This window comes from Helianthus annuus, chromosome 2, assembly GCF_002127325.2.
Source record: "Helianthus annuus cultivar XRQ/B chromosome 2, HanXRQr2.0-SUNRISE, whole genome shotgun sequence".
Taxonomy (NCBI): Eukaryota; Viridiplantae; Streptophyta; class Magnoliopsida; order Asterales; family Asteraceae; genus Helianthus; species Helianthus annuus.
In genome coordinates this window covers 161,204,036-161,348,214 of record NC_035434.2, presented here as the reverse complement: position 1 = coordinate 161,348,214, position 144,179 = coordinate 161,204,036, and the positions used below count along the sequence as shown (strand labels likewise).

Genomic DNA, 144,179 nt, shown 5'->3' with positions numbered 1-144,179 from the left:
ACACACATGAACCCCCATTCTCGTTCTCGTTCGAAATCAGACCCATGAAATTGCAATTGGTTCCTCCATTCATCTGTCCTCTTGAACAACTCTACAAAAAAGCCCTAGACTTTCAAAACTGTTCCCCAAAATCAACCAAACCATCATTTTTAGCAACATATATTGATTTGGGGTTATTGCATGTTTCATCTAGATCTGCCATTTGACAGAGAGAGGGGGAGAGAGAGAGAGAGATAGAGAGAGAGAGAGAGAGTGATCGGAAGAGGGAGAGAGAGAGAGTCTCCGGGTTGTTTTGTCACCGCAGTGGGATGGTGGTGGTGGTGGTGTGGTGGTAGTTCAGAGAAGAGAGAGAGAGAGAACTGAAGTTGGAACCCGGGTGCTAGCAACGTCGGCGGCGGCGGTGGCATTCGATCTGTAACAGGAATTGAAGTTGTGGGTGTTTGTTGTTAGGTTTTAGGTTAAAAAGAAGCCATTTGATTTTGTATAATGATAAAGGGTTATTTGATTTGGGATGAAGTTAGGTGTTGTTATGTGGTGTTTGAGAAGATGATAATGAACTGTTGAAGATGAAGAATCGATGAAAATGATGATGAGTTGATTTTGTATGTTGATAAGGGGTTAAAGATGAAGAATCGATGAAGATGATGATTATTGATATGGGTTGTTTGATTTGGGATGATTTATTGCCTTCTGTACATACACCTCATAATGTGTGTATATTAATATATATATATATATATATATAGAGAGAGAGAGAGCGGTTAACCTACATTATTAGTAATCGTACATTACATACGTGACAATCCTGACCGTAGGATCAAGGGATTAAAAGCGTGATTAAATAAAAGTTTAAAAGCCGGTTTAAAGCGTAATTACGGTAACCAAAGGTTAAAATGGTCAATTTCCTATACTATATACCCGGCTAAATCTCAGTATCTAATCAAAAAACCATATTTGAACACCAAAAAATACGGTGAGTTTCAAGACGATTACGACCGACGGAGAAAGACGAACGACAACGGTGAACAACAAACGACCATCGATTTCAGTGAGAATGACGAATACGGCATTAAGAGGTATCGATTAAATCATCTTCTAATCGCGTTTATTTTGTTATTCAGTCACAACTTAGTTGAACTAATCGGCGGTTTCATTGTATGGTGAACAAGCTAAACGAGAAAGAACGTCTTGCAAGAAAAGAAACGATCCGGTGAAGACGGTGCACAGTAGTGGCATAAATCCAGGTTTGATGTTGATTGAAGTTTCTTCTAGAAAAAAATCCGGTTTGGGTAACTAGCGTTATTTGATATGAAGAAGCGTAATTTTTTGTTGATTCATTGATATGTAGTAGCGGGATTAGCAGGATTGACATTAGATGATGTTGATTCTTTTAAATGAACTAGCGGTATTATGTTACATTGTGAATTTGGGAATTTTACTAGTTAAAATATGGAATTTTTGATATTGGGGCTTCTGATCTAATTGTGAAATTGGAGCTTTTGAGCTAACAAGCGGCATTAGCATGATTGATATTACATGATTCTTTGATATGAACTAGCGGTATTAGGTTAAATTGTGAAATTGGGGATTTTATTAAATAAGGAATTTTGAATTAGGTTACATTGTGGAATTGGGAATTTTACTAGTTAAAATATGGAATTTTTGATATTGGGGCTTATGATCTAATTGTAAAATTGGAGATTTTGAGCTAACAAGCGGCATTAGCATGATTGATATTACATATGTTGATTCTTTGATATGAACTAGCGGTATTAGGTTATATTGTGAAATTGGGGATTTTATTAGTTTAAATAAGGATTTTTAAATTAGGTTATATTGTGAAATTGGGAATTTTACTAGTTAAAATATGGAATTTTTGATATTGGGGCTTCTGATCTAATTGTGAAATTGGAGATTTTGAGCTAACAAGCGGCATTAGCATGATTGATATTACATATGTTGATTCTTTGATATGAACTAGAGATTTTGAGCTAACAAATGGTAGTATGCATTCTGTGGGGAAATCAGTGAAAAGAAATGTAAAGTGCACATCCTGTGACTTGAGCTAACAAGCGGCATTAGCATGATATTTAATTTTTGTATTGAAATATGAATGTAGGGGTTGCTGATGATGATGATTTTGAGCCCCCGATTCAGATTCAGCCGATGATGACAAAGCAACCTCGCAATTTAAAGGTAAATAAAAAGCAAACAAAATTAAGTCTACAAGATGATGATGATGACTTTGAAGTACCGATTAAAGACTTGATAGTCAAAAGGGGTGAAAACACAAAAAAAGGCCAAATACTCCAACTGACAAAGATGATGATGACTTTGAGCCAGTAAAAAAGAAACCATCGAAAGACGAAAAGCAGATGGATCCTATAAAGGGGAAACAGAAGATTACCGATGCAGAACCAATTAGGACAGAACCAAGATCGTACTATGATTATCATCATGATGTAATAAGCCTACGGTGTAGTCCTTCAGGTTTCTTGGATACAGTTAACCACTTTACTGAAGCGCAGGTAGCGGATGTGAAGAGCATTGGACTTGGTGATGTCCTTGATATAAAGCTTTATCATATAAGCACACGTTTAGGGTATTGGCTCGTACGAAACTATGACGAGCAATACAGCACACTAAACATAGGAAATCACAAGATAGAAATCACCCGAGATTCAGTACATGACGTGTTTGGTATTCCAAAGGGGAATGTTATAGTACGAGAAAAAAATAAGCCTAGGAAAGGAGCGATAGTGGAAAAAAATACTGCTACTCAAGGCACAGAAACAACCATTGATGAGTTCAAAAACAAGTGGCCAGACACCAACAAAATTACTCATACATTACTTGCAAAAACTATGAAAAAACAAACCAATGGCGGAAGATTATTCAAGTTAAATTTCCTAGCCTACTGGAACACTTTGTTTGTAGAGATAACAAAGTCAACAACTGTTAAACAAAGTTTTCTACTTGCAATCGACAAAGAGGAAGACATTCCAAAGCTGGATTGGTGCTCCTTTGTTTTAGAATCGCTGAAACGAACAAGACAAGGTTGGAAAAAGTTTGACTCACAATACAATGGACCAGTTGCATTTCTAACGGTATGTTATGTAGACATCTTTAAAACTTATGCTAAATACGCTATTGATAGTAGTAATTTGGTTTTTTTCAAAAAACAATATGCAGCTTCTATACAGCCATTATTTCAACAAAAGACACAAAATTTTCGATGAGGCTGTCAAAATGCCTGTCGTACAGTAGGTTTTTTTTGGGGGTGGGGGGAGTGGTTAGGTTTTTTTAGGTATATTTGTAGAGTAACTTTGATAGTTATTGATAATTACAAAAATGCCACCTTGTCTTTTTTAGTTTTCCTTCAATTTGCATGTTTAGTATGTTAAGATTATTTGTACAAGAACTTTACCCAATAAAAGTATAGAACCACAAAAGGAATCAAATTTGGTGGTATCAATAAGGGTGTAAGGGGTGCTCACCTAAGAGGTGAGTCCCCTCTCTTACGCCCAACCAATCCTTGTGTGCCACGTCAACTCCCCTCTTAAACTCCCCTAACACCCTAAATTGATGGCGGCACTCCCCTCTTAGGTGAATTGGTTTTTTTTTTTTAAAAAAAAAAAAGGAAAGCTGTGATTGGACCGCCCCTCTCTCTCTCCTCCCTCTCTCTTCGGTGAGCCGCCACCGGTTTCCTGTCCCGATTTCCTGTCCCGCATCAACGGCGGTGCTTTGCCGAGCGGTGTATTTTGTCACCGAAGGGGTCCCCGAAGGGTGCCCCGTACACCCTAAGCGGTTATAATGAAAATATTATTATCTTTTTTAAGATACCTCAACCGCATCGGGCCCCGTTCTTTCAGTTCCACCGCTTACCCTCCTACCAACATAAACTTGACCAAAACCACCCTTTCCCAACTTTCGGTCCGTCTTATATATCGGAGAGTTACCGACTTGTACCTGCATCAAACCGACAACACATGTTAATTTAAAAAATTTTATGCAAAAATTACACAAGTTGATTATCTGATTATTGTGACTTGGTGTTGCAATAATCGGTTTTTAGTGTTTAGATCAACAGAGTATCTACAGGTATGACAAAATCTATGCAATTAATGCAGTAAAAATCGGATATATCAATCAAATATCGGTAATAATGTAATATATCGGTCAATATCACCAGTAATATGGGTACCTCTGACCGATATTTGACACCGATATTTTACATGAGGACCGATATTAATTGCATAGAACAAAATTACTTATTTACCCTTTCAGGCACAGCAGGCGTGTTTCCGTCTTCTTCAACTCCCATTATTTTATCAGCACTTCCACCATCCATGGCAATATCTTTATCCGCAACTGCGTCTATTCTATTTAAACCAGGCTCACGAACTCCAAGAACCGCAGGGTCCGGAACAATATCACACGGCGGTTCCTGGTCCAAATCAATCAATCTACCACCTCTTCCTCTACCGCCAGCTGTCAGTCTACCTGGAGTTGCTGTAACAAGCCCTTTTGTTACACCTGCAGCATAACCTCTTCCCCTTCCACCACCGGTCTTTCTTCTGCCTCTGGTTGGTGCGGTAACGTTTTCGGTTTGAACAATCGGTTGAGTGGCAGGCTGGAGATCACCAAGCCGTTTTGATCTCCGTGCTACTCGGAGTTGTGGCATCGTCACCCATGCAATTTATATCAACCCCATTACTCCCACGGCCCTGTTCACGCCTTCAAATTATCTAAACAAATCAAACAAACCGGTGTAAAACAAAAAACGATATAAAAGCAGCTAACAATAAAACAGTTCAGTAAAACAATGTTGCTAGTAAAAGCAGTATCATCAATCTAGTGATCTACAACCACCGCCGAACAAACACGCGAATTCCAAAAACGAGACTGAAAAAGTTGCTTAATCAGAAAGCATTTTAGATATTTATAAAGACAGTAACAATTTAGCAAAAAGCACTTGTAGATATTTATAAAGATTCTAAAATCTGCTTCATATTGGATTCTGTTGGGACCAAAAACCTAGCAATCGAACCGCATACAACATATACATCCGAAAGCAAACCTCTGCTTTTAGAATCAGATCAGTTAACTAGATGGATACACATGATCAATATAATAGATGAAACCTTTAAGGATACGTGTCATTGTCACTCTCTTGTCCCTCCTCACCCGTATTTTCCTTTCTCTCCTATTAAATAATAATGATTTCTACTTTTCTATATAGAGTGAACCGTCAAAATGGTCCCTAAGGTTTGGTAACTTTTGTCATTTTAGTCCAAAACATAATTGTCAATAGCGAATAGCGGACGATAGCGACAAGCTACCTATACGCTACGTAGCGATAGCGATCAAATAGCAGGCGCTATTTCATGTTTAGCGATACACTAGAAGAAATTTTCAGAAAAAATTTGTATGTATATTTTACCAAAAAAAAATATAAAAAAGCTAAAGATTTTACAAAAATCTCGCTATTTACCGCTATTTGTCGCTACCAGCTAGATAGCGACACATGAGCGCTACGCTATGCTGTTCGCTATAGCGGGCGCTATGCTCGCTATTAATAATTGTGGTCCAAAACTCAAATCTTTTGAATTTAGGTCACTGTGGTTTCAATTTTGTTGTCATTAGATTTTTCAGTTAACAATCTAACATCCAGTTTTTTGTCTTTTTCCTCCATTTTAATGAAGGGTCAAATGGTCAGACTTTTTTAATTTGTTATAATAAAACCTTAAAAGACCATTTTGCCCTTCATTAAAAGGAGAAAAAACAAAAAAAAGTTGGATGTTAACTAAAAAGTCTAACCAGATTTTGATTTTGGATGAAAATGGCAACAAAATTGAAATCATAGGGACCCAGTTTCAAAAAGTTTGAGTTTTGGACTAAAGTGGCAAAAGTGACCAAACCTCAGGAACCATTTTGGCAGTTTACTCTTTCTTTATATAAAACGTTTTTTTTTTAAGTTAAGTTTGTTGTTCATAAAGCATCTTTATAATTTGAACATTTCTTTAATGTGTACTACATCGTTTTTTACAAGAAACATTTATGGATTTATGAATCATATCGTTTTTATTACCCAGCACGTGTAATGCACATCGAATTCGTATAAGCGAAGCATAGGTGCTGTTTGTTTTTTGTTAAAAGAGCTTCAGAACCTCTTTTGTCTTCACCAAGCAGACCACGCGCAGACATAGGGGTCTGAAGCTTGTTTGTTTTTCAGAAGACAATTCATTAAAAAACCACTTCAGAAACTCTTCCTCGGGCAGATGTTGATTTACCTCTTCACATATCTCTTCATCCTCTTCTAAACACAAAACTTCAAAACCCTATCCTTTCTCCATTCCTCAGCCCAGCCGACCTCCCCTGCTCCTCCACCTCACGCCGCCGCCACGCCTCCCGCAGTCGTTCTCCACCGCCGAGCCGAGCACCACCGCAGTCGTTCCCCTTGTATCTCCACTCATCCTCCAATCTAAAGGTATCAAGATCTGAATTTATTTGCTGAATTTATTATAACAAATGTGTGATTTGTTCTTGCTAACAAGATCTGAATTTATTCAGCCAAGTTATTATAACAAGATCTGAAATATTTGCTGGTCTTATTATAACAAATGTGTGATTTGTTCTTGCTAACAAGATCTGAATTTATTCAGCCAAGTTATTATAACAAGATCTGAATTTATTTGCTGAACTTATTATAACAAATTCTTTTTGCAAAAGAAATGATAGTACCAACTTCTTTCAATCCTAATCTAAACATATCGGGACATAACAAAAGACTACGACGGGTTTTTAAAGGAGCGGTTGGTGCACTAGATGGAACTTTAATACATGCTGTTGTCCCTATTAGTAAACAAGATTTATATAGAGGAAGAGGAAAAGGAGATTGTTATCAAAACGTATTAGCAATTTGTGACTTCAACATGATTTTTACGTTCGTCGTGGCCGGCTGGGAAGGTGTAGCACATGATGCAAGAATATTATCAGAGGCATTATCAGATACAGATGCACCATTCCCGTTTCCACCACAAGGTATGTTTATGTTCTTTTAGATATTTATCACTTGATTTACTTTTCTAAAATAATTGTATATCTTTACAGACAAGTATTATCTTTGTGATGCTGCGTATGCACACATACGGGGATTTATGGCTCCATATCGTAATGTGAGGTATTGACTAGGAGATTTTCGCCGAAGACGTGCATTGACTAATAAAGAGAAATTTAACCATGCTCATGCAAAACTTCGGAACATAATTGAGCGTGCTTTTGGTGTCTTGAAAGCAAGATTCCCTTTTTTGAAGAGGATGGCACCATTTCCATTGGTTACACAAAGGAACATTACCATTGCATGTTTCGCGCTACATAATTTTATAAGGAAAGGGGGTTTGAGCGATGAATTGTTTACAGAATACGATCAACCCAATGTTTCGGTGCATAATAGGCAAGTGCACGTTAATGCTGGTGAAGACGAGGTTGAAGCACATGGTACTACATCGGATCGAGAATATATGAATCAGTTACGAGATGAGATTGTTGAGCAGTTAATGCAAAGCACGGATACAATGCTTTAAAAAAATGTTATTGTCTTTTTTATGAATATTATTTAAGTATTGTATAACTATTATTTAAGTTTGAATGTTGAAAAACTCTTTTAAGTTTAATAAATCAGTTTATTTATATTTCAGTTTATTTCAGCAGTTTGCAGAAGTAAAAAAACAAACAGTCTTCTTCTTGCAGACTGCAGACATTTGGTCCAGCACTTCTGCTACAGACAGATGTCTGCAGATGTGGTCCGCAGACTGCAGACGTTTTACCTCAGAAAAAACAAACAGCACCATACTGAATGAATGCTGATAAATAGAATAAATCCTTATCGGTGCTATCGAATTCGTAAAAACGACGAAACATATAACAAAATCCAACAGTTTATGATGCATAACTACTCAACCCGATCATCTAGTAACTCAATATCTATACGTTGAATTAACTAAACAAAAAGTATTTCAAAACGCAAATAAATAAATAAATAAAAATCAAACAAATCGATTATAAAATTAAAACTATACCTCTCGAACTGTAAAATTAAGATGATCGGAGCTAAATGCTTGACGAATTAGCGAGTTTAACAGATGAAAAGCCTAAAAACTTAAATTTGAAGACTTGATCGGCAGTAAAGTGGATGAATTGTAGGTTGTGGTTTGTGTGAGGGGTATTGGATTTTAATAATCCCAAATTTCACTGATTGGCCGGTAATAATCCCAACTTCAAAAATTGCCTACAATAGTCCCAACTTGTAAGATTTTGGCCACCAATGATCCTTGTCTAACTGGGTTATAACCCTATTAGTTTTTTGAAGTTTTGAGCGGCGGAGAAGGTCACTAGAGGTTGGAGATGACAAGTGGTGGTCTCCTTTGGTGGTTTCAGGGTTAAAGAAGGTCGTTGGAATAAGTTGCAGGTCACCGGAGTTGCGTAGATGGTGGAAATTTTAAACTTTTGAGAAGCGGAGAAGATTACAGGAGGTCGGAGATGATTGATGGTGGTTTCGTTTGGTGGTTTCAGGGGTAAAACGGGTCGCCGGAATAAGTTGCAAGTCACCAGCCCAACAAGGTTATAACCCAGTTAGACAAGGATCATTGGTGGCCAAAATCTTACAAGTTGGGACTGTTGTAGGCAATTTTTGAAGTTGGGATTATTACCGGCCAATTAGTGAAACTTGGGATTATTAAAATCCAATACCTCTTTGTGTGATGAGTAAATTGATGAGAAATTTGTGAGTTTGATCGAATTAGGGTTTGAGGAAACGAAATTTGGGGGAAATGAAAAGAGATTTGAAATGAAAAAACGTACAAATCGCCATGTGTTTGTGTGATTGTTGTTCGAGTTAACTTGTCGTTTTCGTGTCATGTGGTTTGTTTAGGGGGTGTTTGGCCAAGCTTATTTTATCTAAGCTTAGAGCATTCACATCCAACCAATCATATTTTCATCTCAAATTAAACTAAAATACACTACATTTTATCTCTCCTTTTCAATTAAATAATATTTTTCATACATTTATCATTACCTTTTCTATCTCCTCCACTCACAACCACCTTCAAAATATATTAAAAAATTATAGGGGGTGAACAGTGTCACCCAAATATACAGATGAAGAGTAACATTTTCTCTCTCCTCCACTCACAACCACTTTTTATACTCTTTATATTTTAAAAACAACACACACATATTTAGATTCCTTGAATGTGAATGCTCTTATAGCTTTTTTAGCTTATTTTTACAAAATAAGCATTAGTGGGTGTTTGGTTTAGAATATAAGCTAATCAAAACACTTAAAAATAGCTTATCAAATGAAAGAAAATAAGCATAAGCTACTTCAAAATATAAGCATAAGCGAAAAAAATAAAAGCTAGGCCAAACAGCCCCTTAGTTTAGCATGACCAATTTTAAAAAATGCATTAGTTTCCTCTCTGGCATACTGGAAACGTGGTACTTCGGTCCAAAAATTAAAATTCAGTTAAGTTAGACAGGTTAAATGAAGAGTATTATTATCAATTCATATAATAAGGTGAAAAAAATATATATGAATTGACAATAATACCCTTCATTTAACTTGTCTGACTTAACTGGATTTTAATTTTTGGATTGAAGTGGCATGTTTCCAGTATGTCAGTTCACTGGTGCATTTTTTTTTAAATTGACCTGAAATGGCAAAAGTGGTTAACTCTTGTTTTGCGGTGTGTTATATCTAACAGAATTTGTTGTTATTATTATTATAATTAGTTTTATGCCAGTACGCTAGAGCAAATATTTCTCAACCGGTTAAAATGAAACAATATCGTAGTTTTGTAAAAAAAAAAACCCTTAAACGATGGCCACTATCATAATTTTGCTAAAAAACTGAAACACTGGCAAAACTTTACTTTTGAGTTAGGGGCAAAATTGTAATCTATTAGAACCAGTAAGCGAGTGCTAGGCAGTTGTCTAGCACGAATAAAAATTACATCGAGTTAACAACTAAAACAAAACACTACCATAAGTGTGCAAAAAAAAAAACTAAAATGATGGCAACACTGTAATTTTGACCGGGGAAATTCGTAATTTTGATTAGAGGTAAAATCGTAATTTGTTAAAAGCTACAACAATGGCAAGACTGTAATTTTGAGTTGGGGGCAAAATCGAAATTTTCCCTACAGGTAAAATCGTAGTTTTTAGAAGCTACAACGATGACAAGACTGTAATTTTGAAGTGAGGCAAAATCGTAACTTTGCACTATGGGTAAAATCGTAATTCTGAACTGAAGTAAAATCGTAATCTGGTCGGGTCAATGGGGAAGTATCAGGCAGCTGCCTGACACTATTCCCTTCCCATGAAGTGTCAGGCACTGTTAACTTCCATGCTCTTTAAATATATATAATGTACTAGCTTAAGAACCCGCGATTTTCGCGGGTGGACTAACACACAAATACATAACTTAAAATTGTTAAAATAATCCTTTAACAGAAATAAACGTTCAAATACTACTGAAATTAGTATTTTATGCATGCGCTTTTTTATAACGTGCGATTTCAAATCGCGTACGTAATTTACGTTAAGGCCAATTGTACGATATACTTTCTCTCTCTCTTTCTCTCTCTCTATTACGATAGATAATTACGCACGTTCATTTGAAAATCACGCATGTTATTAAAAAACCCAAATCACGCATGTTGGAAAACATTAATCACGCATGATGAAAACATTAAGCACGCATGTTATACACATAATCACGCACGTTGTTGTACGTGATGTACGTTAAGCCGTATTGTATTTTACACTATTCCTATATATATATATATATATATATATATATATATTACTTTCAAACATGCCAAACAGTGCAACTGTTCAATGAAATATGTTCTTAAAATTCACTTCCTAAATGAACATACCCATAAAAGTTAAACTACTTAGCTAATGAATTGCTGGCCAAAAATAAAATAAAAAAATGGCTAGTGAATCAAATGCTTAATATTCATTTTTACCATGCCAAAAAAAAAAAAAAAAAATCTGTTGACTCATGAAATGCCAGCTGCAAGCTAACCGCAAGCTAACCAAGAATCCAAGCGGTAGTATAACTTGTTAACAATAATGCAACATGCAATATGACCTATTACTCGCCCTTTACAAAACAAAAAAAAAAATTGTTATAGGATGCCAATTGCAATCGACAAATAGCTTCATTAGAGTGATTCTATTAGGAGAATCTAATTGAGATAGAGCTCTATTAATGGGTAAAATAATGTTGTTGATTTAAGTACAAAAATATTGACTAAAAAAAGATTTAAGTACACAAGTAAATCCAAACCCGTGCACGTTGCGGCGCTTGTCAAAACAACCAAACAAATTAACCGAAATTAACCAAAAATGAACCTTTCCAAGTTTAACGACATATATTCCACACACCACGGATTTCACTTTATCTCCCATTTCTTCGGGCATCTTTTTTTCCTTTGTTCATCTTTACTCACCTGAAACAAAAAACAAAAGATTAATATGAGCGACTAATAAACAAAAAGCCATGTTCATTTATAACAAATTATAATAGTAATTTACATCATATCCTGCATAAAATAATTAATTTAAACTCACCATTTTTCATTGAGCCTGTACCAAGCTGCCATGTTTACTCCAACCAAACGACAAAGTGAGGCCATCTTCTATCACTATAATGATATGGACTCTCTCACTCTCAACAAAAACAATTTTATACCTGAAACTTTTATAAATAAATAGAATATTAGAGGTGGAAAAATGCATTGATTCGGCAATGGGTCAAAATGAATACTTCTATTAAAGATACAATCGCGATGACTATCGACATTACTTAGGGGGTCAAATGATTTGTTTTGGATACTAAAATTCAAAGGCTGTATGTTAAGTCAATTAAAAGGAATCATAAATAAATGAATGTTAGCAATAACAATAAAATCCTGGCTGAACAAAAGAGCATATCTCATATGGAAATATGACCTTTTGGTTGATTGTATAATGCCTTCAAGATATGTACCTTTATTCCAGTTTCATCTACGTCTGAAACTTTGATAAAAGGTTCAACATTAAAGGGTCCAACTATAAGACTTAATTTATTTGCCCTGAACTACAAAAAGATCACAACCCATGTAAACATCTCTTATGAGTTATGATTGTAGTCTAATTAACATCACGAATAGTTACTTGCTCAAGATATAGATTGATGGCATATTAAAACTGAATCTAATTAGAAACCCCTGTAATTAGACTATAAAATATGTCGTTTTGACATATCTAACACTTCTAACTATAGCAATTTAAGAGATGTTTACATGGGTTGTGATCTTTTTATACAGCTAACAAAAAAAAAAAAAAAAAACAACGAACGATCATCTGAATAAATTAGAACAAAAAAAACTGTATAATTAATCTGTAACGATACCTGATCGTGTTTAGGCTTTATATGATCGAATCACCGGTCACCGACATGAATTCAACTCATAGTCTAATCATGCTAGTCATATTTTGTGAATCATGAAAGCTTGAACTGGGTCCGGTGAAATATGTTATCATCTAAGAACCATCATACAACCATAAGTTAGATATATGCTCAAATCTAACTTGGTGTTCGAGTAAAGAAGAAAACTGTAACAATCTTACAAAATACATGAATAAAATTATTAAACTTTCCTTTCTTCGCATCCCATATCCTAATTCCATCACTACTCATTCTTTGTCCTTCTTTATAAAACTACAACAAACAACAAATCTTTCAAGAAAACAACTTACTACGGTTAAGGAAACCTGTCGGTCAAAGAAAATAAGGACTACTTATCAAGATTCAAGAACATAGAATAAAGTTTCACCATGGAAAGATTTGCTAAACAATTTCATTTGTTTCAGAGAATCATTAGAAGTTGCTGAGATCTGTAACACAATGAGCAGCTAAACTTGCTTCAAAATTAACCATAATAAAAGCCCTAGACATACTATCAAACAGTTGGTGTGCAGAATTTGATATTACTTCAACCATATTCTACCCTTTAAAAACATGACATCTGGAAATCAAATTAACCAATCAGATGAAAAACCAACAAAACCCCTAATTCAGATCATACAGATTTTAAGTTCATAACCACAATCAACAAAAAAAAGAAACTCAGACATGAAGAGGAATAGCTAACACAACAGGTGCAACACTACTCACTCAACAATAATCAAATTGCAAATACCAAGTAACTTTACCACTTTTACCAATAAAATCACCAAAGTGATAACTGGTAGTGTAATTAAGCTACTTAAAATGATGGAATCAAACACTCAAAAATGAACAACAAACTCAGCTGCAGTCAACAAAAAATTACCCTTGCTATATCAAGTTCTAAACAAAACTCAGTTTATCTCATGAAGGTAATAATCGATCAAACTTGAAAAGACGCGTCAAGAAGTTGAACACCAGATAAATAAAAAAGGATGCTAACATGATTTTGAAAAATACAGCAAACTCTCTCAGGTTTAGTTCTTCTTCTTGGCAGCGTCTCCAGCTTTGGTATGCAAAATCAAGAAAAACACATTTAACCCGTATGAAAATACCAAAATAAAGAGAAAATAAAGAACGTATGAAAACAATAGCTTACCATCTTGCAGCAACCGACTCAAGAGAGAAAGTAAAACCCTAATCGTTCAGGACATCAATGAGTAGGATTACGCATTACATATATCAAAATAAGGAAAAAAATCGATGAAGAAACAGAGGAATACATAATTATTAATAGATCTAGGGTTCTTGATACCAATCCTCCTTCATCGATTTTGATTGCTAGTATTCAATTGAAGATGGTGATGGATTGGAGGATGGAGCATTGGTTTTGAAACGGCTGTACAATAAAAGCCAATAAAAGCCAAAGGCGGTACAATCAAAGAGAAACATGGGAAGTGATCGATGTATATTGCCGCCCAAAGAAGAATTGTGTGGAATATTAAGTTGACAGGTGGCAAAAAGAGGTTTAAGCAAATGCCAAGTGGCCAAAATTGTTTTGTTTTAATATAAGTAATAGATTGTAATTATAATATAATTATTATTTATTAAAAGTTATTTGTTGTTGTAATTATTATTATTATTTTATTTTTTCGTTAGTGTTTTTTAAGGAAAATGGAAGAGAAAAGGTGAAAGACATGAAGTGATGAAGCATGCAAATGGTGGTCTTCAATACGACCAAATTACTATTCTTGTAATTTTGATGTTTTTAGTAGGGTATAATTGCATCTAATGAATAAAAAGTTGAGTTAGTGGATACCCAAGTGTTTTTATAGGGTAATAGGGTTAAAGATTGTTAAAATGTATTTTAAGGGGAGGAAATAATTATAATTAGCACGTCTTATAGATTGCGAATATGGTTAATAAATCTTGTGACGATGTTAGATCTCCTTGACCTAACTCTAACTTAAGGGCAAGTCGGATTTGTTTAAAAGAGGAAGGAATGAAGGATGGTTGTAAATGAGTGTATTTGATGTTTATTTGTCACATTGATTTAAGTTCATAGCTTCTTTAATTTGAAAAAAAAAAAGGGGGTATTGGATTTTAATAATCACAAGTTTCACTGATTGGCCGGTAATAATCCTAACTTTAAAAATTGCCTACAACAGTCCCAACTTGTAAGATTTTGGCCACCAATGATCCTTGTCTAACTGGGTTATAACCCAGTTAGTTTTTTGAAGTTTTGAGCGGCGGAGAAGGTCACTAGAGGTTGGAGATGACAAGTGGTGGTCTTCTTTGGTGGTTTCAGGGGTAAAGAAGGTCGTCGGAATAAGTTGCAGGTCACCGGAGTTGCGTAGATGGAGGAAATTTTAAACTTTTGAGAAGCAGAGAAGATTACAGGAGGTCGGAGATGATTGGTGGTGGTCTCGTTTGGTGGTTTCAGGGGTAAAACGGGTCGCCGGAGTAAGTTGCAGGTCACCAGCCCAACAAGGTTATAACCCAGTTAGACAAGGATCATTGGTGGCCAAAATCTTACAAGTTGGGACTGTTGTAGGCAATTTTTGAAGTTGAGATTATTACCGGCCAATTAGTGAAACTTGGGATTATTAAAATCCAATACCCCAAAAAAAAGTAAGAAAAAGGTTGTGCAAGTGATTATCTCTATTACGGTATGGTGTTTTGGAAAGTGAGAAACGATATGATATTCGCAAGGAAAATGGTATCTATAAAGAGGTTAAATGAAGACATTAAAGCGATGAGTTATATTTGGATCAAGAATAGGTCGTCGTTTAAAAGGATAGGATGGAAAGACCGGTGTAAATTTAAAATGTAATTGTGTTGTGTTGTTTGAGGGCTCTAGCAATTAGCTAGTAGTCGGTTTTTAATGAAAGTAGCCGTTCAAAAAACTGTCACGTCGATTTAGTGATTTTTACATAGGATGCATGTTTTTTTAATGATGTTAAGCTATGCTATATGGTCAAAATCTCTTTTTAGCTATTTGCTTTTGTGGAGTGTTGGGATTGAACCCTATCAGAGGAACAGATAATTAAAGCCAAAACTGGTTCACAACAGTGGATTCATCATAAGCAGTAGTTTACTCCAAGCTTTCCCCTTGAAAGTGTTTAAACATCTAATGTCCTCTATCCACTGTCTGTATACAACAGCTGTTGTCCTTCAAACTGCTGATGAAGCCCTAAAGACTGTTAAAGATTAAACACTGCTGGTTCAATCTACTGATACTATCTAAGTACTGGTGTTGATTAAAGAACTGCCCACTCAAGGACTGATCAACTTTGAGGGAAGCACTGATAGTCAAACATCAGTGCTTGGCATGCAATAATGGAAGGAAAAAAACAGTAGTTTAGTTTGTCACTTGTATTGTATAGAATCAGTGGTTAAGTTAACAGTGCTTGTATAAGAACAGTGGTTAAAGGTTGTTAGGTGGTTAGATGTCACTTTCATGGTGACGTCAGTTTAGATGCTTCAGTGGTTGGTTTTGCCTATAAATGGAACAGTACCCTGTACTGTTACATTTGATTGACTGAGTGAGTTTATCTCCTCCAACCCTTTCATCTTGTGCAATCAACCAGTGAGCATCATGTTGAGGGGGAGCTTAGTATGTAAACATGTATGAAATCTTTTGATTTGAATCGTTCGACTAATGAGAAACATATGTTTACGAAAAACTACTTTCCCTTGACTGTGTTTACAAAGTTTGTTTCGTTTCCGCTGCATTAGATCTCTGTTTTACGTCCATTCATTCTTAATTATTACAAACAAACACAATCATGAGGGCCTCCGATCCTAACATGCAGGACTTGGCATATACATGGTAGCCAGTGGCGGACCTACCCACAGTCGTGGGTGGGCGGCCGCATCTCTTGAAAAAAAATTAGTGTATATTTTAGAAAAAAAAAAAACCGACCGCACCCCTTGAAAATATGATTAAACGTCTCATCCGCACCCCAACAAATAATTCTTGGGTTTGAATGGGCTTTTAATTTAATTAATGGGCTTGAAAATATGATTAAACGTCTAATGATAACATGGAGCATATTATACATATCAATACAAAGTGATCATGAACAGTGATTCACAATTACTATATTACTGGGTTTGAATGGGCTTTTAATTTAATTAATGGGCTCTCTTTATACATATCAATATAAACATCAGATCTAATTTTTTTGACTATTAGGTTACGTATCTTTTACCTGAGTTTTTTTCCATAATGGTATTGGTAGAAAAAGTATTTACCAAAATGGTGTTATTAGAAAAGTATTTACCAAAATGGTGTTTTTAAAGGTTTTTTTCTTTCTCACTCATAATCTCATTGGATAAATCCAATTTATTATATAAGTATTGTTCTAATCCTTTTTTCGAAGAATAAAAAAACTATTTTTTTCCTTCTAAACCTACCTTGAAAAAAAAACTTATTTTAAAACTCTAAAACTGTATTTGATAGAAAAACTACATTAGTTAAAGGTATTTCAAACAAGAATAGAACTTATTGATATATTGTCATATTGATTTAAAACATAATACATTACATTAAAATGTAAAAACAGTTAAGTTTATCGTGTTCAAACACAAAAGAGTTTGTAGGTTCGAAACTACTAATTTTATTTTCTTGTTTTACAAAAGTGTAAATGTAAATGTAAATTTTATTTTTCTTGTTTTATTAAAGTGTAAATGTAAATGTAAAAAGAATTTCTTTACTAACGCTGGGAACAAAATCCCCTAACTCAGTCCTTGAAAACATGATTTAGATGAAATAAGGTATCAACAAAAAGATCTGAACTATAAAAAAATTTTATCTAGTTTTTTAATATATTATAATTTAAGTTAATATAATAAGATATTATATAATTATAAAGTCCATTTCAAAGTGTTAACAATATTTTAAACTAATGTAGTCAGGTCTTTTTCAAGAAAAAAAATACAATATTGTGTGATTTATATTAAAAAAATATGTCAAAAAAAAATATAACAGTGGTCGTATATAGATTTGAGATTTGAGTGAAGTTTTTAGTTTTTTTTTTTATTAAATACATATTTATGAGGGTATAATTTATAACACACGTATTTTTTTTCAAAGTAGGTATTGTAAAAAAAATAGGCTTATTAAAATTCTTAAATAAATTAAGTTTGGTAAGAGACACTATACCATGATTAAATCATTAGTTATTTGGTTAATTAGATTTATCCAATGAGACTAGGAGTGAGAGAGAAAAAAAAAACCTTTAAAAACACCATTTTGGTAAATACTTTTCTAATAACACCATTTTGGTAAATATTTTTTCCACCAACACCATTATGGAAAAACTCTCTTTTACCTTTTGTGTTTTTCTTTTCCTATGGCTGCCGCGTGTACTGTTTCTACACATTTCTTTCTTCATCAATTACAATTACACTGGCTTTCAAATCATCCACCTTCCAATGTGTCCCACCTAAAAGCTGCTTCAAATAATCGACCTTCCAATGTGTCCCAAGTAAGAGCTTGTGATTTCTCTTTTCACTGAAAAAACAGAGCCTTAAATTGAAGCAGCAAGTGTTCCACAGGTTTGTTGTTGTTTTTACAAATCATTTATATATTCAATTCGTGATTATGGTGGGGGTGGTTAGTGGTTTTGGAATGGCTAGTGATGGAAAAAATGCGAGTCGGTAAGGGTTTTGGGAGCGAATTAGGGGGGAAATTACGGATTTGGGAAGATAGGGGTGGAGTCAGTTGACTCGGAAGCGTCGTCTTCTGGTGGGGGGGGGGAGTGAGAAAAGTGGGAAGACGAAGAGTAGTCATTGTTGACGCTGCCATTGATGATGGAGTTGTTGGAGATCTAGTTATTGAGCTTCTTCCATAGCATAGCGCTATTTTTACTAAAAAAATAAATAAATAAATAAAAAAGTTTAACAGATATAGATATGAAATTTGATGGTAAGATTTAAGACTCTTTAAATCATTGGATGACAATTATTAGTGTTAGTAAGAAAACAACACTTAACTTTTTACGATATTTATTATGCATACTTTAATTGTATGTATAAATGTGTGTTTGAATAAGAAATAGAAACAATTGTATATTTCATGAGCAGTCTCCGGTGATTGCCTTCTTGTGTGTAGGTCTAAATGATGTTGTATGCTATTATACATGATTTACATTATATTGTGTCACTCTGATCACTTTCTTGGTATTGGTGACTTTTTATTCCTATATTCTTTGACTTGGTGTGTTAGTATGTTGTTCGTTTTCGAGGCGAGGGTCTCTCTGGAAGCAGTCTCTCTATCCTTAGGGATAGAGGCAAGGTCTGTCTACATCCCACCCTCCCCAGACCCTATAAGTAGCGTTGCTATTTGTGAGATTTACTTGGTATTGGTTGATTGGTTGTTGTATGAGCAGTCTCTGATTCTTAATATCTTAATTTTTTTAATACAAGTGATGAATAATGAATTAGCAACAATTGTATATTTCATGAGCAATCTCCGATTCTTAATATCGAAACTATGGTTTATGTTAATAAAATGGGGAATATATGGTAATTTTTAAACAGATTAAGCCTTTTTATGTTAATAAAATGGGGAATATATGGTAATTAACAAAGACATCATTACTAATGAACTTAAACAACACATACAGAAGGCGTAAACGACACCAAGAAACTCAGGTTCCCGGAATAGATTGCTAACAAATACCAGCCCAGTAAGAAGAACACAACCAATTGCATCAGAATGCACTACATTTTGTACACCTGAAATAACTGAAGTGAAGTAGTTATTGTAAATAAACTTATGATACGTTCTGCAAAATCATGGGCTGCTTTTTGTATGTATTAGTCACATTTTGTAACCAAACCTTGCAATCTATTCTATGAAAACCAGGTTGCACCTTTGATCCTCAACTGATTTACTGCCGCGAAGCGCAGGTCAAATCATCTAGTTGTAAATTATGACATGGTCTGGTGGAGTAGTGGTTCATGGGTTGTTTTCATGGTTGTACTGATCTCTTATCTTGGCAACTATGTTGTTATAAGGTTCAGATTAGCATATAGGATATTGTATGGTGTAGAATGTCTTGAACTGTTGATTTAGAATAAGGTAGATTAATAATACAAAAGTTAAGCAAAGCCATCATTTATCAACAATATTGTGAAATCTTAGACTCCACTCCACTCCAACAAGAGCAAAAGTTATATCAACAGCATAACAAAGTAACAATTCATGTGTTTATCAACAATGTTGTAAAGTCTTTTTTTTATGAAAATGCAAGAGAAAAAGAGTAATATGAGTCATATGACCAAGTATTATTCTTGTAGTTTAATGTTTTTGGTAGAGTGTAATTGTGTGTAATGAACAAAAAGTTTTATTAACTGATGATACGCTTTAAATTATAGAAATATCATTCGTAATTAGGGAGTCAGGTTAATCTTATTTGGAATGAGATACATCAATAATACAAAAATCAAGTTAAGCCATCAATGATCAACATTCAACAATACTGTCAAGCCCTAGACTCAACTCTAACAAGAGCAAAATCCATATCAACAAACATAAGAATTCTATGTTGACAATGATAACTCGTAACATCTCACGCGTGAGTGGTGTTACTCCTGATTAGACGTTTTTTTTCAAGACATGGACACACCTCTAAAACCACACGGAGTGGAGCGTGATTTCTGACATGGAGGCCTCAACCATGCCGGCACACCGGCCTGTGCTTGGCGTGGTATTTTTTGGGTGCTGGATTCTTCACCGATGTGGTGAAAAAGATGGTGATGATGTGTGTTGTTTTGATCGGATGGTGGGTTTTTATTTTTGATTTTTCTTTTTTTTTAATATAAAATAAATATAAAAAGTGTACGTCACGTGTTACATAACGCTACCTTTCACTCCCCGTCCTACTCTGCCCTTTTTTGCACCACACCACTTTTCTGATAGGTGCTGACGTGGCTACCACATAACACTTCACGTCCCTTTTTTATGCCCTCTCACTTCGTATAGTCTAATTAGTTTGTTTTATGGCCATACTTTCTATGTTTAAATTCTTGTAAGTTTTGGTTGTTAGAAAAATCTAGATGTAAGACATTTCATAGATTTATCACAAATTCACAAGGTACATCATCACGTATGACTTATTACTTATGTTTTTTTTTTTCTAAAAATAAACTTACCGGCATTTTTTGCTCGATGTGGGACCACCGCCGCCGCTTATTTCGTTCTTGTACGACCATCACGGCCGCTCGTGTGACCGAACAGATCTACCATAAACTTCCTTGTCTTCTGTTTAGTGAATCTCAACCATACACTCGGCGGAAAACGGTATTACAGCCGTTGCTCCGCCACAGCCTGGTCGCTCTCCGGCGTGCCCAGCGCTCTCTCCTTTCACGATATCTCTGGCAACTGTGTCGGAAGGGGCGATGGGTTTTAGCAGGTGTTTTGATGCGTGGCACAAGTTTTAACAGGAATACAACATGTGGGCTCAAAAAGTTGGCCCAATGAATATGTGTCAGGCTTTCTGGCACTATTCATTTCAACTCTATTATTAATAGATGTTAATAACTAGGATTACGACCCGCCGCAATGCGGCGGGGATTCTTTATTTATAACTAAGTCGATCTACGACCCACACGTTATGTTAAACCTATCAAACGGGGTAAAAATAGACGATGTAAAAACGTTCAACCACACACGCACGTTGCGTCGTGTTAACTCGCAAAATTTAGAACGAAACGTAAAAACGTTAAGCCAAAGACGCACGCTGTGATGTGTTAAGTCACAAATTTTAGAACCAAGCATAGAGCGCAAAATTTGCGGAAACTGAAAACTATAAAGGACCAAAGTTGAAAGTAAAAAAAGTTATGAGGATAGATTGTAAAAGATAAAAAGTTTTGGGTTAAAAGTAAAAAACAAATAGTTTTTGGTTAAAAGTAATTTATGAAATACTTTTGGGTGAAAAGTAAAAAAAAATCAATTTTTTTTTTGGAAAACCCCCAAAGCCAACATTACGACAACCATATGCATAACAATTTTTTCTTTGAAAAATCCCCAAAGCACACCCGTCATCGACAACCAACACTGACTCGACCTATAATATGCGTATTGCGACGAACATGTCAAACATGAAAAAATAGAGGTAAAAACGTTGAACCACACATGCACGTTGCGTCGTATTAACTCGAAAATTTTAGAACTATACGTAAAACGAAAATTTGTGAAAGATGAAAAGTATAAGTGATAAAAGTTGTGAAGTTAAATTACAAATAATGAAAAGTTTTGGGTTAAAGTTAAGAAAACAAATTATGTAGGGTTAAAATTGGAAAATGTACAAACCTTTGGGTTAAAACAAAAAAATCAAGTTTTTTATTTTGGAAAACACCCAAAGCACAACTTACAAGTCCTTATACACAAAAAGTTTGCTAATTTATATAGGTTTTAATAGGGTTATCTAGGTGTAAATATTTGATCTCTCACTTTTAACTCTAATGGTTTTGTCATTGCACCTAACCCTCATCCTATTATATGTGTATTTACTATACATTCATACTTGCATCTTGTTATTATTTTTTCAATAAATGTGTTTCTTTAATTAGTATATTTTATTAATCAGACTCAAGACCATCAAGAAAGTTTTATATGTTTGCTTGTCTTGAAGCACGATTCTAACCTAATGTATATAAAGTAAGGAACATCCATCAATGTCTTAAGTCAGACTTCATTTTTGTATTACCTTAGGTTGTAAGGAGTGGTTAAACACTTTGGAGTGGCAAACCAAAAAACCGACCAATCAGAGTGCGCCATGTCAATCAGTTAAAAGTGTTTAAAATTTGCTGAAAAGTGTTGGCAATGGTTTACACATTTGGTGAAGTGGTAAACTTTTTAAATAAAAAAAAAAGGAAAAACATGTGATTGGTTGAGATTGGAATGGACCCCACCCCACACCCCCTCTCTCTCCTTCCTCCCTTCCCCGCATCGGTGTTGCCTCACCGATTTCACTCCCATTTCGTCAAACATGCATGCGGCAAATGGGTTGGCATTGGTTTGCCGCCCATTGCCGGTTCGGTGAAATAGGTTTGCCGCCCCCCACTCCTTACGCCATTATACATATATAAGAAGCAGCGTTCTAACCTAATGTATATAAAGTAAGGAACACGCATCAATGTCATTTTCACTAGCGTCGTAGGTCTGCCCAAACCGCCCAACAACATTCTCTCGTCGATTCTCTCTTGCCTTCATTTTCCTCTGTTGACGATCTTCATATCTCTTACATTTGTCCCTGATTTGGCACAATATTTTTCAATTTTTCATTTGAAGCTTTGATTTTGGTATGTTCTCACTTCCATAGTTTTATGTTACCGTTGTTGATTACTTAGTTCTTTTTTGATCATTCGGTTCTTTGTTTGTACGGTATGAACAACATGCATTTTCATGCTTATGGAGTCTAAAAACAAAAACAAGGACTAAAATCACAAAAGTTAAACTTTAATCAAATGCACTCGAACCTTTAAGGAAAAACATCAATTACAAAAATTGAATACGGAATCGTCACATGATTTCTTAAAAACCGTGAAGACTTAAGAATGAAGATCCGAAGATAAATGAAAAATCAAGACTTGAGAAAGTTTTCACAATCAATCATCTATAAGAATCGTAAAGCCACGTTATTTTCACTCAGAAACTACCCTCGCCTATCCTCATTGAGGAGCACAACCCTTATACCCTCAACCACCTCATTTTTTATTATTATTTAAATTAAAAATAAACTAAAATATATATTTAAAACTTAAATAAATCTAATTTCATAAAATAAAAACAATAAAAAACTACAAAAACACTTAACAAATTAAACTACTCTTCATTTGGTTCCGCATACAGGATGTCTTGACTTGCAACATACCCAGAAGATCAAATCGAAGTCGAACATTTGTATCCACATCGTACAACACCGAAAGAACATTATCGTCAACTATTGTCATACCTCAACCGATGGCGGAAACATCGGAGTGAGACGAAAACGAGATTGCAAAAGACTTCATAACGACTATTTGTGACAACTATGTAATAATCAAATTTCATTTCATTTTTTAAATTGGAAATACAAAGTTTGGAAGCAAAGTACAACATCGTGTAACAAGGAAACAAAGTACAATACATAAACAAAATTTAAGGTACGTTTCTAGTCATCCTACTAGATTTCTTTCAACGTATCATCATCAAGTTCCTCCAATACATATTAAAGTACATTTCAACACATAAAGTATTGAGGAGCATACAAGTTTGAATTACTATCATAAGTATAAAAAACCGGTTTAAACGAATCCACATGGCATAATCGTAAACTAAGACATATCACTACATTATTAGCATGCATCTCATATTGTTAACCCAAAGTTTCCCACTAGCGTAATCTTGTCGTCGCAACAATAAAATTGTTTTTGTATGACTTAACATGGCCTCAAAAATACGGGCATTGTGTTACTTCTATAGGGCTATGCATGTTAAGGGAGACTTGTACGAAGTTAATAACAAAGTATAGAGCAAGTATGAATTCTAGCATGTATGAGTTTCTAGCATCACGTATTAAGCATGTATATTCGATTGTTTATTGCACCCAAAAGTGTCGAAAAGTAAAAAGGGGGTCATGTACACTCATGGTTTGCTAAGCTTCCGAAGTAAACGTGAGTTGACGAGTCGTTGAGGGTGGAGCACCAAAGTTACCCTACATTGGGGAAACGAAGGCGTATGAGTATATGGAGTTCGTGGAGAGTTTGGATTTGGAATTAATATAAAAAGTATATGTGCAACGAAAATATACAGTGTCTAGATACTTGTTTGGACACTATGTTTTCATGTGTTTTCATGGGTCCTAAGTTGCCCATTAGAATCACAAACGAGGAGTCTAGAAATGAAGATAATCTAACCTAAGTCCTTGACATCTAACCATAATCCGATTAGTATCAATAATTCGGTTAATAAGTATATATTTGTATATTATATAGTATAAGTTATAATTTTATCCATCATGTATTATCATGTAAGTCAAGCATGGAGGTAGGATGATTTCCATCCATTAAACCTCATTGTATGATTCACCAAAGCACAAACTCATCAACTTAGTTGATGAGTTCGATTGGTAATGAATGTAAGACTAATTTTAACTATCTAACTAAAACAACCAAGTAAGCAAACTAGATGCGTACATCTCGAGCATGGAAAGTGTTCGAGGACTTGATGTAGCCTTGTCACTTTATGGAAGTTGTTTTTGTACCAAAACATACAAGTGAGGTAGTGAAACAAATTTAGAGGGCCAAGGCTTCCATAGTTCCCACATTGCTTATACACAAGTCTCCCAACATTGAAGGTTGGAAGCTTGGATGGTTTCAACACTTTGAACATTTCGGGCAGAATTTTAAAGAGGTTTCGAGCCTTATTTCTTGGTGAAAATCAACCACAACACAAACCCACAACTATAAGCTTAGTTAAACTGAGTGGTGTAATTTTGTAATCATGTATATTTGTTTTGTTGTTTGGTTTTCCCATTTTATGGGTTGGTGGATTTTATAATGAAGTTTACATTTCAAAAAAAAAAAAAAAAACAAAAAACATCCAACCGCCTCTCCAAAGGTTGCAATGGTTGGATGGGAATGACATAGTACCCGTACCGGTATCGAATTTGAACAAAATTGGGTACCAAATACCGTACCGTATATGTTGGTATGGTACAGGTATTGGTACGGTACCTTGTTTTGGTACCACTTTGTTTTGTTTTAGTTTTTGAGCACTAGTACGGGTACTGTATAGGTAAAATCCTCACGAATACCAATATAATACAAGTACTAAATAGGTAAAATTGGTACGACCGCCAATACGATGCGAGTACCAAATATGTAAAATCAATACGACTACCATAAATACCATAATATGAAATAAAATATAATATAAAAAAATTTAAAGTTCTATGTAAAATTCGGTATCAATACCCTTTTTTACTCGTACCTGTACCAATACCAAAAGTATCGAATACCAAATCAATAAAACTAGGTACCAATACATATACCGAGTACCTAAAATTGATACCGATACAGGTATAGATACGGTACGGTATGGGTATTTGAGAAAAAACGTCCATCCCTACTCTAATGTAACTGATACCAAAGTGATTGCAATTAATAAAAAAAAAAAAACTTATACTGTTATTTTTAAATTGGTTGTGTACACTCCTTTGTTAAAACATTTTCTTAAAGTAATGAGTAGATTTCAAAGTATATACCAGTCTCATTTCTTTGTTCAAAATCTAGCGTCCGACACCAGGGACCCGGGGCGGTGAGTGATGGAACCCCTATCACTCGTGAAAAACTTTAGTACACCGCCACCACCATCATTTATCACTCGTGAAACTTACCACGCGTGATATTTATCACGCGTTGAATTTAAAAAAAAAATGGAACGTTGGGGGCCTGTTTCCGTCGACAAAATGACCGTTTGAGGGTTTTTTATAAATGGGGTATTGGATTTTAATAATCCCAAGTTTCACTAATTGGCCGGTAATAATCTCAACTTCAAAAATTGCCTACAACAGTCCCAACTTGTAAGATTTTGGCCACCAATGATCCTTGTCTAACTGGGTTATAACCTTGTTGGGCTGGTGACCTGCAACTTATTCCGGCGACCCGTTTTACCTCTGAAACCACCAAACGAGACCACCACCAATCATCTCCGACCTCCTGTAATCTTCTCCGCTTCTCAAAGTTTAAAATTTCCACCATCTACGCAACTCCGGTGACCTGCAACTTTTTCCGATGACCTTCTTTACCCCTGAAACCACCAAAGGAGACCACCACTTGTCATCTCCAACCTCTAGTGACCTTCTCCGCCGCTCAAAACTTCAAAAAACTAACTGGGTTATAACCCAGTTAGACAAGGATCATTTGTGGCCAAAATCTTACAAGTTGGGACTGTTGTAGGCAATTTTTGAAGTTGGGATTATTACCGGCCAATTAGTAAAACTTGGGATTATTAAAATCCAATACCCCTTTATAAACCATTTCCACTAAAAAAAGGTTGTGAGTGATGGAATAATGTTTGATGATATGGCGGAATTTGATTGAATGTTGTGAGTAACGAAAGAGTGATGAGTGATCACCACCCCTACCCCACTTATAAACCACAAACCGTAAGGTGCGTTTTGCCATCGAGCCACATAGATTCATCATTCATCCGAACCGAAACCGAAACCAAAACCAAATACCATAACAACTTGGCGTTACATCCATAGTTCAAGGTAGTAACATGTCAATACCCAATAGTACAAGGGTAAAAACAAAAATTCACAACTAACAATCCAACAAAAACATATGAAAACATTAGACTTCACTTTATCATATCATATCATCTTCAATCTCATGGCTGCAACTTCTCTTCTATCTTTATCCCTTCCTAAACCAACCATACTCATTCCAAAAGCAACGGCTTCCATTACAACTCCTCCGGTTACCGTAACCGAGACGCTTGATCAGAGATTCGGTCGAAAGGGTATCCGGTTCACTGAGAATGATCAGGTTGCTGAGCTTACGGTCCGAAATGGTAGTTCTTTGAAAGTTGGATTGAACAATGCTCATGTCACTTCGTATAAACCGAAAGTTTACTGGAAAGACGACGGGTTTGAAGAGATTTTGTACACAACTTCGGGTGGTAAAGGAGGGATTGGTTTGGTGATTGATAGTGTTTCGGATGATTCGAAAGCGAAAGGTGTTGATTTGTCACAATGGGTTGTTAAGGATGCTGATTCTGATTCCATTGATGCTGTTCAGGTGATGTTCTTGTTTAGTATTTTTGTAAGATTTTAGGTTGTTGTTTTTGAGTCATGATGTTTTTTTGATGATATGGATTGTGTGTTTTTTTCAGTATACAAATATGTTATTTTTTTAAATTGTTTTTTTTAATTAAAAAAATATGAAATACGGGTCGTTGTTTTCTGTTATCAATGTAGGATAACATTACTAAAATGTATGGTTCAAGTTATATATGGTGTAAGTTGAGTACGGGTGGGATAATGACACATGGGTTATCATAAATTCATAATTAACTAATTTAATAATCGGCTTGTGTTCGGTTTAACTAGTTTATCCGTTTAATTAAACATGTTAGCTCGTCAACCTTTTTTTTTATATATTGATCCGCGAAATCATTTATGATATGTTTAACTCATTTTTTTACGGCCCGCCAACTGGATTAACACGTTTACGACTTGATTATCACCGCTAATCCGTTTGACACATTTAAATAATTGGGTTTAATGAGTCATGCTCGAGTTACATGATATTAAGATTTTAAGTGTGTTGGCGGTTGGGGATGATGTTTTAACACGGACAAAAATACGGGCCACGTTGGATTTGAACAATTCAAACTGCCAACCCAAACCGTCATCCTGGCAACTCAACACGATTAACACCCTTGTCGTTTATATGTATGTCCGTCTCACTTAGGGGTGCAAACGAGCCTAGCCGAGCTCGAGCTCGTTTAACTTATGAAGGCTCGGGCTCGGCTGAATCGAGCTTTGTTTTTTATCTTGAGCTCGGCTTGTAAATAGTTTTTCGATCCAGAGCTCGGCTCGTTTAATATTTATTTTTTAATTTATATTAATTATTATTTAAAGAGTTAAATACCATTTTAGTCCCTGTGGTTTGGGCCATTTTGCAGTTTAGTCTAAATATTTCATTTTTCGCATGTGGGTCTAAAAAGGTTTCACAGTCGCTATTTTAGCACTGGGTTACCTTCATCCATTTTTTCTGTTAACGAGAAGGGCAATTCAGTCATTTTATATCTAATTCTGTTAACTAGAAGGGCAATTCGGGCCATATAAAATGACTGAATTGCCCTTCTCGTTAACAGAAAAAATGGAAGAAGTTAACCCAGTGGACTAAAATGGCAACGGTGAAACCTTTTTGGACCCACATGTGAAAAAGAAACATTTAGACTAAACTGACAAAATGGACCAAATCACAGGGACTAAAATGGCATTTAACTCTTATTTAAATGTATATTTAATATATTAATTAAAAATTATATAAATACTGGGCTCTTTTAGGCTCGCGAGCCGGCTCGAGCTCGGGCTCGTTTCCTAAACGAGCTTGTTTTTAGACTTGGGCTCGAGCCCATTTAAGCTCGGCTTGTTTCAAGCTTTTTTCCGAACCAAGCTCGAGTAGCTCGGCTCATTTGACTCACTTTTGATCTTAGACATTTGTCATACATGTGTTTTATGGTTATATTATACCACATTTAAAAAGGGAACTCACTTGTACAGGTAGAATTGAGTTGCACCACCAGTGGAACCCTTGACATAACCTATGTGATCTCACTCTATGCTCTAAGCATGGCAACCGCGGTTATAGTTAAAAACAAAGGTCGAAAACCTGTTAATCTAAAAACCGCGATACTTAGCCATCTCAAGTTCAAGAACAGAGGAGGAACCGCGGTTGATGGGCTCAAAGGTTGCTCATATTGCACCCACCCTCCTCTATCTTCTCCTTTTGAGATTCTATCCCCATCCGAAGCGTTAAAACCAGAAGATCCAGGCTTGTTTTCCTTCGGATGGGAACCTGAGAAGAAAGGAGGAGTTTGGAGTGTACAAGATGTACCCATCACCATTTTGAAGCACAAACTTAGCAGAGTTTATGGTACCCCTCTTGAGGAGAGATTAAAAGAGTTTTATAACACTATTCCATCAAAGTATGAGACCCTTGATCAGGTACATTGATGATTATTTATTTTCTTGATCAATAAAAGTTACAAATTATATATAGGGTTAAATTATTTACAAAATACCCTTAACATAAGAATTGGAGAAGTAAATTTTTATTTTTATTAAAATTATTCCCCATACTTATTAAGCACGGAATTTAGTCCCAAAATAAATAAAAAAATCGTGATTTTACACCAGTAGAGTAATTATGTAATTTTGTAGCGTAATTATAATTACCCTACAAAGAGTAATATAATCACCCTACAATAATTACTCTACTACTCTAAAATCACGAATTTTTTTTTTTAATTTTTTACATTTTGTAATTAAACGTATGTGGTAGGGAAAAAATTCAAAAAAAAATCTCCTTCACTCTGTACGTTAAGGGTATTTTGTATATTAAGACCCATTTGTATTTGATATTTACACATTATATATAACTAGCGGACTTGATCAATCTATGCATCGATATGCAGGGACGAGATTTGTTTTTTCGGGTAATAAGAATGGGGTTTGAAGATATATACTTGTCGAGTCCTGGATCGTTGTCGGAAAAATATGGACAGGGCTACTTTATATGTACAGGTCCGGCGTCGATATTGGCTCCGATCACGATTGAACCCGGTGAGGAGTGGAGAGGGGCACAAGTCATCGAACATGATAATTTGTAAATAATTATGACAATATTTATTTTTTAAATGTCACAAACTTGTCATAATTCATTCCGTTTATGACTTTATGTACATGCGCCAAGGGTAATTAGTAAATCCCATACAAAGTTGTGAAAAAAAGTATTGAAGGATGCATATTTGAAAACAAAGGTCTATGGTGTTGAGTGTCGTCACTAGCCGTCATAAAAACAAATACAATGGGTGACTTCATTCTAATGCGTTTTCTTACTAGAACGATCTGCAACCAACTTATTCTGATTAAAACTCGTTTTGACCTAAACAAAATTAGTAACACTTTTAAACGGCCAGTTTTGACTCAGATTCATTTTCATAAGAATCTATGTTAACTAGAGATGTGCTCGGTGTCAACCGGTATCAAAATTCCCTAAAAACGGGTACTGTTACTTAAAATACCCGGTACGTTACCAAAAACGTAAAAAGTCGATACCGAAAAATATTTTGGTTCGGTAAATTCGATACCGGTTCAGTACCAATACCCGGTACCATCTACTCACCGGTTATCCAACCTTGCCCACCATAATCTTGTCTCTTTAAAACGTGTGTTAAGTTTTATTGGATATTGGTTCCGGTCACATACAAATTTTGTGAAAAAGTAATTGCGGATACATTCTTTAAAACAAACAAACGTTACTTGACTGTCGACACTAGCCGTCATAAAAGCAAGTACAACAGGTGAATTCATTATGATTTTTTGTGTATTACCAAAATGATCTGAAACGAACCGATTTTGATTAAGCTCACTTTGACCCAAATAAAATTCGTCATAAAAGCAAGTACAACGGGTGAATTCATTCTGATATTTTTTTTCTTACTAGAATGGTTTAAACGAACCCATTTTGATCAGTTTTGACTCAAATATGTTTTAATAAGAATCCATGTTGACCGATTATCTAACCTCCCCCCCCCCTCCCCCCCCCCCCCCTAATCTACAGAGGCTGGTTAACGTACAAAATGCCTTAACGTACAATGCGTACGCGATACATTATCAATATGTGAAATCTGGTAACTAACATGCGGCTTTCATTTTTTTCCACATGCCATTTAAGTATTCTTCTATACATGCGATTTGAAGTTTTTATTGAACATGTGATTTCCCTTATTTTGTATTTTGTATGTACATGCAATTTTCAGGGTTTTTGACACATGCGATTTTTACTTTTGGTAACATAACGTACGATTTTACCACCGTATACACAACATACGGTTAGACATAGGATATAATTTTTCTAATCTACAAATTGTTTTCAACCTTTAGTTTTATCTCCTAAAAGGTGCGCTAAAGGGTTTTAATGGATAAAACTTTTATCGTGAAAGTTGCCATATATAGAATAAATATTAACCAATTGTTTCGCCAATTATCTCGCCCGCTACGAACCCCTAACATTTTCGTTTATGCCACAACAATCAAATCAATTCACAATCCAGAAAAAAAAAACAGATAGATTTTCGAACTGTACGGCAAAAACCAAAATAAAACCTAATAAAATTAGATGGTTACAAGGGAATGGCAAGTTCCCAACCATCTAAAAAACCGTCCAAAACCACCGCTGGAGGCGGTGGGACGTCGTCCTCCGGGCAATCTGTGAAGTTTGCCCGGAGAACGTCAAGCGGGCGTTACGTCAACTTATCAAAATATGACGTTGATACGCCCGGTGACTCATCCGGGGATTACATGAATTACACCGTGCACATCCCCAACGAGCTTCCAGAGGCATCCGTGGCTACGAAAGCCGAAGAACAATACGTCTCTCACTCGCTTTTTAGCGGAGGTTTTAATAGTGTGACTCGCGCCCATCTCATGGATAAGGTAATCGACTCCAAGGTGACGCACCCGCAAATGGCCGGGTCGAAGGGCTCGTCGTGCGCAATGCCGGCTTGTGACGGCAAGGTTGTGAAGGATGAGAGAGGCGCTGATATTATTCCGTGCGAATGCCGGTTTAAAATATGTCGCGATTGTTTTTTAGATGCGCAAAAAGACACGGGGTTGTGTCCCGGGTGCAAAGAACCGTATAAAACGGACGCGGATGATGACGTGCCTAGTGCAGCGTTATCGCTACCCGGACCGGACGGTAAGCGTACGTCGTTGGTGAAAAGAAACCAAAATGGGGAGCTTGATCATAACAAATCGTTGTTTAACGATTCGTCGGGTACGTATGGCGTTGGTAACGCGTATTGGCCGTCGGACGGTAGTGGTGGTGGGAAAGGGGGCGGCGGTGGTGGTTTTGAAGATCCCGCGGATAAACCTTGGCGGCCGCTCACGCGGCGGCTACCAATGCCCGCGGGTATTATTAATCCTTATAGGTTATTGATAGTGGTTCGGTTAATAGTTTTGTGTTTCTTTTTGACATGGCGGGTTACGCACCCGAATGATGATGCAATGTGGTTGTGGTTCATGTCGATTATATGCGAGATATGGTTCGCGTTCTCGTGGATACTCGATCAGATCCCGAAGCTTTGTCCGGTGAATCGATCTACGAATCTCCAACTTCTTCGTGATAAGTTTGAAACGAGCGACAAGAAAATAAATCCGTCAGGTCGTTCGGATCTCCCCGGTGTTGATTTCTTTGTATCGACTGCGGATCCGGAGAAAGAGCCACCCTTGGTCACCGCCAACACCATCCTCTCGATCCTGGCTGTCGAGTATCCAGTTGAGAAGCTCGCTTGTTACATATCGGATGATGGTGGTGCGCTTTTGAATTTCGAGGCATTGGCGGAGGCTTGTAGTTTTGCTAATCTATGGGTCCCGTTTTGTCGAAAACACGACATTGAGCCGCGAAATCCAGATTCTTATTTCTCGTTGAAAGGTGATCCGACCAAGAACAAGAAACGAGCGGATTTCATCAAAGACCGGAGGAGAATGAAACGAGAGTATGACGAGTTCAAGGTGAAGATCAATAATTTGCCGGATTCTATAAGGAGAAGATCGGATGCGTTTAACGCGAGGGAGGAGATAAAGACACTAAAGACCATTCGGGAACGTGGTATTGACCCGACCGAGCCAATAAAGATTAAACGGGCCACATGGATGGCCGATGAAACTCATTGGCCCGGTACATGGGCTAATCCGAGTCGTGATCATGCTAAAGGCGATCATGCTGGTATCGTACAAGTAATGTTAAAGCCTCCGTCGCCTGACCCATTATATGGGTCAGGGGAAGAAGGCCTTATTGACTACTCAGACGTCGATATAAGATTACCAATGCTTGTATATATGTCACGGGAGAAACGTTCTGGCTATGACCATAACAAGAAAGCCGGGGCAATGAATGCACTTGTGCGTTCATCCGCGGTTCTCTCTAACGGACCGTTTATCTTGAACTTAGACTGCGACCACTATATATACAACTGCATGGCGGTTCGAGAAGGAATTTCCTTCATGATGGACCGAGGCGGTGAGGACATTTGCTACATTCAATTCCCGCAACGGTTTGAAGGAATCGATCCTTCAGACCGTTACGCCAACCACAACACTGTCTTCTTCGACGGAAACATGCGTGCACTAGACGGTGTACAAGGGCCGTTTTACGTGGGGACCGGATGCATGTTCAGACGTTTCGCACTATACGGTTTCGATCCACCAAAACCCGACTTGTTAACATCCAAAAAGAAAGACGACGACGCCGCTCGATCCCCCGCCGAGACACAAGCATTAAAGGCGACCGATTTCGACCCCGAACTCGACGTCAACGAGTTACCAAGACGATTCGGAAACTCGATACTTTTATCAAACTCAATCCCCATAGCCGAGTTTCAAGGCCGCCCTATCGCCGACCACCCGGCCGTTAAATACGGGCGGCCACCAGGCGTCCTCCGGAACGCCCGCGAACCGCTCGACGCCACTACAGTCGCCGAAGCCGTTTCTGTAATTTCTTGTTGGTAATTATCTATATATTATTATCTATATATTAAATCACAAACCTTGTGAACAGTGATTTAATTAATAGAGTAAACTTCCGTTTTTCTCCCTGTGGTTTGGTCACTTTAACGGTTTTGCTCCAAACCTTTAAAAATAGCCATTTTACTCTCTGATGTTTCGGTTTTTTTGCCAGTTTGCTCCCCGCCTCTAACTCCATCCAAATTGTTTGTTTTTCCATTTTGCTCCCCGCAGGGAGCAAACTGGCAACAAAACCAAAACATCAGGGAGTAAAATGACTATTTTTAAAGGTTTGGGGCAAAACCGTTAAAGTGACCAAACCACAGGGAGCAAAACGGAAGTTTACTCTTATTTAAAATTACAAAATTACTTTTACTGTTCACGACTCATAACTACAGTTTGTTTAACCTTTAACCTCAGGTACGAGGACAAAACCGAGTGGGGTGACCGCGTGGGTTGGATATACGGATCCGTAACCGAAGACGTAGTCACCGGATATCGAATGCACAACCGCGGGTGGCGGTCGATATACTGCCTAACAAAACGAGACGCTTTTCGCGGGTCAGCTCCGATCAACCTCACCGATAGACTCCACCAAGTTCTGCGATGGGCGACCGGATCAGTGGAAATATTCTTCTCTAGGAACAATGCATTTTTAGCATCAAAACGGCTCAAATGGTTGCAACGTTTAGCGTACATTAACGTTGGTGTTTACCCGTTCACGTCACTTTTTTTGATAGTTTATTGTTTTCTACCGGCGCTATCGTTGTTATCGGGTCATTTTATAGTTAAGAATGTGAATGCGACATTTTTGATATACTTGTTGTTGATGACGTTGTGTTTGATTGGGCTTGCGGTGTTGGAAATACGATGGTCGGAAGTGTCGTTAGAAGATTGGTGGCGGAATGAGCAGTTTTGGTTGATTTCTGGGACTAGTGCACATTTTGCAGCTGTTATTCAAGGGCTTTTAAAGGTGATCTTATTGCTAACTGATTAAGTATAAAACTACACGTTATACGGTTGGTTTCTATGCTTTACACTTTGTAACACATTTAGTCCACAACTTTTTCCCGAAAGTGCATGACTGGTCCTTGTGGTTTGCACTTTGTAACGCATTGTACCTACTAAAACTTTTAGATTTGTTGCATGTGGACGAAATGTGTTAAAAATGCAAATGACAAGGACCATCCATGTAATTTTAGAAAGCTAGGGACTAATTCCAAAATTTTGGTAAACCACAGTGACTAGGGAGTGTCCGTGTACTTTATCCTAACTAATTAGTAGGGGTAAATTTGTTTATAAATCGTCGAAAACAATTGAACCATTGGAATCGAAGAAATTCGGTTGGTTTGGCCGGTTCGAAATATGTAAGGTTTGGTTCTTGGTTCGGTTTTCACGATTTGATAACATTTTTATATTAGTTTAATATTATAATTTTTTAAATATATGGTTATATATATTTAAGAAAAACCCTTATTATTATTATTTTAAATCCAATACAAAAATTTATGCTTTAACAAAAATAACTTTTTTTTTTGTCTAAAACCGACGTAAAACAGTGAAATCCGGTCGGTTCGGCCGACCCAACGAACCCAGGCGATCCAGTCTGTGTTTTCCCAAAACCGTAGTTACGGTTCCGCCCAAAGTTCTTGTTAAAATTGGCCGAACCGGACCATGAACGTACCTTGTTTGATTTTTTTAGGTTTTTGTTTATCATGCATTGATTTTCATCTTTCTAATAGGTGTTGGCCGGAATCGAGATTTCGTTTACATTGACCGCGAAAGCGGTTGAAGATAGCGATGATATTTACGCCGAGTTATATCTTGTGAAATGGACGTCACTCATGATTCCTCCGATTGTTATCGCGATGATTAATGTTCTTGCGATGGTGGTTGCATTCTCGAGGACAATCTACAGCATAACACCACAATGGGGGAAGTTCGTCGGGGGTGCATTTTTCAGTTTTTGGGTGTTGGCTCATTTGTACCCGTTTTTCAAAGGGCTGATGGGAAGGAAAAAAAAGACGCCAACGATTGTGTTTGTGTGGTCTGGGCTCATCGCTATCACACTCTCGTTGTTGTGGGTTGCTATAAATCCTAACTCCGGCCCGACCGATGCAAATACGGGTGGATCTAGTTTTAAATTTCCATAAAAGAATAAGATGTATGTTTGTGACATTAGTGTTAACCATATTAGAACAGGTTCGGCAGTTGCAATTTTTTCTATTTTTTTTTTTTTTTTTTGGCATTGAAGTGGTCAGTTTTGTTTTTTTATAGGATGTTAGTAAGACATTTTAACTAGAAAAAGCACACTTATTATAACTCTTGTAATCAATTAACACCTACATTTTAATTAGAGGAAAGCGTTAAAAACATTGTATTTTTTTTTAACGGCAAATTTGGATCACTGACGGACTGGAGTATGATCGTGCCACCAGCGGAACCACCCGATCATATCCATCTCCACTAGACATAATGCCTATTACACCAATTCAGGATGAAACCTAATAAATATGGGAAAACTCCCCTTGTAGGAATCGAACCCAGGACCTATTGGTACCAAAGTTTTATTCTTTTTCTTTAGATTTAGGTTAGCCTATAGTAGATTAGCTGAATTTTGTCATGATTTATCACAGGATGTTCGTAAGACATTTTAACGAGATGAGTTATCGTTATTTGTTTCAAGCTAAATATCCACATATTTCGGTTAAGTCTTGCAGACGACTCTTATCAAGGTACGCGACTCGTTTTATCCGTTCGAGTGGGTCAAATGGGTGCCAAAAAAAATAAAATAAAACTTTTGGGTGGAGGACGGAGCAAGACAGGCTTCCAACTCTTGAAGGTCAAACATTCATACGGGGGAGACGTCATGTAGACGTTGTTGTGAAGGGTGGAAAACTCGGACCATCTTTTTACAATACGTTATGTGGCGTCAGTTATATGGAATAAGGTGAGCTCGTGGCGCAGAATACTGCAGATTTTCGTGTTCCAAATCAGAGATCCAAGTGGTACAAGAGCAGGGCGAAGAGATATGATATCGACTCGGCGAAATGGCTTTCTTTCAATTTTGATTAGTTGTAATGTCTCTGCTTTACCAAACTGGGTGTTTAAGATGCAGTGTGGTTTGTTTCTGCTGGGCTGCGCTAGCATCTTGCTTGCAACCGCAGCATGTAAATCTTTTGGGTGTCCAATAAAAATTTCTGCCGTTGAAAAAAAAAACCAGGCTTTGCCTAGGACTAGTCTTTGAACTGCAAATCTACACTACGCCACTACAGGACTAACTAAGGGGCTGTTTGTTTACCTCTTAATGAGGCTCTTAATGGTTCAGACCTCTTACTGGTGCAGCACTTAATGGTTCAAACTGTTTGTTTCGTGAGCAGATGTCTGAATGGTTCAGACATTTGCCTCTGAATGGTTAAGACCTCTAATCTGAATTGGTCAGACATTTGTCTCTGAAGGGTTAAGCATTATCCTGACTCTTAATGGTTCAGACCTCAGACCTCTTACTGGTTCAACACTTAACCATTCAAAAGTTGCCAAACAGCCCCTAAGCCTAAAACCACGTCTGATTGGACTGGGCCTTGTCGGTCCACGCACATGACTAATTGTGCATCTTCAAACAATCCCGTAACTTTAAGATTATACTGGATACGTTTGGCTGATTTAAAAGAAAACCATACACGCTTTTTTTTACCTATTGCCAGGCTTTGCCCAGAACTGGCCTTTGAACTGCAATCTACATGACTAATCAAAACAGAAAACCGTAATACGTTTTTTTTTACCTATTGTCAGGCTTTGCCCAGAACTGGCCTTTGAACTGCAATCTACAGGACTAATCAAGCGTAAAACCATGCCTAACTCGATTGGGCCTGTGCATCTTTAGACTATCCCATATATATATATATATATATAGAGTAAGGTTAACATACAAAAAGCCTTATCATACATCACGTAGGAGACAATGGTAACCGTTGGATCAGGGGTATAATCACGCATGGGACCACATAATCTCGCATGGGACCACATAATCACGCATGGGACTATAATCACGCACGTTCTATGATAATAACGCACGTTATATTTTTTGTCATGTATGTTAATGTAGGTTAAGCCTTGAAGTACATTATACTTTCTCTCTCTCTCTCTCTCTCTCTCTCTATATATATATATATATATATATATATATATATATATATAGGGTAAGGATCCTGTAAAAAGTGCTCAAAGTGTAAGAAGTGTGAGAAGTGTATTATAACACTATATATAATACTATATAACACCATATAAACACCGTATAACAATATGTAACACCATATAATACCATATAACACTATGTAACACTATATATCATTATATAACAAATATAACACTATACATCTATCATAGACATGCTATCAGACAACCTATAGTGTTATATTTGTTATATAATGATATATAGTGTTACATAGTGTTATATGGTATTATATAGTGTTATATATTGTTATACGGTGTTTATATGGTGTTATATAGTATTATATATAGTGTTATAATACACTTCTCACACTTCTTACACTTTGAGCACTTTTTACAGGATCCTCTACCTATATATATATATATATATATATATATATATATATTTCTACTCTGTTTATAAAATACAAGTTGAAATAATATAATGTGCCAATTCATAATAACATATTATAAGCAATACCAACATGTAATAAAAATCAAAACATAATAAAGAACTATATGTATAGCAAACCTGAGAGCTTTGCACATACCTCATTAAATTGGAACGAGAACAAAAAATCACCCCCAATTCGCCCATCCTTGTTCTTGTGACCCCTGATGCATGGCCACATGAGTTGGGACCCACAAGATCCGTCTCCTTGTCATTCCCATGAGTAAACTAAATAATAATCTTATAACAATAATAATACTATCCAAATCTTCAATACAGCAACGCTCCCAGATGAAGGAAACAAAACATGTTCTAGCATAACAAAACATAAGTCAAAGTACTAAAGACATGTTATCAGTTTATTACAAACCAAAAAGGAAATGCAAAAATCATAATGTATATACATTAATCAAGATTAAAGATAACACGTTACTCGTCGTCTTTGTATGGATACTCCTCTGGAACTTGTTTAAGAAGCTTCACCTGTAACTCAAATGCATCATCTCCTCTAAGCATATCCCTGACCCATGTGACCTCAGTCTTCATCGACACCTACAAACGTGACAAAAAAAGTGTTGACATCACTTTATTCTAAGTTTAACGTGAGAAAAACGTGTCGGGTCAGATAAACCATACCATCTCTAGAGCTCCCCTGACAACTCCACTTAAAATGTTGCAGTAATATAAGCCTTGACAGGTGTCTGGAAGCTCGACAAAGTCTACAAGCGGGTTATCCTCCAGAATGAGACTGCAACAAGTTCCCTCTGTATCCCAGTTACTCACGGATGCAGTTACCCCTAAAAACATTTTGAAGCCAACCTATTTGGAGACATCAATCGAGACCATAAAAATGGGTATCAGTGAACACATAACTTGGATACAATACATATTGATCGATCAAAACGCAGAAACAATACATTTCACATTCCAGAAAAAATGTTTCCCGGTACATATTGTGCCATCCAAAAGGACATAACTCATGATTGTAACAATGTTGATAAACTATGTACCACCCATATAGCCCCAAAATAAGTACACACACACGCATATATATCTATGAGTGGGATTCGAACATTCGGTACAAATAGCTTTTGATGTGCGCAAGCACTAGTGTAATTATTACACTACAGTTTTAAAGTAGAGTTTTAATTACGCTCTATGCAGTTAATATCAGTGAAATATTGGTTACATCGGTCCCTTAGTAAAATATCTGTGTCAAGTATCGGTCAAAATATCGGTACCGGTATTATCGGCAATATGGACCGATATATCACTGATATTTGACCGATATATCACCGATATAACCAATATATCACTGACATACCACTGAATTATTGGTGTTAAATTGCTATATATATAAATTTTGCATTATATTAAAATTACCGATATCCCATCGATATCTCACCGAGACAACCTATATTTCAAATATCGGTCCTTGACCGATATCCGATAATTTACCGCATTAACTGCATAGATTACGCTACTTCAATTTGTTGTAGTTTAACAATTACAACATTACAACTAAAAGTAGTCTATTGGTAAAGTATTAAAGGAAACATCTTTCCATTGGATACGCTGCACGACTGCAAACTCAGTATAGACTCAGATTTTCATGTGGCTTAAATTGCCGGCAGGTTACGTTTTTGACTCGGTGGGGGAAATGTTACAAAGTGTTAATGGATGGGTATGTCGTTGAAAAGGAAAAAGGTTGCACATGCAGTTTTCTTATTGACTCTTTGGAGCTTGTGGCAATTGCGGAACGGTAAAATTTTCAATAACAGAAGCATCTCGATTTGTAAGCTGATTGAAGATATAAATGATACATCTTGCTATGGTGCCTTTATTTGTTTGGTTTTGTAATAAAAGTTCTGTTTTTCCGTTGCAAAAAAAGAAACTAAAAGTAGCATAACTATTTGCTCAGTGGTGTAATTAAACAGTTTACAAAATGTCACCGCGTGTATTTTTACTTTGCTCCGTATGTTTCGCACCGAAAAACCGACTTGTATTCGATCCTAACACAATATATATATACAAACATATAAAAAAGTCAGGAGAGAAGATAACAATACCTTGGCAATGACTTCAGCGGTTTCCCTAAAATCAACACATCTAGTCACATTAGATTTCGCAAGAAACTCATCAATTAGCCGGATTCCAATATTGTAACCCCTGATTAAACAACAAAATCGAACACAAAGACCATCAGAATAATGAATCCAGATAGCACGTACAAGTAAGCAAGTCATGCTCATATGTAGACATGAAGTTGAAACTCGGTCTTAAAAAGCCGACAAAAGCGACAAGGTCTAAAACCGAGGCGCAAAGAACCAAGCGCACTCCTTTTCGTACCCAAGGCGCAAATACTTATAGAATTCCTATAGGTTTCTAGCCTCATTTACCCGATATTTACACACAAAAGTTGAAACTGAGGATAATAATTTTGCAATCTAAAATGCATACATTTGATCGAGCTGCTTATTAACTTCCTCGACCTCTTCCAGATCTGTAAGCAACTGTCGCACTATCGCTCCATAGGTCAAAGTAAACAACTCAGCGTTCTACAAACAATCAAATCAAGAGACAAATTCAAAACCTAAACACAAATCAAGTACGCATATCTTATAAACAATGAATTTCAGATGCAGAAACATTACCACACGCTCAACGTTGGCGAAGATAGCGTCACCGGATCTAGGAACAGCGGGAGCCATTGAACGAACGTCTAATTCATAATTACAAGATGTTAATAATACTTTTGTAAGGAGAAAAAAGTGAAACCTAATTTTGTATGAAATGCAGAAATTAATTTGAATAGTAATGAACAGTTGAGGAGATCGTGAAATTAGGTTAAATAAATATACCTGGACGGTGGTGGATCTCAGATCGGATCGGAGGATTGGTTTTGCAGGAGTGCAAAGAAGAAGAAGCTGCAGTCGGTTGTTCTGGTTGTTTGCTTGCCCGTGGGTTTCGTCCAGATTTAGGTAGGCCTATGACTTGATATCATGAACTTACTTTGGGCCTAGTTCAAGATTTCACTAGTTCATGAACTCGTGAATTTAACCGGTTACTAAAAGAAAATATTTAATATTATGATTTTATAGGCTAAAGCTAGGTAGGAAACCCTTCATTTTAAGAAAACCCGGGAAACTTAAAGCTCCCGACATTTTTTTTTTTTTTTTTAAAAAAAATAACACATGTAATATACATGTTTTTAAGAGTTTTGGGCCAAAAAAAACAAAAAAGCGCCGAAGGGATCTTTTTAAAAAAATAAACAAGTTTCAGCAACTTTCAGCATTTTTTGTCTAACACATGTTAGTCACCGAAGTTTCTGGAACTTGTTTATTTTTTTTTTAAAAAGTACTCAGCGCTTTTTTGTTTTTTTTGGCCCAAAACTCTTAAAAACATGTATATTACATGTGTTATTTTTTTCAAAACAAAAAAAAATCGGGAGCTTTGAGTTTCCAGAGTTTCCTAAAATTTTTAGGGTTTTTTGTCTAGCCCAACCCTGATTTTATATATGTTAAAACACAAACGAATATATTAGATTACAATGACAAAAAAAAATTGAAATACATGAATATGCAACGATCACAATTCGTTGAAAATCTTTTTATGAACCACGTTAGTTGTTTTATTTGTAGGTTTACTGTTGTTGTCAAGTATTAATAGTTTGACTCCATCTCGTATTTTTACCCTTGATAAAGCAACATACAACTGACCATGAGAGAAGACGAGTTATTTCAAGTACAAACCAACTCTAGAAAGTGAATGCCCTTGACTTTTGTTGATTGTCATTGCGAAACATACGGCCAGTGGAAATTGTCTCATTTGAAAAGTAAAAAGAATCCTTTTATCAGAGGGGGTCAAATTAATTCTAGGTATATATGTGTGACTGCCAATATTTGCTTAGATATTATCTCCGCCTTCCATTACATGGTTGTCCAGTTTTTCTACCTGTAGCCTTGTACCGTTGCACAAACCATTCCGATGGTCAATGTTTTGTAGTAGCATTACTGGAACACCAACTTTAAGCGCTAACCTATGATTTGGTAAGCCTGATATTTTGAAACCGTTGAGCACATCCGAAGAGTATATCATTTGTTGTGTAGAATTAGCGTCCTCAATTGAGCAAAGACTGTCAAAACTAAGATACTCTCTTTCTTCATTTGGAAACATTGATAACAACCTGTCATTAATCTCATGCACAACTTCATTCTTAGGTGCAAGCACTTGTTACTATATCCAATTCAAGCACTTGTTACTATCATGCTTACTATCGTACTTGAATACAACTTGAAACCACATGGTCTGTCTTACTTTGATTTAGGGTACTCTTCACCTATAAATACAATTAAATAATTAACTCCAAAGTAGTTACATATCCGATTCAAGCATTTGTTACTATCATGCTTACTAACCTGAATATATAACTTGTGTAGTAGACGGGATAAACAATGTCAAATATATAATTTATAAGTTTGTAATGATATTTAAAATAAAGAAATGTTATAATGAATCTGTAAAAAAATTAAATAACATTTAATTCACAAACGAATAAGCAAATCATAAGTCTCTAAAGATTTCCTTGTATATCATATTTGTTGTCTTATTTGTAAGTTTTGTAACTTTCTCTAATATTAGATATTTGACTCCGTCTCTATTTTTTACACTTGCTAGTGTCACATACAATTGTCCATGAGGGAAAGTCGGTTTTTTCAAGTACAAACAAACCCTAGATAGTGATTTTTCTTGGTTTTTGTTAATTGTAATTGCAAAACATATAGACGGTATTAGGGGTGTGCAAAAAAGCCGAATTAACCGATCCATAACTGATAAAAGCGTACCCAAAAAAACCAACGGGTTTGTTAATCGTTTTTCTGGAAAAAAAGGTAGTACCGAGTAGGTTATGGTTGTCAATGTACCCATACACGATATAACCGAACCAAACCAACATGTAGTAAAATATGTCAGGTTGAACCAAACAAAATGTATGTCGAAACGTAGACCAACTCAAAACATACATAAAATAAACACATGTGTTGGCGTCGTACGCGCTATGATAAAGTATAAACTACAATCAACTCAACTCGTTTCCAAACTTAATTTACGTCGAAACGTATAGTAACTCAAATTTATGTTGTCGAATGAAAACGTATTATATTTGACCCGATTTGTTTTCAAACAAAATTTATGTCTAAACGTAGTTCAACTCAAAACGTACGTAAAAGTAAAACATTATATAATTGACCCGATTCGTTTCCAAGCAAAAATTACGTTAAAGTGACGAATTCGAATTTATACCGACACGCACATAAAAATAAAAACGTAAGAAATTATTTATAGGGTAAACTTGAAACTTTAGAAACTTGAGATGGTTAAAGTGACATTTACAACATTAGAGGGTTACAAACTAAATTTACTTTGAAACATATAGTAGCTTAAATTTATACCATCAAATGACAACGTATTAAAATTGACCTGATTAGTCTTGTCCAGTTAAGAAATATAGCCTGCTCGAAATGGAACAACATGAATCTCCAATTTAGAAAGTGGGATGTACAAACAAAAAAGAACATAGTCTCCTTAAAATGGAACAACATGACTCTTCAATTTAGAAACTGAGGTGTACAAACAAAAAAAGTTACACTTAAAGAAAATAACAATAAGGAAAAGTATAGTATATAAAAAGTTGGTTTTAGTGCCGATTGAAATCTAAAAATCAGTTATAAAAAAAAAAAACCTCATGACAAAACCATCACTTTCTTAATTAGCTTATTCACATTTATCAAGTCTTTTTTTTCTTTCTATTCAAAAACTCGTAACAAAACCTTTACTTTTTTTTAAGGGTGAAGCTTATCATACTTTCCAAATCGAAGAGCTTCGTATTACTCCACTTTGCCATACTATGTCGTTTTAACCGGGTCTATACGGGCTTTAAAGTTTGGCTTTTTTGAGCGTTCACTCAGGAAACCATACCGTCGGTTGTCACTTGACAGTAGCAGAACTCTCTCACGTAACACACGATAGGACAAAAACCTGGTTAGGCTCAGGAATCAAATTAACAACCCTACACAAAGCCTAATTCAAATCGTTCATTGCCTGCCTGTATGAACCCACACTAAGGCCATGTGTAGTCATAAAGCCCTTTTGGGGGCGTTATGCGACATGTGGCATGCCACGTCACCCCGGGGCTATATGGGGCGTTATGCAATTTGAGGCCGTAGTCATAAAGCCCCTGTGTAATCATTACTCATTTTTAAATTTTTATTTTTTTAATTAATTTGTAAGTTTTTTAAAAATAAAATTCATTTCATTAAATAAAAAAAAGTACAATAAAATAAAAAACATTAAACTAGAAAAAAAAAACATTAAACTAGAATAAAAAAAATTACACAATCAAAGGTTATATTTTTTTTCAATCCGCTCCTTTTGTGCCAACGTCATTTTCAAAGCTTTTCCCGTTAAGTGGTCATGCGGTTTCGAGTAGAACTCAAAGTCGTGAGCCCATTGTCTATCCCGCATAATCTCCGTAACTTCGTGGTTCTCCTCTAAACGTTTATTGATTGTAATCGAGAAGAATGAACCCGGGACTTTGTTGATTGTAATCGAGAAAACCGGAGCCGAAAGGGTTGGGTCTAGTGGGAACCGGCGACACGGGGCGAGTAGGATTATCACTTTGGTTTGGGTCCTGATCGGGGAGGAATGAAGCCACGGTTGAATGGATGCATTGTATAAAATATCAAGATTTGTAAAAAAAAATGGAAGAGATGAGAGTGTTTGAGCGTGTGTGGTAAAAAAAATAGGAGAGGAGGTAATGATTTAAAGGAAAGTTTGAAAAAAAAATTGATTTTTTTTTATTAAAATGACCGTTTACAACGGTCAAAAATTCAATTACACAGTTAAAACGCCGTTATGATTATAGCGCTTTCAAATTTTTTTTGGGCATAGCGCCCTTGGTTTTGGTGTGCACGGCGCCATGTGGGCGCTATGGGGGGTTATACCGCCCCACTACGTATGCTATAAGAACACTTGCGAATCATCTTATCAACTAGATGACCTAAGCAGTGACGAGTGTTACACCACTCCACAATTCGTCAATTCCTTCTGCTTTATATAAACAAAACACCCATATACACCAAAATTATTACTATCATTATTCACTAACCACAACTATGGCTGCCGAAACCACCACCCTCCACGACCGGCTAGCAATCGTAACCGGCGGATCCCGCGGTATCGGGAAAGCCATCTCCCTGCATCTCGCATCTCTCGGGGCAAAACTCATAATCAACTACAACTCTAACTCTACACAGGCAGATCTAACAGTCTCGGAAATCAATACCAAATTCCCATCACGGGCTGTTGCTGTCAAAGCTGATGTGTCTGACCCAGTTCAAGTGAAAAGTCTATTTGATGCAGCGGAATCTGCCTTTGGTTCCCCTCTGTACATCTTTGTTAATGCTGCTGGAATCTTGGATTCCTCCTACTCGTCAATACCGAATTCCTCGCTTGAGGAATTCGATCGGACGTTTGCGGTGAATACCAGAGGGGCTTACTTGTGCTGCAAGGAAGCTGCGAACCGGCTGAAACAAGGAGGTAGTGGTTGTTGATCGGGTTTATTATTTGGGTTTCGTGTTGTTCGGTTATTAGCCAAACGTTTTTATATTTCAGTAATATATAAACTTTTTTGTGTTATGAATTTAGATCGAGATAGTTGGTAAACGGGCAACAAGTTGCGCCGCTACCACTTTTTTAATAGCAAAACTAAGTCTTTTAAAAACTACGTACAGTCCATAGGTCTGGTTAACTGGGTTTTGGGTTAATTGGTTTTTGTTATTCCGGTTTTTGATGTTTAAAGGTTTAACTGATAGTCTTACCGTGTGTTGCGCTAGAGAGTTCTGCTCTTATAGTGGCATAACGGCTGTTAAGTGGCAGACGGTGGTATGGTTTCCGGGGGAACGCCAAAGCCAAACTCTAAAGCCTGGTTAAAGTGGAGCAACGAGTCTAAGACCACCCGTAGTGGGGCGTGATTTTTAAAAAAAATTGAAAAAAAAGGCCCCAAAACGCCCCCCCCCCCCCACACACACACACGCTACATTAGGCGTTATAAGGCGTTTTATTTTAAAAATTTGCATGGCAGCGTTTTAATTATAACGCTGAAATGGTTGGAAGGCAACTGCATGTGGCCAATGGAGTGTGAGGAGGACTTTGACTAGCCAATGAGGAAGATTTTGACTAGCCGCAACTACTTTTTTTTTTTAATGATTGGAAGGGGCATTATTAGGCATTATGCCCACTACACCACTTTTGCAATAATGCCCCATGCTGACTAGGATGACACGTGTCGAATAATGCCCCATGGTGGGGACATTATTTTGTTCCACCACTACACATGGTCTAATAACAATCAGTTTCGGATGTTTGGGTAACATTTGTTCAATTCAGCTTAATCGGGTACAAGTGAAGTTGGTTGGGTGGGTTTAACGGGTACATGTAATCGGTTCTGGTTATTTGGGTTAATCGGGTCTGGTTATTCGGGTTTTTGATGTTTTAAGGGCCGTTTGGTTCATGGATTTCAAAGAAATTAGGATTGCAATTGGAAAACATTCCATCAAGAATCATGTTTAGTTGGTTTTTGGAAAACATTCTATCAAATTCCATCAATAAGGAATTTAGCAAACTTTCCTATTTGAGAGGGAATTCGAAACTTTCCATTGGAATGTCTTTTATTACCAAAATAGCCTCATATTTCTAGTTTTCACTGATTCTAATAAAAGAATTGAGGGCAAATTTGTCTTTTTAGTTTTAATCAATTTCGGGTAACGGGTTTGTTCGGACCGGATTAATCGGATAGGAGTGAAGTCGGTTGGTTCGGTTTAATCGGGTACGGGTAAAATTGATTTTCTAGGTGGTGTTAAGTAGAATGTACAAGTTAGAAGTTTATAGTAACATTGTTACGTAATTATTTGATATGATTTGATTAGGTTTCTTTTAACGCAAACTAACTTTTATATAGGTGGAGGGAGGATTATATGTCTGACGTCATCAATGGCGGTGGCTTTGAGACCAGGATACGGGGCGTATGCAGCGTCTAAAGCGGCAGTTGAAGCTATGGTGAAGATTCTTGCAAAGGAGCTCAAGGGAACGAGAATCACGGCGAACTGTGTAGCTCCGGGGCCAATTGCGACAGAAATGTTTTTCGAAGGGAAAAGTGAGGAGATGGTGAATAGGGTAGTGGAGGAAAACCCGTTGAGTAGGTTGGGGGTGCCGGAGGATGTTGCTCCGTTGGTCGGGTTCTTGGTTAGTGACGCCGGAGAGTGGGTTAACGGTCAGATTGTTCGGGTCAATGGTGGTTATATATGAACTGTGAAGGAAAAAAAAAGTCGGGTCGGGTCTTTTTTTATTTTAGGTCGGGTCGGGTCAGGTCGGTGGTTTTTCTTTTTTCTTTTTTTTTTTGTAAGAATTAGTATATTGTTGAAGTTTGTCATTGGAAGTATTAGATGGTTGGTGAATCTTGAATGGTAACACTAACACATACATCATTGTCAAATTTTTTTTTGAACGGCTACTTTCATTAAAAAACCTAGCAAGACGCTAGGAACCAACACTACAAGAAGAAACAAAGCATTACAACGGGCATTTAGTCCACTCCGCCCAAACTAAATCCTTACACGGTGATCTATTCTTAATCCAAAGGAAGCTACACGATTTTATTTCTTCCACCGCTTTGGTAACGTTCAATATTCCGGAAGAAAAAACACACTCGTTCCTCGTCTTCCATATAATCCAGCAAGTCGTGAGAATTATACCATAAAAGATGTTGCTTTCGATTTTTGGCAGATTGACATTCTTGTAAACATTAAGAAGCTCAGGGACCGAAAACGCGTATATGGGGGAGACCTTGCACCAAGAAGAGACTGCTGACCAAATATGAGCAGCAAATGCACACTCATTCAGCAAATGATCACATGATTCTTCACCTTCAGAACAAAGAGAACAAATCGCCGACCCGACGTTGACGTTTCTTTTACTTAATTCCATCTTAGTAGGGATCCTATTTTGGTTTGCTTGCCATGCAAAAATCATGACTTTTTTAGGAACTCATTTGCTCCAGTTGAGAGAATGATTTGATACCTGGTTGGAGGCTTCAAACAGAAGGTCCTTCATATCTGAAACCGAGAAAGCCTCACTACTTTTGCCCAGCCATTTCCATTTATCTTCTTTGTCTTGAGTATAGCAATTGTTCAACATTCGAAGGCAATCTTGTAGTTCCATGTTCTCCTCGACATTAAAAGTGGTCCTCTTCCAGTTCCACTTCCATGTAACCATACCGTTTGACTCTTCGTAACAATCTTTTATGGACCGCGATTTATCCTTTTCAAGATCGAAAAGTTTAGTGAAAGTGTTGCGTAACGGGTCCGCGGATAACCACGGGTCAATCCAAAAACGGATTTTATCTCCCCTCCCAAGCTCCCCCTTTATAAGCTTCCCCAAGTTCACATTAGAATTAGCCAAGTGATTTTCCAATTTTGCAATCGTACTCCAAGTACCCGGTACGCTTTTGGAATACGGGAGGATAGGCCAAGACCGGTTAGAATTATGGATAGAAACCACCACTTTTTTCCATAAGGCATTATTCTCGATTTTAAACCTCCACCACCACTTCGTGAGGAGAGCGATGTTTGCGTCCCTAAGAGGCGTAAGACCCAAACCACCCGCCTCAATGGGGGTAGTAATTTTCTTCCAACCAACCCAACTAATTTTGTTCGTTCCATCTTTCCCACCCCAAAAAAAATTCCTTCTTTTTGCTTCCAACTTTGCTAAGATATAAGCGGGCGCTTTAAACAAAGAGAAATAATAAGTGGGCAATGTTTCCATAACCGCTTTCAAAAGGGTGATTCGTCCCCCGGTAGAAAGGACCGACGCCTTCCAAAGCGAAAGGCGTTTATCAAAAGCATCCAACACCGGTGCCCAATGATTAATTCTATTCATGTTTGCACCAATTACAAGACCAAGATATGAACAAGGAAGGGATCCCATGTCACATCCAATCGAGTTAGCAAATGATAAAACTTCTATCTCATTCGCCCCTATCCCAAAAAGTTTTGACTTGGAGTAGTTAATTTTGAGCCCCGAAACAAGATGGAAACAACGAAGAATCCGCGCCATGTTGATAGTATTTTCCTTCGACCATTCCCCTAATAAAAGTGCATCGTCCGCAAAGAGAAGATGCGAGATAATGGGTCCCCCATTAGGACATACGAACCCCTTGAAGATGCCATTTTCGACCGCTTTATTTAGCATACAAACCATGCCTTCCATACCGATAATAAAAAGGAAGGGCGACAGCGGATCCCCTTGCCTTATTCCTTTTTGAAAATCAAACTCGAAAGTAGGCGAACCATTGATAAGCACGGACGAACGAGCCGAAGACAAAATGCCTTTGACCCAAATCCTCCATTTTGAAGGAAAATTCATTTGTTCCAACAAGAAAATAATGTAATTCCAGTTTATATTGTCAAAAGCTTTTTCAAAATCAATTTTAAATAAGAGAGCCTTTGATTTCTTTTTCTAAAAGATAGCCTTATTTCAGATCTATGCAACCTTGATGAAGTTATGGAAAGTAGAGATTTGGAGGAGGATGACTTATGGATCTACTCTGAATGTAAGTCAAAACTTCTGGAGCTGGAAGAAGGTAAATTAAAAGACTTAAAGCAGATATCTCGGGTTAAATGGTCATCGTTTGGGGACGAAAACTCGGCTTATTTTCATGGGATGATTAAAAATAAAGAGGCTAGAAGCAAATTACACGGGTTAGTCATTAATGGCCAATGGTGTAATAATCCGAAGCTAGTGAAAAGAGAAGCTCAAAAATTCTTCGCCAACCGATTTAAAGAAAATTGGGCACACAGACCTTCGTTAAGTTGCCCAAACATAAAAAAGTTGTCTGATGAAGAAGCTTTTGGGTTAGTTGAACCTTTCTCAGCTACGGAAATCAAAGGAGCGGTTTGGGATTGTGGAGGGGATAAAGCGCCAGGGCCCGATGGGTTTAATTTCCGTTTCATAAAACGGTTTTGGGACATCCTGGGGGCAGATTTTGTGGCAGCGGCAAATCATTTTCATGAAGTTGGGTCCATATCAAGAGGTTGTTCTTCTTCCTTCATCTCTCTTATTCCCAAAACTAATGACCCGGTTAGTCTTAATGAATTTAGACCCATCAATCTAATTGGGTCCTTTAGTAAGGTCATTTCCAAGATCCTTGCAAATAGACTCAAAAAGGTGTTAAATTCGGTTATTTCGGACTCCCAATCGGCTTTTCTAAAAGGTAGAAACATTATTGACGGTCCCCTAATAATAAATACATCATTGTCAAATAGATGTATATTTGCTAGCATTAGGTAATTTAATTAGTTAGTTACTTGAAATGATTAGCTTCTTAATACCTCATACTAGAAATGATTAGCTTCTTAGTTCCATGTCAAAGTAACTGCTGGTCTAGAAGGGTAAAATATTACTAACTTTAATATATCAACTAATTGTGCTTTTAATACTTTCATGTGCTAACCCACTAGCGCAATGGAGCTCGCAATACAGTGGGTTGGGACGTGTAAACATAACCCCTAACTGGTTCTGACCCATAGAGGTTAGGTGTCTAACATGATGGCTCATGTACCCTTCCTTATATAAGAGGTCTCCACCTCTTTTTTTGTACATATTTTCATATTGAGTTAAAAAAATGTGAAGAATGGGGCTATTAGTAATTTTTTATAATTGTTTTTAAACTTGAAGTGAGTTTAAATAAAGTCTGAAACTAGTTTTTTATATAAATGAAAGTTGATGGTTTATATTTAGTTTTTTTAGCTGTAAGAATCAGTACTTTGAATGAATGAAGATTATTTAGTTTTATTTAGAGTTATTATTGTCTGACCCGACCCGACCCGAAAAATAATGATAGGAATTTTTTTTGATCCCATGACTTTTCGCCTCCGCTAAACTTTTAGTCAAGTTCCGCCGCCATTGTAGCTGTAATAGAAATCTCTTCTTAATAGTTATCTCTACTCCTCCATGTTTCTTTCCTTTTTTCTAATTATAGATTTAAATTTAAGAGAAAAAACAAAATGTGATTCTCAGTATCCTGGTTCAGATAATCCGGATGTTGTCTTGCTTCTTCAATAATGCATTTAGAGAATAGAAAAGATATACATAATACATTGGTCAACAAACAAAAAAAATAAATAGTATTACACCAATTTGACGAATATTTAAAAGAAAAAACACTATTGGAAAAGTATATTTTCCAAGGAACATTTTTTTGATATTTTCTTTTGGAGTTGACTAACGACACAATTTTTGCAGCCATCAATTATTGAAATTTCAGCTAAGAGATGCAAAGTTTGACCCATCCATCCTTTTTTTCAACTAATTCTAAGATTATTACTCGTCTACCTTCGATTCAAAAAGATTGGTGACACAATTTGTTACCCGTCTATCTTCTGTTTTGATGTGACTGTCAGTTAGCTTTTTTCCATTTAACGAAAATTTAATAGTAAAAAAAAGAGTTAAATGTCATTTTAGTCTATGTGGTTTGGGCCATTTTACCAGTTTAATCCAAAGTTTTAATTTTTCGTCTGTGGGTCCAAAAAGGTTTCGCCGTTGCCATTTTAGTCCACTTGGTTAACTTCATCCATTTTTTTTTGTCAACGAGAAGGGCAATTCGGTCATTTTATATGGCCGAATTGCCCTTCTAGTTAACAGAATTATATATAAAATGACCGAGTTGCTCGTTGACAGAAAAAATGAATGAAGTTAACCCAATGGACTAAAATGGCAACGGTGAAACCTTTTTGGACTCACATGTGAAAAATAAAACCTTTGGACTAAACTTGCAAAATGACCCAAACCACAGGGATTAAAATCGCATTCAACTAAAAAAATTAAAAACTGAAAACTGAAATATTTAAAGCTGAATAGTCTTGGCATAATGACCAACGAAATTTCTCATGGTGTTGAATTCAAGAGTCCACAATTGCTACTATAGTTCTATTTATATATCAACACCCCTACCCCAAAATTAAATCATACACTAAACTTACTATTAAACATTACATACCTATGGCTGCCCATATCACCCAATCTCAGCCCCTCCAACTCCAGGACCGGGTTGCAATCGTTACGGGCGGATCAGGCGGCATTGGCAAAGCCATCTCACTCCACCTTGCATCCCTCGGCGCAAAGCTTGTCATCAATGACGTTTCGAGTTCCAACCAATCGGATTTAGTAGTCTCGGAAATTAATACCAAATTCCCATCCCTATCGCAATCTCCACGGGCGGTTTTTGTCAAAGCTGATATTTCTGATCCAATTCAAGTGAAAAACCTCTTCGACGAAGCGGAATCCGCCTTCAATTCTCCTTTATATATTTTTGTCAATGTTGCAGGCATCCTAGACTCCTCTAAGTCGTCAATTGCGGATTCCTCCCTCGATAATTTCGATCGGACGTTTGCGGTGAACACGAGAGGCGCTTACTTGTGTTGTAAGGAAGCCGCGAACCGGCTGAAACAAGGAGGTAACATTAAGCAGAACATATATATAAAGATCATTCATATCTTGTTCCTTATACTCTTTTCATGCTTAAAATTTAAGATAACTAACTAAAAACACCACACCTATATAACATTCTTTATCCTTATATCTTATCCATATATTTTTATGGAATACTAAGCTAAATTCTTATATTCAAGTAAAACTAAACTAAATCCTTAATAGGTGTGTAAAGATTAAATACAAATGGGTCTTAACATACGAAATACCCTTAATGTAAGACCATGTGTAGTGGTTAAAGAAAATAATGCCCCCACCATGGGGCCTTATTCGACACGTGTCATTCCAATCAGCATGGGGCGTTATTGCAAAAGTGGCGTAGTGAGAATAATGCCCCTTCCAATCATTAAAAAGAATAATGAAAAAAAAAACAAACTATTTATCATTGGCCATGCCCCCACCTTGGACCCACTCCCATTTGCCACATGCACTCCCATTGGCCACATGCACTCCCAGTCAAACCTCAGTCAAACCCCATTCAGCGTTATGATAAAAACACCAACTTCAAGTTTTTGATTTTTTTTTTTAAAAAAAAACGCCCCATGTAATGGGGGGGGGGGGGAGGGGGCGTTTTAGGGCGTTTTTTTCAATTTTTTTTAAAAATCACGCCCACTACGGGTGGTCTAAGAAGTGAAGGAGAAATTTTTTTTTTTTTTTGGATTTTTTTTCCCTACTGCTTAAGAATGCCGTTTAATTGCAAAATGTAAAAAATCATAATGCTATAGTATTGTAGAGTATTTTTGTAGAGTAATTATAATTACCCTACAAAATTACATAATTACTCTATTAGTGTAAAATCATAATTTTGTTGGATTCTGAGACTAAAATACGTGCTTAATAAGTAGGGGAAAATTTTCAATTTTTTTTCTCTCTTTCACTTCTTACGATAAGGATATTTTTTGTATGTTAAGACTCATTTGTACAATAACTTAACATTATATTTTTTTTCCTTATATTTTTATGAATAAGGAATGTGATGTGGAAGGGTTATAAAAGTAAAAGATAAATTTACGGAATAACGATTTTTAGTTAAATGCTATGTGAAAGTTTATTGTAATATCATTACATAATATATGATTTGATTAGGTTTATTTTATTTTAATAAACACTAACTTATACATTCTATTTATTTTTTAGGTGGAGGAAGGATTATTTGTGTGACTTCATCATTGGTGGTGGCTTTGAGACCGGGTACCGGGCCGTATGCAGCATCTAAAGCGGCAGTTGAAACTATGGTCAAGATTCTAGCTAAGGAACTCAAGGGGACGAGGATCACAGCGAATTGTGTAGCTCCGGGGGCTATCGCCACAAATTTGCTTTTCGAAGGGATAAGTGAGGCGGAGCTAAATATAGCGGTTGATGAGAGTCCATTTGGTAGGCTTGGGGAGCCGGAGGATGTTGCTCCGGTGGTTGGGTTCTTGGCTAGCGATGCCGCAGAGTGGGTTAACGGTCAGATTGTTCGTGTTACCGGTGGTGATGTTTGAATTTTGAAAAAGAAAAAAACTCAACCCAACATTTAGTCTAAAAGTTGGGTTGAGGGTTTTTTTTTTCGAATTTTAGGTTGGGTTATCTTTTGATATATCTCGGTACCTCCATTGTAAGAACGCTATATTAGTACTAAACCGCATATTCTCGACACATTTGTTTCATCTATTAACACATGCATGACACTATATTTCTAAAATAAAATAAATAAATAAATAAATAAATAAATAAATAATAAAGGGTAAACTGATGTTACAATTTACACGACCGGTTTCAAGTCCTAAACTATAATTTAAACTTTATATGCATATTAAACCTATACTTGGTTCGGTCTAAATTTGTTGGTTTCAACTTTTTATGAAAACGCTTATTCAGTGTTCTGTTGGTTGAGATTTAATGAGACCACAGTGAATCAAATAAAATTACTTGGATTGAATTGAGAGTCGTATGAAAACTATCAGAACGAACTATTTGATCGGTATACTCAAAAGTTCGAACGGATTAAACTCAATTTGTAACAAGAACAGGATTGTGATTTCTGAGAATTTTGTAACAGTACCGAAGAAGAAGAAGAGGCCGTACGTGTGTGATATTTGTTTAAAAAAAAAAAACTGTTGTAATCCTTGATTTGCGGAACCGTTCTCCCGAAAATAACCAACATCCAATATATCATAATATTAGATATTATCTCAAAGTTATCAATATTAAAATTTGATTTTATAAATCATATGGAAATTACATTCTCATGTAATAGGCAAAGCCCACTGTTCCGAACCAATTCATCAATTAAATATTAATTTTAGTTTACAACTAGGCCAATGAATTAATTAAAATCATATTAGTTAGGCCCAAAACCTATCACACACTAACTCGTTAGAACTATCGAGTCCGCCAATCCTGCATCACCTAACTCGATTAAATTATAACGAGAACCTATTCAACAAGTTAATCCAATACCACTACAAATGTTGATAATCACTAAAATTACCAACATTCCTCCCCCATTTTAGTGATATCCATGATTAACCCAACTCAATTCTCAAAATCTCAAACTCATGCATAAATGAAAATGTCCTGAGGATTGAATTTTCATCTTAGTAAATTACACGATCCAAATATTCGAATATCGGGGTGTCTCTATGGATTGAACCCTTGCTATCCATTTGAATACTTGAAGGTAAAATACACATAAGTTTACAACCCATATGTTCTTACATGACACTATATTTTACTAGCCTATGTCCAATCCTTCAAAGAGTATATCAAAGCCAAGTCCAAGCTTCTTGAAGCGGCTAAACTTCATACTCTTATAGGTAGTTTCTTTATTCTTGCACCTGCAAATGCAATTTATCAAAGAATTATTAAGAAGTTATACTTCAACCTACTTTATCTGCAGTCTGAACACAAACCTTGGGATGATTCTAATGTTGTGTTCCAATATCTTTATGACAAGCTTTCCACATTGAATTCAGCATCTAACGTTGTATTAGATGGGAATTGGGTGTCTTGGCATAGGATATTACAGTGTGGACTTTAAACCCATCCCTTTGGCTGATTTGTTCACGAGATCTCTTCCTAACCCTTTAGTTAGATGATCAGCCATATTATACTCAGATCTTACAAAATCAACAGATATCACTCCATTCATGATTAATTCTCTAATCATGCTATGTCTAACACCTAGGTGTCTACACTTTCCATTGTACACTTGGTTATAAGCCTTAGCCAAAGTAGCTGCACTATCACATCTGATAGATATAGGTGATATCGGTTTTGGCCACAAAGGAATCTCATAGATCAAATTTCTTAGCCATTCAGCTTCTTTACCAGCTGCTGCTAAAGCTACAAATTCAGATTCCATTGTTGAATTTGTGATGCAAGTTTGTTTCTTTGAGGCCCAGGAGATAGCACCTCCACCAAGTAAGAACACCCATCCACTTGTGGAAGAATGATCTTCCTTATTGTTTATCCAACTTGCATCAGTAAACCCTTCAAGTACTGAGGGGAAACCTGAATAGCACAAACTATAATTTATAGTTCCTTTCAGGTACTTAAACAATCTGTTTATTGCCTGCCAATGATGTGTGCTCGGGTTACTTGTAAACCTACTAAGTTTTCCCACTGCATAAGCAATATCAGGCCTAGTACTGATCATAGCATACATCAAACATCCTATTGCTTTGGAATATTCAAGTTGAGATATGGGGCTACCTTGATTAGGCATAAGCCTAATGTTAGGATCAATAGGAGTTGCAACTGGAGAACAATTCAGACTGTTGAATCTCTTCAAGATCTTCTCAATATAATGCGATTGAGAGATTGATATACCATTGTTCCCTCGAGTGATCTTTATACCAAGAATCACCTCTGCCTCCCCCATATCTTTCATGGCAAACTTTGATGACAAGAACTCTTTGGTTTTAACAACTTGACCTAAGTCAGTACCAAATATCAACATGTCATCCACATATAGACAAATTATAACTCCTTTTCCTGAGGAGTCAAATTTGCTATATACACATTTGTCAGCTTGATTAAGTATAAAACCATCTGACAACACCACATCATCAAATTTTTGATGCCACTGTTTAGGAGCTTGTTTCAAGCCATATAATGACTTAACCAGCTTGCAAACCTTATGTTCATTTCCTGGCATAATGAAACCTTCTGGTTGTTTCATATATATTTCTTCATCCAATTCACCATTTAGGAATGCAGTCTTTACATCCATTTGATGAATTACAAGATTGTGGATAGCTGCTAAAGCCAACAACAACCTAATCGTGGATATTCTTGCTACTGGAGCATATGTATCAAAGAAGTCAATTCCTTCTTTTTGTCTAAAGCCTTGTATCACTAGTCTGGCTTTAAATTTATCAATGCTTCCAACCACTTTCATTTTCCTTTTGAAAATCCATTTACATCCTAATGGTTTACATCCAGGAGGTAAATCGGTCAACTTCCAGGTCTTATTCTGCATGATAGATTCAATTTCATCTTGAATAGCTTCCTCCCAAAATGAAGCATCCCTTGAAGCCATTGCTTCACTGTAAGTTTTCGGATCTTCCTCAATATTGAAACAATATTGATATTGATATTCAATTTTATCTCTCGATCCTTCAACCAAATAAAGTTGGAAATCATCACCAAAGTTCTTGGCTTTCCTTACCCTAGTACTTTTCCTTGGTTCTGTACTAGTGGAAACATCTTTCGGATTGGAAGAATTTCTTTCAAAATCTTTTGAACTCTGAGGCACATCTTTAAGTCTAGGTACTGAGGATAACCTATCCTCATTTCCAAAATCTCCATCTCTTGACTCAATTACTGTGTGAACTGACACGTAATCATTTGGTTCTGTCACATAGAACCTATGAGCTGGAGAATGTTCAGCATATCTAATGAATATGCAATCGATGCCTCTCTCACCTAAAGTTTGCATCTTAGGTTCAGTGAGTCTCACTACAGCTCTACAACCCCAAACTTTAAGGTGACTTAAGTTTGGTGCCTTTTTTATGCCAGAGCTCATATGGGGTTACCTTGGTCTTTTTATTTGGGACCCTATTCAATAAATAGCAGGCTGTCAGCATAGCCTCACCCCAAAATCCTTCACTCAAACCCGAATAGGACAACATGGAATTAACCATTTCTTTTAATGTCCTATTCTTCCTCTCAGATACACCATTTTGCTGTGGTGTATAAGGAGCAGTGGTCTGATGTATGATACTAGTAGATTGGAAATAAACTGGATCATAGTATTCACCACCTCTATCTGTACGAAGATTTCTAATCAAATCCTTTTGATGCAATTCTACTTCTTGTTTATATATTTTAAATTTATCTAACGTTTCATCCTTTCTATGTAACAAGTAAACATAACAAAACCTAGAAGCATCGTCAATAAAGGTCACAACATATTTCTTATTTCCAAGCGAGGGAGTATTGTGAAAATCACATAAGTCAGAATGAATGAGTTCTAAGACCTTAGATTCTCTTTTGACATCTTTAAAAGGTTTTCTTGTTATCTTAGTTAACTTGCAAGTGTATAATTGATTATTGTTCATATCAAAAGCGGGTATCAAGCTCGTTTTTGACATGTCTTTCATTCTAAAATAATTAACATGTCCTAATCTAGCATGCCATAACTTTGATTCATTATCTACTTTATTACTAGAAGAGGCAATACACACGGAATCTTTAGCAAACGAGACATAAACATTTAATTTAAACATACCATTAGATAAATATCCAAATCCTACAAAGGTTCCATGTCTAGACAAGCTAAAGTTGTCAGACTCAATGACCTGTTTAAACCCATAATTATTTAATACAATACCCGACAATAAATTCTTCCGTATACCCGGAACATACAACACATAATCTAGTAATAAGTGTTTGCCAGAAGTAAATACAAGCTTGACTTTCCCGACACCTTTGATAGGCTCGGTTGCTACATTTCCCATTCGTAATTCAGATCCATCATCAATAGGTTTGCACTCTTCAAACCACCTTAGATCTTTGCACACATGCACCGTAGCTCCCGAGTCTACCCACCATGCAAATTTATCATCCTGAATACAAAATAATTCAGAAATAAAGGAAACATAATTCGTAACCGAATTAAAATTTGAATCCGAAAAAGTATTCGAATTAAAATTCATGCCCGTTGGCAGACTTGCATTGATATCAATACCCGAAGGTTGACTCAAAGTTGGGTCGTACCCATCCTGCCCACTTAAGGGCTTAAATCCCAAAGGATTTAAATTCTTTGAGCCACTGTTACTACTAGATAAATTATCATGGACATGCTTTGATAAGCCCAAAGTATATTGAGATAATGGGTAGTCATTATTCCTCTGATGGTTATCAAAATCATTAAAGCTCAAATATGAATCATTTAATATACTAAATTTACTTGAGCTACACCCATCAGACTGTTTTGCTAGTGGGGCCGTAGACAATTTTACAACCTTTTCCATATTTTGTAAATTGTTTACACCACTCATAGGTATATTGGCATTTTTAATAAGATTAATATATTCAGTTGTATTAAAAGTAGAATTAGAAAACATACCAGTTTGTGCCGGTGGATCCATGGACCCACTTGGACCGGCTCCACCCGAACCGTTGTTTCCCGTAAGCTTCACCCGACAATCCTTTTTGAAGTGCCCCACTTTGTGACACCTCCAACATGTCTTTTTGGCTTTCTTGTTTGAGTTTTTGTCACCATGATCAAACTTACGTTTCTTTCCCTTGAACTTGTTACTTTTACCCGATTTCCCATCATGCTCCACCATATTAATTGAAGATTGACCAACCACACTTTTGCCCTTATTTTTACCAACTTCTTGAACCCGAAGAGATTCTTCGATTCGAATGTGACTTCCCAATTGAACCAAAGTCAATTCTTCCTTTTGATGTTTAAGGGTGTGTTTAAAATCTTTCCATGATGGAGGGAGTTTATCCATGATGCTTGAAACAGAAATTGACTCATCCATATACAAATTGTGTTGAGTGTATTGACCCAATATGTGCAATAATTCATTATATTGCTCCATAACCGGTCTATCATCAACCATTTTGTAGGAATTAAAATTACTTACCAGAAATTTTTTGCTAGATGCATCCTCTGCCATATATTTAGATTCAAGAGAATCCCAAAGATCCTTGGCAGACACTGCATTCTGGTACAAGTCAAACAACCCATCACACATTCCATTCAATATATGCCCTCTGCATATATAATCATCATTTTCCCACTTTGATCTCTTTCTCTGTTGATCCAGAGTTTCGTTTTCCCCTTCCTCAGGCATCGGTGTACTCAGAACGTACACAACTTTTAGTGTGGTTAACAAGAAGTGCATCTTCTTCCTCCAGCGTCTAAAATCCTGCCCCTTCAAATTTCTCCAACTTCGCGAATTTGCTTGTCATGTCGCTTGCAGATTCACCAGTCATGTTGAAATAGTTCGTTCTTTGTTGGTTGAGATTTAATGAGACCACAGTGAATCAAATAAAATTACTTGGATTGAATTGAGAGTCATATGAAAACTATCAGAACGAACTATTTGATCGGTATACTCAAAAGTTCGAACGGATTAAACTCAATTCGTAACAAGAACAGGATTGTGATTTCTGAGAATTTTGTAACAGTACCGAAGAAGAAGAAGAGGCCGTACGTGTGTGATATTTGTTTAAAAAAAAAACTGTTGTAATCCTTGATTTGCGGAACCGTTCTCCCAAAAATAACCAACATCCAATATATCATAACTAGTGGGTGACCCGCCGGCGGTGCGGCGGGGTATTTCATTTCTACAGAAAGATAATGGTAGTTACAAACATAGTTTGTAGTTGAATTAGAATTCCTGAAACTTACAATGTAAGAAAGCTACCAACGCAAAACATGTTTATAGTTATGATATCTAAAATAAAGGTGTGAACCCCTAAACACAATCCATTAAATAAGATATGAGCAATGTAATTCATAAGTATTTGAAACTTATACATATGCAACTATGCACAAAGATCTTTTAATTCAAATTTTCATCTATACATAGATAAGTGTATTAAATTTGCCAAATTACCACAAATAAAACAATCAATTAGGATACTAAAGTAAAACTGCTACCGGTAACGCAGGGGGATAATAAAGCGCTTTTAATGACTGCAACGAAGCGTCGGTTTAGTTGATACACCGAGCGCATGCCAAGCCGCACCCATAACTGGACTAACCGCATCCACGACTCCATCAGAAAATTTATTCCACACAGGCTTCTTACACGCATCGGCTTGGCCCTCTGTCCCAAATCTTCAATAGAATTCGTCTGCACGACCACGTTAGAGAACGACCAGTCTGAACAACCGTCACACACAAAGGTGCATCCAATTGAACTTCAACATTATAATCATCACAAAGGCTCGTGCATACCCACCAAGAATTTGATCGCCGGGAGCTGGCCCTCTTTCGAATTTTTGATCAATTCAGAAACACAAACGGCTGCAATACGTCATTGTCAAATTCATATCAGTTTAATAAAAATGATGTTAAACACAAAGGGGCATCCATCCTATTGATCTTCAATAGAGCACACAGTAACAAAAGTCATAACATATGCCTATTACACGGCTAATAGTAATAGCGATAATAAAAACTATTTTTGTTTACTACAATTCGAACCAATTTTAATACTTACAACTCGACCCACCCATATACCTGTTAACCCGGGATTCCTTTCTTGAGCAGAAATATAACATCATAGGGTTTTTAGTTCAAAACATATTATAATATAATAAAATATTATAGTTAGTAAAGTAACTGAAATTGGAAGCCTAGTTTGTTAAATTGTACCTGTTGGAGCCCTTATCTGGGACGAAAAGTATCGTTTAGGTTGTGGTTAGGAAATAGATAAAGCTGCGACCTTCCGATTTGGCGGTGGTTGTGTGGCCAATGACGATTTGGCACGGAGCAATGGTGATCGAATGCGGTAGGTGACCAGCGAGGTGGTGCTCGATGGTAGTAACTGGAGGCATAAGTGGTGTCTCGATGCCCTTGGCGTTTGAGCGGTTCGTGCCAAAAAGGAATTGTGGCAGTACCGTGAATAAGAGAAACTACACTGCCATCCTTGCGCTTCGCAGCGGGTATGTTTTTCTGTGTTACATCAGGAATACATAACATGAAATTACATGTGTTACATCAGGAATATAACCTGCAAAATATAAAGGACTATACGTTGTAGTTCCTATTTGGACACATACTTCAAGCCTGGTCCATTACAAGCCAAATGAGTTGCCTTGGAGAGTTGAACAGGGCTGCTGCTACCATCCTTCTGATTCTGTTAGGCTCCGATTGCCAGGACGAAACAATAAGTCTGGTAAACATCAAAAAAAAAAAAATCTCAAATAGGTAACATGAATATAATAAAGTTTAATGACAGGCAGTTTATGAAACATATACCAGGCATACAATTCAATAATGTTATCAAACATATCAGGTTACAGACCAAAAATGATAGTAGGCACCTCTATTTGGAGTACAACCATTGTAGCTAAATAGCTTCATTTGGTGCGATTGTTTGGCGATCTAGAACCTGAGTTTTCTTCTTCAGCTAAATAGAATGAACTTGATTCAGTTCATAGCTACCATAAATTGCTTTCATTTCACATATGATATTCGTAGCATGAACATTGGTTTGGACAAATAATAATGTGGTAGGCTAACACTATATGGCCCTATTGGAATGTACTAATATATTATTGTTATGTGTTATACCTGGTTATGAATTGTTTGGCTGGATGACGTGTAAAGCTGTTGCGTTGTTGATGGTGAACTTTATGCTGTTGTAAAAGTCTTCAATTTTGTAGCGATATTTGGCCTCACAAATGTTGGTATTGATGTATTAGCCAAACGCTATATGGCGACTCCCTGTAAAAATAAGTTAAAATTTTTAATTTTGCAACAGTAGTAGACGTTAGTAATAATGAGGTTACATCAGTGGTCAGTGATTAGCACTAAGTTTCGTATGGTTCAAAGTGTGGAACTCAACTTCTTAAAACTCTGGCTTCTATTAAGGTCTTGCTGGCTCAGAGTTTTAAGAGGAAACGTTGTGCACCTGTATTGTTCGTAGACATGAAGTTATAGAATCTGAAAATTTATGGAAAATATGTAGAACAAATGTTTTGTAACAATGACCTCATTGTGGTTTACTTGATGCAAGAGCTCAGGAAAGACCACATTTTTTGTAGTGTTCAAACAATTATGTTCGTTAGATGTAATAAGAATTTTAAGTGAATTCGGAGATGTTGCTCGGGAAAGGGCCACGTATAATTGTCCATGAGTAAACACAGGCTGTGGAAGATAAACACCTATTTTTTTAAGAGACTGGCCTTGGCTTTTATTTATAGTCATAGCATAGCACACTTTTATTGGGAATTGGCGTCTTGTGAAAACAAAAGGTAAGTCTTTATTATTATGTACAAATTTAATTCTAGGTATATACACACGATTTCCTGTGGATGTGCCTGTTATTATATATGCCTCTATAACTTTTGGTAACAACTGTGATACTAATAAACGCGTGCCATTGCATAGACCGAGTGTTTGATTTATATTTCTGAGTAGTATTACAGGAGTATTAACTTTTAAATCTAATTTATGAGGAGGGATGCCAGGAAAACTTAACTGATTTAGATATTCCTGTGGATATAAAGTATCAGAATCTGCCGTGTTTTGCATGTGAGGTATCATAGAGTCATGACTTGTATAGCATTTTATTTCTCCAGGAGTCATATTCAAAATAATCTTATTGATTTCGTCAGCTGTATCATTTTTTGGGCACACGATTGCTCTACTTGACAAATTTTCGGCACATGGATTTATGAGTATTGAATCTTGGTAGACAAAGTTGATTAAAGATTGAAGACTGTTTGCCTCTTCTTGAATCAGAAAGTCAGGTGGGATTTCAATGGTTTTTGCATTATGGGGATCATCTGCATCAGGTTCGCCTATGAGACCGTTTCCAATATCTAACAACCATGACGCAAATGTAGCAGACGTTTGAATAGTAGTGGAGCTTTGAGAATCCCCATTGATACGCATGTTCTCGGTTAGCGTGTATACTCTAAAAGACGACCATAGATAAGATCTTGGTAAAGTTGAATTGAGAATCTCAGATCGTGAACTTTTCGGTTTAACCGGGAGAGTTTGACGAAAATCCCCTCCAAGAAGTATAGACATACCGCCAAAGAGGTCTGTATCGTTTCCTAAGACATCTTTCAAGGATCTATCAAGACATTCGAAACAACGTCGGTCGCTCATAGGGGCTTCATCCCAAATTACTATTGATGTCTGTTTTAAAAGGTCGGCCAGTTGTGTATTTTTCTTGATATAACAGGTTGATTGTTCAGTAAGTTCTATTGGTATTTTGAATCGAGAATGAGCTGTCCTACCTGAAGGTAAAAGAAGAGAGGCAATTCCTGATGCAGCAACTGCTAAGACGACCTTCCCAATGGATCTGAAAAAAGAAATGATCGTATTCCACAAGAAGGTTTTTCCGGTGCCACCGTGCCCGTAAACAAACAGTAACAACTGAGTCTTATTAACATATGAATCTCTAACTGCATTATAGACTTGAAGTTGGTCCACATTGAGTTGCGAATGCATTTGCAAATGTTTTAGACTCAGTGTTGTTCTATCATAACTCACTTCCTCTAACAGAAGGCGATTTCTCAAAGTTGCAAGAACACTCTCGGACGGTAAAGGAAGGCCAAAATCTTGAAGTGATTTAGAAGGAGTAGCGGAATTCAATATTTTTTCAAGCTCTAACAGGACCTGTTGTTGTAAATCAAAATCATTCACATGCGAAGTCGGATTTGACAAAGTAGAGTTAAGAGTGAGGAGCAGATCATCGGCCATCTTTTTCCATTCTGATTCCCAAAAAACTAAAGGGTTACCGACCTCACAAAATAGAAGTAGATGGCAGAAAAGAGACCTCAGCTCTGAAGATGTGGCCCATGTAGACGCTTCAGTGAACGCTGCAACCCACTCTTTGTCATCACCTAATAAACCCAACGCCTCACATGCACCTCGGAAAGTTGTGTATGTAACACCAGACACGGTACGCACATCGGAGTAGGACTTGCAACCCTTTTGATAACAAAGTAGCAGACGCAAATAGAAAATTTCACCAGCTGTGGGATGTATGTACACAAGGCGTCCAATTGCTGCAGGTCTTGCTTGGACTCTGCGAAGCCATACTTTTGCGGATAACTCCCATCGGTATCTAGATGGATAATCATTATAGGTAAGGTCCAATCCATCAGACTCAGACTCTTTATTGTTATTAGAAAACCATTCAGTTAAAGTTGTTTTTCCAAAAGACGGATTATTGATGACAGATTGCAATCTGCTTCTCTCTCTGAAAGTAACATTTTGCATATTCTCTAAGTGAACAGCTAAGACTTGGACCGAAGGACTGCGTTCATGAAGTGAGAAATCCAGAATTCTCCATGAGGCCTCATGTGGGCAAATAAATCGGCCATCTAGAAAATTCTTAATTTCATCAATTATAGGAGGTGCATCGGACGATGTAGATGGTGAATAACTTTCAGACCTACGAACTGCAAATCTAATACGATCAGCTCCCTTAGAGATGTATTTAAAGAGGTACTTAATCATCATGTTCCAACCACAATATTCAACATTAATGTGTGCGTTGAAGCGGCTACATAGACGTTTATTATATGGAACAACGTAACCGCAATCAATATGGAGGCCGTTTCTTGAAACATGAAAGTTTCCAGCACGTCTTTTGTAATGAACATAGCCATCCTTGTCAAACTGTGTAGCAGCCTGAAACGACTTTGGAAAATGCTTTGAACATTTGCCTTCATGCATACAAGGAGCGTTAGGATTGAGCAAACCGCAGGGGCCATGAATCATGCATTCAGTAATTGTCTTATACAAAACAGGCTCAGAATTTGGATCTGGGAATTCAGCGGTAATGTAATTATCTACATCAGAAGCGTCCCGTATTTTATTGGTTTTCGTAACCCACACTAAAGTGTGACAGTGTGGTAATCCCCTCTTTTGAAACTCAATAGTATATAAGTCTGTATTAGGGAAGAAATAAAGGGACATTAGGTAAGATAGAGGAAAGAAAGTTAGCTGGAATGTTAGAAATAAGAACTTACATGCTGACACTTCTCCAAATGTTTGGTCTTCTTTTATAAATTTTATAAATTCTTTAACTTTCATTTGGAACACCCGAGCTATGATGTCTGGACGGTTTTGTGAAGATATGCAGCCAATGCGATGCATATATCTCATAATTTCAGGCCACTTGACATTGCATGTGAATGTGACGAAATATTGCGGATTGCCATGGACCCTACAAATTGCTAACGCGTCTTGATAATGCTTATACATGTAACGTGGCCCACCGGTAAATGAAGATGGTAAAAAGATCCGCTTTCCTATATCACGACATTCTGTATCACCTCGTGAGAGGGCATCATACATACCAACGATATATTCTGAACGAAATAGATGTTGATTTGCATTATAGTAATCGAGTTGGTTCTGTTCTATACACGTATAAGCGTCCACTAAATATTGTTGAAAAAGTCGCCCACCATTCAAGAGTAGAGAATAAACACCTGCACGATCATGAATCTGGTAACTATAGTACATGTTCGCGGTCATTCTCTTGTCTTTGTCGGTCGTATGCAATTTGAGATTCGGAGACCAACCTGTTAGTCTAATCTTGTGTAAGTTCGGGTAAAAAGTGACCGACTTACAAAGCTCGGGTAAAAAGTGACCGAGTCACAAACTTAGGGGTTTTTTGAGTTAGTTTTTTTAATCCTAATTTGAGTCAAAATAGGTTTCTTGTTTAGGTTATATATAAGGGAATTTATGTAACCAGATGTGTACGATCATTAATAATAAGAACGAGTTTATTTGATTCAATACCTATTGCTTCCTTCGAAAAACAACCTACTGTTGCTTTGCCCTTTTTTTTCTTTAGTTGACCAAGAAAATAAAGTAACCTTCTCTTGACTTTTGTGGTTTCTTTTGGTCCGTAAACCAAAGAAACAAATTCCTCTATTTTATTTTGTTTTAATCCAATCGATACCTTCACCAAAACGTTTCAGCAACAGTTTCGATTTCTTCTTCACGAGAATTCCAACCGCCTCCTTTGTACCGGGAATCTGTGATTCTGACCGTTCTTCGATTAATACGTCACAGACTTGGGCGCCAAGTCTTCTTCTGTCGCCGCCTTCTATGATCACCGGAACCCGTCGCAAGATCTTCTCAACCGCAGCCCTTCGACGGTTGCTTCTCTCTTGCCAGACTCCAAGATCGATAGTCTTGAACGTAGCTCTGATACTCACAAAGATTCTATAGCAATCGCTTTGCTATTCCAAGGGTTACCCGAAGAGCTAGTGTTGCAGATTGGGAACAATGATTCAGCAAAAGAGATGTGGGAAGCGGTGAAGTCTCGCAATCAAGGTGCTGAACGTGTGAAAGAAGCAAGACTTCAAACCTTAATGTCGGAATTTGAGGGTTTGAAGATGAAGGAACCAAGTACGATCGCTGAGTTCGCAGGAAAGATTTCAGGGATTGCTTCTAGATCTGCTTCTCTTGGAACAGTGATTAAAGAAGAGAAACTGGTTAAAAGGTTTCTACATGGTTTGCCGAAAAGGTTTATTCATATGGTTGCTTCTCTCGAGCAATCTCTTAACCTTAAGACAGTTGGATTTGATGATGTCGTAGGTCGTCTTATAGCCTATGAGGAACGCGTCAACCTTGAAGATAATGAGCAACAGGTTAGAAGTGATCAGTTACTGTTGACTTATGAGGAGTGGGAAGCTAGAAAAAAAGGAAGGGTGCGATCGAGGCAAAGGAACGACCGAGTCTAGTCAAAGAGGTCGGGGTCGCGGTCGAGGAAAAATCGGGGGTCAAGACAAAGACAAGGAACCGAATCAAAAACCAAAGAAGGACCGTTCTAAGATAAGGTGTTTTCGATGTGATGAATTAGGGCATTTTTCTTCGGATTGTTCTACACGTAAAAAGGACGAGGACGAGGAAGAGGAAAACAATCTTATTCAAAGGGTTGAACCGGTTCTTTACTTGCAAACACACTTTCAAGAGACTAATGATGTGTTTCTAGACGAGGAAAGGATTATTCCAAGGATGTATGCTTCGAGCCCAAGTGAACTCAATACATGGTTTCTTGACAACGGGGCGAGTAACCACATGACGGGTAAAAAAGAGTGGTTCACGAATCTCGATCACAACATCAAGGGAAAAGTGAAGTTTGGAGACGGGTCATGCGTAGAGATTAAAGGACAAGGGATGGTCGTCTTGGAAGGAAAATCTGGGGAACAAAGGGTGTTGCGTGATGTTTACTATATTCCAGCACTTGAAAGTAATATAATAAGCATTGGTCAGTTGGACGAGACAGGGTACAAGATCGTAATCCAAGACGGTATACTTTGGATGTTTGAGCAAGACGGAACTTTGCTAATGAAGGTACCTCGTTCACCTAATCGCATTTACAAGATTAATCTTGTGGTTGTATCTCCAGTTTGCATACAGACTAAAGATGACAAGGCTGAAAATAGCGACCAACCAGTCTCTATTGTGACAGAAGTTAGCGACCAAACAGATCAATCAGCAACAGGAATCAGCGACCAATCTGGGCAGTCAGCGACACAGCAGACATATAGCGACCAGACTGACCAGTTAGCGACAGAATCTGACCAGTCAGCGACAGAATCTGATCAGCCAGTGACAGCTTTTAGCGACGAGTCTGCGACAGATCAGTTTTTCAGCAATTCAATAGGTAAATGGATGCTCGGTTTATCAAATGAAGAGACAAGTTTGAAAGTCGAGAACTTATTGCGGGAGCAAATTAAAGTGGAACACGTGAGCGGGGATTTACAACGGGCCGACATCCTTATTAAAGTCTTGGCACGGTTGAAGTTCATCGAGATGAGAGGACTCATTGGTGTCACAAGATTAGGGGGGTGATTGTTAGTCTAATCTTGTGTAAGTTCGGGTAAAAAGTGACCGACTTACAAAGCTCGGGTAAAAAGTGACCGAGTCACAAACTTAGGGGTTTTTTGAGTTAGTTTTTTTAATCCTAATTTGAGTCAAAATAGGTTTCTTGTTTAGGTTATATATAAGGGAATTTATGTAACCAGATGTGTACGATCATTAATAATAAGAACGAGTTTATTTGATTCAATACCTACTCTACCAATTTCTATCACAACCTTCTTCTCCCAAAGGAAATAGAAGTGGATATTGTAATGGCATATAAGATGGATGGAGCTTACTAACTCTTTGAGGTATTCCGCCTTTTGAGTGAATGATGATGTCGTAGCCGCTAGCATTGAAGTCATCACCGCATACGATTCCACCTAACGTGTCTGGAGACGGGGCACCATATCTTGTATCAGGTACATTATTGTAAAGATGTATGGAATAACAACTGCCCTCTTCGGTGCTGCAAATCTCGCTAGCGTTTTTAAAGAGGCGAACATACTTATTGTGAGCATTTAATGTCTGGCTGAGAGTGGCGACAACAGTATGAGATAGGCTGTGTTGATCCGAGTTATTGAAAAAGCGAAGCCTGTTTGAAATCTCATTCTCTGTATCATATATATACATTTGCAAAAAACGGGGTTTCTCATTAGGCGGAGGGCATAGAGATCCGATCCAATGTGAAACTTGGCCAGAGATTTTAAAAATGTAAGGACCACGACCATCATTAATGGTGTCATCGACGTTTGCCCCAAATGAAGTCATGGAAAACATATTGTTATATGCTCTAATATTTTCTAGGAACTGAGGATCTCCGAAAAGTTGCCTAATAACAGGCGGTGGCTGAAGAGGAAAAGTTAACCTAATAGCGCCTGATTTACAACACTGATTGTAGCGAGGATGGCGAACATGTGCAGCGTGTAACACCCTCTCGCCAAACCAAAATAGAGCACTGCAATGTTCACAAGTATATGTGCAATCTCCACAATCTGAATACGAAGGGAGCGGCCTCTGCATTGATCTGGATGACTCTGTAGTTTGAAAAGTGATCGAACGCAGCCTTTGCGACATCCTGCGGCGAGGAAGTGCGCTAGAAGTTTCACCTGTTTCATAAGAGCTAACTATTCTCCGACGTTTACCAGACGTGTTCGCCGGCAACATATTTTTTAAGCAAAGAAAATTTGTAGACGAAAAAGCATATAAAAAGTAAGAACGTAATGAAAATAGTATACTAAAATTAAAGTTTTACCGGTATAAAGCTGAAGCTGCGAACACAATAAGTTGGTTAAAACCTGCAACAAAGGATGGAAAAAAATTGATCAGCTCCTTAAGGAAAAGAAGAAAGATTTATTTAATACATACTATGGAGGTTATTAATTTAATACATACTACGGAAGTGTGTAATACTACAATAGTTTGAAATTTACTAAGTAGTATTTAGTTTTCCAAAACACTATCATAAATCATCACCAATGTTTTTAAAACCGGACCAGTAATTGAACTGGCCTCTCTACTGGTTCACTGGTCAAGTCGATCGGACCGGTAGAACTGGTTTAGAAAAAGAAACCAAGAACTTAGATAGCAAACTGATATGGGAAGATGGTATCTTCAAAAACACACAACAAAGCAACCTGTAGTGATAGTATACCAGAACTTTAAAGACGGAAAAAGAAACAAAAAAAAAACACGACCCAACCATATATTTGTTAACCCGAGATTCCTTTACATACAGTTGCCTCCTGGAAATTAGGCTGCTACTATCGTCAAGCGACTCAAAATATTGGCTTACTTATTTTTTGTATAACCAAGGCGCTAAGGTTTGGCCAGTTTTGCGAGTTTCGTCGAAGGGTTTGTTTTCCCGCATCTGGATCCAAAAGATTTGAAATCTCGCCATTTTCATCCGGCTCGTCAACTCCATCCATTTTTCTCCGGTAATTTAGGGGTATTTATGTCTTTTTTGTTAAGTTAAAAGGGCAATTCAATATTTTTCAGGGTATTCGGTCTTTTTACATGAAGTGAAGAAGACCGAATTGCCCTTTAAGTTAAGGAAAAAAGTAGAAATATCCTTTTTGACCTAACGAAGGAAAATGGATGGAGTTAATGAGCCAGATGACAATGGCAAGATTTTAAACCTTTTGGATCCAGATGAGGAAAAAAAACTTTTGGACGAAAGTCGCAAAACTGCTCAAACCTGAGGGACGAAAATGGCATTTTACTCTTTTAATTTATACAAAAAAAAAGCTCATTTAGGCATGCGAGCTTAGCGAAGCTCAGTATATATAACTCTGGCTCATGCTTGTTTAAACTCCGCTCAATTCGAGCTTTTAGCAATCCGAACTGAAGCAGCTCAAGAGCCGAAGATAAATAAAAAAGTAAAAAAACACGAAGCCCATTTATTTGCTAATGGTGAGCTTTACCTTAACTTTCCTATATATGTGCTGCTGCCTTTTGAAATATCTTTTGCATTTAAAGAAGTTATATAATATGTACATGTAGCACTTCTACATTTTTTTGCAGCAAGAAGAAACTTCCCATGATAAAACGTAATATTATGATTTGAGCATAAAAAAAACGCAAAAGTCGGGTATTTTGGATCTAGATTTTGCTTCATGTTAAAATCAAATACCCAAAAAGAGAGGCAAAGAAGTTCAGAAAGCCAAAACCGATTGCACTGATTACACAACAAAACACGTTAGCACTACCATGTATTCAGTAGCTATAAATTTACAATATAGACGTAAGAGGTAGAAATATGAACCCATTTATTTATGAATGAGTCGACTCGGGTCTGTTTATCTCTAACGGGTCAACCAAAACCGGCTGAAAGAGTCGAACAGGTCAAAAGTTTCCCAGAAATAGATTAGTCTTGTGAAGATATATTTTTGAGAATCAAAGCGTATATTTGGTTGTAATTGTAATTGGTTTTTTATTGATTATGAATAGAGAATACAAGGCCCTATATATAGATAAACTAATTACAGTTTAGTACCCTCAATAATAATAATCTTGTCTATCTAAACAATTTAGTCTAACATTCCCCCGCAAGTTGAGGGCGGGGAACGACCTGCAACTTGGACCGTAGAAACTCAAATCTTTGTGAAGATAAGGGCTTTGTAAACACATCAGCAATTTGATCATCAGTCGAGATAAACTTGACATTCAGCTTTTCTTGAATAACTTGTTCACGAACAAAGTGGTAATCTACTTCAACATGCTTTGTGCGGGCATGAAACACTTGATTGGCAGAGAGATAGGTTGCACCAAGATTATCACACCAAAGCGTTGGTGCCTTGCTAACTAGACCGAGTTCATGAAGTAGAGATTTTAACCAGATCAGTTCTGCGACAGTATCAGCAATAGCCTTATATTCGGATTCTGTTGAAGATAGAGGGACAGTTCGTTGTTTGCGAGCAGACCAAGAAATAAGGTTGGAACCCAGATAGATAGCATATCCCCCCGTGGATCGACGATCAAGAGGGCAACCAGCCCAGTCAGAATCCGAGAATGCCCGAAGATTAGTAGCCCAATGGGATTCAGAAAAGGCTTGTAGCCTGGACCCTGTGTTGTGACGAAATAGTAGGCCAAAATGAGCCGTGCCCTTCAGATAACGCAATATGCGCTTCACACCAGCCCAATGATTCTTGGTAGGAGCATGCATGAATTGGCACACCTTATTAACTGCAAAGGCAATGTCCGGGCGAGTTAAGGTTGCATATTGAAGAGCACCTACCGTCTGCCTGTATCTGGAAGGATCATCAAGTAAAGGACTATCACCAGGTAAGAAGACATGAGAGGTACTCATAGTGGATGATACGGGTTTGCAGTCTGCAAGACCTGCTCGGTGAAGAATATCAAGAATATATTTGCGTTGAGACAGAACCAGATCAGAACCATGATGCACCACTTCAATGCCCAAGAAATAATGTAACTGACCCAAATCTTTGAGTGCAAACATAGAGCTGAGATCTTTAATAACATCATTAACAGCCCTAGAGTGATTACCTGTAATGATAATGTCGTCTACATACACAAGAAGATAGACAAGCGTGCCACTTGAATTTTAAATGAATAGGGACGGGTCAGTTTTGGACCCGTGAAAGCCCAACTGAAGAAGAGCCATTGACAGTTTTGTAAACCAGGCACGAGGGGCTTGCTTGAGCCCATATAAGGACTTGTGTAATAAACACACATGATCTGGCCTGGTTTGATCAACGAAGCCTGGAGGTTGTCGCATATAAACTGTCTCTTGAAGATCACCATGCAGAAAGGCGTTTTGGACATCTAACTGTCTGAGAGACCACTTATTTGTAACAGCAAGTGATAAGATAGTCCTAATAGTAGCAGGTTTGATAACTGGGCTGAAAGTCTCATGATAATCGACCCCATGTTGCTGGTGAAATCCTTTTGCCACAAGTCGTGCCTTGTACCTGCTAATCTTTCCATTTTGATCCGTTTTCAACCTGTAAACCCATTTACAATCAACGACGTTAGTATGAGGGGCAGGGGGAACTAATGTCCATGTCCCATTCCTATGTAGCGCATCCAACTCGTCAGCCATCGCTTGGCGCCATTCTATAGACTTATTAGCAACGGTAAAAGAGGTGGGCTCAATGGGTAAGGTGGGGGTGGTGGTGGCAGTATAGGCAGCGGGATCATAGCGAGTGGGTGGCTTGGGATGGGGACGTAGGTTGGGAGGCCGTGGTCTAGGAGTTGGGATTGATTGGGCCGCGTGCATGGTGGGTTCGGTTGAGGGTCCGGGAGACGAGTTAGTGGGTGGTGAAGTGGTTGCAGTTTCAGGTGAGATGGTGGCGGTTGGTAATGGATCCGTGGAGGGTGGTGGGGGTGGGATGGGTTCGGTTGGAAAACCGGGTGGTGGTTCAGGAAAGATGGATACATACGATGGTTCGGGCTGTGGTGAGGATTGGGTAGGTATGGGTGTGTGGTATGGAAAGATGTGTTCATTGAAGCGAACATGTCGGGCAATGTAGAGTCATTCGGTGGATGGGTCAAAGCATCGGTAGCCATGGTGAACAGGGCTGTAGCCAAGAAAGACACACGGGGTGGATCGAAATTCAATCTTATGACGATTGTACGGACGGAGATAAGGAAAACATTGGCATCCGAAAACACGAAGAAAGGAGTAATCAGGTTTTCGTTTAAAAACATGTTCATACGGAGATTTGTTGGAGGAGACACGAGAGGGAAGACGGTTAATTAAGTAAACGGCTGTTTCAAAGGCAAATTGCCAGAAACGTTGGGGAAGACTGGAATGTGCAAGAAGAGTAAGTCCAGTTTCCACAACATGGCGATGACGACGCTCGACAATCCCATTTTGCTCACTTGTGTGAGGGCAAGAGCGTCGATGAATGATACCAAGACTAGTGCAAAAGGACGTAAGAGGACGAAACTCCCCTCCCCAATCAGATTGTATACTTTTGTAGGATCGAGTATGATCTCACTGAGGAGTCAATATAAGCTAGAGCCTGCTAAAAATGTGGCGGAAACACATTTTAACATGATACGAAGATGTACGGTACAAAAAGGAGTAGAAACAGACAGATCTACACTTTAATCACTTTTACTTCACTTGATAACGATTGCCAGAAGGTCAGCAGTTCGACGTACAATCCAGGACAACGTTACAAATGAACTGAGATTGGGGGTATTTATAGTTTTCTGGAACCGCTCATGTGACATGTCCACATGAGCGATCCAGCCTGGGTCGCTTTTGTGGACATGTGTCACAAAAGCGGTCCAGCACTATAACTTTCACATAATTACATATTTAACCCCTGATCTATTACAAAATAACCTATCTAGACCATATATGTTAATCTAACTTCACAAAGACGTAGGCTTTAGACATTATGCACCAACAAACTCCCCCTTGGATGAAGCCGCAGTCTTTGTCTAGAATATTGGTCTTCAGATAGCTGCTTTGTAATTTTCTTCACGCCCTTTAGGATTCCTGCTCAATGCAACTCTTATCTTCTCATTCTTTCGTTTCTCAGCCTTCTCTTCTTCCTGTTGTTGCCTCATAAACTTTCCTCTCTTTGCTTCCATCCGACGATTTTCTCTTTCACGTTCACGTTTAGCTTTCTTTTTCATCTTTTCATCCAATTCCCACCAAGACGATTTCCATTTGCTTTCGGAATTGATTCCTTTTTGAAAGCACAGTGATACCACACGCTGGAACTGTTGAGCTTGATCTTTATCTTCTGCTTTATAACGAATCTTGTGAATAAACAAGCATTCAATGTCTTTTGCCGAACAATTCACCAGCCACATCGGATCATAGACACGAATATATCTCACCTCACTATCAGCTCTGTATGTAATGATAGCTTCAGTTGTAAGACAGCTATACACCCAATCAATGAACCCTTTGTAAAAATCTTGTTCCATTTCTGGCATAGGAATCGTCATCATGGTTCTTGGAGGCTTTACATTCAGAATAGTTTCCCGTACACCAGTTTCAGGATCTACTCTTTCAACCCGTCTTGGACGATGAGGTTTCCATTTCAGATAACCTCTGAGAGTCTCATACTTGATATATCCCCACATTGCTTTATCATTCTGTCTCACCTGATACTCCAACGTTCTCACCTGAGATAACTCATCGACATCCCACCATGGTAATGACATAATGTCATATAAACGTTTAAAGTATTGTACACCATATTCTCTTCTAACTGCATAGGCGTTGACTTGAGGAAGAAAACCCCAACTGATGATATCACCAAGAGAAGTAGATCTATCACGTTGAAAAAACTTCAAAGGCCTCTTGAACTTTCTTTCATGACTGTCTTTAAACCATTTTGAATGATCTTCTTTCTCAACATTTGATTGACTTACTTGTTCAGCTTCTTTTCTCAAGCACTCGAACACATTATCATTTACTGCTTCAGTCACCTTTTGACGTAACTCATCTCTGTTTTCAGCTGCGAAAAACTCCATTAACGTCGGAAGTTTTGATGTATCTTCAGGGACATCCTCATTATCAGAACAATCTTCTACTTCAACCCTATCGTACTGATCTGCATCCTCAACATAGTTATACTTGTAATCTTTCTGTTTATTGATATCAAAAGATTCCAGATCAGCTTCAAGATCAATTGGATTCTCGGGATTTACATCATTTAACATCTCCCTATACATATCTAGACATAAGAACAGGGGTTCGTGATGCTCTACAATCTGATTCTTGCTCGACTCCCCCTTTCCCCCAGCTTCACCACTTTCCTCATTGACTGTGTCGTTCAGCAGATCTTCAACGACTTTTTCTTTTGAAGCTTCAGTAACTCTCACACCAGAACCTCCTGCAGCGTCATCATCATCATCACCTTTCGAACTGTGACTGCTTGCAGAATAAACAAACTCTTCCTCATCATCATCTTCATCATCCTCTTCTTCTTCGCCACCAATTAACTTTGGCGATTGAATTTCTTCTTCAATTATACCCGGAACTGAGGATATAGGCACTGGATTATCTACCACCATTGAAGGCACAATAGACATTACAGAACTTCCTTCAACAGCTTTACCTTTTTCTTTCATTTGCCTTTCTACTTCTGCTTTACGTTCAGCACGAAGATCCTCTAACTTCAATTCTTCATACTTTTGTTCCACAGACGTCTCCAACATACTTTCCACAACCCTATTCAGCATGTAGAACTTATGTTCATGTAGTGCTTTAGCAGCCATAAGTTCTTTGTTCTTCAGCTTATAGTACTCGTTTTCACTTTCCCGACGACTTTTCTCCTCTTCTAACTCAGACACTCGAACTTTCAAAACATCAATTTCTGTCTGATCAACTTCAATCTTTAATTCCAACACATTGTTTTCACCTTCTAATCTCTGCACTTTTCCAGCAAGAGACTTTTCTCTTTCAGCAATTCTTTTACATTCATCTGCCAACTTTTTGTTTTCTGCTATCACCTTATCAATTCTCTTTTCCAACTTCAAGACTTGAGAATTGTTTGCAAAATCAAAATCAACATCTAGCAGATTATCATGCGGTATTGCAAGACCTCTACTTGAAGAACCATGTTGTGTTTGAGCAAGAGGAGGTGTACCAAAAAGATTTTGTGAAGAGTAAAATGTTTGATATGGAGGTGGTGATGGTGGAAACAGAGGAGATGATTGTTGTTGTGGAATAGGTTGTCTGGGTGGAGTTGAATGTGATGGAGGAGTAGGTTGTTTTGGTGATTGTTGTGGTGTTGGTTGTCTAGGTGGTGATTGATGTATTGGAGATTGTAGAGGTGTTGGTTGATGTGGAGGTGTTTGTTGACGTGGAAGTGTAGATTGTGTTTGCATGATCTTTTGAGGACGCTTTAATACTTTTATCTTTGGAGTAGCCTTCTTTCTACCTCCAGCTTTCTTTTTACTCTTAGGAGTAGATTGAGATGCAAAAATATGTTCTGGAGACGGTTCATAAGGTGCATCTTCTTTCTCATCTCTCCTCCTCTTTCTGAGTAACTTCTCTTTTTCTATCTCCTCTCTCATTCGCTTCTCACGTTCTTTTGCATCAACTACCTCAAACACAGACCCACTAGAAGAACTAGTAGTGTCTTTATCAACATCGTCGCCTTCAACATTATCTATCACTTTCTCTTTCTCCTTTTGAACCTCAGAAGTAACTGGCCTATCAACAAAATCTGCTTCTGTTGTGAACAAATCAGTCTCAATTTCAATATGTGCTACACTAGCCGCCTCTTGTTCCTTTTCAATGTTCACCTCAGGAACTTCTTCTTCAGACTCATCTATTAGCATAGTTTCAGCCTTCTTCTTTTGTTTCTTTCTTGGCTTTGATGAAGAACCTTCACCTTCAGCTACCGGAGATACAAGTCTACGTCTGCGCCCAGACTCCTTCACATACCACTCATTCTTGGTTGGTTTGAAACCCTGAATTATCTTCAACTCTGCAGCATACAATGCTTCTTTCATTTCTTCTTCATTTCTCTAGTTTTGATGACTTTCTGGATCAGGATCCACATAACTTGCATCTTTAAGTAAACCGAAGTTTTCAATCACCAACTCCGGTTCTGGATGATGAGGATGGTACTTGATCAAGTTCTTCAATGAGATATTAGACATGTGTGCTTGAACAAGAAGATCATCTTTAATGTGTCTGTCAATACCAGGATACGCACGATCTATCATCATTTGAACAAAGCGTGGATACCTCCAAACTCTAACATCCGACGCTAGATTTTCCACCATATAATGAAACACGATGTGTGAAAAGTTGTATTTCTTGTTCAAGACCAAAGCAGTTAACATGTTCATTTGATAGTCCCTCATTTGATCATAACTTCCCTTTATGTGACTCAGGGAAATCAGAATACAATGTATCAAAAACTTGAACGACTTCTGGAATTTAGACTTCAAGTAATTTCCAGTATTCAGCGTGCTTCTATATCCCAAACGCAGCATACATCCTTTCACCATTCTTTCAGGAAATCTTGTTGGATAATCGGCTTCATCAGGAAAACTCATAACTTCTCTAACCAACGCTTCGGTCACCAGAATAGTCTCTGTCTTTCCGTTCACTTCAACTTCTGCTGAAATCACTTGGTTTTCCTCGTCATACTTAGCACTGTTCCAGAATCTGCTGATATGTGATCGATACAATGGCCTCTGTTATGTCATCGCTTTCTTTACTGGTATCCGATCCATGTAACTCAGAATACTGCTGAATTCAGATAACAGAGGATATTTCTCCACATCTAAATCCACACAACTGTTGTGGATTGGATCGAATAACACGTTCCTAGATGCCTGCATAGAAACAACAAATGCCAAGACTTAGGAAAAATTCCAACTTTTGAAACTTGACCAAAAAACGGTCCAACATGGTGTCTTAAAGGCGATCTAACCAATTTCAGTCATAAAAGCGACTCAAACATCTCACAGCCCTATAGGCGACCCACATAGATAGACTAAAAAGCGGTCCAAAAAAAAAAATACACAAAACGCGATCCACCCCATGACACAAAAGCGATATAACTCTGAGATGCCCTAAAAGCGATTCTAAACTTGTTCAAATGGGCGGTCCTAACAAGTTACACATAGGCGGTTCACATATGGTACATATAGGCGGTCCACATCAAGTTCCTATGGGCGGTTCATACAGGTACACAAAAGCGATTCAGACATATTACACATAGGCGGTTCTAACAAGTACATATAAGCGGTTCAAGATAGGACACAAGAGCGGTCCTCAATAAGCTGTCTGTACAAGCGACCCTAAACACAAAATCATGTAAAACACTTCTAAACCCTAAAATTGATTCTTTAATCAGATTCTACATGAAATTCCGAATCTAAGGGTGTCTTTTAGTTTCTACAAATATACCTAAATCTCCCTAGATCTATGATCTTAGTCATTCAGTTCCGACAACACATCAAATGATCAAATTTCATCTATTAAAGCCTAATATCATACTCGTAATCATATGATAACACTATTATATTCTCTGATTTACTCAAAATCAACAATTTAAATCTTCTACAGATGATTTGACCACACAAACATGCCGACAGATATGATTCACAACTCTAGAACTGAAATTGAAAGGAAGTTTACCTTGCCGATGATGTAAAAGATGAAGATCTATCAAACACACAAAGAAACAAGGCTCAAATCGAAGAAAAACTTGAAGAACACGAACAGTTATCTTGGGTCGCCTCAGAGACAAAAGACTTATAAGCGATTTGAGTAATGGTAGAATAAGCGGGCCCTGTTCTTTATATATGAGGGTCTGAACCGCTTATTCGTCATGCCCTATGAGCGGTTCACACTGTAACATGTCACATGAGCGGTCCATAGATGTCATAAAAGCGATCCACCCTTAAATTTTCAAAAATTTCAATTTTTAATTATTTTTCAACTCGTTTGATTTCACATGCTGGCACCCAGTTGACCAAGTCCAAGTTAATGACCTTGGAACAACTGATTGATCTTCCAAGTCCAAGTTAATGGCCCTGGATAATCAGATTTATGAAGTACTTTGTCGTTTTGTTTCAAAAACAGTTCAACTTAATGAACTTTTCAACATTTAAACCAATTACACCTTTTAGCTTTCAAACATCATAACAGATCTTTGTTTGCAATCACAGCTTAACCAACCCTCATCAGACTCCTACATGATCTGCACACAGGCTTTGAACTTCCAATCCCCAGTATCAGTTGTCGAAACTAAAATGAGAAAAGAAAATCTTTTTGGGTTTAAAGCTGTACAAACAGAAATATATACACACACTATTTTTTCGAGCGTGTTAAGGGATCATATCAGCTTCTGACAGAACACAAGCACCGTTAAGCTTATTTCATTTTAAACATTTAAGCAATTCGCGTTAATTGTCGGTATATTAGTCCATTTTAAATTCTCACAGAATTTTCAAACTGTTCGGGATACGTTAATAGTGTTTTAGAGACTTAAACGTCAACGTGTGTTCCCACCTCAGTATATACTCCCGTATCCGGATCCCAGTATTCAGTCTTACAGGTGAATATACCACAACTGATATCTGTTAGGGGGTAAATGCGAAACCGTGAGAGCTCAGGTCAGAACTTCCGTTCAGCAGAGAGATGACGGCTCGACTTTTTGGTGGGTCCCCTTTAGAGGATCTTTTGCATTTCAACAGCAGCGACTATCAATTTTATTGTTTCATCAGCATGCTGAGGGTGAAGCTTATGTTTCAAAGCTTTTTGCATAAAGTATTATCCGAGGACTAGGTCAGTATTTCCATACAGCAGAAGTCCCGGGATAATACCCCAGATATCACCGAGTATAAAGACCTAGTATCTCAGAATACGGGACCTTTCAAACAGGATTTCAGGGTTACCTATATATCCTGGAGGTGTTCCCCACGAAAACGCAAGTTAAATTTAGTTTATATCCCAAACCGATCTACTAATTTTGTTAGAACCTGCCGGCACATCTTTAGCGAGACTGCTTAATTGCATTTTTCATTACATATCTTTAGCGTACAGTGCCTGTCTAGCTGATGTACTATCATTTCCCCTATACTACACAGCTCTTTTTGCATTTTTTAATGTTTTTGGATTTTTTATTATTTTATCATGTTTTTGTATTTTTCTGCGAATATCTCCCCCTAAAACTAAAACATATTTTTGTGTTTTTGTTTTTAAAGAAAAGCAGGAAATACAACTGTATAAACAAAAGTTGACAACACGATACGGTTCAAGTCAAATCGCCGCCCAGCTCGGCTTCACACTCGATAACCCTCCCAGATTGCAGATTTTTTAACCCATTTAACTTTAAAAGATAATAAAATCTCTTTTTATCAAACGGTTTCGTGTAAAAATCAGCTTTCTGATCATCGGTGCTCACATGTTCAATCCTTATTAGTTTCTTTTCGTAACAATCTCGAATAAAATGATGACGGATTTCTATGTGTTTCGTTTTTGAGTGGTGAACCGGATTTTTCGTAACATTGATGGGCGCTTCATTGTCCACAAATATTGGAGTATCCAAGAATTGCAGACCGAAATCGCGCATCTGCTGTTGAATCCAGAGAATCTGAGAACAACAGCTAGAGGCTGAGACGTACTCAGCCTCGCAAGTTGAGAGCGCGACTGCAGTTTGCTTCTTGCACTGCCAGGTAACGAGCCGAGTTCCGAAGAACTGGCACCCAGCAGTGGTGGACTTAGCGTTCTGCTTACAACTACCAAAGTCTGAATCAGCAAAACCAGATAATGTAAAATCACCCGAGCGAGGGTACCACAAGCCGATGCTTGGGCAACCCTTCAAATACCGTAAAATGCGTTTAACGATCGTCAGGTGTGATTGCTTCGGGTTTGACTGATATCGTGCGCACAAACATGTCGGATACATGATGTCGGGCCGGGAAGCTGTAAGATACATCAACGATCCGATGATCGATCTGTATAATGTTTCATCCATCTTCACACCTTGTTCATCCGGACAGATACCATGATTTTGTGCGAGGGGGGTTGATGCAGGACTGCATTCTGTCATGTCAAACTTATCCAGCACATCCTTTACATATTTCGATTGATGAATGAAAATTCCGTCGGGTAATTGTTCAACCTGTAACCCAAGGAAGAATTTCATCTCCCCCATCGAACTCATCTCAAATTTCTTCTTCATCACAACTTCAAACTCTTTGCATAACTCGTCGTTGGTGGAACCAAAAATGATATCGTCGACATAGATCTGCACAATCAGCAAGTGGCCAGCTACTTCTTTTGTGAACAAGGTGCTATCTACTGTTCCTCTTGTGAACCCGTTGTCCAGCAAGTAGGTCGAAAGCGTCTCATACCAGGCTCTCGGGGCCTGGTGGAGACCGTATAATGCTTTATCCAGCAAATACACCTTGTCTTTGTTTAGCGGATCTGCAAACCCCGGTGGTTGCCCCACGTAAACTTCTTCTCGAATCTTGCCATACAGGAATGCCGATTTAACGTCGAGTTGATAAACTTTGAAATCTTTCCATGAGGCAAAGGCTAGAAAAATGCGGATTGCTTCAAGCCTTGCTACCGGCGCATAAACCTCTTCATAGTATATACCCTCCTGCTGGCTGAAGCCCTGTACCACGAGACGTGCTTTGTTCCTCACCACGACTCCTCTATCATCACGTTTACATTTAAACACCCATTTTGTCTTTATAAGCTTCTGATTTTTCGGCAGATCGACCAGTCTCCAGACACCCAGTTTCTCAAATTGTTGCAACTCTTCCTGCATAGCATTCACCCAGCTGTCCTCGGTCAATGCTTCTTTGTAAGTTCTGGGTTCAATCTGCGAAATAAAACATTTGTATGAGACTTCTTTCTGCATATCAGCTATATCAGAATAAAAACATGTAAAAGCTTGATCTATCTGATGTCTTGTTTTGACACCACTCTGTAAATCGCCAATAATTTGTTCTGAAGGATGATAAGACAGTGTCCGTGGCATCACAGTATCAGGCACCACAACTTCCGATTCCAGATTTGAAATGTCGAGATCAACGATTTGATCAACAGCCTCCTCTGATGTCTCATTTGGTTCCTCGTCAAAGGTAGGAGCGGGTTCCTCCTCCGAGTCGTCAGAAACGTCAAATGACGGAGCTGGTTCCTCTGGTTCCTCTGGCGGTATATGAACTGTTCCACTTGGTCCAGCTTCATCATCGTGAGTGCCCACAGTTGGCGTAGGAACATCTAGCGGTCTAGATTCCGGCTCTTGCAACTGACTTTGCTGATACAGGTACATAAGAGCAATTTCCTCCTCACTCGGCTCGGACGGCAGATGAAACGATTCCCAGAGTTTGTCATAATCAAATAGGAATCTTTGTCCGGGAAGTTGTTGTGATGGCGTATGCTTCTGACAATCCACATGATGGACCTGAATCACCTTCCCCAGACACGGTACAAATACCCTCTTTAATGGGCTGGCATATCCTACGAAAAATCCTTCATTTGCTTTTGCTCCGAATTTACCATCAGCATCGATGAACGTACACGGAGAACCAAAAGGTTCCAAGAACTCAAGATTTGGCTTATAGCGATGCAACAACTCAAAACAAGTCTTTTTATATTTCTTCACTGTCAGAACTCTATTCAGAGTATAGCAAGCTGCTGACACTGCTTCACTCCAGAAGAAAATTGGAAGCTTTGAATCGGCCAACATAGTACGTGCAGTCTCAATCAGGGTTCTATTCTTTCGCTCAGCCACGCCGTTTTGTTGTGGAGTATATGGCGCACTAAATTCGTGAAGTATCCCCTTTTCATTGCAGAACTCGTACATTTTGTTGTTTTTGAACTCAGTTCCATTATCGCTTCGAATTCTTCTGATCGGCAGCTTGTACACTGTTTCCATCTTTTTGAACAAGACCATTAAAGCCTCAAACGTTTCATCCTTCTTTTCCAAACAAACGACCCACGAAAATCTTGTCTAATCATCCGTAACCACCAAACAGTAAGAATCTCCACTGATGCTTTTGACGTTGACCGGCCCAAAGAGATCCATATTCAATCTCTCGAGAGGTAACCGGATTGTGTTGATCATCTTTAGCGGATGAGACTTCCATACCTGTTTACCTTTCTTACATGCAACACAATCGTCAGATAAATGAAAATTTTTAACATTCACACCTTCTACCAAATCGTTGTGCACAAGAAAGTTCATTTTACGAATATGTATATGGCCCATCTTTCTGTGCCACATAACTGACTCTTTTTCTGTTGCTTTAGCTTTTGTCACAAAACACTGTTTTTCAGGAGTTGTTGGTGTTGCAGCGCTCATGTCTAAGATTTAAAGATCATTAACCCTAGGGGCGCGCAACAGAACCAACTCGTCAGGGACTTTAAACCCCGGTTTTAAGACCAAACATTTTGTTTTCGTAAAGTAAACGCTAAAGTCTTTGTCGCATATTTGCGAAATACTTAACAAGTTGTTTGTCAGTTCAACTATATAATTGACTTTGTCAAACGAAATGGTGCCGTTCGTGAGCATTCCTTGACCAACTATCCTTCCACCTTGATTGCCGGCAAAACCCACATAGCTTCCATTAATTGCTTTCACATCATATAATAAAGCTAAGGATCCTATCATATGCCGCGAAGCACCGCTATCCATTATCCATCTTGAGAGCACGGACTTGGGCAGCTCCTGCAATCAAACCACTAACACATCAGTTAAACAATGATGCCCATGATTTTTTAACCTCCGACACGGTACCAAAAACCACATCACACTTTTCAGTTGTTTTAGGAAAACTAAATGTAACATTTGACTCAACTTCTTTTTTATCTTGTTTTACTTTGTTATGAAGTTTCGGAAATTCCGACATGAACTTATCGAGTTCAAATTCACATTTACCCACATCATCTCTCACACATTGTGATTCATTTTTCAACTCGGTTTCCATCTTTTTAATCTCATTAGATGGTTTAGGTTTTGCGATCCATGATTGTTTTTCAAAAGTTTTCTCTTTAAAGTAAATTGTCGAAGTCTTAGGGGACTTAGAAGACTCGCCAATTTCGAAAGTCAATTTTGGCTTGTCCTCCGACTTCAACCTTTCACCCCGTTTGAGAATTCGGATCGGCGAAACCATCACTTGCTTATCTTTTGCAACGACCGGTGTTTTTGGTCGAGGTTTTTGAATGTTTTGTTTTGTAAACTTGTTGTTTTCAACCTTAGGTTTTTCAACCTTCGGTTTCTCAACAACCTTTTTAGCAACAGTTTTTATCACAACCGGTTTCTCAAACACCTTTTTACACTGCTTTACCATGTGGCCGACTTCATTGCAGCGATAGCATACACGTTTGTCATATTCGACAAATGTGCTACTCACAGTTTCTGCTTTCAGCTTTTGCGCTGCATTGAAGTCTTCCACGGCCTTTTGACTAAAAATATAATCCTTTTCGATCTCAGTACTCGGACCACAAACAAAAACATCATCAATTCTCTCTTTCGGCTTTACCACCTATTTAGCCATTCTTTTCTCGAAACCAATACCTTTTTTCTTTAATTTGTTATTTCTGTTTTTGCCTTTACCCACCCCCTCTACTTTTTCTGGACTAGTAGAGCATGACGATCCAACTGACTTGTTCAGTTTTGCAAAGAAATCATTTTTCTTTAACTCATTTACGCTCAACTCAACCAGCTTAAACACTTTTTGGACAGTCTCAAATCTAACACTCTGAAGCGGAAACTCCGTGTTGGAATAAAGTTTGTCCGACCCAACCATAGTGTAGGCCACCATAATCGAATCATCATCCGTACTTTTATCCATTTTTGTCAAATAACGGTCTAAAAAGTTTCCGTCTTCCTCAGACTCACTCCCGGATTCCACTGATTTTGCCTGTTCAGATTTCTCACTATCATCGTCCAACACCTGATCAATAACATTTTTGATAACCTGAGATGAGTTATCAATGTCAGACGCATTGAAAGTGATATCTATGTTATCAGGTAAATCATTCTCAAGTGTTTTCAGTTTTATATTTAATGCAGCTTCCACCCCATCTGGATATTTCTGTGTGTAATGATTCCACATTGGGGGTGGAACGCTGTTGAAGGCGGGTGTAGCATATGGCTGTTGTGGTACTATTTTCTCTAAGACATATGATGATGCCACGTAACTCATCAGTTTCTGATCAATTCTATCATTTTCTATTTTAGTCAACTCAAGCTCTTTTCGCAAAGATGCGATTGTGTCTAAATGAAAATTTACTTCTCTTTGTTTGTCAAATAAAGTTGATTGAGCTAGCTTGGTTGCTTTGTCGTTTTCAAGACTTTCTTTTTGTATCATTTTTATTGACCTAGACAATGTGTCGTAAGCTTCTTTTACTTGTCCTAAGTCAAATTTCATCAGATCTGCATGTTGTTTCAATTCTTGATACATAGTGTCTTTTACAAGACACTCCGTGCACGGTTGTGAACAACTTTGACACGGTTTATCAGGAATTGAAACCTTTTCACCTAAAATCTCATTCTCACAAACCATGTTACCAACAGGAATTGACTCTGACTCAGACACCTTGACCTCGCTGACCTCTACGACTCCAGTTTCTCCTAGACCTGACACTTTGTCAACTGACTCCGGAATGTCTGAATCTACCTCTTTCAATTTGCTCATAAGTGCTTTATCGGCTATATCCTTCAGAGCTTCTTCCGTCATTTCTTTCGACACATCAATTATCTCCACTACTTCATCTTTCTTGGCTTCGAATCTCGGGCACGTACCGGTTCTTGGGTCTTCAAAAAAATCTGCAAAAGAACCAAACACATTAGGAGGTAAAATTGACTTCATAGTATAGATAAATTCCTCCCGTCGAGATTCAAAACTAAGATCATCAGATACAGATTCTTCAGCTTTAGCAGAATATTTCACAGAAACATCCGTAACAACCTCCGGAAACTCTTGATCAACACCTTCAATAACTTCTTCAATCCCGATCTCAGGAACAGACTCAACATTCTCAGTAACTGTTTCTTCAACCACCTCAGAATCAGCAATATCAGCAGCTTTTCCATCAACATCTTCAGAAACTACGACTTCCGGCTCAGCATCCGTCTCGGTAATCTCTGCCACTTCAGCCATCATCGCTTGATCGTCTTTTCCAGGAATGAACTTGTCCCAACTAAATCCAGATGCAACTTTTTCATCATCCTGATTTACGATCAACGCCTTGTTAGGTTTGTTTTCAATCTGAGGTCTTTGAACTGCAGGCTGTTGGTTTGGGCGATGATATATAGCTTGCTTGTAGTAATCGTTGGTGAACGGATTCTGATGGTTTTTAACTTCGCGATTCGGACACTCCCGCTTAAAATGGCCTTTCTCTTTACATTTGAAGCAGGTGACTTTGGTCTTGTCAAACCCCAGTTTCTGATCCGGACCCGACAAACTATTTCTACCCGTGATCTCCATAAACCGCTGAGCTCTCCGGACTAGACTTGCCATACCCCACTTAATATCTATCAATTCCAGCTCTTCCGGGTCGATTTGATCGTAATCCTCTTTGGTCATATCAGGATTTCCGATCCGACCAGCAACCAACCCTTCATACGCCTCCAGGACCGAACCCAATAACGCGATATGCTGCTTTGCTGCAGTTTCTGTGATCTCATTTCCATTTTTGATGTTAATCGCTATGTTGCAATGCACCCCAGACACGACTGTTTGTTGATTTGACCCAGTTGAACTTTGAGGAGAATTATCTGAAGCTTTGACGTTCGGCTCATAGTTAACAAACGGAGTTGAATGACTTGACGAATATGCATTTGGAGTAACAGATGTAGTGTTTTCTGCACTAAAACCAGTATGAATTTTCGGACTCTGAACGTTCGAAACTACAGGACTACTCTTGTAATACAGCGATACATCTTGTGGCATATTTGCCAAATTTATCTTCTTAATTTTTACCAACTCTAGTTCATGAGCTTCAATCTTCTCTATGAACTCACTCAAGCTGTAATTCATGAAATCCGTACTGTTCTTCAACATCATTAAGTATGTTCCCCATTCCTAATAGGGAAGTGCATCGCACAATTTATCTATCCATTCTTCATTCGTCTTCTCAATGTCCAACCTTCTCATCTCCAACACTAAATGACAATATCGCTCGATAAGCTGTTTAGTTGATTCACCCTTTATCCCTGTGAAGATGTCAAACTCTTTCTTCAACAAAGCCGTTTTGCTTTTTATCATTGACGCGCTGCCTTTGAACTTTTTCTCTAATGAATACCATATTGACGCTGAAGTATCCTTATGCTGTAGTAGCACTAAAATATCTTCTTTTATCGCTTGTTGCAGGATGCTGATCATCTTCTTCTCAGCTTTGAATTCTACCTGCTCTACATCCGTCAGACTTGCAACTGCCTTTTTTGTTCTCATCCCATCTAATGGAGGCACATACTCTCTCTCGATCTTTATCCAACTCTCTAAGTGATTGGCTTGTACCCAGTTTTTAAACCTCACTGACCATCCTGAGTATTCGTCCAAACTCATCAGTTTGGGAGGTTTCTGCATTGTACCAAGCTCGTTCTCTAGATTCACATTCTGCATAATATTGGTTTGGCCTTGAGTAGCACTCACACCCGAAAACATGTTATAGAAATCTTGACTATCCATTTTCAGACTTTACGAAAAAAAAAATTTTAAACAGACACAATAAGCGATCAAGAAACTGTCAAGAAGAGCGATCCAGAAAAACACTAAGAGCGATCCACACACTTGCACAAAAAGCGATCCAGAAACTTTGCACTATGAGCGATCCAGGAAATTTTTTTTTTGGAGCGGTTCAGAAAAGCGATCCACAAACTTGACTTTCGAGCGATTCAAGAATTACCCAATGAGCGATCCAGAAAAGAAACTTTGGAGCGGTTCAGGAAACCTTGTATGTAGAAGCGGTCCAGAAGAGCGGTTCAAAGATGACGTCAGAGCGGTCCAAATTTCACGAGTGTTTTTAGGCCACTTTTAGTTCGAATTTTGATCCGAAACTTTCAAGGGTTTACAATTACTGTATTTTCCACCTACTGTCCAAAATTCAGTCCATTTTCACCGCTAAATCAGTCCAGATCTACAAAAATCCAAGAAAAACACTTCGTATCTAGCAACTAGCTTACAACTGGCTCTGATACCAATTGTAGGATCGAGTATGATCTCACTGAGGAGTCAATATAAGCTAGAGCCTGCTAAAAATGTGGCGGAAACACATTTTAACATGATACGAAGATGTACGGTACAGAAAGGAGTAGAAAACAGACAGATCTACACTTTAATCACTTTTACTTCACTTGATAACGATTGCCAGAAGGTCAGCAGTTCGACGTACAATCCAGGACAACGTTACAAATGAACTGAGATTGGGGGTATTTATAGTTTACTGGAACCGCTCATGTGACATGTCCACATGAGCGATCCAGCCTGGGTCGCTTTTGTGGACATGTGTCACAAAAGCGGTCCAGCACTATAACTTTCACATAATTACATATTTAACCCCTAATCTATTACAAAATAACCTATCTAGACCATATACGTTAATCTAACTTCACAAAGACGTAGGCTTTAGACATTATGCACCAACAACTTTTTAGTTTTGTGTTAAATTGTCGTTCTGCCAATTTAATAAAGTTTGTTAGCACGTTGTAGACATCTGATTTTTGAACTAATAGATAAAACCACATATATCTAGAATGATGATCTACACATAATAAAAAGAAACGACAACCATCAAATGATAAATCGGGCGAAGGCCCCCAAACATCACAATAAATAAGGTCTAAAAAATTGGTACTCCGAAAAGTTGAGTCTGACAAAGATAATTTGGAAGACTTGCCTAATTGACACGAAGTACATAAATTATTAGAAAACTTGTCCGAAATGGGTAAAGAAAAACGCGAAACAATGGAACGAAAAACTTGAGCATGAGGATATCCTAAACGTTGGTGCCAAGTGGTGGAAGATGCTTTGACAGCAGTGAATGCCACCTTGGGAATAAACTTGAGCTGTGGCTGACGAATGGAGTACGAGCCTTGTTCACTGGGACCCGTTAGGAGGGTAGTGCGTGTAGACTCGTCCTACACAACAAAATAAGATGAGTGAAATTCAAAGAAAACATCATTATCAACACAAAATTTTTGAACAGACAAAAGATTTTGTTTTAGTTCAGGAACATGAAGTATATCGGATAATTTAAAGGTTTTGTTAGGTGAGAAAATGGTTGAGGATCCAATGTGAAAAATGGGTAGTGGGTTACCGTCACCAATAAGTAAAGAATCATTACCAAAGTAGGCTTCAGGGTTGTCAATGCCAGATAAGTCTGGGGTAGCATGTCCATTAGCTCCAGTATCGGGCTTCCAAGTAAGTCCTGATTGTGAGCCAGCATCTGAGGAAGTAGCATAATTTGCGTGTGGCGCTGCACGTGACTGATTGGGCTGATTAGGGCACTGAGACGGGAGATGACCAATGCCACAACGGTTACAGTGGCCATAAACAGTGTTTTGGGTTGAAGCCCAAGAAAATTGACGTGTGCCACTAGTATCCCGATTGCGGTTATTTGGGTTAGCACGAGAGTTACCACGCGAAGGACCGCGAGAGCCACGGTTGCCACGATTGTTGTTAAATGACCGAGACCCAAAGTAAGCCTGTGGTTGTACTGAAGGTGCAGGATTGAGCTGATAACCCAACTGAGAGGCCATGAGTTGAAGGGTATGAAGTTGCTGCTGTATGGTATCAATATTAGGTTGCTGAGTGGGTGTGACAGCAGCCGAAAGGGGCTGCTGTGCTGGTGTGGCAGCCGCAAAAAGAGCATGTGGGACCTGCTGATTTGCAGCCAAGATCTTTGTGATCATAAAATCATGGTCACTTAGTAACCCATGGAGCTTGTTAAAGGTAACAGGAGGGGAACGAGCCAATAAGTTAGCCTTGAGGCCATTGTATTCTTCACGGAGCCCTATAACAGTTAACATGACTAGGTCTTTATCCTTCATTGGTTCACCTATGTTGGCTAGAGCAGTAGCATACTCTTGGGCCCGTGCCAAGTAGTAGGCTGGTTTTTCATCACCTTTCATGGTGATTCTCAGTAACTGACTTTTGAGGGTAAATTCATGAGAGGAAGAAACAGGTGCATAAGCGTGTTCTAGTGATAACCATACCTCACGAGAAGTTTGACCTTGAACATGTGATGTGTGTAAAATGCAACATATAAATCACATCAATTAAGGCATAAAACTAACCCCTTTTAAGTACTAATGTTGGAAAAAGAGTGTTTTTGTCTTTCTTTTGTATTTTCAGGATGAAATGAGCTCAAAATCACAAAAGAAGCAAAAAGACAACTAATTCTAGCATAAATACAAGAAAAGGAATGAAAGTAGACTGCCCGGACCCTCAACGGCACCCCCCAAGGCAAAGAAGAGAAAACAGAAGACTGAACACGCCCCGTGTCCAGCGAACACGGGGCCGTGCCCAAGAAGCAGCAGAAAAGACAAACTAGTAGAAGCTTCCATTGCCCACCACGGGGCCGTGTCCAGCGGGCACGGGGGCGTGGTGAAAGTACAGCAGGCGCATTAATTGTAATTGCGAATTACAATTAATGAAGAGAGAGAGTGTCAGACGGGCACGGGGGCGTGTCCAGCGGACACGGGGCCGTGCCCAGCCTTCTGTTCAGCCTATAAATAGGGGTGCTTGGTTTCATTCCATCTCATCCCTTGGCACACCACCTCTCTCACACTTCATCCACCACTCACCACCACCATAACACCATCATCCACCACCATCATCCATTGTCCATCGTAGAGTGTGTGAGTCGTCTCGGGATCCAAGATTGATCGTAAGAGTTCTTGACAATCAAGGCCATGTTTGCCTAAGTCTCTTACATCACTTGGTGAAGACAAGTGTTTAGTATAATACTTTTTATTTTTAATCTTTTGCACTATTTATTTGGTTTTGTATTAATGACTTTAATAACTAGTTACTTATGTTGAAGGTGATCTTTCCTTATCGTTTGTCCGTGGTGTCTTGGCGTTATTTTACTGTCTATATAAAATAAAAGATTTTCACCATTCATATCTCCACGGTCTATATGGAGGTATGTTGGCTACCTGGTCGGGGGTTAATGATACGTGGTCGAAAACTTGTTATCGTTTGTGCTTAAGTTGATGTTTTTACAAAGCTTTTAATCTTGAATAGCCTACTTTTAATGGGATTTGTGTTTTACAGGTCTAAAAGAGTTTAAGGAGCTAATCGGGAGCTAAACGGAGCACCGGGACGTGAATCGGATCAACCGGGGATGTGAAATGAACAAAACCGGGTTAATCACGAAGATTGGATGTGTTTTGGGAATGTTAACGGATTCAAAATGAATATATTGGAAGATGGCATGATAGAGGGCTGAATTACGAGTACGTGGGCGAAAACGGTGAGTAAAACGGAGCTATAACGAAGAAGTTATGAAGAAAACAGTTTCGGACGAAACAGGAAAAACTAGAGGGCGTCGGGGACGGGCTCTAGGCCGTCGCCGACGGGCTCTAGAAAGCTCCGTCATGAAAAAATGCGCGTAAACAGTCAAATAAGCCGTCGGGTGATTTCAGCAAATGTGGAGGCCGTCGCCGACGGGTCCCAGGCTGTCGGCGACGGGTTGTGGTTTCCTGAAACGCGAAAAATTGGGTATCTTTGATATAGGAACGATTCTAATTGGTCCTAACGCATTCAATTCGTGGGTTACACTCAAAATTGAGTTTTGAACTTAATCTTGGAGCCATTATCACCTACCATCTCATCCCCAATCGATCTATCATCCATCCTACAACCTTGAATCATCACCTACCATCAACACCATCCAATCTTCATTCCATAACCCTAATCATCAACCATCATTCAATCCATTCAATTCTCCACCACAAACCCTAACCATTCCTTCACCTTAAAGCTTCATGATGATCCAATTCAAGTTTTCAACATCCGTTGATCGTGCCATTTACACCATGAGCGGCTAATTTCTTGGAGGTTTCACCCCGGTGTAGGTTATTGTAAGTCTAGGGTTTGAACAATGATTTAGTTTGGTTTTGTGACAACTTGATTTGTATTTGAATTGATTGACAATTGTCTTGCATTTGAACTATATTTGTGAATTGTCGAGTGAGTTATGAAATTTGACTTTGCGAAATAAGTTTGTGCAATTATGCCTTGTCATTCAAAAGGTTTTATTTGTCCGAAGTAACGAAGTGCATTGTAGTCCGTGTATGCGTTGATAACAATTGGCACCTAAGCTTTGATGATAGAAATCCGTTAATAACATATTCAAGTGAATTAAATCTAAAACGTGTAAGAACCCTAGGATTGCAATAACCGAACCGGGTGTGAACCTTGTTTTCTCTATCTTGTCAAAACCTTTATTTACATTATTGCAATTGCTCGTTTTTTTTAGTAGTTATAATTTATATCTTCCAATCAAACAAAAATACAAAAACATATCTTAGCAAGCTTCATAAACGTGACATTTTCTGCATTTCATTCAAAGTCCATTCGCAAACCACATACTCTTCGTGGTTCGACCCCTTGCTACCACTAGCTATTTGTTAAGGGTAATTAGGGTATATAAATATTATCTTTGACCGGAGCGCGACACTCCGATCAAATTTTGGCGCCGTTGCCGGGGAGTGCGTGCGCTTTGTGTTTGGATATTGTTTGAATTTGTGTGATTAACTGTTTAATTTGTTAGCTTTCTTTTTGTACTTGTCTTTTTCCTTGTTACGCGGGGTGTGTTACTTGTGCAGGTTACAGGTAGTGCATGCGTACACGAAATTCCGGGAGGACTTCACCTCTAGTCTACGAACCGGAAATTGAAAGACTCGCAAGAAGAAACTTAGCAAGCCGGTTAGAAGCAACTCTTGCTTCTAATCAAACCAACCAAACACCACCATTCACACCAACCATTGAAACCGATTCAATGGCAAACCACAATTCCAACCAAGAATTTAACCCAAACCAAAACCTCCACCCAAATCAATTCCAATCCCGAGGAGCCTTTTATCCCGCTCAAGAGCAACCGGGTGGTAACACAAATGCAAGACCACCCACTCCACCTTTCCGAAACCAAAACACCAACAACACCCAACGAACACCTCAACAACAACCTCTTCACCGACAAGCATCGTTACCTATTAACCTTGATGATCGGAATGTCAACTCAGATCGAAGAGGTAACCGTGATCACGGCAATCCCGTAAATGAAGACCCGTTTTTCAACATCGACGATTTAAGGAATGCAATTCCCGATGACGAACCGTATAGTGTTCCCGGTTATCAATCACCGGAACACGTGAGCATTCATACGGAAAATTCGGACGATGGGGGTTATTATGAGGATCGAGCCAATGATGATGAAGATTGGGGTTACTTGAATAGGGGAAATGTATACAATGCTCGAAGGTACGACGATGAGGAGTTTGGGTCTCAAAACGCCAACTATGTTGGGGAAGAGGAATATGGCTACGGGGGTGGAAGAAACAATGGTTATGGGAACAACCGTCAACCACAAAACAACAACCAACGGAACCGGAATGAAGGGTTTTACAACAACAACAATAACAACAACAATGTAAACCCTAACCGGATTCCTCGTTTTGTGGGAGGTGGTAACCCGAGGGATAATCGAAGAGAGGATCGAAGGGATGAAAGACGGGATAATCGAAGACCGGTCGATCAAGAAGTTAATGGGCCACAACGTCGTCAACAACCTCCACGGGGAGTAAATGACCGTTTCCGACCAATAGTGACCGAGAACAACTCTCCAATAGTATGCGAAAGGAGGATGTTCGATTGTAAGCCGCATTACATCAACATCCTTCCTCATTTCAACGGGAGGTCCAATGACGAGCCGTACACTCATTTGACGGAGTTCTCGTCTATTTGTGATACTATTGGAGGACATAATTTCGCACTAGCGGAAGTGAAGCTTCGGCTATTTCAATTTTCATTGAAAGATAAAGCAAAACAGTGGTTCTTTACACTTCCGGCCAATAGTATTCGAACTTGGGAGCAAATGCAACAAGCGTTTTTGGATGAGTACTATTCCATGGCCAAGACCGACGATGCTAGAGATGAAATTCGGTCATTTCGTCAACTTTCAAGTGAACCTCTACATGAAGCATTCACCTGATTCAAAGAACTCATGAGGAGATGCCCACATCACCAAATAGAAAAATGGGAATTGGTGAAATGTTTCGTACGGGGTTTGGATGATGCGACTTGGAATCGGCTCGAGACGACAAGCAATGGTACACTCTTGAGCAATCATGAGGATGACGATTGGGAATTTTTGGAGAGGATGAGCAAACGGTCCAAACAAAAAGAATCAGCCGATAGAGCAAAAAGGCATCCGGTTTCCCGATCACTTCCCGATCTCGATTCCAAGGATAGGATTTCCACCTTAGAGCGGGAAATAGCTCAATTGAAGAAAAAGAAGGAGGTGAATGCGGTTCAATTTGAAGTGTGTGAAGATTGTGGTGATATTGGGCATAGCACCAAGCAATGCCCAACGGGATCGAGTGACTACACCGAAGAGGTAAATCAAGTGTATGGGGATCGGAAGCAATACGACATGAATTCCAACACTTACCATCCGGGTTTGAGAAATCACCCTAATTTCCGGTATGGTAACGCCTCAAATCAAATGAATCCGAATTTCCAATCGGGTAATCAAGGTGGTCAAGGTGGGTCCTCATACAACAATCGTCAAGGTGGTAACCAAGGGGGTTACCAAAGGAATTACAATCAAGGGGGTAACCAAGGACATCAAAGTCGTGAAAGCAACTATCAACGGGGTTACAACCAAAGTGGAAATGGGGGTGGTGCATCAAACTCCCAAGGTGATGAGTCGATAAGTTCAAAGTTTGATGCTATCATGAATGCCGTGAGTAATCTTACCAACTCACAACAAGCTCTTACCAATTCACACCATGAGTTCAAAGCCGAAGTGAAGAAAGAGTTTGAAGTGAGGGATAAATCTCAAAAGGCATTAGAGAAGCAAGTGGGGCAACTTGCTCAAGAGATGGCTCAAATTCGCGGAAGTGGAGGAGGACTTCCAAGCGACACTACGGTGAACCCAAAGCATCAAAGTTCAAGCACGGGCAATGTGAGGAATGCACACATTAGCGCGGTAAGTCTTCTTTCAAATAATGAGGTTTGTAGTAGTGTTGAAAGCATTTCGCCACCACAATGTGTTGATGGTGTAGTGGTAAATACAAGAGATGAGCCGGAAAATAAAAATGAACAAGAAACGATTTCACAAGTTAAAATTGAAAAAATGAATAAAAATTATTTTTGTGAAAATTGTTTAAATCAAATTAAACCGATTAATGCATCACAAGTTGAGGAACGGTACCCACCGAAGGACGAGGGATGGGAAAACTTCAAACAAGCAAAAATTAATTTACCGTTACTAGATGACATTAAAAAGGTTCCGGCTCATGTGGAATGCTTAAAGGAGCTAAGCATCGAAAAACGACACAACAAATTACCTGAACCGGTTGATTTGATATCTCATGTTAGTGCCGTTTTATCGAGTGCCCTTCCTCAAAAAGCTCAAGACCCAGGAGATCCTCTTATTTCAATTCAAATTGGAACATTCAAAATAGAGAGGGCACTCCTGGATCTTGGGGCTTGTGTGAGCATTTTACCAGGGAGTCTGTATGACCAATACGACTTTGGTCCACTGAAAAAATTTGATACTCCCGTGGTTTTGGCCGATCAGACTCCCACACATCCAAGGGGGATGGTGGAAGATGTGATTGTTAAGGTGGACGATTGCTACTACCCAGTTGACTTTTTGGTAGTAGACTATGTTGGGCGTGTTGAGGACACCCAACCGATAGTTATACTGGGTAGACCGTTCCTGGCAACTGCTAATGCCATAATAAATTGTGCAACGGGAACGGTAAGCATGACATTTGGGGACCGGGAATTAAATTTGAATGTTTTTCCAAAATTTACTAACCCGCTTGGTGAGGATAAGTGTCCTAAAAAGGACATGAATCCAAACAAAAAAGTATGTGCTATGGTTGGTAGGTTGGGAGAAGCAAAGAAGAAGACGGTCAAGAAAAAGAAAGCGAAGAAGTCACCTCTTGAAAATAAAAAGGAAGAGGAGGTGAGGAAGTTTGGACCGTTTGGCAACAAATGGTATGAATCACTGGTGGGTGATTTTGAGGAGCTCGTGGACGGCAAGCATGCCATTCGACCACCATGAGGTGGTAAGTTAATTGTTGTTGTATATTTTATTTCGCATTTCGTTTTAGTGTTATCCGTAGTTTATTTAGTATTGTTGTTGTTGTACAATTTTTTTTTTTATTTCGTTTTAGTAGTTAAATGAACTTTGTGGGTGTGTTCCCTATATAACCCTCACGAGACCTCTCGTCCCCCCAAGCTATTGGGGGGTTTAAAAGGGCTTGTTGCATGAGCTAAATGCAACCGTGATTCCTACGAAAGTGAGTTAGGAATGTTATTGTTGTAAATTATTTTCCACATAAAGTCAAAAGTAAAATAATGTATGGCTTGGTAATAATTTCATAAAAGTGATAGAACTAGGTAACTAACAAATTTTGATGGTTGTGAGAAGCATGCTTCTACACAAGGGTTAAGATTTGTAGGTACATTATGTTCGTGAGACAACCGCTTTGTTGAAAAGATGAAGAGCACACGAGGAACTAGCGAAAAACCAGGTGCATACGTTTCTTTTTATCTTTGATTTTTAGTAGCAAATAAGTGGATTGTAAATTGTATTTTAATTTCCGGGGTGTAATTTTGGGGAGGTTAGCCGTGTCACATCCCTTGTGCTTTAAAAACTCTAGTTCTTACACATTGAGGACAATATGTACCTCAAGTGTGGGGATGGGGGAGGAGTAAAAATTTTCGATTTTGACACGTTCATTTAAACACTACACATTGAGGACAATGTTTACCTCAAGTGTGGGGATGGGGGAAAATTTCAAACATTTTTCAAAAATGTCTTGTTTTCAAAGCAATCTCAAAAGCACAAGTAACCAAGTCAACAAGGGATGGCACAACCCATTTGGTCTTTTGTCATGGTCAAGCTCAAATTAATAGCATGACGGGTATTTAGCGGGTGGTTATTTGAGAATAATTCGCCTAAAGAACTAGCATTTTATGCATATCACATACCATACCCGTATACGTGAGGTTTTGAGCCACTTTTATATCATAGATTTACATATACATGTTTCTTTGTTTGAGTGGACCATTAGCTACGTATTGTAGAACTTGCAACTTTTGATACGTTTGAGACCATAGACCGAATACAAGCACGAGAATGATTAAGGCATTAGGTAAACCTTTTCCGTTTACACCATTTATATATCCTTACCCAAAAAAAAAAAAAAAAAAAATTATCCCTTAGTAGCCAATTTTGAGCCTAACCCTTTCGTTTGACCACCCTTTAGCCCATAACCTCAAACCTTCTTGTTTTTAACCCGTGTGATGGAAATTCGATTATAGAAGTCAAGTTTGTATAGTTGTTGTTTGTTTGCATATAAAAAAAAAGAGAAAAATCGGAAAATGTTATGAAGAAGACGAGAAAATTGTTGAGAAAAGAACAAAAATATGTGTTCTTAGTTGAGAAATAAAAGGTGAAAGCTTGTTGCCTTCTAGTTTGATATTGGTAGTTAGTTGTGCGTAGATTAGTTGTTTCGTAATAAAAATCGAATTTGCATCACCTTAGCCACTTTAAAATATCATATTTCCTACCCTTAGCCTAGCCCTGTTACGACCCGTTCAAAGACCTTATGACTTGTGCTTGATATTCGTGTTCGGTGGTGGAGAATGATTGAGTTGCAAGCCTATGCGGGTACGTGTTCTACTTGGTTTTGAGCGATTAATTGATTGAAGTGCTAATACATTATACATATTAGCCAATTTATAAGCCGAGTGGAGAGAACATTGTGAGGGATGTGCATGACTTGTTAGTTTTACGGGCGGGTTAATCTTGGATAACCATTTTTTGTGATTAGTCACTTCACCGTTAAATATGTTGAAAATTGTAAACAGTTTGAACTTTAGTATGACAATTGACCTTAACCTTCGTCTCGGGAATGGGGAGTGTATTCGTTGTTCGACCCACGTGAAAGTGAAAAACAGATTTGCTTGAGGGCAAGCAAAAGACAAGTGTGGGGATGTGATACGTGGTCGAAAACTTGTTATCGTTTGTGCTTAAGTTGATGTTTTTACAAAGCTTTTAATCTTGAATAGCCTACTTTTAATGGGATTTGTGTTTTACAGGTCTAAAAGAGTTTAAGGAGCTAATCGGGAGCTAAACGGAGCACCGGGACGTGAATCGGATCAACCGGGGATGTGAAATGAACAAAACCGGGTTAATCACGAAGATTGGATGTGTTTTGGGAATGTTAATGGATTCAAAATGAATATATTGGAAGATGGCATGATAGAGGGCTGAATTACGAGTACGTGGGCGAAAACGGTGAGTAAAACGGAGCTATAACGAAGAAGTTATGAAGAAAACAGTTTCGGACGAAACAGGAAAAACTAGAGGGCGTCGGGGACGGGCTCTAGGCCGTCGCCGACGGGCTCTAGAAAGCTCCATCGTGAAAAAATGCGCGTAAACAGTCAAATAAGCCGTCGGGTGATTTCAGCAAATGTGGAGGCCGTCGCCGACGGGTCCCAGGCCGTCGGCGACGGGTTGTGGTTTCCTGAAACGCGAAAAATTGGGTATCTTTGATATAGGAACGATTCTAATTGGTCCTAACGCATTCAATTCGTGGGTTACACTCAAAATTGAGTTTTGAACTTAATCTTGGAGCCATTATCACCTACCATCTCATCCCCAATCGATCTATCATCCATCCTACAACCTTGAATCATCACCTACCATCAACACCATCCAATCTTCATTCCATAACCCTAATCATCAACCATCATTCAATCCATTCAATTCTCCACCACAAACCCTAACCATTCCTTCACCTTAAAGCTTCATGATGATCCAATTCAAGTTTTCAACATCCGTTGATCGTGCCATTTACACCATGAGCGGCTAATTTCTTGGAGGTTTCACCCCGGTGTAGGTTATTGTAAGTCTAGGGTTTGAACAATGATTTAGTTTGGTTTTGTGACAACTTGATTTGTATTTGAATTGATTGACAATTGTCTTGCATTTGAACTATATTTGTGAATTGTCGAGTGAGTTATGAAATTTGACTTTGCGAAATAAGTTTGTGCAATTATGCCTTGTCATTCAAAAGGTTTTATTTGTCCGAAGTAACGAAGTGCATTGTAGTCCGTGTATGCGTTGATAACAATTGGCACCTAAGCTTTGATGATAGAAATCCGTTAATAACATATTCAAGTGAATTAAATCTAAAACGTGTAAGAACCCTAGGATTGCAATAACCGAACCGGGTGTGAACCTTGTTTTCTCTATCTTGTCAAAACCTTTATTTACATTATTGCAATTGCTCGTTTTTTTTAGTAGTTATAATTTATATCTTCCAATCAAACAAAAATACAAAAACATATCTTAGCAAGCTTCATAAACGTGACATTTTCTGCATTTCATTCAAAGTCCATTCGCAAACCACATACTCTTCGTGGTTCGACCCCTTGCTACCACTAGCTATTTGTTAAGGGTAATTAGGGTATATAAATATTATCTTTGACCGGAGCGCGACACTCCGATCAGTTAAGGGAACGGTTTGGTAAGGGTCTTGCCCTTGTTCAGCGTTTAGAGGTCCTGCTTGGGACCTGGGTCAAATTTAGTAGGATCTCCTTCAATACCCATAGGTATTGGATGGCGGGGATCCAAACTCTTTGACCCCCTCATAAGTTAACTACTATTAATACTATAACCCGGCTATTTAGGACTGTATCCCTGCTGACTCAGACTACTTAGCCGAGGGTAACGTCACCGCCGAAAGCGGCGCCTACCACAATTTGCATTAATAACTTAATTCATTATCTTTCAATAATCCGACCCTTTAGGATTGTATCCTTGCTGACTCAAACTACTGGGTTGAGGGTAACGTCGCCTTCAAAAGAGGGGCCTACTACAATAACTAAGATAATCTCTTAAACAAGTGCAAAAGTGCGAAAATAATCAAAGGTTATACTAACACACGTGTCGGATCCAAGTGATTCATCTTGTCTATCTGTTTTTATTTTATTTTATTTTTCAGCAATTAGTTAGTTTTTATTTTTCTTAGTTTAAAACATTTTTCTCACTTTTTGATTTGATTAGACGTTGAGGATAAACTGGTATTAAAAGCTCTTGTGTCCTTGGACGACCTCGGTATCTTACCAACACTATACTACGTCCACGATGGGTGCACTTGCCCATATGTGTGTTTAGTGTTAGTAAATATCGTGTTTTATAAATTTAAAACTTGGCTAAAAGTGTAAAAAAGGGGGCTTAAATATTCATCTAAATTATAACACACTTCACGCACATCAAGTTTTTGGCGCCGTTGCCGGGGACACAAGGATTTTAAGAAAGTTAGGAATCAACGGCCTAATCATATTTTTATTTTTTCTTTAATTTTTAGGATTTTTCATAGATTTTCAGCTTCTGCAGAGCTCACCACGGGGCCGTGCCTGCTGAACACGCCCCCGTGCTCAATCATTGGAACTGGCAATCCTGTTTTAAGTCAGACAGTAAGCTGAACACGGGGCCGTGTCCACTCAACACGCCCCCGTGCCCAAGATTCTCTTACTGAAAACAGAACCGTTAGATCCCGGCGGTTGGTAATTTCTGACACAAACATGAGTGATAGTAATTCTTTTTACTTTCGGCACTCTTATGGTATGTGGTGTCGATTATGTGGAGGCGAACATGAGGAATTAAAATGTTATTTTCTCAATTATAGGCCCCACTATATAGACCCACCGATTCCTTGTAACCTTAAGAGGGGCGAAAGTAAAAATAAGCATTATCTCTCCCTCGAATGCGCCCAGCCAGATATTCTAGGAGAAATGCTCCTTGACGAGTTATTTCAACTAGAAGAGCTAATTCTCAATTGGTCAAAAGAACTTAGGAAGGATTTTATAGATCCATCCCAAGATGATGACCATGAGGAAATGTTGGAACCGCATTCCGACAACCTCGTTGCTCCCGAAAATACCTTCATACCTAGAAAAGACTTGGACGATAGTCGTCCCTGTGTCGATTGTGCCGTGAAGGACTCCCCATCGACTTCGTTCGATGCATACATAGACCTGAGCGATTCGGCATACACCTTCTTTAACGAGAGCCCGGAAAAGGGTTGGACTTGTCCACCTAAAATAAAAATAGGAATTACCCTCACCGATAACCTCTTGCGTTCTCGCCTTAGTATAGGACAATTAAGGTATCTTAGGCACTTTGGGGTTGTTCCAACAAATCAAGAGCCACCCGATATAAATAAACTCCTTAGTAGCGACAAACTTCATAAACAGCTTCCCGACACGGGGCCGTGCCCGGCCAACACGCCCCCGTGTCCACCAAAAGATTCCCTTCTGATCAGAACGTCAGAATACGGACAAACTGTGTCAGAATTTCATCTGCACACGGGGCCGTGTCCAGCGAACACGGGGCCGTGTCCAGAAGGCTGTCGTTTTCTATACATAAAGCCAAAAATCCTGCACATTTGGACCAACTTGGGACAGAGATTTGAAGGAATCTTCTCTCAAACAATCCTAGGTAAGTCTAAAAGAAGGTTCCAACAACCCATCTTGTCCTTTCCTCTTCTAGACATTTCCTTCTTTTCATCTTTCTTCAAGAACTACCATGAAAAGTTTGAATTCTTCAACCTTTGTGGTGGGAAACAATGAGTTTTGATCATGGAATCTTGGTGAAAACATGTTGTGTAACATTGTTTAAAGTTATTTATGACCAAAAAGTCTACATAAATTCAGAAAATAACTTAAAAACCCAAGATTCCTTGCTTCGAAATTCTGCAGAAAGATGAACACGGGGCCGTGCTCAATGAGCACGGTGCTCAATGAGCACGGGGCTGTGTCCAGAAACTGTTTCATCATATAAACTGCTTTTGGTTTATTTTTCGTAGAATGTCGAGTGAAAACAGCGAAACATCATCCGTTCATTCCTCAAACAGCCGAAGGGGAAGAAGGCCCTCCGTTGAAACTACACTTGTGCACTATGTGATAGCATTGAGGGAAGCTCTCGACGAAATGACGTCAGTAGAGGAGGTCCTAATTGACCGTATTAACGATCTTACGATGGGACTTGAAAGTAGCTTCCAAGAAATTAACCTTTTGCACCAAAGGTTAAACATTCTTGTAGCACCTCCTATGGAGCCAGTCCTTCCACAACAGGACTGGAACTTGGCACTCGGGGTTAACAACCCTACCGGGTGGGAAGACTTTCCCGCAGAACCTCCCATGGAACACCCACAAGAAATTCCAGCGGAAGTCGAAACTCCTCAAACTAATGCAAATGAGCCCTCTTTTCTCCTTCCAAGGGAGGTAGAGGAGTGGCTCGCCGACATATGAGGAGGACCACGCCCGGAAGAAGGAGTTCTAAAAAGCCTTATCTAACCAAGATTAGTAGCTTCTTGGAAATTTTGCTAAATTAGAATAAAACATAGGGCTGGAACTACATGGTTTAATATTTATGTACTTTCATCTTTAACTTTATGTAATGTCTCTCTATGTTTGCAATGATATGATGGTTTTTAAGATTGATGGTTGTTTAACGAATAAAACACACTCATGGTGGTAATGGATGAAAAGGGGAACGAGAAAAATGGACCCATGCACAAAGAACAGAGCAACCCGACACAAATCTCCATCACAGAAGGCTCAACATGGGCCGTGCCCAACCAACACGACCCCGTGCTGAGCCACCTGCAGAAAAACACCCAGTTCAGGTAACTGGACACAGGCCGTGTTCAGCGGACACGCCCCCGTGTCCAGGCTTCTGTTTTAATTCTTTAATTTTTGTTACTGGCACCTGACCACGGGGCCGTGTCCAGGATGCCAGTAACATAAATCTTTGCTTTTTAACCTACTTTTACACATTCTAATCAACCAAAAACCTTATTTTTGGACACATTGAGGACAATGTGTAATTTAAGTGTGGGGGGATGCTAAAACCTTGAATTTTGCAAATCCTAAATACAAGCCTTACACAAAACTCCATTGGAACCGCTAAACACCCCAAATTTTTTTCAAAAACTTTTTCATTTTTTTCATTTACTTGTCTTAGTTTAATTTGGGAATAAAAAGTTCTAAAAAGGTTATATTTTTACAAATTTACAACCGATAGCGTCGTGATAACAAAGAACCAACATAAGAAAATTACGAAACGGCATAACAAGTCTAGTTAAAAATTCGATTATATATACTTGATCACATTAAAAACCCATTCCCACAAAAGTGAGTTTTGAGCCTTTATTGAGCACAAAAATATACATATTTAGACTAAATGCTCATTTTTCGTTTCTTGTGTGAATAGCCGCTTGGTTCTTACAACTCTAGAACTTGTCACGACGATACATTCCCGGTCCTTACCAACTTAAACCCAAGTAAGTAAGTGATGGAGGCATTAGGACTAACCATATTTTTCTTTCTAAACCATTATTTTTCATTTTTTTTTACCACCTACCCAAAATCCCCCTAGATAGCCCCTTTGAGCCTAAACCTTTCATTTCATTACCCCAAAACTCTTTTTACCCACCAAAAAAAAAACCCTTTTTATTTTTCACCCTTTATTTTAGTAACAAGCTCGGTTTTCGTAAACTCGCCTTTTTATGTGATGAAAAAAAAAAGTCTGGGGTGATGGAGGCATTAGGACTATCCAATGTAAAAAATGGGTAGTGGGTTACCGTCACCAATAAGTAAAGAATCATTACCAAAGTAGGCTTCAGGGTTGTCAATGCCAGATAAGTCTGGGGTAGCATGTCCATTAGCTCCAGTATCGGGCTTCCAAGTAAGTCCTGATTGTGAGCCAGCATCTGAGGAAGTAGCATAATTTGCGTGTGGCGCTGCACGTGACTGATTGGGCTGATTAGGGCACTGAGACGGGAGATGACCAATGCCACAACGGTTACAGTGGCCATAAACAGTGTTTTGGGTTGAAGCCCAAGAAAATTGACGTGTGCCACTAGTATCCCGATTGCGGTTATTTGGGTTAGCACGAGAGTTACCACGCGAAGGACCGCGAGAGCCACGGTTGCCACGATTGTTGTTAAATGACCGAGACCCAAAGTAAGCCTGTGGTTGTACTGAAGGTGCAGGATTGAGCTGATAACCCAACTGAGAGGCCATGAGTTGAAGGGTATGAAGTTGCTGCTGTATGGTATCAATATTGGGTTGCTGAGTGGGTGTGACAGCAGCCGAAAGGGGCTGCTGTGCTGGTGTGGCAGCCGCAAAAAGAGCATGTGGGACCTGCTGATTTGCAGCCAAGATCTTTGTGATCATAAAATCATGGTCACTTAGTAACCCATGGAGCTCGTTAAAGGTAACAGGAGGGGAACGAGCCAATAAGTTAGCCTTGAGGCCATTGTATTCTTCACGGAGCCCTATAACAGTTAACATGACTAGGTCTTTATCCTTCATTGGTTCACCTATGTTGGCTAGAGCAGTAGCATACTCTTGGGCCCGTGCCAAGTAGTTGGCTGGTTTTTCATCACCTTTCATGGTGATTCTCAGTAACTGACTTTTGAGGGTAAATTCATGAGAGGAAGAAACAGGTGCATAAGCGTGTTCTAGTGATAACCATACCTCACAATTTGCATTAATAACTTAATTCATTATCTTTCAATAATCCGACCCTTTAGGATTGTATCCTTGCTGACTCAAACTACTGGGTTGAGGGTAACGTCGCCTTCAAAAGAGGGGCCTACTACAATAACTAAGATAATCTCTTAAACAAGTGCAAAAATGCGAAAATAATCAAAGGTTATACTAACACACGTGTCGGATCCAAGTGATTCATCTTGTCTATCTGTTTTTATTTTATTTTATTTTTCAGCATTTAGTTAGTTTTTATTTTTCTTAGTTTAAAACATTTTTCTCACTTTTTGATTTGATTAGACGTTGAGGATAAACTGGTATTAAAAGCTCTTGTGTCCTTGGACGACCTCGGTATCTTACCAACACTATACTACGTCCACGATGGGTGCACTTGCCCATATGTGTGTTTAGTGTTAGTAAATATCGTGTTTTATAAATTTAAAACTTGGCTAAAAGTGTAAAAAAAAGGGGCTTAAATATTCATCTAAATTATAACACACTTCACGCACATCAACATGCTGAAAAGATTCTTCAGAGACTGTGTTGACAATAAGCATACGTACATGAGCATCATTAGCAATCCATGGAGCATAGCTAGGGTTGACAGTAGTGGTAGTTCCAGTTGTTACATTCTGTGACGGGCATGGGATGGTACCATCCACATAACCGAAAAGGTTATGCGAGGCAAGAAAGGGTTCGACTATCTGTTTCCAGTAGCCATAGTTTGTAGGTTTTAGAGTGAAACTGAATTTGTGAGAGTTGTGGGTAGCCTTTTCTTGATTTGTAAAGAGTGTAATGGCAGCCATAGGAATCAGTTAGGGTTGATTGATCAAAAAAGTTGTAGCTGGTAAAAAAAAACTGTGAACAGTAAACTTGAACAGTACCGGTGAACAGTGACAGCAACAGTAAACGTGAACAGTACTGGTGAACAATGACGGCAGCTAGGGTTTGTATATTAGGGTTAGGATGGACCAGCTCTGATACCAAATCAAAGCGTATATTTGGTTGTAATTGTAATTGGTTTTTTATTGATTATGAATAGAGAATACAAGGCCCTATATATAGATAAAGTAATTACAGTTTAGTACCCTCAATAATAATAATCTTGTCTATCTAAACAATTTAGTCTAACATTGAGTAAAATGCCCTTATCGTCCCTCCTGAGGTAAGACCCCAAACTTTTGTATGAATGAGTCGACTCGGGTCATGTTTATCTCCAACGGGTAAACCAAAACCGGCTAAAAGAGGCGAACAGGTCAAAAGTTTCCCAGAAATATATTTGTCTTGTGAAAATATATTTTTGAGTAAAATGCCCTTATGGTCCCTGAGGTAAGACCCCTAACTTTTTTACTTTCATGGGTTGAATACTCTTATGTAAAGGCATATTCATTTATTTTTTTTCTTGTTCATCAATGTAAGATTATATAGATTAATTAGGTGAGTTTGATTACGGCGGCAATTTTGGCCCAGCACCTTAGTTTTAGTTTTAGATCAGAATTTTGAAGTACTGCAAGACAAGAAATGGCCACATATTTCATAGTAGTTGAACAACAAATTAGGGCAAAAAATCAAGAACAATGGCACTGACACAAGACAAATGGGTGAAGGTCATCTTCTTCAATATTACCCATATCGAAGAAAAACGTGTTTTGTTGAAGCGTACCTGTTGGAGCCCTAATCGTCCGATGAAAGTCGTCGGTTGACGGAGTAGATAGAGCGGCAACCTTTCGATTTGGGGTAGAGCGGTATTGATCGATGGTAGCAGATGACGATGATTCCGAGCGGAGCGGTGGTGAGCGATGGTAGTAGGTGGATTTGGATGTCGCTGAAACTGGATTTGGGGCTGCGTGGTGGTTGTTGGTGGTATAATTTGGTGGATGATATGTCTGTGCGGTGGTTTGTGTAGAGGTGGGATTGACGGGCAGCTGGAGGTCGGTAAAACTTGGAAGCGGGAACTGTTCCCAAGCTCCTACCCAAAATGTTATTATGTATAATATTAGATATTATCTCAAAGTTATCAATATTAAAATTTGATTTTATAAATCATATGGAAATTACATTCTCATGGAATAGGCAAAGCCCACTGTTCCGAACCAATTCATCAATTAAATATTAATTTTAGTTTACAACTAGGCCAATGAATTAATTAAATAATCATATTAGTTAGGCCCAAAACCTATCACACACTAACTCGTTAGAACTATCGAGTCCACCAATCCTGCATCACCTAACTCGATTAAATTATAACGAGAACCTATTCAACAAGTTAATCCAATATCACTACAAATGTTGATAATCACTAAAATTACCAACATGTTCTCTACAAAATAATTTTTAGATCCTGATAACCCTTTTTTCTAAACCGATATAATGTGTGTAAAGCTGGCATGTCATAGACTCATAGTGTAGTAGTGTACTAAAGAAGTTCATAATAACAAGCTCATGTACTTAAGAAACATACCAAATTGAAAACATATCAATTAACGAGGATTGAGGGACAGAACTGAAACTTTGAGACAGTTCATCCTTTGAAAATAGCAAAAAAAAATATTCGTTATTTCTTGGAGATGTTTCTCATAAAGGAGCAAACAAAAAAAGGCCACACCAAATACCCAGCAAAAAATGGACCAGCCTAAGGCCGTGGGGTATGGGGCGGGAGTTTTGGCGTGGATTGTCACCACCCCGGGTGGGCTTGGGTTTGGGGCGTGGCCCTTGGGGCTTGGGTTTCAAGCCAGGCGTGGGGCGGGGGACCAAGGTGACATGGCGGTTGCTGAGTGGCCCATTCAAAGTAGCCGTTGGGCTAACCGTTGGGGGCTAGGTTTTTAAAAAAAAAAAATCTTTTTTCCTTTATATATACTTACCACATTTAACATTTTTCTCACACAATATCAAACTCATAAAACACAATATTACCATGAGTTCTTCAAATTATAGTGAATCGTCATCATCATCTGACGATGGTGCGGAAATATTTCTACAAACGATCGCGGTTGTGGTGAAAGCTATCGTGGAAGACGAAGACGATGAGGAAGAGACTCAACAACCTAAACAGAGGAGGAGGTACATCGCTCGTGAACGGCACACCGCTAACGATTTGTTGGTAAGCGATTACTTCTCAGCGGAACCTAAGTATGATGAAAAAATGTTTAGGCGTCGTTTTCGTATGAGTAAAAACTTATTTTTAAGAATATCTAGAGATCTTGAGGAGAAATATGATTATTTCAAACAAAAACCCGATGTAACCGGGCAATTAGGATTTAGTACGTGGCAAAAGGTCACGGCCGCACTTAGGCAGTTAGTGTACGGCAATAGTTCCGACATTATGGATGACTATTTAAAAATGTCTGCACGTGTAGCTAGAGAAACTCTTCACAACTTTTGTTCGTGTATTCTAGAACTTTATAAGAAAAGATATTTGAGAAAGCCCTCCTTTAGTGACATGCAACAAATATTGGAACATCACGCTAATTATCATGGGCTACCCGGGATGATAGGTAGTTTAGATTGTATGAAATGGCCGTGGGAACTTTGTCCTACCCAATGGCAAGGTGCTCACACTAGTGGATTTCACGGGGTGCCAGCCATAATGCTTGAAGCGGTTGCGTCCCAAGATCTTTGGATATGACATGCGTTCTTCGGTATGCCAGGTTCACATAATGATATTACCATCATACACCACTCGCCTCTTTTCAATGATCGGGTAAATGGTATAGGACCCAAAGGAAGTTTCTTTGTAAACGGGGTTGAGTACGCGTACGGGTACTACCTAGTTGATGGGATTTACCCAGAGTGGGGGGTTTTTGTAAAATCGTTCACAAAACACGGTACCACAGATCCAAAGAGATTAAAGTTTAACAGGGTCCAGATGGCTGCACGTAAAGACGTCGAGCGAGCATTCGGTGTTTTGAAGAAAAGGTGGCGAATATTGGGAATTCCTTGTCGACTATGGGACAAGGATCAGATTGGAAACATGATGTACACATGTATCATTCTTCACAACATGATTTTGGAGGATGAAGGTAAAGCGGTCGTTACCTACTATGATGACGATGACCCCCAACCAGGTAACGTAACAGACGAAGATAAAGCGGCAAATGAATTTTTAATAAAGTCAAGGGATATACATCAGAACCTTCGAGCTGATTTGGTGGAACACGTTTCAACGATTCCTGGATTCGAAACCGACGAAGACGACGAAGAATGACTGTCTTTTATTTTGATAATTATTATGTATGTTTATGTATTTTTTTTAAATATGTATGTTATATGTATGTTTATTTTTGTATAATTATAAATATAAATATATATTAAAATTAATTGTTGAGATGGCATAGCCACCTGCCCAACCCAAGCCCAACCCCGCCATAACCTGCGGACAAGTAACCACCCCGTGGGCTGGCTCCCTTTACACGTGTCACCTTTTGCCCAACCCAAGCCCCACCATACCCCACGGCCTAAGGTCTTTAAACAAAAGCAGAAAGCCATGCTTTAACCCACTAGTCTGTAGAGTTTAACTCTTTTAAGGAGAACTGGGATCTATAATAACCAACCCGGCCTGTAGCCCTCGTAGCTCTGAGAAATAAGCTAGGTAATCCTTGGATATACATCCAAGTAGGGGTGTTCAGAAAAAACTGTAACCAAATAAAAACCGTAAGCCGAACCGTAATCGTAACCAAATAAACCGATCCGAATAACGAATTCGGTTTTTGGTTTGGTTTCTAACTGAAACCGAATTGTGAATATGGTTTTTGGTTTGGTTTATGGATCCACATTTTATTTTATTTGGTTTATTCGGTTTATTTGGATAACCGAATAAACCATTTAACTTAATTAATTATTAAACAAAAATAATAATATTTTATAAATCATATACAATTTATTAGCCCAAAATAGTTATTTTTTTATACAGCTCAAAATACCAAATATAAATCTAAAAGCCCAACTCAAACCCACTCATTTCTAAAATAATAGAACTTCAGACCTTGAGTATAGAAAGTAGGGTTTAGTTGCGATGTTCGGAAGTTGGAACACAAACATAAATATAAATTAGGAAAAAAAATACTTAGGTACAATTTGGTTAGATTTGGTTTATTTGGTTTCTAACCAAAACCAAACCGAATTGAATTTGGTTTGGTTTGGATTGGTTTGCATATTCCTTATTTGGTTTGGTTTGGTTTGGTTTTTGGTTTGGGGTACAAAATTTTGAAAACCAAATAAACCGAACCGAATAAACCAAATAAACCATAAACCGAACCGATGAACACCCCCACATCCAAGTTGAAGGTTTTCAAATCTTTAGGGGTTTCATTTTACTATGTAAATCACAATTTTCATAGCCGAGAAATAAGTTGGGTAAACCTTGGATACACATCCAAGTTGGAGGTTTTTAGATCTTTAGGGGTTTGGTTTTACTATGTAAATCACAATTTCGAAATCACAATTCGAAAAAATAACCCTAACAAAATGAATGACACACCTTAATGATATTAGAATTGTATGTAAAAAAATCTAATTGAGGAAAATTGTGTGAACTTTATAAGAAAATTCTATGAACTAGGTCGTTTGGTTACCTTATATCCATTCGGTTATGGAAGTTCTTGCATATCTATACCTTATAATAAAACAAAACAAACTTATGCCATTTGTCCTATTCTTAAAATCCTTATTGCCACGTGGCAATTGATTGTTTCCCCAATTTTTCGTTTGAGCGGCAATTATACTTCCTCCTCCTTGGCTCTTTTTGAAACCGCCTGAATTTCTTCAATTTGGAAACCTCATAACTTCTCTCAATCAATTGAAATCATTCTCCAATTTAGCATCTTTTCTTCAGTAAAATCATTTTTCAGTTTGGCAAATTGATTTCTCTTCGTTTACCAATTTCGAATTGAAAACCTCTACCCATCAATCAAGTCTCTATTCCAATAGAACCCTGGATTTCTGAGGACTTCACAATAGCTAGCTGTTGAATTCTAAAGGAAGACGAAGATGGCTACAATAAATATAGGTTTAGATCTTTGCTCTGGTGGCTATCTAGGGTTTCAGTGGCGGCCGATGACTAGGGTAAGATCCCGTGCTCTTTTTTTCGTTCTACATTTAAAAACCAATTCCAAATATGAGGGGTTTGTAGGTGTAAATCATAAGCATTTGATGTCTAATTGGGTGAAAGTGTAGCAGCTCGAGTTCATGATAATTTGGGTGCAGACCCAAATAACATTCTCATTGATGAAAATTTAAATTATTTCGTTACTGTTAATGTACTTGCTTTCGATGTCAATTAGCCAGTTATGCAAGAACTATGTCTTCATCTTTTTCTTAAAAAGAAAAATAGAAAGAGAGTATTGTGTTATAAAATTGGGGCTTTGTTGTTGGTGTTTTGGTGGTTCTCCATTATCTTCAACATGACATCATAGCCTAATGTTTGTCATTTGCTTACCTAAATAACTTTGCATTCCAAGTAATACAAGTTTTAACTCTTATGTTAATTAAAACCTATTTTCCGCTTCTACTTTTTTGTTGAACACATGTTGTTTTACTTAGTGTTGTATTTGTAGTATGTGATGGCTTAGCTCAATAGGTCGGCTTGGAATGGGGAATCTTACAGTAAGTTTCAAAGTGGGTTGGAGAAACCAGGTTTGCTACTTTTCTCAATTACATCATTGTAGTGATCATGTACAAAAACACTTTTTGTGTGAAGTGTATGCGAGAAAGAGTGAGTGACAAGTGTCAGTTCTAAGGCAGGAAGGGTAATATTGACTTTTTCTTACTTGAAATTTTCTCCCATTGATGTTCAAACGGCTATAATCTTTTCATACGTTAATATTTAAAAAAAAATACACCGTATTATGTTTTACGTAACCTAATTTAACATAATTTGATGTCTATGTAGTCTGGAGGTTAAACGAGGATCATATCGCAGATGATTAAAGGATAAGGTTTGGAGATTTTTGAATTGTAGTTATTTCCGTTTTGTGTAGTTGATCTTACGAAGATTAGAGCGTTTTTGTAATTTATTGTTGTTTTGTTGTTATTTCAGCTTATTACCTACATTGTCTGCAATTCCTCTACGTCGTTCATCGGTTAGTTCATTTTTCTGTCTTTTGTGTTTAGTTTGGTTTGGCTTAGTTATTGTTCATTCTTTGTTGTTCTTTGAGCATAATACATGCCATTTTTGTAACTTATTGTTGTTTTGTTGTTATTTCAGCTCATGACGTACATTGTCTGCAGTTCCTTTACGCCGTTCTTCGGTTAGTTCATTTTTCTCTCTTTTGTGTTTAGTTTGGTTTGGTTGAGATATTGTTCATCCTTTGTTGTTCTTTGAGTATAATCCATGCCGTTTATTTTGATTAAGTTTCTTGAAATGTGGAAGGATGTCAGAATTCTGTTGATAGTATAATCCATGTCGTTTGTCAGCAACCTTCCACTATCAATTTTATTAGTGGGAGTTGATGATGGGCCGTGGGAAATAATAAAGGAATTCGATGATAATATCCCTTCTCGCTGCTTTGATGGCTCTTACAGTTATGTAGTGGATTGGGATTCCTTTTTTTGCAACTGGATTGATTGCTACTCTGATTGACAACACTTCTAAGATACCATTTGTAAGTCATTTTATTGGGATACCATGTGTTAGAGCTTTAAAAGGTTATGTATTATTTCTAAGGAATCTATGTAGCTTGAGTTACTTTAGGTTCTTACATTAATTATTTCTAACGAATCTCAGCTTCTTAATCTGAATTTCAAAGAATGGTTGGAACTGAGGATTCTTGCCGAGGCTACACGTCCTCTACTTTAGTGGCGACGTGGACAGGTTTGTTAAGTCCTAAAGTCAGTATTTATTTAAAGAAATAAATTTTAGGACATTGTTTTGTGAGTATTATACATGGTTTAGGGTGCAATTTGTTATGGTTGTGTTTTCTTTATGAGTATTAATACAACTTATTTGACCCATATCAAACATAGCTGATATAAACCTGCAACCTCTTTTCATACATATTTTTTTTACATTGACCAGCAGCATCAGCAGTCGATATAAAACAAGCTACATTTTACAACAGCGATCGTTATGTAAACGTCCAGGTTGACCCCTTTAACCCATTTCATGAAACATGCTGACCACTTTAAATTGTTTAATGCTGACCAGTTTAAATCATTTGATGAGACAGGCTGACCCGTTTAAACTGTTTGGTGAAACAGGATGAGCGTTTAAACCGTTTGATGAAATAGGCTGATCCATTCAAAGTGTCAATCGATCATGGAACTATTTTCATGATTGTTACCCAAGATCTCGGATTCTGCAGATTTGTTGGTGTTAAACAGCTTGAATATTGCATACAACTAATGCAAGCGTTTGCTACCATGTTCACGTACCAAGGTTTAAATTTGTTGCTGATTAGTGATTCAAAAGTTGGTAAAAGTTCTATTCTTTTGAGTAAACTACCATTGAAGTTCTTTATCCTACAATTGGTTAGAAGTTCAAGCTTACAGTATGGGATCCGGTAACCATTTTCTTTGCTCTGATTTTAATTAATTAGTTTATCTTTTTTTAATTAGATTACAGGTATGATTTTCATCGGATTGGGACACCGGTTAATGATCTGATGATGTGGAATGATGCAGCAAAATCAACACTTTGGTTCGGGTTAGGGTCATTTTGTTTCCTACCATTATGTTTTACAACTGAATAGCTTCAGGTAATTCATCCTCTTTTCCCTGTTTCGATTCTTACAAAGTTATCAAACTCATTTTCTGCGTGTGGTCAGCCGACCTGTTCAGATTATGAAGAGGGAGAACAAAGGAGGTGGTGTTGGTTGTAGCCAAGATAATGATGGTGGTGCACGGGGTGGACGATGGTGGTGGTTTATGATTGATCCGGTTGCAGCAGGTTACGAAGCTGGTGTCTTAGGGTCTCGATGATGTCGGTTGTGGTAATCATGTTACTTAATATTAAGCGGTCAAGATGTTGAAAGAGGTTCTTTCAGTCACATGAATTCTGTTGTGCATGATCAAGAAACAGGGGAGCGTTACTGTCCGTTGGATCATGTAATGATGAATCAACACAAACAAACCGTAAGCAACAGGTCAATGCATTTTTGTATAAACATCTATACATGATTTCTTATATTTTTTTCTTTACATCTTTATTGATGCTTATATGATAATATAAAGTTCTTTTTCGAAGTTTGGTCTGTTGTGCTTTGACTTGGGCTATTCAATGGAAAAACGTAATTAACTGGTATTGTGGCAAGCTCAGTTTGGTAACTTTTTTTCCAATGGGCCCAAGTTATATTTGATCAATTCTTGAGTAGTGACGAGGCTAAGTGGCTGCTAGACTGGGTTAGTTGTGTTGCCATTCATGGTTAAGATGGTCAAGGGCTCGAACACTCCAGTGCAAGACTTGAGCGTTTTCTTCAGGTATTACAAGTTTCAAGGCTCCTTTTATAAATTTCTTATTGTTGACTCAAGTCTACTTTTGTAAAATGTGATAATATATGAGTGATGATAATCTCTTTGTTATACATGAGATGGAACCAACACTAAGCAATCAAATTCAAACATGCAATATGCATATTGTTAATGTTACGACGCTAACAAATTATTTCCATATGTTACGTCGGCATGTGCATTCATCAAACTTATTTTTTTTGTTTAAGTTTTAACGCTTACATTTTATTGTTATTTTTCAGCTGCATTTGGAGTTCCATAAGCCGCTTATCATTATGTCTTCTAAAAATTTGCTTCGTCACAAAGACTACAAGTTGAATTTATTTGAGTTTGATGATATTTTCAAGGATATCATCCCTAGGTATATTAATATGAATTTAAATAAGAATTTGGATATTGAAGTTTATATAAAATTGATGTCAATCAAAAGATGAAAACCATGACCTTTCGTTAAAGGTTCACTGGTATGTAACAGGTTTTTGGAAAGGGAAGTGATCACTCTGTTCGGTTATGGGTTTGTACCGGTTAGGGTCGTGTATTGTCTGTTTGGGACCTGTTTCAACCCTTAGACGCGAAGCCTTAGTTTGGAAAGGCCTAGAACAAAAGTGATGATCTACATGGGCTTCAATGCCAGTAGATATTATATGTTTGTGTTAAGCTACCCGCGAAACTTGCGGGATCTTAAACTAGTATTGAACAAACCACTACAACTATCGATAATTCTAATCAAGCGGATATGGTTTAAGGGGATATGAAAAAAATACGATTTTGTGTTTTTATTTACACTTGATGAAAGCGTATTTTAGATTCCTCAAACAATTTGCCCCAAAGTCTTCAAAGGAAAGAACAAGATTTGGTGAATGTAATCTCTTTGGTTAAATCGACTAGGTGGCTACTCGAAACGTCTAAATTACATGAATTTAATTCATTCATTAAGGAAGTTAACTCTATTGTGAAAAAACACAAACTTGAAATAGTGAACATGAATAATCCATACATTAACCCAAAAAAGCCGAAGCAAAAGACAATTATCACATTGCACCACTACTATGAATATGATTGTTTCAACACAGTGCTAGATAGGCAAATCCAGGAGTTTGGAAACTGTTTTTGCGATGTAAGATCTAAGTTACTTTTTTGTATAAGTAGTTTGAGCCCATATGATAGTTCCTTTTTTTAGGAAAATCCGAATTACTTATTTATATAAGTAGTTTGAGTCCATGTGTTACTTTTAGTGGGTTCGAAATACCGAAGATATTGCGATCAGCCAATATGTGTCCTTATAATATTGATGAAAAGGATAAAGATAAACTTCATACGGAACTCAAAGTCTATATTGATAATTTGAAAGAAGATAAAAGGTTTGCCAACTTGAACTATACATATAGTCTTGCGCAATTGATGGTTGAAACAAAGAAACACACTAATTGTACGTTGGTTTACCAATTATTGAAGTTAGCTCTCAAGTTACCTGTCGCGACTTCAACTATTAAGAGATGCTTTTCATCAACTAAGTACATGAAGTCTGATTTGCGTAATCAGGTTGCTAATAAATATTTAAGTGATAGTTGTATCTTTTTTATCGACAAAGATTTGCTTAGAAAGGTTTCGATAGAGTACGTAAAGAATAGGTTTCAAAAATGAAACCTCGTAGAGAGCAACTTTAATGAATCTCTATTATTCACCTTTAATAGCGATTGACGTATTTTGTTTTGTTTTTTTTTTTTTTTTTTGTCAATTATTTGCATTTTAGTTTGATTTTTGCTATTTTTATTATGTGACCTGATCCTAACCACTTAACCATCCGAACAGAAAAAGCCAAAACTTAGTGATAGATATTTGGTCATCCGCCTCTCAAAATTTTCCGAACCCGTAGAAAAAAAATCTTGGCTACGCCTCTAATTAAGAAGTCAAGAACCAATGACTTAATATATTTGTTCTCGGTTCTAGTATAAAATCAAACCCGTTTTTAGTGGTATTTTTCAAAAGTACTCTTAACCATAACCATAACCATCTTAGTTATGGTTAATCGGTTATGAAGCTTAATTATGGTTCAATTTTGGTTAATTTAATTAACCAAGCCAAGTTTGAAGTAAATTTGAATTAGTTGAAAATGTTGTGATCTAAATTTCGTCCAAATCATTTCTGGTGTGACGCGTATCATGAAACACTTCAAATTTGTAACAAATTTGAAGTTACTCACTCGAAACGTATTTTGAATTCTCAAGGTTCTTCGTTACAACATTTACACATATACCCAATCCACACATAGTCACATATACATGCATATATTCAACTCGATGTCATCATCTCTTAATTATTTTTAGTATGGTTCAGTTAACGTTTGGTTATAAGTCACTTTTAACCATAACCATAATCGATTAATTAGTTAATCAAATAATATTAGCCGTAACTATTGGTTAATCTCCATTACCGGTTAATTCAGTTCGATAGCAGTTCGGTTATCAATTAATTTTTGTTAACGGTTAAGGTTTGCTCAGCCCTAAGCCCTAATTTAATAAGGCGGGCTAAATATGGGCCTTATTTAACTACATGTCTTATAGCCCATTTACATTTAATCACAACAACTACATTTTGTTTTGAAATAACAACACTAAAAATTAAACTATGCAAGTCTGCAGCCCATTTGTGATTAGAACATGAGTTAAGGTTCAATAAGAAAGCAGATGTATTTCAAGACTGGTTTGATATGGAGAGAGCAAGCTTGCCTAGAAAGAAATATTACGTTGGAGCATTAATCTTACATGTATTTTGACAAACAAACAAGTATAAATCATTTGCACGTATTATATCACATTCCTGTTTTGTTTTATGCTTGTTTCATTTATATGAAATAGTTTTACTTAAGTGCTAGTAATTGTTCTCTTTGTTGTTTAAGTTGCAACTCAGAAAAAAGGTAAAAAAGGAAACAAACATGAAGTTGCATAAGGCCCCAAAGGTATTTCTCTATTCTCCTTTGTAAGGACTTGTATGGCTAAAGGTTTTTTAGGAATGATTTCTTTGTATACGGAAGTAACAAACTTTATATGACAGACTGATATTTTGGGCCCTATTTTGATTTGGGCCCAGAGCGGTCGCCCACCCAGCACTTGCTCTGGGTCGGCTCTGGGCCAATGTAAGACCATTTGAAGTGAAGGGGTTTGAAAAGATGGCGTTATTCGACATGTGGCAGATGCGTCAGAAAAGTGACGTGGTGCAGAAATGAGAGGAGTGGGACGGGGCGTGAAAGGGTGGCGTTATTCGACACATAACACACACCTTTTGTATTTATTATATATTTAGAAAAATTAAAAAAAAAAACATTAATATAATGCCAAAGCCAACCAACATCCGCCACATCACACCCCACAAGCCCCTCAAAGCCAGTGAAAAACCTCCCACCCCCTCCCCCACGCCACCCACGGGTTGGTGTACCCGGCGTGGAGTGGCTTCCACGCCCACTCCGTATGGTCTAAGTGTTTTACTGGTCTTTAAAGATATATATACTTCTATTGTATATAGACTTAGGATGATAATTATTACACAACACTAATTATTATGAGAACAAAAAGAACAACTCTAAATCACTAAATTTTGGGATATAAGGTTCATATTTTTAACATTTTATGTTTCTTACATTCATATATGTATTATTTATACATAAAAAACCTATATATTTTTACTTCCACATAGCCTACATACATGTAGGTAATTCAACCTACATATGTGTAGGTTATATAAGAATTGAAAATTTTTCATATTCTGTTTTGAATTCTAGCGTGAGAAACAACAAATCTTATATTTGTAACAATTGTCTCTACTTATTAGGTTTTTAGGATTGAAAAAATGAATGATTCATTTTGTTCTGCGTGTTCTCGCAATATTTAGTGTTCTGTATAGAAACTTCCCGGACTCAAATCTAGTATTTTATGTATACTTATGTAGCATATGTTATTCACATTTCTATGGATATATTAACAAAACTCAAACCCATATGTTAACACGTGCATATATATATAATTTTTACTTATATAGAGACTTTCTAGGTATAGAACTGTGAGAACCACCAAAAACCGTTTATAAACGTGTACATATTGCTTTAAATGTGATACATTAAGTAGTTTATGTAACTGCATAATATAGACTCTCTCTCTCTCTCTCTCTCTCTCTCTCTCTCTCTCTCTCTCTCTCTCTCTCTTACATTATATCCGGTGAGTAGCACCGTGGTCAACTATTTAAAACTACATATGTACAAGTGCTTATCCAGTTTTCGTAATCCTCTAGTTAGAACTGGTTTTATATTAAACACACATGTATGCTTGTAATATGTGTAGGTACCATTAAACGATGTGTCATATGATATCAACATGCCATATGCGGGTATGTTTCATACTTTTTAATACATAGCGTACACGCCATTATAGGACGTTGTGCTTTATATATGGTGCTACAAACAAGATAGGCCTACACAATATGTAGTATTTGATATCCAAAAGAAGAATTTAAATGTGAATTTGGTTTCTTCTTTTCTCCATCAACAGCTATATTATTGCTGAACAGTTGAAGGTGTCCCAGTGCCTTTATTTTTAGAGGTACACTCACTTATTATGGTCTCATCTTCTTAGCATTTAGACTTGTACATCATGCTTATTTAGTTGTTTAACATAGGTACATATAAAAGGTAACACTTTTTTACTTCATAAAGTAGAACTACATCTTTTATTTTTTTATTTTTTTATTTTTTTTGGCAAATTGGATTTTAATAATCTGAAATGTCTTTTTTTTTGCCGATAATAATCTCAACTCAATTAATTATCCACAATAATCCGAACTCTTCCATTTTGTTTGTAAAATAGTCTGCCGTTAAAAAAACATAACGGAGTTCAGTTTTTTCCAAATTACAAACCGATGAGGAGAGCAAAGGTTCCTTTTTTTGAGGGTACTTCCGGTCTTCCTCCACTAGCAGGTTTTTTCGGAAAACTCTATGTTTTCGCGCTTTTGATCAGAACGAGAATACGAGTCTATTGATGTAAAACTTACATCGAAACAGTGCTTTAAACGACGAAACAGTGCTTCAATTCGGGTGTTTGAACTTCTAACTAACAAAAATCAAGTCGTTAGCCATAGGAGCTAAGTGTAAAAACTGCTCTCGTCTTAGTCTTGACCTCGCGCGCGGCTTGGAACGCATCTGTTTAGCCGGCGCGAGGTCGGGAAATTTAGCAATTTAGTTTAATTTTGGTATGGTCTCGTGCGAGACCTGAAATTGACTTGTATGGTCGGCGCATGATTTAGGACCATACACCTTCACACCTAGACCAATCCAGGCCTCCTACCCTCGAACGATTCTTGCTATAACTTTTAATATCTTCACAAATTTTAGATTTATTGATTGGAACTTTTAGACATTCATGACACATCTTCCATCTTCATCAACATTTATTGTGATAAATTTACATAGGCACCAACACTTGAATACTTGATGAATGGTGCGTGTCATTTCATATCAACTAGTATTAAGCCCCCGCGTTGCGGGGGCATGGGGCGTAAAATCGTGCCAAGTAGCAACCAAACGACGATCAAAGTCGAGAAAAAAAACTCAAAAAACACGAATTTCTAACACTAAATGACTCAAGTAAAGTAAAACGTAGACAAAGTTGAATTTATAGCGACACGTATTAGAAAGTCGATGGGGTAGAAACCTGAGATACCAAATTTTATCACCAAACGGCGACCAAATCCAAGAAAAAAAGTAAAACAAAAACTAATAAAAAACTAAACAAATTTAACTTTTGTGACAAATTATTAGAAATCAAAGTTTTGTTAGTAAAATAAAAAATCTCAAAACTTTACTATGAAAAGATAAAAAAAAAACCACAAAAAAAAGTAGTACCATTCATCACCATGTTATGAAATATTAGATCATTAAAACAAAACCATAAAAAAAAAATGCAAAACAACAAAACAATCCTATATAAAAAGAAAAGAAAAAATAACACAGTTATCAAAGTTTCAATCTCTAACTCCAAAGCAAGGTACAAATTCTAAACTTCAAAAGATCACTAGTGCAAACATGCTTTATGTTTTGATATATTATCTATATATTAAAGAAGAATGTCGGTGCAATTTACAAATTAGGTTTCTGCTTTAATTTTTACACTTTGATCCTTTTACTTTTGTTTGTTTTTTTCTTTCATCCTTTCTTGGTAATACTCATTTATTACTATAGCTATTTGTACCAATAATTAAAGTGCACGTGTCGCTTTTGTTTTCTTCTTTCTTAAGTTGGTTTACGTTTCAACATCATTTTTTTAACTAGGGTCAAATATAATACGTTCATGCCTATTTTTATGTACGTTTTCAGTTGATTTACGTTTTGACGTAAATTTTGTTCGGAAACAAGTCAGGTCAAATATAATACGTTTTTATTCGATGGAATAAATTCGAGTTACTGTATGTTTCGACGCCGCCGCAACGCGCGGCGGGTACAATTACTAGTATAATAATAATATGCCATTTGCGTTACCACATCAAATTTAGGTATGTTTCAATGCGAATTTGGTTTTCACTTTTCTCCATCAACAACTTATCTATACTTTATATTAAAGCAAAACATCTTTTGCCACTTGTCAACCACTTAAACCTATTATTGCCACCTGTCCTTTTCTTACGCCATATTACTTTGGTTTAGGCGCTCAAACTTTTTCTTTTCAGCCGACATATTTTCTTTCCCCCTTTTTCATCAGCCATCACACATTCACAAACCCTAAAACTCATCTAATGCATCGGTGGCGATATCATCTTATAATCCGATTCAGTGCCTATCAAAAGCTTTTCATTTCACAATTATGTTGAATCTATCTATCGATCTCACACTGTCTCTTGAAAAAACTAACCAGTTCTCTTCCCACAATCGGTATTATTACGTGTTCCTGCAAAGAAGGTTTCAATCTTTCATCGCAAACCCTAATCGCAAAGAGTTCACTTAATTGGACACTCAGCAATATGAAATGCAATTTTCTACAGATCCACATGGTAGGGTATGAGTTTAGTGTTTGATTTATGTTTTTAGGTTTTAGAAATTATTTATGAAACTGGATAATTGTGATCAATCGTTACATCTAATTACAAGATTAATGGAGGTTAATCTTAACATTCATGGGAAAAAAAACACCCTTTTATGAAGAAACAAAAAAATAAAACTGACTATTTATGTGTTTATGTTAAGAAGCTGGTTAGCAAAAGCGAGAAGGAGAGGATGAAGAAGCTAGAGGAGGTGAGCAAGAGCATCGAAACCATACAATAAGTTAATGATGGGTTTATTAATCAGATAATTAGGTTTGTGTGATGACGCTTTGGTTAGGATTTTTGTGGGTGTTTAGTTTATTCTGGTTAAAACAGCTTTGTTTTTTTTTTTTGTTTCTTTATTCTAATTATTATTCTTTCTTATTCATGTATCAGATTTTGACCCCTAATCGACTAATTGGATCGGTAAGTTATGATAACCCTCGAACTCTTAATTGCATCTATATTCTCACACTTTTTTGTTTCCGGGAGGTTACACCGCATCTTCAATTTGGATCATGATTTTTGATACACAAGGTATGATTCGTATTACACAGATCACAGTAATTGTTCTCCGGATTCCATCTCTTTTACAAGATTCAATCTTTGGTTGATGGAAAGTTTTGATCTTTCGTTTATTCGAAGTGGTAATTGGTGTATGATGAAGTTACATGTCCAGGGTTTTGTGTAGATTATTAGGCTCCGTTTTGTTGTTTTCAGTTTTGTATATTTTAAGAGGTTGTTGATGGTTAATTAGAGGCAATTAAAAGAGGATCTTTTTGGGGGAATTTGTGGTTTATGTGCCAAAATAAAGTATGGTTGTTGGCACTGGCTTTTCGACTTCATGTGTAATAGTGGAAGATGGTTTTAGTTATGGTGTTTCTTTTGGGATTGAAGAGAAGTCACATAATTCAGAACAATATCAGTTATTCACCATAGTATAAGCACTACAATGCTGATGAAATGAACAACGAGTGGAAGCTTTTATAAAGGAAGTTAATGAGGATATGAGATTATATTAACAAGAACTTTGAATCAATACATGGAGACGGATCAATGCGGTCCATTAAGTGAACGGCCAAAGTGCTTTGTGTCCAGTTCATTGTTTTCTGACAGGTAGTATAGTGGATAATGTTCCAAAAGAAGTAGTACTTTCCTATTTTCTTTTTCAATTTTGATTTCCTGTTGTTATTTATTCCGAATTAACCAGTTTCTGTTTAGATATATTCTTCAGACTTGTGCAGTTGTGCCCATGTTATCAAATCATATATGAGGACCTTTATCATGCACACCAAGTGTTTGAGGATATGTTAAGGAGAGGATATTATCCGGATGTTGTAACTTGCACAATGTCACACCCCGACCACGTAAAACAACAAAACATGGCGGAATCGTCGGGGAGTGTTGTAACAGAATCATTGTTTCATAACACATGGAAAATTGAAATTTTGTTTTATTGGATTAAATGTATTACAATGTCTTAACAAAGAAAATATAACAGATGCCACGTGGCATCTAATTGCTTCTCCAATTCTTTGTTTGAGCGGCAAATGAATAGACGCTACCATATGGCTGAGAATTGGTTTTGAGCGCCAATACCTTTTCTCATTCTTTACCTTCACATAGCTTCTCAAACAATCCGCCCTCAATCTTGCCAAAATTATAAAATCGTTTCCTTTTTCAAATGAATTTCATATCAAAACCCCTAAATGTTCGCAATCATCTACATTTGAGAAAATATTTCTCTCTTCCATTTCATTTTTGCAACTTCTTCAATCAGTTTGAAGGTCACCGCTCTCTCAGGCTCATGAAATCAAAGTATGTTGTATGTCAATTGTTGTAAGGTGTTTCCCCATTTTTTGTTCAAATTCTCCAATGCTACTTTCTCTTATCTTCGTATATTTTGTTGAACTCATTTGCTAATTGTTTATTGATTTGATGTTAATCTTACAATTATCTTCCTCAATATTTTTTGCTCAGATTAGGGTTTTTTTAACCATCCATTTTCAGATTTGGTTACATTCATAGTCTTTAGTTATGGTTAGTACTTATTTCAATTATTTCAGTTAATTTCTTTTTGATCTAACTTGCAAAGTACGTAGCTTAGATGATTTAATTGATCGGATTTAGGAGATCAAAGGTTTTTAATAACGATTTAGTATTCATTTCAAGTTAATTCATGTTATTTTCTTTTTTCGTCGGTGAATCCGTGTTGGATGAGATGTAGTTAGAGGATTGAAAATATCTAATCCATGACATTTGCTTTGTATTGTTAAAATCTTGAACTGTGGTTGTAGCATTCTTTAACATTCAAGTTAATTAGAACCAATATTGATCTGATCGCTGGTTCATTTTTTTTGATTCATTGATGCATTTTGTATGTGTTGTGTTGATCAATATCCGGAACTTGGGTTATCAGTGTCATATTCTAGGGATTGCATTTGTTTTCTTAGGCCGAAATAGTGAATTTGCAATTGATTTAACAAATGTATTTATTTTATGGAATAATATAATTGTTGCAGGATAATCGGTATCCCTATAACGGAACATGAAGAACCAAAATCACCCAATCTACTTGTGGATCGTCCACTAAATGAATATTTTGTAAGCGTTGTATAAAATGTTTTAGGTGAGGGGATAGGGGCTGTTTTTTTTAAGTCACCCTTTTGCCTGAATTGACTCATAGCCAATATGTCGTTTTAACTTTTATGGTTGCAAAACAATTAAAACAGGCTATAATTTATTCAAATGTAGTTTTATCCATGCATTTGTTGGTTTTGTTTGGTTTCATTGCTTCATTTGTCATAATAAAAAAGATAAAAAAGAAAATCGGTATACACAGAATGAATAAGAAAAAAATCTTATAGTGTCGAAATGATTAAGAATCAATATTATGTTTTTAAATATTTTTAAAGAGGCGGTGTATTGGTTTGGTCAGAACCTGTTTGACCGAACCAAATTGATTCACTGCTACTATATATGCATTTTGATTTTTTTGAGTCAACTTGTGGTTTTCTTGTGTCACACCCCGATTTCCACGTGTCTCACCGGTGGGCCCGGTGGGGGATTACCGTGACGATGTTGGCAACAATATAGTCAAACCACACAATTATATAATGCACAGCGGAAGCATAAGATAAATATATAAATTTCAACCTCTGATTGTAATATCAAAATGTATTACAGGGGTTGAATATATCCACAGTGGATCGTAAGTAAACATAAAGTATTGTTCCATCAGATACTGCAATCAAGCTTGCGAGGCTTATCCTGACGCTAGGGAGCTAATACCAGCCAATTACGTTTAGGTACCTGCACTTAATCTTTTTTTGGGGAAAATACGTCAGTTTACACTGGTAAATACATTCAACTGACACATTTGAAAATGTTTATTTAAAATTGATTTGAATGCACAAGGCACAAACTCTTTTATAACTTGGGAAAATTCATAATGATCTTGTGAACGTTTTACATGTTCTTTTATGCGTTCAGTAGCCCGGGTCGTGCCGGGTTAAAGATTTATAGACACACCACGTTTGCGTAAAACCGTAGTACAAAAACCAACGGCTACGTCTTTTAATTTTTAATGTCGACACTTTATACCGGGTGTACGCCTACACCGGGATGTCGATGGTCGTGGCCATTTCGTAAAATGATGCCAATGATATCCGGGACAACGGTCATTAAACCCCCCAAAGGCTTATAAGCAACAAAACTGTTTAAATGAGCCAATCATATTTAATCAATTAACCACCTAAGCGATGGAATTATATAATGCTCAATCAAGCGGTATTAATATACCGTAACCCAAGCCCATATAGGGGAAATAAGTTAAAGTATTTACCTTTGCAAGTATAAATCCTTAATTTAGATCAAGTCACCGATAGCTTTTACTGGGGCTCCTAATCTGGAACGAAGGTTTTAATTAACCTCTTAGAATCCTAACGGTCCTTATATTAGCCGTAGCTTAAACCGGTTGATTCCGATACATAGATATGGTTAATTCGCACGAAAAGGCGAAAACCGAGAATGGAGTATGATTTGGACCCAACAAGTTCAGTGACTTGTTTTATATGGGTTTATAGTTCATACTCTGGATTTTGGGGTTCAAATAATATAATTTGACCCGTATCGGCTATTGCACGAAAACTAGTTCCATGAGCCGTACCGTGTGCGCAAACAGGCGAAACGGTTAACCATAAGTGTCCTACGCTTATTTCCTAAGTCAATATGCCTTAAAAGTATTTTGGTATCAGTAGGATACCTTCCGTAATGCCCGTAACGAGTTTAAGTTAATATTATGCCCCGTAGGGGCTTTTCGGTCATTTTAAAGACTTTAAAAAGGCTTTTCGAGTTCTACAGGAAATCTGAGTTTCCCGAACAGCTTATAAAGCTTAAAATACTTTATTTATTATTTAAAACCAGTGGCAACTGGAATCGGGTCAAAAGACCTTGTAGAACTCCCGTTTTGGCCAAAAAGGGCATATTCGGTATTCACCGAACCGTAGCCATAACCGCAGGTTATGAGCAAGGTAAAAATTATTAAAAATCTTTAAAATTCCCAAAATATTATTTTACCACAGTGGGTAAAAGTTTTGGTGACGAAAACTTGGGTTAGATGGGCGTTATGCTAATCGCGCCGTTAATTACAAAACTTTCTTAAAAGTGCGCCTTTTAGCATAACTCTCATTCTAGACCTCGGATTGACGTGAAACTTTAAGGACATGCTTATAATTTAATAAGCAAGGTTTTGGTCCGTTCACGTGTCCGAAATACTCGTTTTAATTTTAAAAGGCCGTTACGGTCAACTTTTAGGCGAATGACGGAATTGCGCAAAAGACTCGGATAACTCATGAACCGACCACTGAGGTTTATACCAACATGTGACCTGGTCCTAAGAGAGTCCTAAGGTATATTTATACCTCACTAAAACGGGTCAGAACTGAAGTCAAGGCAAAAGTCAAACTTATGCGACTTTCGGCTCCGAACCGGTTCAATATAGTAAATGATCGATTCAAACGAGCGCAAACAAGTTTATTTACTTATTATCATGTTTTATAAGTGTCAAAACAGGTTCCATAACATATATATTACAGATTATGCATAAATCGCTAAAATAGCTTTCTGTTGACTTTTTAACCGCACGTTTGACTCGACATTTGACATAGTTAGAGTGGTGATCAGGGGGAACCATTTTAGAGGTTTATTACCCACGTAAATACCAACTCATAACCACTTTTGATTCGTCATAAGACTGAACCATTACTGATTTATTGTAAAGTCAAACCGTAGTTACGACGGTTTGGTTTTTAGCTAAATACTAAGCAAATGTGGAACCACAAAGGTTGAATTACTTACAGAAGCTTAAGAGAAGACTTAAGAACACAGGGGAATGCTTTAGAGCTCTTGGAATGATCAGATGAGTGAGTTTTAAGTGTGATGAACTTATGTTCACAACCTTGCTATTTATAGCCAATGTTAAGGTCCAAGATCATCACAACTCAGCCTATACTGATCATGGATGATGGGCATATGTCCCCTAAGGTGTATGGGTCAAATGTAGGGTGCCCATGCCTCATTTATTGGCTCATGATCGTTCAAAAGCTCCAAAAGCCAAGTAGTTACAACAATTCTGCATCTGGGCACTTTACGCGGCCCGCATGGGAGTTCCCATGCACTATAATGCGGGTCGCCTAAAGTTTAAACATTAGGCGTGTTATTTAGGAGGCTCGCGGCTCGCTTACACTTAAGCCTAACCTTCACGCGGGTCGCGAGAAGTCTGTTTTTCAGATTTTTAAAATCTTTTGTCATGATTATCAGAATCCGGTAATTAATAACGAAATCTTTCGTAATGATTTACCTGACCTTTCGGTTTTTGAAGGGGTAACTTTGCGGTTTGGCCCTCGGTTATTTACCGATAGGGGCCTCGTGTTATTTACCCGCATTATAAAGTCCCCGGTTTATTTATTAATTATATTGGAAAGCCTTAACTTTCATTGTTGACGCTTTTAACCCTTCTTCTACGAATTCGATCGTAACTTTCTCGTTTCATATCGAAACTTCGCGAAATTCATATATATTATTTTAGTGAGTGTATAATACCGTTACAAAGTCTTTGGAACGTTAAAGGGTCACTCAGAGGTATTATTAAACATGTTGACACAGTTAACCCCTGTAGTTTGTAATCTCTCACTTTCTTTCGCGTTTTGTTTTTGTACGATCTATAATTTATTCGTTTGAAGGTTTAAGCATTATTTAGGGATACTATACAGTATATTTACCCCTTGTTGACATTTATAACCCTCGAATTTATATACTTTCAAGGTTTGTCAAAATTAGTCCTTTATTTATTATAGATGCCACGTGTAAACAAATGACACGTGTTAACACATCATTGGACAAAAAAATTCGAGGTGTTACATCCTCACCCCCTTAAAATAAATCTCGACCCGAGATTTACTCAAATAAATAGGGGTATTTTTCTTTCATTGTAGCTTCGACTTCCCACGTATATTCAGGACCTCTACGAGCATCCCATTTGACTTTTACAATCGGTACGTGCTTTCTGCGAAGCTTCTTCACCTGTCGATCTTCAATTGACAAAGGTTTTTCTATGAACTTTAAGCTCTCATCTATATGCACATCTGTGTGTGGAATCACCAACGATTCGTCGGCGAAACACTTTTTGAGATTGCAGATGTGGAACACATTGTGAATTCCATTGAGCTCTTCAGGCAAGTTCAACTTATAGGCGACTGATCCGACCCGTTCAATGACCTCAAAAGGTCCTATGTATCTCGGACTCAGTTTGCCTTTCTTGCCGAAACGCATCACCCCCTTCCAGGGTGACACCTTAAGTAATACTTTTTCACCCACTTCGAAGTGAAAATCCTTACGCTTTGGATCAGCGTAGCTCTTCTGCCTATCGCGGGCAGCCTTAAGACGTTCCCGGATCTGGACAATCTTGTCCGTCGTCTGGAAAACAATCTCTGGTCCCGATAATTGGACCTCCCCTACTTCCGCCCAACAAACAGGCGATCTGCATTTCCTACCATATAATGCCTCAAAAGGCGCAGCCTTTATGCTGGTGTGGTAGCTATTATTGTAGGAGAATTCGATCAGGGGTAGGTTTTTATCCCAGTTACCACCTAAATCGATCGCACATGCACGAAGCATGTCTTCTAGCGTTTGGATAGTACGCTCACTTTGACCGTCCGTTTGTGGATGGTAAGCCGTACTAAAGTTTAAACGCGTGCCCAAAGATTGCTGGAAACTTTTCCAGAAGTGAGATGTGTATCTAGTATCCCTGTCAGAGATAATAGACACAGGTATGCCGTGTAAGGCTACAATCTTATCAACATAAAGTTGGGCTAACATATCGGAGCTATACGTCTCCTTGATGGGTAGAAAATGAGCTGATTTAGTCAGCCTATCGACTATGACCCATATTGTATCGTTTCCTTTCTTGGTTTTGGGTAACTTGGTTATGAAGTCCATAGTTACGCATTCCCACTTCCACTCGGGAAGTTCAGGCTGTTGTAGCAAGCCAGATGGCTTTTGGTGCTCGGCCTTGACTTGAGCACAAGTCAAGCACTTTGCTACGTGGGCGGCTACAGACTTTTTCAAGCCTATCCACCAATAATTTGCCTTTAAGTCTTGGTACATTTTGTCAGCACCAGGATGGACTGAGTATTTGGAACTATGGGCTTCCTGGAGAACAACATCTCGTAGTCCTCCATATATCGGAACCCATATACGTCCGTTCAGTCTAAGAATTCCATCCTTGCTAAGAGTCAACTGCTCCTCAGTTACTCCCAGCTTTTCATTAGGATAATTAGTTTCCAACACAGCCTCACGCTGCGCAGCTAATATCCTTTCCATCAAATTATTTTTAACCTCAATGCTCTTGGCATTGATTCGAATGGGTTTTACCCTTTCCTTCCTGCTCAAGGCATCGGCGACCACATTCGCCTTGCCGGGATGGTACCTGATTTCACAGTCATCATCATTCAGGGTTTCCATCCAACGGCGCTGTCTCATGTTCAACTCCTTCTGGTTGAACAGGTGCTGGAGGCTTTTGTGATCAGAATAAATCACAAATTTAATACCATAAAGGTAATGTCTCCACAACTTTAGTGCAAATACAACGGCACCCAACTCCAAATCATGGGTGGTGTAATTCTTTTCATGCACCTTTAATTGCCTTGAAGCATAGGCAATCACCTTGCCTTTTTGCATAAGCACACACCCCATGCCCGTGTGTGATGCATCGCAGTAAACTACGAATTCATCTGTACCCTCAGGTAAGGTTAACACAGGTGCGTTGCTCAGCTTCTGCTTCAGTATTTCAAAGGACTCTTGCTGCTTTGGGCCCCAAATGTACTTTTCTTTCTTCTTGGTCAAAGAAGTCAAGGGTGCAGCAATCCTTGAAAAGTTCTCAATAAACCTTCGGTAGTATCCTGCCAAACCCAGGAAACTACGAATTTCGGTAGGCGTCTTTGGCTCTTGCCAGTTCATGACTGCCTCTACCTTAGCGGGATCCACTTGGATACCACGCTCACTCACAACGTGTCCTAAAAATTGAACCTCTCTTAGCCAGAATTCACATTTCGCGAATTTGGCGTAGAGTTTCTCACGCTGTAGTAATTCGAGAATGCAACGAAGGTGCTTCTCGTGGTCATCTTGATTCTTGGAATAGATAAGGATATCGTCGATGAAGACTATGACGAATTTGTCCAAGTATGGCTTGCAAACGCGATTCATGAGATCCATGAACGCAGCCGGTGCATTTGTGAGCCCAAAAGGCATCACAAGGAACTCGTAATGACCATAGCGAGTCCTAAATGCTGTCTTATGTACATCTTCATCTCTGACCCTTAGTTGATGATAACCCGACCTCAAGTCGATCTTGGAAAAGTAGCTTGCTCCTTGCAGCTGATCAAATAGATCATCGATCCTTGGTAAAGGATATCTATTCTTTATGGTAACTTTATTCAGTTCTCTATAGTCGATGCACAACCGCATCGATCCGTCCTTCTTCTTTACAAATAGGACAGGAGCTCCCCAGGGAGATGAACTAGGTCTGATAAAACCTTTCGCCAGCAGTTCATCCAACTGGGTTCTCAGTTCTTTCATTTCCGTCGGAGCTAATCTGTAAGGTGCTCTTGCTACCGGAGCCGCTCCAGGAATGATGTCTATTCTGAACTCCACTTGTCTATCTGGTGGCAAACCAGGTAGTTCTTCAGGAAAAACCTCGGGGTATTCAGAAATGACAGGAAGATCCTCGATCTTCGGCTTTGGTTCTTCTATTATCACCTGAGCCATGTAAATTACACAGCCTCTGTTCAAACACCTTGAAGCTTTCAGCATTGATACGTCTTCGGGCAATCCGTGATGCGTATCTCCTCGAATGGTAAGAGATTCACCACTCGGAGTCTTTAAAACTATCTGCCTCTTGCCGCAGATGATTTGGGCCTGATTACGGGATAACCAGTCCATGCCTAGCACAATGTCAAAACCCGCTAATTTGAAAGGAAGTAGAGATAAAGGAAAAGAATGGTTCCTAATGGACATTTCACATCCTTCTAGAACAGTTGAGACGGTTTCTATCGTGCCGTCTGCTAACTCTACTTCGTATTTCACGTCAAGGGTTTTGATAGGCATATTTAGTAGTTGGCAAAATTTCTGGTCTACAAAGGATTTATCAGCGCCAGAATCGAACAGTACTCTTGCAAATATATTATTTACGAGAAAAGTACCTGTAAGCACATTGTCGTCCTTAACCGCTTCCTTTGCATCCAAGCGAAAAACTCTCGCATTCGACTTCTTCGTCTCTTCCGCCTTCTTGGCATACTTCGGGCAATTACTCTTTATATGCCCCTTCTCATTACAATTATAGCAGGTTGCATCCTTTATCTTTTTGCACTCCACTGTCTTGTGATCCTTGGACTTGCATAGCCCACAGGATGGAGTCTTTTGTTGCGACTGTGAACCAGACGCAAACCTACACTTCCCGGAGTGAGGTTTCTTGCAGACCTTGCAGTGAGGTCTTCCATCATCTTGCCCCTCCTTCTTTGCTTCCGACCCTCTCTTGCCCTCACCGTTTCCACGGTGCTTTTTCCCAGACTTTCGTGAGGTATCATCCTCACGTTTTCGCTTTTCAGCCTCCTTGTTCCTTAGTGTCCTCAGACGGACAGCATCAAGTGTAAGAGACAAGGAGAGGTCAGTAACTGACCTGAAGGTCGTCGGCCTAGAGGCCTTTACGCTAGCCTTGATCGCCGGCTCTAAACCCCCAATGAAACGGGCAATCCTTCTAGGTTCTGGTGTCACAAGATATGGCACCAGACGTGACATAGTGTTAAAACTTGTCAGATATGCTTGACAATCCAGGTTTGTCATCACCAGTGAGACGAAATCTGTCTCAATCTTCTCGATCTCGTGCTGAGGGCAGTAGTTTTCTTTTATGAGGGTAATAAACTCCCCCCATGACATTTTGTACAAGGCAGACTTACCTGAAGCCTGCACCAGAGCTCTCCACCATGCCAGGGCCTCGCCCTTGAATGACTGGGACACAAACTTAACCACGTCCCTCTCAGCGCACCCGCTGATGTCCACTATCGTGTCCATCTCGTCTAGCCAGGTGATACAGTCAACCGCACCTTTCTCCCCTGTAAATTCACGGGGCTTACATGATACAAAGTATTTGTAGGTGCAACCCTTAGCACTCGACGCATCAGTATATTCTCTATCGCGATGAACGCTGTGCTCAGTAGACGAATGTTTGTCGTCATCTTTCTTGGGTTCAGAGGGTGGTTTGGAGTGTGTCTTTGGTTTAGAGGGTGGTTTTGACACAGTTCTGCCTTGAGACTCAGTATTTTGACGATCAATAGCTGCCTGGACAGCATTGTCAATCAGAGCCTTCAGTTGTGCGCCTGTCAAATGCACTGACGCATTGTCATAGTCATCTTCGTTTGTGTGGCTGTTCTCTCCATTGGGATCCGCCATTGTAACTTGAATCTGTTACAGAAGATAACAAAATTTTAATTTAGGAGATTATTATATGATTGTCTTTTATGACAATTTGTCAACCATGGTACAGAGACCATATTTGGTTAACTTTTTATTTCATTAAATATTAGGATTTGAATATATCCTATTTCAGCTATATAAATAGTATTGGCGGCATAAAGCCTAATCATGATGATGTTTTATAATGTTAGCCGAGATTTCAGAGAATCAAAGGCATAGAGAGTTGAACCGTAGTTCTTTTATCTCTTTCTGACAGAGAGTCATAGACTACCACTGCCTTTTGTCTTTATAAGACAATTATTATGGCCCATAGGCACTACACCTCTAATGGATGTCTTAATATGGTTGGCCCGTAGGTACTACATCACTAAATGGATGTTTTATAGTACTGGCCCGTAGGCACTACACCACTAACGGATGTTTTAATAATATTGGCCCGTAGGCACTACATCACTAATGGATGTTTTAATAATACTGGCCCGTAGGCACTGCATCGCTAATGGATGTTTTTATAATACTGGCCCGTAGGCACTGCATCACTAATGGATGTCTTTATAATACTGGCCCGTAGGCATTGCATCACTAATGGATGTCTTTATAATACTGGCCCGTAGGCATTGCATCACTAATGGATGTCTTTATAATATTGATCACCTTCATTGGTGATTTAACCCGCGATTTATAAATCATTTAGTTGGGTTTTGAAATCCTTAAAGGATTATTGTATAAGAATGACGTGCGTGATTATAACGAATCACATCTGCCATGAATGTTAACATGCGTACAGAGGTTAACAGGGAATCAGAATCTTTTCAGTTAGGTCGTACCATCTTGACTAGATCTTAAAAGACCCCAAGCTAGGTTTCACCTTTTAAGATTCTTTATTTGGGCAGATGAATATAAAAGGAATGGTTTTGATTTATTTTTTATATATTAAAACAAAACTCATAACATATATTCCAAAATCTCAAATACAATTACATATTGCCCTAAACGGGTCTTTCAAATAGTACATACCTTCACAGAGGTTTTTAAAATAAGTGACAAGTCCACGCAGGGACTAATATAAGATAGGTGTCCATGCAAGGACTAAAGATAAGTCCACGTAGGGACTGAAATACGATAAGTTGTCCACGCAGGGACTTATTTCAAAGTAGAAATTACAGCAGTACAACTATTAAGGCTAGTGGTCACGTTTCTTCTTTTTGCCCTTTAGTAGGTTAGCCAAGCCCTTGAGAAATCCTCGGTGGCTTTTCTTCTCTTCCTCGAACTCTCTCTCAACACGATCTAGTCGATGGAGTATTTCTTCCTGTTCAGGAGGAGAGAAACGTGGTTGTGGCGCTTGATGCGGAACTGGAGGTCTGGGAGGTATTGGATACCCATGAGCTGAGTAGTCCGGTGGTCCCATGTTTCCATGTGCTCCGTCAGGGTAGCGCGCATTATATCTTGCCGACACCACATATGGGTCGCGCTCATAGCCGTAGTTGTATTGTGCTTGTGACGGTTCGAACGGGTTGTAAGCCGTTGGACCCGTGTAAGCAGGTATGGGTTGGTCATACCCAAATGGTGGCGAATTTCGTGCAATTGGTGCGGAGTTCGCCTCCTGTATAGGACTTGAAGGTCCTTCTTCTTGTAGTGGCGGATAGTGGCTACTACTAGAATGTCGAGGAGTGCTGAAGTGGATACCCCCTCCTCCTCGTGTAGACATACGAGCATTTGTCCTCCTACGCCTCGGCGGATCAGGTATTACTGGTTGTGTCGGTGGCGGAGGTGGTGGCGTAACTGCCTCAAAGCGTGAATCCTCAGAGGGATCCTGCGGATGTCTCGGTTGTTGAGATGTCTGTCGAGATGGCGTGTAGTACCATTCATGTCGGTCAAACATCGCTTGGAAACTGTCAGGTCCTTGATAGGGCGTTCCATGGAAGGATGACCCATCAGAAACTTCTATCGGATGCGTGGGCGTACCACGAGCTGGTTCAGTTGGATCCTCATCCTCCTCCATGGGATCTTCAGAAAAATGGTCTTGTGGCCCTAATGGAACAAAACCTGAAGGTTCCTGTATGTAGTCAGCCGGATTAAACTGACTTATGTAGTATGGAGTAGGGTCGTCATAATTCCGGTGCGAAACCGAACGTTGTAGAGGTATGAAGGAAGGTTGTGGGTTATTGGGATCATTTTCTGAATCTGGCCCAAAGGAGTGCCGGTAGGATGGCGTCGAGCTGTGCGAAGTGGAATGCCTCGCGGGTTCGTAAAGATCTCTTCGTCGTTGTGGCTCTTCGCTCCTTGTCATCGAAGGATGTCTTGTACCAGATGGCCCAGCTTCGCTATCGTGATGTGTCACGATTTCTCCTCGGCCTCTTCTTCCCCTTCCTCTTCCTCGGAATATAACAGGTGGCATTTTCCTGCTCCAAAACTTATTAAAAATCAAATCGAAAATAAAGACAAAAAGGAGTAATAATCCGAATTTGTCCTAAGTTCTTGTCTAGACTCAAGTATGTGCAATTGTGTCATTGAGATTAAACACAATAGGATAGTGTTTAATTCACTCAATGTTGGCTCTGATACCAACCTGTCACACCCCGATTTCCACGTGTCTCACCGGTGGGCCCGGTGGGGGATTACCGTGACGATGTTGGCAACAATATAGTCAAACCACACAATTATATAATGCACAGCGGAAGCATAAGATAAATATATAAATTTCAACCTCTGATCGTAATATCAAAATGTATTACAGGGGTTGAATATATCCACAGTGGATCGTAAGTAAACATAAAGTATTGTTCCATCAGATACTGCAATCAAGCTTGCGAGGCTTATCCTGACGCTAGGGAGCTAATACCAGCCAATTACGTTTAGGTACCTGCACTTAATCTTTTTTTGGGGAAAATACGTCAGTTTACACTGGTAAATACATTCAACTGACACATTTGAAAATGTTTATTTAAAATTGATTTGAATGCACAAGGCACAAACTCTTTTATAACTTGGGAAAATTCATAATGATCTTGTGAACGTTTTACATGTTCTTTTATGCGTTCAGTAGCCCGGGTCGTGCCGGGTTAAAGATTTATAGACACACCACGTTTGCGTAAAACCGTAGTACAAAAACCAACGGCTACGTCTTTTAATTTTTAATGTCGACACTTTATACCGGGTGTACGCCTACACCGGGATGTCGATGGTCGTGGCCATTTCGTAAAATGATGCCAATGATATCCGGGACAACGGTCATTAAACCCCCCAAAGGCTTATAAGCAACAAAACTGTTTAAATGAGCCAATCATATTTAATCAATTAACCACCTAAGCGATGGAATTATATAATGCTCAATCAAGCGGTATTAATATACCGTAACCCAAGCCCATATAGGGGAAACAAGTTAAAGTATTTACCTTTGCAAGTATAAATCCTTAATTTAGATCAAGTCACCGATAGCTTTTACTGGGGCTTCTAATCTGGAACGAAGGTTTTAATTAACCTCTTAGAATCCTAACGGTCCTTATATTAGCCGTAGCTTAAACCGGTTGATTCCGATACATAGATATGGTTAATTCGCACGAAAAGGCGAAAACCGAGAATGGAGTATGATTTGGACCCAACAAGTTCAGTGACTTGTTTTATATGGGTTTATAGTTCATACTCTGGATTTTGGGGTTCAAATAATATAATTTGACCCGTATCGGCTATTGCACGAAAACTAGTTCCATGAGCCGTACCGTGTGCGCAAACAGGCGAAACGGTTAACCATAAGTGTCCTACGCTTATTTCCTAAGTCAATATGCCTTAAAAGTATTTTGGTATCAGTAGGATACCTTCCGTAATGCCCGTAACGAGTTTAAGTTAATATTATGCCCCGTAGGGGCTTTTCGGTCATTTTAAAGACTTTAAAAAGGCTTTTCGAGTTCTACAGGAAATCTGAGTTTCCCGAACAGCTTATAAAGCTTAAAATACTTTATTTATTATTTAAAACCAGTGGCAACTGGAATCGGGTCAAAAGACCTTGTAGAACTCCCGTTTTGGCCAAAAAGGGCATATTCGGTATTCACCGAACCGTAGCCATAACCGCAGGTTATGAGCAAGGTAAAAATTATTAAAAATCTTTAAAATTCCCAAAATATTATTTTACCACAGTGGGTAAAAGTTTTGGTGACGAAAACTTGGGTTAGATGGGCGTTATGCTAATCGCGCCGTTAATTACAAAACTTTCTTAAAAGTGCGCCTTTTAGCATAACTCTCATTCTAGACCTCGGATTGACGTGAAACTTTAAGGACATGCTTATAATTTAATAAGCAAGGTTTTGGTCCGTTCACGTGTCCGAAATACTCGTTTTAATTTTAAAAGGCCGTTACGGTCAACTTTTAGGCGAATGACGGAATTGCGCAAAAGACTCGGATAACTCATGAACCGACCACTGAGGTTTATACCAACATGTGACCTGGTCCTAAGAGAGTCCTAAGGTATATTTATACCTCACTAAAACGGGTCAGAACTGAAGTCAAGGCAAAAGTCAAACTTATGCGACTTTCGGCTCCGAACCGGTTCAATATAGTAAATGATCGATTCAAACGAGCGCAAACAAGTTTATTTACTTATTATCATGTTTTATAAGTGTCAAAACAGGTTCCATAACATATATATTACAGATTATGCATAAATCGCTAAAATAGCTTTCTGTTGACTTTTTAACCGCACGTTTGACTCGACATTTGACATAGTTAGAGTGGTGATCAGGGGGAACCATTTTAGAGGTTTATTACCCACGTAAATACCAACTCATAACCACTTTTGATTCGTCATAAGACTGAACCATTACTGATTTATTGTAAAGTCAAACCGTAGTTACGACGGTTTGGTTTTTAGCTAAATACTAAGCAAAAGTGGAACCACAAAGGTTGAATTACTTACAGAAGCTTAAGAGAAGACTTAAGAACACAGGGGAATGCTTTAGAGCTCTTGGAATGATCAGATGAGCGAGTTTTAAGTGTGATGAACTTATGTTCACAACCTTGCTATTTATAGCCAATGTTAAGGTCCAAGATCATCACAACTCAGCCTATACTGATCATGGATGATGGGCATATGTCCCCTAAGGTGTATGGGTCAAATGTAGGGTGCCCATGCCTCATTTATTGGCTCATGATCGTTCAAAAGCTCCAAAAGCCAAGTAGTTACAACAATTCTGCATATGGGCACTTTACGCGGCCCGCATGGGAGTTCCCATGCACTATAATGCGGGTCGCCTAAAGTTTAAACATTAGGCGTGTTATTTAGGAGGCTCGCGGCCCGCTTACACTTAAGCCTAACCTTCACGCGGGTCGCGAGAAGTCTGTTTTTCAGATTTTTAAAATCTTTTGTCATGATTATCAGAATCCGGTAATTAATAACGAAATCTTTCGTAATGATTTACCTGACCTTTCGGTTTTTGAAGGGGTAACTTTGCGGTTTGGCCCTCGGTTATTTACCGATAGGGGCCTCGTGTTATTTACCCGCATTATAAAGTCCCCGTTTATTTATTAATTATATTGGAAAGCCTTAACTTTCATTGTTGACGCTTTTAACCCTTCTTCTACGAATTCGATCGTAACTTTCTCGTTTCATATCGAAACTTCGCGAAATTCATATATATTATTTTAGTGAGTGTATAATACCGTTACAAAGTCTTTGGAACGTTAAAGGGTCACTCAGAGGTATTATTAAACATGTTGACACAGTTAACCCCTGTAGTTTGTAATCTCTCACTTTCTTTCGCGTTTTGTTTTTGTACGATCTATAATTTATTCGTTTGAAGGTTTAAGCATTATTTAGGGATACTATACAGTATATTTACCCCTTGTTGACATTTATAACCCTCGAATTTATATACTTTCAAGGTTTGTCAAAATTAGTCCTTTATTTATTATAGATGCCACGTGTAAACAAATGACACGTGTTAACACATCATTGGACACAAAAATTCGAGGTGTTACATCTTGGAAACTGGTCAATCATCCGAAGCTACCGAAGGGGGATAGTATAAGTTTTTTGCTCACCTAATATGTTTGGCCTTTTATGTGTTTGGTCAATCAGACGGTAATGGAAGACAGAGTAGAGACGATGGTTACATAGACGACCAAATATCACCAGCTGCAGTAACTCACGGTCGCCGCAGAACGTTGGTTCTCCATTGCCGTATATGGCCGCTGATTAGCGCATAATCGCAATGGACGCCACCGCCAGAGGCCGTCATGGATAGCCACAACCTTCGTTCTCATGTTATAATCAATATACATAGCATCGCAGGTATTTGTTTATTTATTTATTGTTTGCAATGGATATTGGTTTGTTTTAAAATATTTGTTTTCAAGGTTATGATTTCCTTGATTATCGGTTCTGAATGTTCAGAATGTTATACCTTATTCGGAAATTAACGTTACTATATGTTTATTCACTTAAGGTGTTCGATGAAATGTTCATGTGTTATGAGAATTTATCTTTTAAGGTTATGGGTTGATTAAGAAACAAGGATTTTTGATGAGTTGTTGTTTCAAAAGGAGGTAAAGTTATATAATCCTTTTATATAAGAATTTATATAAGAATTTTGTCATCCCCTTTTTCTTTACAAAATTACAAAATAAAAAAAAGGAAAATGAAAGAAAGGAGACAATCATAAACGACAACGTTCCAGGCTTGCTCACAAGTAAATATAATAATAAATAGTGTCCTTTATAAAGCTTCCTTTAATATTTGGTGTTCACGAGACCGGATTCCAGACACACACATGCTAAATGTTGTAAACTTTTTTGTATTATTGAATTTAAATTTGACTTTTAAGGCTATATATTATCGTTAGGTTTCTAATTTGATTGTTTTTCTTTTTCAGCCTAGAGGTGGTCCAATATCGGTTGCTGAGTTCATGGAGGAATACCTGATAAATCCGAAGGCTGGTTTCTTATATCCATGGCGTGCAAAAGGTGGCTTTATAACCTCTCCTGAAGTAAGCCAAATGTTTTCAATTAAATTTTGAAATGCTAAACTTCCCATTATTGTAGATCCTTAAGTTTCTTTGGCAAAGTGAAGATTAAGACTACATAATTATTTTCACATTATGAGAAGCTAAATAGTTTTTTATTTTATTTTTTTATAAACTATGAGTTGTACCATCTATCTAACTGTGACTAATGATGTCTTTTAGGTTCTTGAATTTCTTGAGTTGTGTAGATGTCTTTATGAGGAGTACTTGGTCGTTTATGATGTGAAAGCGGAAATGGGTGAGATGAGGAAGTTTGCTGGTCGGCCCTCTTCTTTTTAGTATTGAAGTACTTATAAGATATTACAAGTGGCAATTTTGAACCTTTTACTTATGACTACACTAAGCAAATGATATTTCGTGCAACTTAAGGATCAATGGAATGGCATCTATAATTTTTATTTCAATATCATTATACGTTTATATTGAAAAATTCTTTCATTACAAAGTTTATCTCAATGCCAATAGATATTATATTTTGTGTTAAGCCACCCGCGAAACTCGCGGGATCTTAAACTAGTTGCTATAATAAATTATAGTGTCCCAATGTCATTATCTTTTAGCGTACACCCGATCACTTTCCCGAAAATGAATCGGGCGTACAATATGCACCACAGCCCATTACGGCTAATAACTTCTCACGTATACGCCTTCAAAAGACTTATATATCTTGGTTGGTTGCTATAAATTGAAAAAATAAAATTTAGAGCTAACAAAATAAAAATAAAAAGCAACCGGATCCACCGACATGTCGAGCCATGCTTGTGACAATGCAAGTTGTTTGGTAGGCGTCTACCTCTCGATCGTTTTAGGAGCACGTTCGGCATTCTCGTACTTGTTACGGTGCCTTCTCGATCATCCAGCTTTTGAGAAATTGGGTTGGGTTTCGCGTATGTTTTGGGTTTGCGGAAAAAATGGTGGTTGATTTGGTGCGGAATAGTATCCAAAAAAACCGGGAAGCGGTGGTGGCATTGTCGGATGAGGGGAGGTTGGGGTGGTAGGTGGCATCGGATAATACCTAATCTCACCCGTTCGGGGGGTCTCGTCGGTTAAATTACCCCAAAACGGATTGTTTGGGTCCCACGCATTTTGATTGTTAGAAAAAATTGTTTGAATTTTATAGAATGTATAAAAATTATGGAGAATAGATTGTAGAAATGATATGGTTTGAGTAAAAATGGTAGGATATATATAGTGTGAATATTTAAAAGTGAAAGTTTTTTTTTTTAATTATCGTTTCCAAACGGTATTATTGCATGGGGACCACTAAAAAGAGCCGTTTGGCGCTCGTTACTGGGCTAGCGGTTCTTCTATAGCGCCCCCTTTGACGGACGGGAAATGGAGGAGAGGCACTAAAGAAGCTGAGTTGGCCAGGGGTGGTATACAACACCCCCTGGTCTTATGGTCTACTCTACTAGGCGTATTTTTTTTCTTTTGGATTAAGGATTTACATTAGGACGGAATTTGCATTACACTCGACTTAAATGTTATTGACCAATCCCTAATATTCGATAACATTATCAACCGGATTGAGCCTGCACAATTGTTTTATGCAAAGGGGAAACATTTTAAATATGGCTACTACCTGGTTGATGGTATTTACAACGAGTGGGCGACACTTGTTCAAGCTTTTTCGTCTAAAATTGTTGATAAACGAAAGTACTTTCCAAAGAAGCAAGGATCAACAAGAAAAGATATTGAAAGAGCGTTTGGAGTTCTAAAGAAAATATTTCATTTGATTGTCAACCCAATACGGTTTATAACACAAGAGAAAATAATGGACGTCGTCTACCCTTGTCTAATTCTAAATAACATGATTCTGGAGGACCAAGGGATAACTATTTGTCAAAACCACTAAGGTGATGTCCTACGGGGTGAATCAACAATCACTAATGAACAACAACTTCAAACATACAGAATATCAAAAATCGTGAGATACACGGAAACCTTCGCCAAGAGTTGGTCGAGCATTTATGGGTTAGACGACCCAATGATCTTGTATTAGACTAGTATTATTTGTTGGTTGTAGTCTTTTTATTTTAATTTGACATTTTATAAAATTTAGGTTTCTATTAATATTAGTTTACAAATTAAGAAAAAAATAAACATAAAAAGAAAAATAAATTGAAAATTCATTGAAGCCCTCGCTCACCTAGACCACAACGAGGTCAGGTGGCTTCAGCAAAGGCTTTATCCAGTGTCCAGTCAGTTCTAGGTAGACCAATGTTACAGAATGAATCTTGAATCACAACGGGTAATATGAGTTGTTGGTCGTAGGTGTGTGCATATATATTATATAGAGTTAATAGCCAAAATGGTCCTTGAGGTTTGCTCATTTTTGTCACTTTAATCCAAAATCCAAAAATTTTAAATCTGGGTCCCTGAGGTTTGCATTTTGTTGCCATTTTACTCCAAATTTCAAAAAAAGTCTAATTTTGTCAGATTTCTTACTGAATTTTGTCTTCTTCCTCATTTCTCATAAGGGCAAAATTGTCATTATACATTATTATAAACTGATTTATATTAATAAAAATGAAAAAAAAAGCCTCAAACAACTATAAAAACCCTAATCAATTATGTCTTTCACTCTCACATTCCCCCATCATCTTCTCCCTCAGACCTGCATCCACATGACAAGAAAATAACACATTGAACCATTCGTTATTTTTTTCTAAACCATTTCACCTTATCCTTTTACTAAAAAAAATAAACCAAAACTCATTTACCAGGACATTACATAGAAGATAAGACGAACTTATCAGCACCACATTTAATATCACCTTGCGTACAAATAATATCTTGTAATTGACATAGAAATTACCGGAGACATTTTAGCCATACCGATTTCTGATCCAATGTTTGAATTCGAACTCAACGAATCAGACGTATGGAAAAACAACGTCTCCATCTCACCGGAGTTACGTAAACCGGTGCCGTCACCACGGATCTCAAAGAGATCTTCGTCTGTTGCTGTAAACCGGAAACCGGTCGGAGGAACTCCGGGGTCGGTGCCGGTGAGTGTGTCGGACTGGTCAAAGATACTGAAAGAGGATTATATGGAGAATCGGAGGAGAGATAGTGACGATGATGATTTGGATGATGATTATAACTCCGGTGAAAAGTGGGGGAAGGTGAGAGTGAAAGACAGAATTGATTAGGGTTTTTAAAGTTGTTTGAGGCTTTTTTTTCATTTTTATTAATATAAATCAGTTTATAATAATGTATAATGACAATTTTGCCCTTATGAGAAATGAGGAAGAAGACAAAATTCGGTAAGAAATCTAACAAAATTAGACTTTTTTGAAATTTGGACTAAAATGGCAACAAATTGCAAACCTCAGGGACCCAGATTTAAAAATTTTGGATTTTGGACTAAAGTGGCAAAAGTGAGCAAACCTCAGGGACCATTTTGGCTATTAACTCTATTATATATAAATAAAAAGGATACTTAAATTTAAAAACATTCTAATACAAACTAGTGGTTTTCCCCCGAGCTATGCGGCGGGAACTCAGGGTAGGTATCGGTTGTGTTCGTTATGGTACCGACACTTGCTATATATAGTAACTGAAAGAGAAAACTAAAAAAATAAAGTCGTGATATGCCCAAAAGGAAATCAATATGTGTTTTACATCCATCGAAAACCATAAAAACGAATACCGGTTCCTATACTACCGGTATCGCTACTGATGTTGTTCGGTCGAAATCGGTTCGGCTCGTCACGTATCGATACTTGTATAGTTTACGAAACAAAAAAAAAATATGTTTTCTTTTTAATATTGTTACCGGCACTCGTATAGTTACGATAAAAAAAATACATTGTTTTGAATA

The 144,179-nt window shown here is 38.0% G+C and overlaps 9 protein-coding genes and 4 long non-coding RNA genes across 43 annotated transcripts; 6 read left to right on the top strand and 7 right to left on the bottom strand.

Moving 5' to 3' along the window:
* Positions 1–3,636: 3,636 nt before the first annotated feature.
* On the bottom strand, positions 3,637–4,918 carry LOC110907273 (casein kinase 1-like protein HD16). Its single transcript, XM_022152277.2, has 2 exons — positions 4,280–4,918; positions 3,637–3,969 (listed from the first exon to the last, which is right to left on the bottom strand). Exons 1-2 carry the CDS (start codon positions 4,682–4,684, stop codon positions 3,835–3,837), a joined length of 540 nt encoding a protein of 179 aa, XP_022007969.1. The 5' UTR covers positions 4,685–4,918; the 3' UTR covers positions 3,637–3,834.
* A 6,325-nt stretch (positions 4,919–11,243) lies between these two features.
* LOC110926243 lies at positions 11,244–14,038 on the bottom strand. Of its 6 annotated transcripts, none has more exons than XR_004883625.1 (6): positions 13,783–14,038; positions 13,659–13,696; positions 12,888–13,565; positions 12,464–12,772; positions 11,641–11,767; positions 11,244–11,519 (listed from the first exon to the last, which is right to left on the bottom strand). It is a non-coding gene; the product is annotated as an uncharacterized LOC110926243 (long non-coding RNA). The 6 variants fall into 6 exon arrangements; XR_004883621.1 differs by having other exon boundaries at positions 12,464–12,594; positions 12,682–12,772; positions 13,659–14,037; XR_002585076.2 differs by having other exon boundaries at positions 12,464–12,594; positions 12,682–12,772; positions 13,503–13,565; positions 13,659–14,023.
* A 12,820-nt stretch (positions 14,039–26,858) lies between these two features.
* On the top strand, positions 26,859–30,003 carry LOC110926234 (photosynthetic NDH subunit of subcomplex B 2, chloroplastic). Its single transcript, XM_022169992.2, has 3 exons — positions 26,859–27,298; positions 28,792–29,235; positions 29,706–30,003. The coding sequence occupies exons 1-3, from the start codon at positions 26,891–26,893 to the stop codon at positions 29,898–29,900; spliced, it is 1,047 nt and encodes a 348-aa protein (XP_022025684.2). The 5' UTR covers positions 26,859–26,890; the 3' UTR covers positions 29,901–30,003.
* A 1,422-nt stretch (positions 30,004–31,425) lies between these two features.
* Positions 31,426–36,307, top strand: LOC110926223 (cellulose synthase-like protein D4). The gene is made up of 3 exons (XM_022169982.2): positions 31,426–33,797; positions 34,216–34,768; positions 35,538–36,307. The coding sequence occupies exons 1-3, from the start codon at positions 31,426–31,428 to the stop codon at positions 35,946–35,948; spliced, it is 3,336 nt and encodes a 1,111-aa protein (XP_022025674.1). The 3' UTR covers positions 35,949–36,307.
* Positions 36,308–38,679: 2,372 nt separating this feature from the next.
* LOC110926214 (trafficking protein particle complex subunit 3) lies at positions 38,680–41,477 on the bottom strand. The gene is made up of 6 exons (XM_022169972.2): positions 41,317–41,477; positions 41,110–41,177; positions 40,916–41,013; positions 40,525–40,624; positions 39,092–39,274; positions 38,680–39,007 (listed from the first exon to the last, which is right to left on the bottom strand). Exons 2-6 carry the CDS (start codon positions 41,164–41,166, stop codon positions 38,885–38,887), a joined length of 561 nt encoding a protein of 186 aa, XP_022025664.1. The 5' UTR covers positions 41,167–41,177; positions 41,317–41,477; the 3' UTR covers positions 38,680–38,884.
* Positions 41,478–45,576: 4,099 nt separating this feature from the next.
* Positions 45,577–47,992, top strand: LOC110926207 (NADPH-dependent aldehyde reductase-like protein, chloroplastic). The gene is made up of 2 exons (XM_022169965.2): positions 45,577–46,051; positions 47,472–47,992. The coding sequence occupies exons 1-2, from the start codon at positions 45,628–45,630 to the stop codon at positions 47,816–47,818; spliced, it is 771 nt and encodes a 256-aa protein (XP_022025657.1). The 5' UTR covers positions 45,577–45,627; the 3' UTR covers positions 47,819–47,992.
* Positions 47,993–48,082: 90 nt separating this feature from the next.
* Positions 48,083–48,496, bottom strand: LOC110899282. The gene has a single exon (XM_022146163.1). It carries the CDS (start codon positions 48,494–48,496, stop codon positions 48,083–48,085), a length of 414 nt encoding a protein of 137 aa, XP_022001855.1.
* Positions 48,497–52,488: 3,992 nt separating this feature from the next.
* On the top strand, positions 52,489–54,694 carry LOC110926202 (NADPH-dependent aldehyde reductase-like protein, chloroplastic). The gene is made up of 2 exons (XM_022169960.2): positions 52,489–53,021; positions 54,194–54,694. The coding sequence occupies exons 1-2, from the start codon at positions 52,568–52,570 to the stop codon at positions 54,538–54,540; spliced, it is 801 nt and encodes a 266-aa protein (XP_022025652.1). The 5' UTR covers positions 52,489–52,567; the 3' UTR covers positions 54,541–54,694.
* Positions 54,695–60,857: 6,163 nt separating this feature from the next.
* LOC110926179 (muscle M-line assembly protein unc-89) lies at positions 60,858–107,802 on the bottom strand. 10 transcript variants are annotated; one of them, XM_035985170.1, is made up of 5 exons: positions 107,473–107,790; positions 86,673–86,821; positions 84,498–84,718; positions 69,311–70,372; positions 62,995–66,781 (listed from the first exon to the last, which is right to left on the bottom strand). In XM_035985170.1, the coding sequence occupies exons 4-5, from the start codon at positions 70,239–70,241 to the stop codon at positions 63,168–63,170; spliced, it is 4,545 nt and encodes a 1,514-aa protein (XP_035841063.1). In that variant the 5' UTR covers positions 70,242–70,372; positions 84,498–84,718; positions 86,673–86,821; positions 107,473–107,790; the 3' UTR covers positions 62,995–63,167. The 10 variants fall into 10 exon arrangements, 7 of the variants coding, with proteins under 7 accessions (XP_035841063.1, XP_035841064.1, XP_035841060.1 ...); XR_004883606.1 differs by lacking the exons at positions 62,995–66,781; positions 69,311–70,372; positions 84,498–84,718; positions 86,673–86,821 and adding exons at positions 60,865–61,359; positions 61,468–61,532; positions 71,498–78,860; XM_035985171.1 differs by lacking the exons at positions 84,498–84,718; positions 86,673–86,821 and adding an exon at positions 107,261–107,316.
* Positions 66,879–69,316, bottom strand: LOC118488070. The gene is made up of 2 exons (XR_004883612.1): positions 69,286–69,316; positions 66,879–67,001 (listed from the first exon to the last, which is right to left on the bottom strand). It is a non-coding gene; the product is annotated as an uncharacterized LOC118488070 (long non-coding RNA).
* On the bottom strand, positions 89,643–91,279 carry LOC110899255. Its single transcript, XM_022146144.2, has 2 exons — positions 90,340–91,279; positions 89,643–90,133 (listed from the first exon to the last, which is right to left on the bottom strand). Exons 1-2 carry the CDS (start codon positions 91,124–91,126, stop codon positions 90,093–90,095), a joined length of 828 nt encoding a protein of 275 aa, XP_022001836.2. The 5' UTR covers positions 91,127–91,279; the 3' UTR covers positions 89,643–90,092.
* A 3,517-nt stretch (positions 107,803–111,319) lies between the features above and the next one.
* LOC110925864 lies at positions 111,320–115,997 on the top strand. Of its 12 annotated transcripts, none has more exons than XR_004883588.1 (12): positions 111,320–111,869; positions 112,361–112,439; positions 112,696–112,741; positions 112,843–112,885; positions 113,011–113,053; positions 113,328–113,407; positions 113,530–113,616; positions 113,821–113,885; positions 114,003–114,499; positions 114,569–114,733; positions 114,817–115,220; positions 115,493–115,761. It is a non-coding gene; the product is annotated as an uncharacterized LOC110925864 (long non-coding RNA). The 12 variants fall into 12 exon arrangements; XR_004883583.1 differs by having other exon boundaries at positions 111,323–111,869; positions 114,569–115,220; positions 115,493–115,611; positions 115,726–115,997; XR_004883591.1 differs by having other exon boundaries at positions 111,324–111,869; positions 114,003–114,304; positions 114,426–114,499; positions 114,569–115,220.
* Positions 115,998–121,930: 5,933 nt separating this feature from the next.
* Positions 121,931–140,741, top strand: LOC110925881. 6 transcript variants are annotated; one of them, XR_004883574.1, is made up of 6 exons: positions 121,933–122,282; positions 122,479–122,523; positions 122,709–122,849; positions 139,411–139,623; positions 140,204–140,317; positions 140,516–140,741. It is a non-coding gene; the product is annotated as an uncharacterized LOC110925881 (long non-coding RNA). The 6 variants fall into 6 exon arrangements; XR_004883576.1 differs by lacking the exons at positions 139,411–139,623; positions 140,204–140,317; positions 140,516–140,741 and adding an exon at positions 123,534–123,838 and having other exon boundaries at positions 122,709–123,428; XR_004883578.1 differs by lacking the exons at positions 139,411–139,623; positions 140,204–140,317; positions 140,516–140,741 and having other exon boundaries at positions 121,931–122,282; positions 122,476–122,585; positions 122,709–123,848.
* The last annotated feature ends 3,438 nt before the right edge of the window (positions 140,742–144,179 follow it).

Bases quoted from the DNA above. Each gene is read 5' to 3' on its own strand.
- LOC110926202 (XM_022169960.2), top strand. From the start codon at position 52,568: ATGGCTGCCCATATCACCCAATCTCAGCCCCTCCAACTCCAGGACCGG. The intron at 53,022-54,193 runs GTAACATTAAGC...TTTATTTTTTAG, and splicing joins GAACCGGCTGAAACAAGGAG to GTGGAGGAAGGATTATTTGT.
- LOC110926179 (XM_022169937.2), bottom strand. From the start codon at position 70,241: ATGTTGCCGGCGAACACGTCTGGTAAACGTCGGAGAATAGTTAGCTCT. The intron at 66,782-69,310 runs GTTGTGATAGAA...TTAGACTAACAG, and splicing joins ATTTCCTTTGGGAGAAGAAG to GTTGGTCTCCGAATCTCAAA.
- LOC110926234 (XM_022169992.2), top strand. From the start codon at position 26,891: ATGGCTGCAACTTCTCTTCTATCTTTATCCCTTCCTAAACCAACCATA. The intron at 27,299-28,791 runs GTGATGTTCTTG...TCACTTGTACAG, and splicing joins ATTCCATTGATGCTGTTCAG to GTAGAATTGAGTTGCACCAC. The intron at 29,236-29,705 runs GTACATTGATGA...ATCGATATGCAG, and splicing joins AGTATGAGACCCTTGATCAG to GGACGAGATTTGTTTTTTCG.
- LOC110899282 (XM_022146163.1), bottom strand. From the start codon at position 48,496: ATGGAATTAAGTAAAAGAAACGTCAACGTCGGGTCGGCGATTTGTTCT.
- LOC110926214 (XM_022169972.2), bottom strand. From the start codon at position 41,166: ATGGCTCCCGCTGTTCCTAGATCCGGTGACGCTATCTTCGCCAACGTT. The intron at 41,014-41,109 runs GTAATGTTTCTG...GATTGTTTGTAG, and splicing joins TCGCCAACGTTGAGCGTGTG to AACGCTGAGTTGTTTACTTT. The intron at 39,008-39,091 runs GTATGGTTTATC...TCACGTTTGTAG, and splicing joins TCAGGGGAGCTCTAGAGATG to GTGTCGATGAAGACTGAGGT.
- LOC110907273 (XM_022152277.2), bottom strand. From the start codon at position 4,684: ATGCCACAACTCCGAGTAGCACGGAGATCAAAACGGCTTGGTGATCTC. The intron at 3,970-4,279 runs GTAAATAAGTAA...GGTTTGATGCAG, and splicing joins CGCCTGCTGTGCCTGAAAGG to GTACAAGTCGGTAACTCTCC.
- LOC110899255 (XM_022146144.2), bottom strand. From the start codon at position 91,126: ATGAAAGGTGATGAAAAACCAGCCTACTACTTGGCACGGGCCCAAGAG. The intron at 90,134-90,339 runs GTAATGATTCTT...TTTGTTGTGTAG, and splicing joins CAACCCTGAAGCCTACTTTG to GACGAGTCTACACGCACTAC.
- LOC110926207 (XM_022169965.2), top strand. From the start codon at position 45,628: ATGGCTGCCGAAACCACCACCCTCCACGACCGGCTAGCAATCGTAACC. The intron at 46,052-47,471 runs GTAGTGGTTGTT...ACTTTTATATAG, and splicing joins GAACCGGCTGAAACAAGGAG to GTGGAGGGAGGATTATATGT.
- LOC110926223 (XM_022169982.2), top strand. From the start codon at position 31,426: ATGGCAAGTTCCCAACCATCTAAAAAACCGTCCAAAACCACCGCTGGA. The intron at 33,798-34,215 runs GTAATTATCTAT...CTTTAACCTCAG, and splicing joins GTTTCTGTAATTTCTTGTTG to GTACGAGGACAAAACCGAGT. The intron at 34,769-35,537 runs GTGATCTTATTG...TCTTTCTAATAG, and splicing joins TTATTCAAGGGCTTTTAAAG to GTGTTGGCCGGAATCGAGAT.